This window comes from Phocoena phocoena, chromosome 6, assembly GCF_963924675.1.
Source record: "Phocoena phocoena chromosome 6, mPhoPho1.1, whole genome shotgun sequence".
Taxonomy (NCBI): domain Eukaryota; kingdom Metazoa; phylum Chordata; class Mammalia; order Artiodactyla; family Phocoenidae; genus Phocoena; species Phocoena phocoena.
In genome coordinates, this window is record NC_089224.1 from 16704837 (window position 1) to 16846604 (window position 141768).

A 141768-nucleotide genomic window follows, 5' to 3' on the forward strand; every position below is an offset into this window, starting at 1 on the left:
AACAGACACAGCATCAGGCGCGCCCTGTGGCCTCCCGACTCCTGGCTCCTCCTGTCGGGGAGGCCGGAGGGGAGGCCTTTTCTCATCCTCAGGTGGCCTGAGTCACACCGGGGAGCCAGGAGAGAGATGGATGGAGCTTCTGGGTGTGGTGGTCTGGTAGCGACCGAGCAGCACCTCAGGGAGAAATGCCCCCTCCCTCAGGACTGATGGGAGGTTGGAAGCACTTTTGTAGCAGGGATCAGATTCCAACAGGGACTGATGGTTTTTCTCGGAACAATAGGTCTGCTCCAACACACCCCTTCCCTGTCCTCCTTCAGGGAGTAGGAAGTTTTCTCTCTTTTGAAAAGCCTTTTGGACACTCCTGGCATGACTGGGCATACATGGGGGTCAGCCCCGAGTGTGATTTGAAGGGCGGAGGGAACCTGCCCAAACCCCAGATCTTAGAACCGGAGGGCATTCAGAATTCATGGAGCCGCACTCGCAGGTGGATTAGCTGAACTCATGTGCCGACTCAAGTGACTGGTTATGGCTGCCTGGTGCGTTGCACTGAGAAGTCTTAGCTGCAATCAACGAAGGGCATCCGCCCCAGTGAAGAGAGGGGAGTGGCTGACATGCCCCAGATGCAGACTCATCTTCTCGGATTCTCATCTCAATCTCCTCCTCCTGGTGCCTCATTCCTGCTATTAGAGAGCCTTTACTTCGCGTTAAGGCCCGTCTCTGTTCATATTTCTTTAAAATGCATATGTGTCAGAGAGGAGTACCAAGAAGGTATTAAAGAATTCAGTGATTGATTGATTGGGACTGATGACCAAAAACAGATCATTATCAGTTTTGCTAGTTCTGGAAAATGCAATGATGCACTGGCAACTCTTCAAATATGTAGATTATCTTTTGGCTTAGGGTGGGTTATCAGACTGCGTTGCAAAGTGGCAGCTGGCTGAGAGGAAACGGGAAACTGGTTGGATGTGGCGGAAGGCAAGCTTGGACACTGGGGCTCCCCCATCAGGGTTCACCCTGCAACAGGGATACCAGGGGGCCAGAGGTGACCAGGGGCACTGACCACCTGGGGTGCGGGCACACGAGCTCAGCTTTACTCTTTCTTCTGTTCAGAAACTCCTTCTTGGGGGAGCCCCGTGTTCCCAGCACTGTGGTCTGTTCTCTGTGGGCTGTACCCCTGCCACCTGCTTCAGTGGGGTCAGGCTGGGGGAGGACCAAGGTTTAGTTTTCAGACTGAACAATTACTGGGGTCACTGGGCAGCGTGTCAGGGGGTGGGGGACTCACACGCTCTCGAGTAAGAACCAGGCAGTTCACTGTGTAGATCGGGAATTCTAACGAGTCCGACTTCCATTAATGTACTAAGTCTTTGCAGAATTAGACTTTGAAGAGTATAAGCCAATCTAGTGTGAATGAAAAGAATTTAAATGGTCAAAAAATCCTCTGGTCAGATTTATCAATTTTTTTCTAAGAAGAACAGAATAGGAGGAAAGAGAAATATTCATATAAGGGTCATTTACCCCAGTGAGTCCAGTGACAGGGGATAAGTGCTTTGAACCGGGTCAGCGATGCCGGCCCGAGTCTCTGTACTAAGGTTATGTCAGGTGAAAGGAATCATTGGTTCATCCATCCATTCATTCATTCAACAAGCACTTACTGTGCCAGCCTCTGATGATATATGGATGAAGAAGACATAGGTCCTGTCTACATAGAGCTTGGGTCAATGAGGAGTATAGACAAGAAGTAGGCATTTTTGACAGAGTGTGGTAGGTGCCGAGCTCTGGAGGCCTCAGTTTTCCCATCTGTGAAATGGGAATGTTTCTCTTTACCTTGTCTCCAAGTCACTAGAGCAGCAAGAGCTGTCCCAGCAGTGCTTGGGGCGTGGGCTGCTGGTCCCTGAAGCAGGTGGGAGAGGGTGACCCCAGACATCCCCCTGGGGTGTGGGCTGCCCCTAAACAGAATGGCTGTTGCCTGCAACTGCAGAGCACCGCACAACATACATTTCCAAGCACTGCCTTGTTCAGCATCTCATTTGATCTTCCTTCTTCGTTGTGAGGCTGGAATCATCATTCCAGGGGACCTAAAGTCACATGTGTAGCTGGGGGCAGAGCTAGAGGCTAGAACCCGAGGACACTTTGCTCCCTCATTCCATGGGGTGCACTGGTGGAAGATGAGTTGGGGAGTTAGTATGGAGACGGAGACGAGGAGAGGACAGAGATTCCAATAGTACATAGCTCAGCCTTCCTCTTCCTTTTGTTCTTTCTTGCAACGTGGAAACCCTTACTGAGCATTGACTACGTGCATGGTGCTACAGTACTGAACTCCTTCCTGGGCTGCCAGCAAGCCCAGGTCAAAAGTAGAACTTGAACCCTAGTTGGACCCTCTTTCCAAAATGCCACACTTAGAAAAGGGAACCCTCTTGCACTGTTGGTGGGAATGTAAATTGTTACAGCCACTATGGAGAACAGTACGGAGGTTCCTTAAAAAACTGAAAATAGAACTACCATATGACCCAGCAATCCCATTACTGAGCATATACCCTGAGAAAACCATAATTCAAAAAGAGACATGTACCAAAATGTTCATTGCAGCTCTCTTTACAATAGCCAGGACATGGAAGCAACCTAAGTGTCCATCAACAGATGAATGGATAAAGAAGATGTGGCACATATATGCAATGGAATATTACTCAGCCATAAAAAGAAACAAAATTGAGTTATTTGTAGTGAGGTGGATGGACCTAGAGTCTGTCATACAGAGTGAAGTAAGTCAGAAAGAGAAAAACAAATACCATATGCTAACACATATATATGGAATCTAAGAAAAAAAAAAAGGTCATGAAGAACCTAGGGGTAAGATGGGAATAAAGACACAGACCTACTAGAGCATGGACTTGAGGACATGGGGAGGGGGAAGGGTAAGCTGTGAGAAAGCGAGAGAGTGGCATGGACATATATACACTACCAAACGTAAAACAGATAGCTAGTGGGAAGCATCTGCATAGCACAGGGAGATCAGCTCGGTGCTTTGCGACCACCTAGAGGGGTGGGATACGGAGGGTGGGAGGGAGGGAGACGCAAGAGGGAAGAGATATGGGAACATATGTATAAGTGATTCACTTTGTTTTAAAGCAGAAACTAACACACCATTGTAAAGCAATTATACTCCAATAAAGATGTTAAGACAAACAAACAAACAAACAAACAAAGAGTCATGTACCAAAATGTTTCATTGCAGCTCTATTTACAATAGCCCGGAGATGGAAACAACCTAAGTGTCCATCGACAGATGAATGGATAAAGAAGATGTGGCACATATATACAATGGAATATTACTCAGCCATAAAAAGAAACGAAACTGAGTTATCTGTAGTGAGGTGGATGGGCTTAGAGACTGTCATACAGAGTGAATAAGTCAGAAAGAGAAAGACAAATACTGTATGCTAACACATATATATGGAATCTAAGAGAAAAGTAATGTCATGAAGAACCCAGGAGTAAGACAGGAATAAAGACACAGACCTACTAGAGAATGGACTTGAGGATAAAGGGAGGGGGAAGGGGAAGCTGGGACAAAGCGAGAGAGTGGCAGGGACATATATACACTTCCAAACGTAAAATAGATAGCTAGTGGGAAGCAGCCGCATAGCACCGGGAGACCAGCTCGGTGCTTTGTGACCACCTAGAGGGGTGGGATAGGGAGGGTGGGAGGGAGGGAGACGCAAGAGGGAAGAGATATGGGAACATATGTATATGTATAACTGATTCACTTTGTTATAAAGCAGAAACTAACACACCATTGTAAAGCAATTATACTCTAATAAAGATGTTAAAAAAAACCCAAAAATACCCAAACCCCCCCAAAAAAACCCAAAATGCCACACTTGCCAGTTGGGGTATCATCCCAGGAGTCAGGTAGCAAGAATATGATGAAATGGGACCCACCCTAGTCCAGGATGATTGCAGAATCGTGGAGCGCACACTGCTCTCTGCAGTGCAGACCCTGTAGTGAAGCCAGCCCCGGACTCTCCAAGGAGCAGGGACTCACCCATTTTGGAATAGGGAGGCAGTGGGTGCCTGGACCCCGGAGTGGCCCATTCCGGACCGAGCCTGCTTTGGGGGTGTGGTGACTTGGGCTGTGGAGTAGGAGGTGGGGACTGCACCTGACGGCTTTGACAGAAGCGGACCCGGCCTGCTCTGCCACAGGCAGACACCATCCACGCAGGCCTGCCACCAGGGAGGCCGACGGGCAGCTGGCTGTCCAGGGATGCGTGCGGTCTGAGGGACTTCTGGGAGACTCCCTCAGGCTTCCCATCTGTGTGGACGTGGAGTTATGGGAGGCAAAGGAACAGCTCAAATACCCAAAGCTGTCTGGAATCAGGGAATGGGGGCCCCGGGAGTACCCTGTCCTGGGAAGTGTTTCTGTGACATTGTCTTAGTTTTTGTAATTAAAAGGATTTTATTTTGATTTTATTTTACTGAACCGTTTAAGCAAAGACCACTTCCCAAATCAGGGAGTTTGAAATCCGTCAGGCCTGGGTTCAGGTCCTAGGTCAGCCACTCACTGTGATCACGGACAAGTCACTGGGTGCCTTGGCTTTAGGTTTTCTCGTCTGAAAAATGCCCACCTCAAGAGGCTGTTTGGGAGGCCTAAGAGAGACGAATTTATAGAAAAAAGCTTTGTGAGTTGTTGAGTGCCTTGCACTTGTTGGCTGTTCATTATTGTTGTCAAGGAAGGTTCCTTCCAACTCTAAGAGCCTGAGGGCTGATGATTGGAATTCATTCTTTCTGGTTAAACGTTACCCCTCCCCCTGGGAGCAGTAAGAGAGATAGGATAACAGGAAAGCACTAGTACCTGGGGACAGTGAGCTTAAGGAAACAACCTTCTGGATGATGGGAAAAGAAGTTCTCAGGACAAGAGATTGGGGTGAGGGAGGTGGGCAGGCAGGTAAACGTGCTCATCTGGCCAAACTCTAGGGTGGGCCTAAGGAAGGCATGTCTGCTCCAAGAGGGACATTCTGGTCCCCATTTTCTGTCCAGAGCCCCTTGTGAGCTGCCTTCCAGGCCCTGGAGACCAAGCTGGGCCCTTCAAGTGACAGTCCATCTCAGACCCAGGTCTGACGCTCCACCCACCTTGCCAGGCCTGTGGGGAGCCGCTGGGGCTGAGAGCTCTCCCGGGGGGCTCCACGCAGCAGGGGCCGGCTCCCCACAGCTTAGCAGAAGCAATCACTGCTCCTCTCCCCTGGCTTCTGCCTCTGACCTTGGGTAACCTGGCAGATCACCAGCGCCTGAGAGCTGGGGTGGGTGGCACGCTCAGGAGAGAAGGCAGTTGGGGTCTGCCAAGTGCAGGGTTGGCATGAGGACAAACGCTGGGGCGCGGCCGGGATGGGGCCAGCATCAGCTGAGGGCAACGTAGCCAGTGCCAGTGGGGAGGAGGCTTCCACAGTAGCTGGGATATTTTAAGCTGACAGTAGCTCATCAGAAGGGCTGTTTACCAGCTCAGCTCCTGCTGCCACTGGGGAGTTGTGAAGGTGGCAGGGGAGGTGTGGGGCTTCAGTTTTCTCAGGACGCCTGTGACTTTTGGGGAAAGAGGAGTTTAGAGAAAAGCCCTTCCCAGACCCGTCACAGATGAAAAGAAGAGCCCAAAACTGCTGGGTGCCTTCTCCCTTTCCTCCGTGATCTCCTGCATGGGAGAAAGCAGCAGAGAGCCCTGGAGCCCTAGCTGGCTGGATGCTTGGCTTCTCTGTCCGAAGGTATAAGCTTACTAGACCAGGGTGTGGGAGGACCTACTTTCCAGTCCTGGCTCTGCCACTTGCTGGCTGCGCTGTAACCTGGGCCACTTCATAGGCCACCTTCAAGCCTGAGTTTGTTCACTTGGAAGGGATGCTGATTTGGCCACGCCTTCTTCCCAGAGGGAGGGGGGATGGTGTAAGGGCTTCAAGATCTGGGAGGAAGAAGTTGTGAAACTGTGAGGTGCTATATCTACATAAGGTGGTACTGACAGCTTCCTGACCGAGTGACTCCCCATCTGTATCCCTGCATCCCCGCTGCAGCAGCAGCTTTCTCCCTTTCTAATGGGCTACCCTGGGGCTAGGGGGGCCTCTCTGGCATGGGTGCAGCTGCAGAGAGGTCTCTGAGGCCCTGGGGAGAGGCTAAGTAAAGCCAGATTCCCACCCCTTGCTGGTGCCTACCTCTAAAGAGAAGGATGAAGCCCGGGAGCACAGACCGAAATCAATTAGAGAAATCGATGCCCCGACTGCGGTATGCATTTCTTTCCTCCTAGCCTGGTGCCACCCACCCTGCCCCAGCAGCCCTGTTCACTCTTTGGGAATCAGAAGCTTTAGTTAAATCCCTGCTGGTCTCCATTCCCAGACTAGTTCACTCTGGCCAGGCTGGGCCTCAGGGATCTGGAGTGGCCCCTGTGGGAAGGTTGGTGAGTGGGTCAGCCTGCCATTAGGAGGGGGGGACGGGGCTGGAACGGGCCTGGGAAAGCTCATGGATGATCTTGACTCAGGCCCAGGGCGCTGAGTTGGACACTGTGGCACGTGCCATGGGAAGACAGGATCCTTTCTAGGCTTTAGATTTGAACTCCAAGGATTAAGGCCAGACGAGGCCATAGGAAAGGTAAAAAAGAAATTTCAATTCTCATGATTTCTTTACTCTGTTGCTGGACAGGGCAGGGAGAAAGGGGGTATTTAAGATGTTCTGAATTGGGACATGAAAATTTATAGCCTGGAGAGCTGTTACTTTGCTTATTTATTCAGGGCATAGAGGTTAGCAGGGTGGGGCCTTGGATCAAATCCTGGTTCTGTCACTTAAAATATGACCTTAGGCAAGTTATATCACCTTTTTTTTTGCCTTAGTTTTCTCATTTGTAGATTGGGGCTATTAATAGTAACTACCCCATAGAGTTATTATAGAAATTAAAGGAATATCCACATGTATCTTGCCATAAAGTTGGCTACCTTAATTATTTTTTCCAATGACAAAGTCTGAGAAGTCAGGACTGTCCCCTGGCTGGTCACTGTGTGAGTAGAAGGTGATTCCCCTCTTCCTTGTCCCCTGTGTTGAAACTATCACATCTTGCCGATTCATCTTAATAGAGCCTCTGACAACCCTCTCCTCGTGTTCAGGCCCACCACTACTTCATGTTTTGGACCCTCATTATTTCAGGCTGAGGCTGTTAAAATCGCTTCCTAACCCATCTCTTGTCTCCATCCTTCATGGAGCTGTCAGATCAATCTTCTAAAACACTGTTCTCATGCCACTGGCCTGCTCGAACACCTTCAGTGCCTCCTAGGGGAACAAGGGCTAAGCCTTCTATGCTTGTCCTCCACCGTACCTCCCGATCGGACCCTCCAGATCTTCTCTGTCAGGCCGCTCCCCACCTGTGCCCTTCGTTCCTCCCAACGCTTGGACTGTTCCTCAAACCTTTCCTACCACTGTGCTTGACCTATGCTGTCCCCTCCCCAGAGTGCCCTCCTCTGTGCTCTGCCAGACTCTACCATCCTTCCAGGTCCATCTCGAATCCTACGTCCCCCTGTGAGTCCTCCTGAAGCCCACGGGTACTAACCTCTCCTTTCTCTCACTTGGCCCCAGTGTGCCTTTGGGCTGTTCGCTCTTTTCATGGGTACCCGATCTAACTCTACCTGTGCACGCTTCCGTGCTTCCTGCTTCCTGCTCAGGACCGTATTCCCCACAGCCCTTGGCACTGTGGTGCGGGATCCAGTAAGTTTGTGCTGGTTGATGGCTTGTGGGAGGCCCTGGGCCAGCTGCTGTCCCATGGCTGAGGGCACCTCCGCTTGCCAGCTCCATGGTTTCTGACACATCTTAGTTGCACCTCCTTCTTTTTATTCCTGGTTGGATTTTTCTCTCTGGGGCAAGGGAATCCTCAGCGTTCTTTGCTCCACAGAAGGAAAAGAGGGGATGAGATTCTGCTGGGAGTAGCACAAGTCTGGTCTGTTGAGCTGTGTGGCTAATGAGAGTGTGTGTGCCCATGCGTGCATCCTCGGGTAGGCCTGCAACCCTCCCCCCTTCCACTAGTCCTTCTGCTTCCCTACTGTTCTTCCCCTCCAGAGAATCCACTCCACCAGACGACTAGACCTAGAGAGAAGAGGGAAGGGGAAGAAACTAACGGCCCGAGTGTCCTTTCTCCCTCTCCCTGCACATTATAACTCCCGGGTCTGTGATGGCGGACGGGCCATCTTGGGTGGGCAGGAGATGCATCTACTTATGAGCTCAGCTGGGATGGGCCCTTAAAGTCTGAGAAAGGGTGTGCGAACGTGTATCCGTGAACCTAAGGGCAGCTCTTTACACCTCCTGAGAGTCTCTCTCTTGACCCTCTACAAAGCTGTCTCTATTTCCCTTGAAGCCCCGTAGTCTTTTATCTCTGGTTTTCATTTGCCACTTTGGTGTTTATGCCTTGTCATAGGTTCCGAATTCTTCTGGATCCTGGAGGAAAGGGGTGACATTTTACGAGCAACTTTCTAAGGGTCAGGCATTTGACTAGCTGCTCTGTGTACAGTATCTCATCTGGACAAGGTTGGGTTTTTTTTAAAAAAAATCCCCATTTTATAGATGAGATAACTGAGGTTCAGAGAGATTAAATTGTCTATGGCTAGCACATGTCCATCTGTGTTTCCTCTGCAGATCCTGGCATGGGGCAGGGGTGCATGCATATGGGAGATTCTTGGGAAATCATGGGGTGACACTTGGACTCTGCCATATCTAAGGGCAGTTCAGGTGGAAGGTGGGTCAGCAGAGACTGAGGTGTAGTGGGAGATGCTTGTATAGACAGGAGGGAAGAAAGGGCCCAAGGTCAGAGGGCCTCATGGACACAACAAGGTGAATGTTGGCCTGGCTGGTGTTGTCCATTGTCCTTGTGACGACTCTGTGATCTGGAGTCCCTGAAGGATCTCAGCCACTCACCTCCTGCTACTAGATTCCCCCACTGCCACCATGGGAAATCAGTGGGCACCACCCCTGGGTGTTCATCACTGCTTTCTCAGCAAAGCTCCCATATATGCTTCAGAGAATTTTCCTTCTTATGCCCAGCCAGGATTAAAAGAAAGTTACAGAAATTGTTTTTGAGGTGGGGGAAGTAGAGAGATGTGCCTAGCACCAATTTTGGAGCTTGGAGTAGGGCCTTAGGAGAGGGAAAATCCGAGGTGGGATACGGAAATGTGGGAGTGGTGGAGGGCATTTGGGCAGCCAGAAGGCCCAGGAAGTAGGAGAGGAGAGGGGAAAAATGTATTCATACCAGTCTCCCAGCCTCCAGCCTCTGATCCAAGAGTCTAATTCCTATCAGGTTTTCAACCCTTAACCTAAACTTTTCTGAAGCCGGTTCCTTAAGTCTCCCAGCTTTTGGAGTGAAAATGTGAAGTCCTTTCCTAGAACTGAAGAGGCCCGTTGGAATGGCAGGGAGGGCAGCCCCGAGGCGACTTTCCCCAGCTCCAATCCCCAAGCCTTCCTGCCCCAGGTTCTCCACTCACTCTCTAGGGCCACGCCTCCAAGCGGGCACCACTCAATGGCAGGGTGACAGGATGGAGCGAGGGCTGATGCCCCAGGATGGGGCAGATGTGAGGCGTTCGAAGGAGACCCTCAGCTCTGCGCTTCCAAGGCTGGAGAAGCCGCGTTCCCGCCTGAATCCGCAAGATGGAAGTTGCTCCCTCTAGCTTTTCCACTAGCGAAGGCTAGGCTGCAGGTTTTGTAAGTGACCCCTCCCTTCGCGCCCAGGTCCATTTCTAGCATTTACTCTTTTCCAGAGTTTTGTTCATTTAAAAACGCATCTTAAAATGCACTAACACCTACACCTTCGATCTAGCCCAGATTCGGTTTTGGGTAGCGCGTAAACTTTACGAGGCACTGGGTGTACCACGCCCCGGCACTTCGGGTGCGCGCGCAGAGCTGAATGTGTACGCGGGAGCCGAGGGATGCTGGGCAGTTCTAACGCAGCTGAGGACGTGTCAGATGGCAGCGTGAAACTGGGGTGCCCGGGGTGCGTGGGTGTGCCTGCGCGTGTCCACAGCCCACCGTCTCGCCCCCTCTTGTCGGAACGTGTCAGCAGTCTCACCTCTCCTTCAGCCCTATCCCAGCCAGACGCTTCCTTTTTGGTGCTTCTGAGCGTTTACTGTAAATGCCATGACTAACGCACGCTGGTGAGCCCGGCCCGTTGACAGATGGATCAATCGCCCCCTTCCCGGAAGGGGGAGGGGACCCCACCCAGAGCCTAGGAAGCGGGGAGCTGCCTGCTGCCTTGGGAGAGCCCCCCGGAGCCCAGCTCGCAGTCTAGCGCCGGCCGCCGAGCCTGGCGCGGGGACCTGGCCCGGGTCGGTCCCGGGGCGCTCCCGCCGGGGTGGGGTGCGAGTCCCCTTCCCCGATCCCTCCAGCGCAGCTCGGGGAGGTTCGCTGGCCTCCGATGAGGGGGTCAGGCCGTCACGGCTCGGCAGACTTCTTCCCGCACCGGAGGAGGGAGACAAGTGGGGAAGGGCAGTCTCGAAGGGCTGCGACGCTGGGGCGTATAGGAGGCGAGCGCGCCGCGGACGTGCGGGGAAAGTTCTCGAGCTCCGCCCGGAGAGCACACGTGTATGCGTACGCGGGGCTCGACCGGGGCAGGCAGGCTGCGCGGGGACGCTGGGGGCTGGCTCTGGAGGGGATCCTTCTTCTCCCTAGCACCTTCGGGAAGACGCTCTGCCTCGGCTCGCTGGCCGAAGGACGCATCCGCCCGCGGATAGTGCAGCCCCCTGCCCAGACCCCAGCCACCAAGCAGGGTGTTTCTTCTAGCGCCCTTCCCCCCACGGCCCCGGGATGGCTCGGGTGCCCGGCACTCCACGCCCTTGGGCCTCCGCTGAGCCTCCCCAGGCCTCAGTGAGCCGGTGGCCGGGGCGCGGGGGCGGGGGCAGTGGGGGAATTGGCGCGCGGCGGGGGAGGAGGAGGGTGCGGAGGCTTTGGTGGGTTTGGGTTGGAGCCCGAGCCTTTGCCGGGGGAGCCGGTCAGTTTCCGGCAAGGCTGCAGGTCAATCCGGGGAAGGGCGGGCGGCAGACCAGAGGGAGACAGCGGCGGAGCTCTCCTCTCGGCCCACGTTCCCCGGCGCCACCGCCACCGCCTTGTCGCCGCCGCCGCCGCTGCAGAGTGTCGCTGCTCCGCTGCGCGCCCGCGCCTCGCGCCGCCAGCGCCTGGGAGCCAGAGCGCCGAGCCCCGGGCGGAGGAGAGGGGCTTGGGTGCGACAGCCCCGGCGAAGGAGCCGAGAAGGGGGAAGGGGGCGGGCGGAGGGAGGAGCAGGGAGAGGGAGAAGGGGGAGGGAGAGGAGAGCGAGGGAGAGCCGGAGAGAGCGGGAGCAAAGAGCGAGAGCTGGGGAGAGGGGGAGGAGAGAGAAAGACACACGCACGCAGAGACACACGCAGAGACACACGGTCACTGGAATTATATTAGAAAAAAGTGACACGAGCAAGGGTTAGCGGGAGAAGATTTTTTTAAATCTTTCCGTCGTCTTGTGAGAAAGAAGCGACTCCGGTCTCTGGTCCTCGAAGCTCCCGCTGGTTTGTTCCTAGGCGCTTACACCCGTCGGTGGATTTCTTTCTTATTTGCGCTTTATTCTGACCCCTACCCTCGCCGCTTCCTTCCAGCCCTTCGCTCTCAGATCGCTTCTCCCCCACCTCCCCAGTCCCCTCCCGGGAAGCGCAGGGGAATCGGACCCGTGGGGACTCGCGCCTTCCCGGATGAGCTGAGGGGAGGGCAGACTTGAGGACCGGCTGTCGGCTTGGAAAGCAGACATACATCCGAATACGTGTATATTTGATTTTAGTGGGCAAGGGGGGCGTCGAGAGGCCGCCCACCGCCCTCCGTTCCACTACCCCCTCCAGCCAGAGGCGAGAATCGCAGGGCTCAGGATCTTCATCGGGTGGACTAGCTGGGATCTCCGCATTGGATTTGGGGCTGATTATCACTGCTTGATTATTATTATTGTTGTTGTTATTTTTTAATCCAAGGGAGAAAGACTAAAAACAAAACAAAACAAAACTGTGGGATTTATTTAACATGATCTTGGCAAACGCCTTCTGCCTCTTCTTCTTTTTAGGTGAGTATCTGCGGGTGGCGAGGGCAGCGTGTCCGCCGGAGCCTCGGGGGCTACGCGGGCAGTGCGTTAGAGCGCTGGCGAGCAGCTGGGAACGCGGGGGGCGAGCGGGGCGCTGGCGGGGGACGGACCGGCGGGGAGAGCGCGCGGCGGGGCGAGCCGGGCCCGGGCGTAGGGGAACCGAGCAGGGCCGGCGGCGAGGATGCGGGCGGAGGGACGGGAGCCGCGGCTGGCTGGTTACGCGGGGGATTGGCAAGGAGACTTATAACACCCAGACCATCCCCGCGCACACGCACGCAGACACACACTCGCTCACTCACACGCAGTGATAGCGCTCATTTCCCTCAAAATAATGGGTTCAAATTGCGGCAACTTAAGGAAAAAAAATAAAATCCAACTCTTGATCTGGAAGAGAGAAGGGAGGGGAGAGGCTCAGTATCGTGGAAAGGAAAATCATGCCAGTCCCACCTTTCCCGGCGGTTCCCTGAGTCGATCGTGGTGGAGGACATGGGTTTCTCCAGGAGCTCCCGGTTGGACATCTGTGGGGGCAGCCCTGGCAGCCATCCCCCACCTGCCAATCAACCTCTGGAAAATGCACCCCGCTTCCCACTCTCCGAACCCCTTCCTAGCGGCTCCACTCCCTGGAACACTTTTCAAGTTTCTCCCCACCGTTTGCCCTCCCTCCCGCCCAGACCCGAGCCAGGTGGGTGGGCGGGAGTGGAGTGTTTCTAGCCGCTGTTCAGTGCGTTCCCTTTGCCACCTCTGGGGCAGGGGACCCCGTAGCTGGTGGGAAGAGATGGGAGGGAGGCCAAAGTTTGCTTCCTTGGGTGAAGAAGGAGAGGGGTGAGGGGAGAATCCTGGACTGAACAAAGACCACTGATCATTCTGTAAGCCCACTCCCCTAAGGGCAGCGAGCAGGGGCTGCCTGGTGCCCCTGAACCCCGGCAGTGTCTTTTGCACCCCGAATTACCAACTCCTCATCCCCTTTTTATGCTACACAAAATCTCAGCTGCTTGGGAAACAGGGGTATAGAGGGAGCATTCTTGGGGGTGGAGGTGAAGAAAAGTGGGTGTTTGCAAGGCTGTGTGCTAACCAGGAGTCCCAGGCAAGGCTGCTGCCCCAGTAGGTGCTCCAGAGAGGGAGCAGGCTAACGGTGTGTGTGTGTGTGTGTGTGTGTGTGTGTGTGTGTGTGTGTGCGCGCGCTCTGAAGGAGCACACATCTGCTTCATTGTGGGTACTGTTCCTGCCACCCTGGGCTGCTGTGTAGCCAGCGGTGAGCCAGGTTGCCCAGATGGGTCACGAGGGCACCCTTTCCCTCCTGGAGGAGGGGAGAGGGGAAGGCCTGGGGAGGTAGGTGCAGATCCCGGAAACACTTGCTGGGGGGTGTCTAAGAAGTATCCTGACTAGGACGGGGGCTTCCAGTCCCATCGATGTTGGTTGGGGCCTGGGCCCTTTGCCAGTTCCCTCCTCTTCCCCCTCCCACAGGCATGAGTTCCCCAGGGGGCCAGGCTGAGCTCTAGGGTGTGGCCTTCACTGTCCAGCCTCCCGAGCCAGAGGTGGCTTTTCTCCGGGCAGCTTTCTCGGGGTGGGAGGGGCTGAGGGAGGAGGCTGGGTCGGTGCTCCTGACCTACTGTGCTCCTGCGGCCTTTCCCGGCAATCCTCTCTCTCTGAAGGGGCTATTACGAAACCTGACCTTTTCTCCTACTGCTGGTTAAAAAACGCAGCTTTTTGGGGCCAAGAATGAGCAGGGCCAAGAAGAAAAGAAAATTGTATTTCAGGAAAAGCAGTCAGATTGCTTGCTCCTGAGCTGTGCACACCCTGGGCCGGCAGGTCTTCCAGATGTGGGCGCCTTCTGAGGTCTCCGTCCCCGGGTGGAGGAGAGCAGGGCCGGCCCGTCAGTCACCTCCAGGCCCAGCCCCCCAGGCTGCAGGCAGGCTTGTTCCAGCTGAGGAGCCTGAGGAGAGACTGTTCTCCTGTACATGTGTAGGGGGCCCGTTCAGAGATGTCCTCCCAGGTGTCTGTGACCCTAGTGTGTGGGGAGTTGAGAGCAGGAAAAGAGCACGGTGCTGTCGGCATCCTCTTTGGTCACAGCCTTTCAGTTCCCTTCCCATGAGAAGCCGCTTTCCGAAGCTGGGGTGTGGGGTTAACTGAGTGACCACAGGGCATTGAAAGGCTCTGGGTTAGGCCAGTCGAGAACAAGGGATACGTTGGTGCTAAGGACATTTCAGCACCAGGGCCCTTTCCTGGCAAGGAACCCATAGTTGGGAGTTCGTTGGAAATTCCACTTGGGGGAGAGGCTTTTCTGGAGCTTGAGAGGTGGTGGGCATTTTCAGTGCGGGGGGGTGGGTAGAGTGAAGCATGTTCCCAGGAGCAGGGGCCTTTGGTGTGCCCCTCCAAGGTTCTAGTGAGGTCTGCGTCTGGAGAGGCCTTTCTGGCCCAGCCTGCCTGACCTCCAGTGTTGACAAGCTCAGGGAGAAAATGAGCTGGGGGTGGGGATCGGGGCTGGTCAGAGGGCCCACCTCTCACTGGCATTCTAGCTCTTGTGGGGCATTTGATGCACGAGGGTGGCTGTAGTTCTGTGTGGCCTCTCAGTCCTTCTGTGTCTTTAAAAGCTCTTCTACATGTCTTTGCTTTCCTTGAGGGCTCTGAGTTTTCTCCTGATCTAGAATTTGGAAACATCACCAGGATACCTTCCAACCTTTACTCTCCTAGAATTCTTGGCCAAAGGCACCGAGTTGCCATGACTTCTTTCTCTGGCTGGGCTTGATTGGTTCTGGGGGTCATGACTCCGACTAGAAGAGTCAGGGAGTTTGGTCGGAAGATGCACTTGCCCTCCTACAGAGCATTTCCCTGCCTGGGAGCTGGCAGGATGAGGGAAGCCCAGGTTTCTATAAGGATCACCCCTTGGGGCTCTAGACCTCACCTGTAGGGCAGGGAGGAAGGCTCCTTATTGCCCCAGTTCCCTAGGCTAAGGTCCTGACCTTTAAGCCTGGGCAGGATGCCCCTTTCTCATTTTACCTCTGACAGTGCAGCCTCAGGTGACGCCAACGGGGGAGGGGAGATGCCTGCTGGGATGCTGGGGTGAGCGGAGTCAGTGGAAGGCCCAGGGCTGGGCCGGTCTTGAGGCTCCAGCAGGCTGGCTACCTGGCTGGCTAGGTGGGGCAGCAGGTACCAGTGAGGCTGGGTCAACACAGCTGCTCCTGGGTGGCTCAGATACAGCCGAGTCCTGCTCAGAGACCCAGGAATTTGCTGAAGCCGGGCAGTAAAGCTGCTTCCTGGGCTCGGGCGGAGGACACTTCTCCACCCACACCTGGGCAGATGCCCCACTGTCCATGACAACATTCCATGCTGGTTTCCTCAATGGTCTTGTCCCAGCCTGGCCACAGCCTTCAGCTCCTCCTGTCCTGAAGCAGAGGTGTGGTCAGGAGAAGAAGGGAAGGCTTTTGCTCTGGACCCTGAGGGCTTCTCCAACCCAAGCCCACCCCTTGCTCTCCTAGTGGGGGGGCCCTCCAGGAGCCCATTCCTTGATTCCTTTCCCCTCGGCACTCAGTCGGGAGTGACAGGCTCGCGGTGCAACACTCTGCCTCTAGGTGTCGCTGTCTCCCTGTGGTAGCTGCCCCCTGAGCCGGGCCTCCTTGGGGAAAGGAATGAGAAGTGGCGGTTCTGGGTAGAGATGGAGGGGATTCTGTGGGATTCGGGACAGGGGGTGGGGGTGGGGGACTTCTCCCTAGGATCTTTTTATGTTTTGGGGCAGGATGGAGTGGAGGAACACCCCCCCCCCCCCCCCCCCCAGATCACTCCTTGGGTCTTGGAAAAGCCAGTGTTGGCTTTGGGCCATGGTATGGTTTTCTGTGGGGCAGGATCTGAGTGAGGGGCTTGGAGAGGACCCGGAGACCGGGAGGAGATCTGTGTCCAGAGGAAGCCGTTCTGGGAGCTTGCTTTTGAAAGGACCAAGCGGCCCTTTCTTTCCCTGCCCTTCCCCTCCGAATCTCCTTACTTGACCTCTTCCCTTCCGAGGACCGTAGGTTTGGACACTCGAGGCCGTGGATGAGGAGGGTGGACTGATTCCTGCTTGTTCATCGTTGGGGAGGCGAGGGGCTGTGTGCGAGGCCAGGTGCAGTTGACTTGTTATTTGGCTTCTGGAAAGAAGAAAAAAAGGGGAGACAGAGGGGAGAGGGTTTCAGGGGAGGGTGGGGAGGAGAGGCAAGAAAGAGAAAAAGAAATAGGGGAGAGAAAGGGAGAGAGACAGCCCGATGGAGAGAGGGAGAGAGGGAGGTGTGTGTGGGTGGGAGGTGTGGTGGGATGGAGTTGCTGGGTCTGCAGCATTTTCTTTGGCGGGGCCTGGGGTGGAACTTGTCCGCAGGGTACGTTTTCTGTCTCTGGCTGCACTGTGGGACAGGAAGGTGTGGAGGGCTGAGCCCCGCTGGAGGAGCGTCTCCTTCTGGGCTCAGACCATGGGGTCATGCTTGTCTCCTCCTGTCTCCTCGGGAAGTCTGGGGACTCAGAATGGGTAGACTGGGGGGTTAGAGGGGCCTTTTCGGCCTGCGTGTGACCTTGAGTTGTCATCTCCCTTCTTTGGGCCTCAGTTTCCCCAGGGTAGAATGCAGGGGCTGACTCCGGCCTCTAAGAGGCTGTGGTGGATGGACCTCTGGCTGGACCCGAGGTTGCTGGGAGGAGGTCTGGGTGCTCTGAAAGTGAGATGCCCCCTCGGCCCACCCCAGGAGGCCCTGCAGCCGCCAGCTCTCTGCTGAGGCTGTGGCATCCTTCTCTGGCTTCCTGGCATCTTAGACTGTCTGTGGTCTTGCTGGGGCCTCTGGCTTTTCTGTGCTCCTGGGCCCAGGGTCACGGAGTGGAACCAGAAGAGAGTCTGGTAGGACCAGGGCAGAGGGCAGCTTTTCTCCTTTGGGTCTGAGGAGAGCTGGTGGACTCTTGGGACCCTTTAGCAACCCTTCCTCCGACCTGCTGTCTGTTGGGGAAGGCAGCCTTGAGCCGGCCTTGCTGTGCCGAGTAGAATGGGTGTGACTTTCCCAGAAGGGCCCAAGCCCCCAGGCCTGCCTCTGGGGTCGGAGACTGCGGCCCTCATTCGTGCTTGTCTTCCCTCCCCACCACCCAGACGAGACCCTCCGCTCTTTGGCCAGCCCTTCCTCCCCGCAGGGCCCCGAGCTTCAAGGCTGGCGCCCCCCAGTGGACTGTGTCCGGGCCAATGAGCTGTGCGCGGCCGAATCCAACTGCAGCTCCCGCTACCGCACGCTGCGCCAGTGCCTGGCCGGCCGGGACCGCAACACCATGCTGGCCAACAAGGAGTGCCAGGCGGCCCTGGAGGTGCTGCAGGAGAGCCCGCTGTACGACTGCCGCTGCAAGCGGGGCATGAAGAAGGAGCTGCAGTGCTTGCAGATCTACTGGAGCATCCACCTGGGGCTGACCGAGGGTAAGTCCGCCCGCCTCGATGGGAGGCACGCTGGGGATGGGGTGATGGGAGGGCCTCCTGGGGCCCAGGTTCAGCGAGAGGGCCTGGTAACGGGCAGAGTGGCCACAGCTCTCTCTCTCTCTCCACCTTCCAGGGAACCTAGAACCCAGAGCAGGTAGCTGCCCAGCCTAGGAGGGCAGCTGTTGTTGGAGAGACAGACGAAGGAGGAGGTGGGGAGGAGAGATGGTGGGGTGGTGGGAGGGGAAGTGAACCGGGGCTGGTTGGATGGCCGTGTGCAGTGGTGACGAGAGAAGGTGAGGCAAGGGTACCCAGGTGGATGGACAAGTGGGGACAGAGGAGCAAGAAGGGGTAGGTGGCGTGAAGGTGGAGCTGTGAGGTCTGCACGAGAGCAAACCAGCCCTTGCCGCTCTCTGCTGCCCCCCTCCTGCCTTCCTGCTCCCAGGAGGCCTGCCCTTCAGGTGGCTTCCTGACCCCGGGCCTGGCCTAGGCACCTTCAACAGAGCTCTGAGCGGCGTGAAGGCAGCAGGTCCCGCAGCCCTGGGCAAGCCCGCCTCCAAGGCCCAAGGCAGAACCTGTAAGCCTTTCCCCGGACAGCCACCTTCCCCATTTCCTCCCCCTCCAGACTGGGGTGTGGAGGATTTGCTGGCCACTGGGGTCAGGCATTCACTTAGTAATTCAGCAACTGTTTATTGAGAGTTTACCAGCTGCTAGGCATTGTGGCAACAGTTGAGAACAGCTGAGGCGGCCTCTGCCTTCGTGGAGCTCTTAGTAGGGGGGAAGCAGAGAAGTTATTTGGTGATGTGAGTGGAAAGCACTGGGTGCTGTGGCATCACTGAGCAGGGGCATCAGACCCCTTCTTACAAAATCTAAAGCGCCTTCCTGGAAGAGGCAGCCTCCAAGCTGAGATTCAAGAATGAGCTGCAGTTACCTGGTGAAGGTGTATGGGGAGAGTATGGGAGGCGGAGGGAGAGCTTGGGCAAAGGCCTGCGGGTAACTCAGGTTAGTGGAACTCGCTTACAGACCTTCAGGTAACTCAGTGTGGTAGAGGCAGGTGGAAGTGGGGATGGGGGAGGAGAGATGGGAGGGGTACGGATCTGGTGGGCAGCACCCCTGGAAGGTTTTACACGATGGATATGTGCTTCAGGACAAAGTTCATGTGGTTCCAATGAAGAGAGTAGATTGGAGAGACTGTTCGGAGGCCACTGCTGTGATACAGGCCAGGAATGATGGCGGCTGAATGAGGACAGTGGCAGGAAAGAAGGATCTAAGAGCTGTCCGGGAGGTAGAATCAACAGGTCTTGGTGAAGGGTCAGAGGAGTCAGGAGGGCCCCCAGTTTTCGGTCTTGGGCAGCTGGGTGGGTGATGTGGCTGATCACAGTGAAGGTCTTGAGTGGGGGGAGGGCTGGGAGATGTGAATTTGTTCTGGGGTGTGTGCCTCTCATCGGCCCCGCCCTACAGACAGCTGGGCACGCAGGGCTGGGGGTCACGTGAGGAAGAGCGACTGGACATAGGGATTTAGAAGTCGCCAGCAGACTGCAGGTGGTAACTGGGGCCGAGGGAGTGGGTACAGTCACATTGGGAGGAGGTCAGGGACAGAGCCCCCAGGACCACTGCCATTTAAAGATGGGCTGCAAGGATGACTAAGGAGGCTCTGGGGATGAGGTAAGAGGGACAGTAGGATACCTCGGGAGGGGCTCACTCTCAGAGGAAGGAGGGTCACCAGCCTCTAAGACTTTAGGCCCAGCAGGAGAGGGGTTTTCGGAAAAGGTCCCTGATGCCCTTGGGGTGAGTGCCTTAGGGGGCTGCTGGGAGCAGAAGCCTGCTTAGGGGGTGCCTGGGAGCCGGGGAGAGGGGAGTGATGACTGTGGCCAACTTCTTGAATTTTGGTGTGAAGATGGGAGAAGAACAAAGGATGACTTTTTTTTTAAAGATGCGAGAGAGTCGAGCAGTTTAAATTCTAAGGTAGGATCGTAGTGATGGAGAGGCTGAGGTGAAGAAGAGGGAGGGGTGCTCTGTGGATCTGTGCCCTTGGGGGCGGGGAGGCGTCAGCCTAGGATCTGAGGGGCAGCACCGCCTCCAGCTGTTGGAGGGGGAGGAGGAAACTGGGCCCAGGGGTGGGGCCTGGATATCGAGAGGTTCCTGAGCAGTGGCCCCGAGGGTTCAAATGTGCCCTGAAAATAGGAATAAGCGGGCATGGAATTATTAATAGTATTACCACCATTAGTAACAAAGTAATTCCTCATGAATTGGGTGGTCACTTCTTCCGTTGCTAGCAATGCTGGAGTCCTAGAACTAGAAGTTAGCAAAGAGAGGGAGCCGGCCACGGAGACGGGCAGTCTGTTCTCCATGAGACAAGGAGCCGTGTCCCCTCCCGGCACACCAGCTGACTCCGTGCCCAGAACATTAAAGACCCCGATTCAGCCAGCTGGGTTGTTTAGGTTTTTGCTTTCTTTCCGACAGCCTTCAGTTTCAACTCGAGGGGGATTGGGCAGAAGGTGGGTGGGCTTGCTGTGGGTGCAGGATGGACAGGAAAGGGATGGAAGAGCTGCCGGCTAGAGAGTTGGGCGGGCCGCCTGAGAACCTTCCCATCGGACTGGCTCCGTGGGCATCACCGCATCAGGGCTCCGGGGACCTTGCTCGGAGCCGGGACGATGATAACAAGAAGCATAATGTATATTTTATGCTGCCTCCTGCTGTGTCTTCAAGGCCCTTTCAACCCAGGAGGGCCTGACTGTAAACTCTCCCCGTTCCAAGGCTTGAGATGGCTTGTTGGTTCCTTTACTCAACAAACATCTGTTAAGCACCTGCTGTGTGCTTCAGAGGGTGAAAGCACTGGGGAAGCCGTGGTCCCTGTGCTGGCGTGTACTGGCTGGGGGACCCTTCCCCTGGTCCCACTCTAGAAAGGCAAACCCCTGCTCTTCTCCTTCCTCAGAGCCCTGGCCCCCACCCCTTGCAGATTGCACAGACCCCCCCGCTGGGTCTTGGGGCTAGAGGTGGTTTCCATCCAGGGCTGACCGGAGGAACCCAGAGGCTTTTTAACAGCAGGTGGTGTTCCTCTGAGGGACAGGATCATCCTGAGAGGGGGCTATTCCTGGTGTGGGGTGAGTGGTCTCCCGGGGAGGCCACAGGCACACCCTCCCTATTCCTTAAGACTCTTAATAACTTGGCTTGGGCCGGGGTGGGGGGATCACGGAGAGGAGAGACCCATGTGGGTTTGCACTTAGATTCTGGCTTCTCCTGCTGCGATTCCCCTGAGACTCAGCTCCACCTACTGCCTCTACCTGAGGCTGAGCTCGCTGTGCAGACTGAGGCTCTCAGCGTGTGGGCAGAGCTGGCGGTGGCAGGATTGTGGCCTCTGCCAAGCTCCTAGACAGTCCCAACCGCAAAGGGCCTCGGGATCATTCTGGCGGGGAAGCTGAGATGCAGGGAGGCGAGTCGGGGGCTTCCCAGGGCACACAGCAAGCAGCTGGTGGGACCAGGCCCCTGACTCCTTATCCGGACCCCTTTCCGCTGCCCTGGGGGAGAGCTGTGGCCTTGGGCCCGTCTTCCCCTCTGCCATCACCACCCCCGTAACCACCAGTATTTACACGGTGGGGCTGTCACTGTTGGCTGCACAGGGGACCAGGCTTCTTGCCTTCTCCAAAGGTGATGCTGAAGTTCAGGGTCATCCTGGTCCTGCAAACGTGAAGCGCCGAGGCTTCTCCTACTTGTCATCTCCCAGGTCGTGGCCCTGGAATCTGACATCCTGGATTTGGCTTCAGTCTGGCTGCCAGGCAGGTCTCGTGTTTCCTGCTGGTGAATTCCGCTGCAGGAGCAGGAGATGGAAGTTGAGTTAAATAGGACGGCCCCCTCCCACGCGGTCATGGAAGAGGCTCTCTTCCCCCAGAGATCCATCCCCTGTCCCCTCCTAGTTAATCGTACTAGCCATACCCAGGCACGTGCTATGCCAGATGCTCTAGGGACAGACAGACCCTGCTCTGGGGGAGCAGTCCAGCCCACAGAAGTTTGCTCTGTGAAAAGTTAAGCAACAGTAGTACTTGTTTAAGAGCAATTTGGTTTCCATACACTTTTTATTTTTGGAGACAGTATTCATAATGGTTAAGAACTTGGACTCTGGAGCCAACTTCCTGGGTTTGAAACTAGGCTCTGCCACTTACCAGCTGTGTGACCTCGAGCAAGTACCTCAGTGTCTCTGTGCCCCGGTTCCTTATCAGTAAAATAGGGAGCATAATAGTGCCTACCCCCTAGAGAAATTAAGAGGATTAAATGAGTTAGTACATCTGAAGCGCTTCTGATAGGGCTGGCACGAAGGCAGCATGATACAACATCATCGTTATTACAAAATGCTTCCTAAACGCTTGTGCTGTTTGGCCGCAGCCGAGAGCATGGCTGGTAACCCCACCACAGGGAGTTTCTCCAGTGCCGGTGGGTAGAGTGGAGGATGCTGAGATCATGCAGGCCTGCCAGGACGCTGCGTGCCCCGGGGGTAGGTGGGATCGGAGACAGGCCTGAAGGAAAGGGTAACCTTTGGATTAGGTCCGTTGGCCGGTACCAGTGGGCACACCCTGTGCGTAAGGTGCCCTGTGTGCTGGGTGTGGCAGGGCCCAAGGTGCTCCTGTGAGGTACAGTGAAGGGCGGGGCTGCTTCTCCAGGGGGCGTGCTCTTCATCCACGTCCTCTGGGGGGTCTGTACCCTTCTCTGGGGGGTCTGCCTGGTATAGCAGGCAGATGCCTGGTCCGTGGACCAGCGGAGGGCTGGTTAAGCCTTGAGGGCTAGCCCGTGGGTGACTTTGGGGGCCTGGCAGAACGAGCCCCTTGCAAGCAGATTCCAAGGCTCCTCTTCTGGGGGCCGGCTCCTTCCTGCAGGTGGCCCCCAGGGGTGCTGCCCCACGTGCTGCTCTTTAGGCGGGGGTACTTGCCTGTGGCGCTGGGTCCCGCGTGGACGGGCAATCAGTGTGTGAGGCTGTGGTCATCATCTGTCTCCCCCGCCCGCTCAGCACACACACACACAGCCTGAGTGATTATCCATTGATTTCTCCTCGCTGTCATGTCTCAAGAGGATACTTCCTTTGCTGCCGAGGCATTGGCAGGGGGGGCTGGAGTCCCGCTGAGGTGGTGGTGGGTCTCCAGGGCAGCCTCGTGTCATTTATCTCCTGTCACTCGCTTGCTTGTCTGTTCCCCGAGCCTCTGGTGCACCCCGCAGCCTGGAGGAGAGGGCTGAGAAGCAGCAGGTGGAGGGGAAGACGGGTCGGGAGTCAGTCAAGACAGGAGCCGCAGTCAGGCCTCCACCCAGCGGACCTTCAGCCAGTCAGATTCTTCTGGTGGCATGGTGGGAAGCAAAGGGGAAATCCTGTCCCCTTAAGTCTGGGCAGAGCCAGCCTGGTGTGATGGGAGAGAATGCTGGTGTGAGGCTGGAGTCCAGCTCAAGCTCCGCCATGAGTAGCTGTGTGATCTCAGGCAGGTTGCTTCGCCTCTCTGGGCCACCTCAGAGCCCTCCCCTGTGAAATGAGGAAGTTGTACTCAATGACTGTGGAGGGTCCTTTGGCTTCAGATCCTGGGATTTGTACCTGGCCTTCCACAGGGTTCCAGGTCCCCTGTGCCTTCTTTCCAGAAGCATTCGGAAGTCCTTAGAAGAGGCCGGGACATGCAGAGAGGTCACGAGGGAGATGTATTAGGCAGTTCTGACCTGCGCTGGTTGGAGAGAAGTACCTTGCTCGTGTGAAACGTGCAACATTTCATTCCTAACCCGCCCTGTGCAGCACCTGGGACAGGATGTGAGCCTGGGCCTGACACGGTTCTCTCTTCCAGGTGAGGAGTTTTATGAAGCCTCACCCTACGAGCCAGCGACCGCCCGCCTCTCGGACATCTTCAGGCTTGCCTCCATCTTCTCAGGTGAGTGGGCTCATCCCGGGCCTCGCCAGACCTGCTCCGGTCCCCGTGGGTGGTGGATCGGGCCTCGGGGCTTGGCTCAGGTGTCGGCTTGCCAGCAGGTCCCCGAACGCCTCTGAGCCTGGGGTCTTCATCTGTAAAGAGGGAACCGTACCACCCACCCACGAGGTTGTGTGTGGCATAAAGCATTTAGGGAATTGCCTAGAGTGAGCTTGCCGTGCAGCAGATCTTGAATCTGAAACGTGGTATTGCTCTCCCATTTCGTCACCTGTCCTGCCTGGCTGGGTCCTTTCCAGCTGTTCTACTCTGGGCAAGTTACTCGACCTCTCTATGCCTCAGTTTCCTCTCTGGTGCAGAGGGGAGAGTACCTACCTCGTTGGATGGTCATGAGGTCAGAGTGAACCAATGGCTGTCCAGGGCTCTGCATGCTGCCGAGTGCGTGGGAGCCATTAGCCGTGGTTGTCGGCGTTCCTATCATCATCGTCCATTCTGCTCTGAAATTCCCCTCACCCCTGGGGGCTCTGCTGAGGAGAGCCTCTGCTCTCTGGCCACTCCTGCCTTGGCCTGCCTGGGGAGTGAGAAGACCCATTTGAGCTCTAGCTTTGCTTGCCGTGGTCTGTGTATAGGAGCCTAGTGAGTTTTTTGGTTCTTTCTTCTTGGCCTTGTTCCCTCTGGCCTTTGGGTGACCCAGGTGACCCAGGGCAGCCTGCCCCTGCTCGGACACTAGGGAGGACCTTCCGGTTTGGGGAACTCTTGGGGCTGGGATGAGCTTCCTGGAGTCACCAGTGCTGTTTAAAGGGGGCCAGGGTGGGCTTGCTCGCGGGCCCCAGTCCTCAGGCTTCCAGGCACTTTGTGGCAATATGTAAAACCTTCCGAAGTTTCTTTTGCTCTAAGCCAGGGTTTTTCAACAGCAACATTATCGACATTGACCTGGGTAATTCTCTCCGTGGCAGGAGCCGTCCTGTGCACAATGAGGTGTTTAGCAGCATCCCTGGCCTCTACCTACTGGACACTAGTAGCAGTCCCCCAAGATGTGACAGCCCAGTGTGTCTCCAGACACTGCCAAATGTCCCCTGGGGGCACAGCTACTCTAGACTGTGAAACGAAAGATTCTGCAGTGAGACCCTAAGCCCTTTCAAATGAAGAACTCTCTAGGACAATGTTTCTCAAACTTTTTCTTTGTCTTCATTGTTGCCCATCTAAGGAGAAAAGTTAATTCTCTCTAACTAGAGAAATACTGTCTTAGTCTGCTTGGGCTGCCATAACAAAATACCGTAGACTGGATGGCTTAAATGACAGAAGTCTATTATCTCACGGTTCTGGAGTCCAAGATCAAGGTCTGGCAGGTTTGGTTTCTGGTGAGGGCTCTCTTCCTGGTTTGCAGACATCAGCCTTCTCACTGTGTCCTCACAGGGTAGGGGTGGGAATGGGTGGGAGTAGGTGGGAAGGAAGTGGGGGATTGGAGTGGGGAGATAGAGAGAAGAGAGAGAAGAGAGAGGGACGTGGAGAGAGAGAGAGAGAGAGAGAGAGAGAGAGAGAAAGGTCTCTTCCTCCTCTTATAAGGACACTAGTCCTACTGGATTATGGCTCCACCATTATGACCTCATTTAACCTTAATTACCAGCAGGTCCTATCTAAAAGCCCTATCTTCAAATACAGTCACATTGGGGATTTAGGGCTTCAGCATATGAGTTTGGGGAGGGGACACAATTTAGTCCATAGTAAATGCCAAGTATTAAAGTTTTGTCAGGTAGGGTTGAGGTTTGGAGGGCCACAAACCATTGTTATATCTACCTTTTTTTTGCCTACCCAGGAGCCCGTTTTTGCTCCCTTGGGGGTGATACCCTCCTCTCCCATTGAGAAAGCATGCTCTAAGGGGTTGAGATAGGACGATACACATGTACTGGTGGGAGAAATCCTGGGCCCCATGAGAAGGGAGGCACTGGCCAAAGGGTGACCATCTGGAGGTACCCTTGGGCCCTGGTGGTGGGCAGGGTTAGTGGTGGATGGTATGGTGACTTCGAAGATGGTCTGTGCATTGAGTGGCCTGCCCTGGGCTCTCGTCATCGTACCCCGCAGTGGGGTGATGGCCGAGGTTCCTATCCTGCCTCTGCCTGTGGCGCTGTGATGACGCAGTGACAAGCCTTGCCCACCCCACAGGGCTGAACTGGGTGATGGACTGACTGAGGCCCCTCCTAGCACAGACATTCTGATTCTCACATTTCCTGGTTAGTTTTGGGCTACTCCTTTTGAGACAGTGCTAGGGGGCTCCAGCAGATTGAGGAGATGGTTTGCGCGTGGACGCTGTGATGGGGAAATCCCAGCGGCCCGACATACCCATTTCCCACCCTACTGTGGGCTCAGGTGCTACTGCCTGGGCGGGAGCCACTGGGTTTACCTCCAGTGAAGAAATGGCTTTGGCTTTTGCCCCCTGAAGGTTGAAGGTCAAAGGTCAGCACCTGAGCTCAGGCCCCTGCTGCTTCCTGGACTGACACTAAGTATCTTCCCGGCAGAAAATCTTTCCGTAATGGACTTGACACTCTGTGGGACAAGGATGTTGACAAGACAAATGAGGAGATTGCTGGTCTGCAGCCCACTGAATCAGCATCCTTTACCTGCTGCTCAGATGGAACTGGGCCCCACACGACTGTAGAACCCTGGGCTCTGGGGACCACTCCCCACAGTGAGGGCAAGGCTCCCCCTCATTGCCCCTGCTGACCCCGCTCCACCCAGAGCAGCCCTCGAGTTGCTGCACAGGCGGCTCTATCTGGGGAAACTCTGGTACATAGCTGGGTGGGGAGGCCCTGGCCCAGCCACCAAGAAACCAAGTGGGCCATGGTGGGGAGCACGCAGCTGAAAGAAGGCTGGATGGGGAGCCGGGACCCTGATTCCAGCTTATTCTCTGCCACAGATGAGCTGATGGTCTTGGGCAGTTCACTTCCCTGCTCCGGACCTTACATTTCTTTTCTGAAGAAGGAGGAGGTGAGCTTAGAGCAGCCTTTTCCCCATCGAGGCGCACAGACAACGGCAGTGTTGTTTGGTATCTAGGAAGAGCAGAGGAGCTTGGAGCTCTGGTGGTCACAGGCCCTTGCCTGGCTGCCCTGCGGGCTGAGGGGTCAATATCTGGGCACATGTATCACCCACCCACCTGTGGCTCGCTGCCTGGGAAAGCCTGGTCTGGGGACCCCAGATCCTGCACTGATGCTCCAGGATGATAGCAATCTGCCCTGCAGGATTGTATGGAGTCCCTCCCCACTTCTACAAACTTACATGTGGCTGTATGATGTCCGCCCCCACCCCCCGCCGCCATCTCTGTGTGGAGAGGCTGCGGTGTGGGCCATGGAGGCTCCTCTAGGTCGCACTTCCCCCAGTCGGGGCCCAGGGACTTGGAGAAGGGTGCTCTTGTATCTTTGGGGCCGCGTTGCTACCATCTGAGAATTCGGGACCTCCTGGAACGTGTTTTCTTCTTTCCCGCTGGCCTGCTCTCTCTGTTGGGCTTCTTCAAAAGCCCAGCTGGGATTCTGTTGGCAAAGAAAGCTGCTGGGACTCCCACAACACTCTCTGATGCTGAGGCCCTGGGGGAAGGGCAAGTCCTCCCCTCTTGTCTGCTCAGTTCAGAGACAGGTGCTGGGATCAGTGACTGGGTCTGGGATTCCTAGTGTCCAGTTAATCCCAAGTCCAAGGCCGGGAGGGGAGCAGTCTGGCTCTGCCCTGAACAGTGGGGACAGGGCTGTTGGAGGGATCCAGATGTCCTGCCCTAGCCTTGTAGACGGGAAGGGAGATTTCACGGAGAAGAAATGAAGTTTGTAATGAGGTTTGTCCTGTTTCTAGCAATTTAAACTGCCCTTGGAAACAGGAAACGGAGTGTTTCTGGAGGCCTTGTTGGCCCTTTTTGAGCTATAGTGCTGACATTTGTAAAATGAGAAGGGGATGGCTACTGGTCTGGTCGATACAGAGGAGTCCATGAGGATGGATGCGGGCAAAGTGACAGCCATCCTCTCTGCCGAGGATGCTCCTCTAGAGGGGTCCCTTGGGTGGAGTCCCTCCCTCCCCAAGCGCCTGTGACCCCGTGAATACTGAATCCCAGCTGGTCCCATCTGGGAGGCAGGAGAGGATGGAACGAAGTGGAGAGAGGAGAGAAAGGCTTCTTAGGGAAAGAAGAGATGGTTCAGGCAGAGAGAGGTTGTGAGGGGTGATGCGGACAGTGAGGGAAGGGAACTGCTCCATCCACTTGGGGTGAAACCATCAGAGTGAGGATGAAAGGCCTGGGAGGGCCAGAGAGTGGTTTCCCTCGCCGCTGGGCTGTGCCTCAGGGACCGGGAGAAGCGGCAGGCAGGTGGTGTGGGCCGGGCTGTCAGCGAGCGCTGCCTCTGCATTTCTGGTGAGGCTGGGGGCCTCCGGGGCCTTGGGCATCCGATGCAGACATTGGAGATACATGGGTATGGAGCATATTTATGCAAACACATCTTGTCTTTTCTATAGCTGGAGGGGAACTTGGAGATCATCTAAGCTCACCCCTTACCTGACAAAAAGGGAAACTGAGGCCCCAAGAGAAGGGATGGACTAGACCAGAATTCAGTCCTGCTTCTATCCCTGCCCAGTGCGTACCTCAGGCAGGGGCCTCACCTCTAAGCCCGGGTTTCTTCTTACACAACACGGGACCGATAGCAAAACCTACCTGCTCTGGTTTTGTAAGGACTAAATGAGAACTTGCAGGTAGGTGCCTGGTCTGGTGCCTGGCACGTTGCACTAAAACACGTAGCTTCTTAGAACTGACTGTGGAGTGATTTCTCCAAAGGCCATTGGCCGGCTGGGGTAGGGCCGGCCTGGAGCCTGCATCTGGGAGATGGTTGCATGGCTTTTGGCGACGTGAGGCTGCCTTCCACCCATGCTAGTGCTGGGTGGGGGCTGCAGTGGGAGGTGACGGGGCGATTTGCAGGGGACAGTAGGTCCCTGGGGCTACTGCTGAGCCTCTGTGGCCTTAGCTGCATTGTGACTGGGTGGGGACACAGGGAGGCTGGCGAGAGGCCTGGGCTCGGGCCTTTTGTGGGTTGGAGGAAGAAGCGATGGGTGGCGACAGCCTCAGCTGGCCGCAAGCCTCTGGGGTGGGCCATCTTGCTTGGATGGAGCCAGGAGAGGCCCGGGGATGTTCTAGTTGGAGGCTCCAGTGGTCCCCTTTTTGGGGGATCAGGAGAGGAGGGAACCCTACCCCTGCCAAGAAGCCTTGCAGATGGCCCCTGAGGGACACCACCCTCCCACTCTGTGCCCTTGCACTTGGCTCTTATTACAGCGCTCACCCTCTGATTGTGGGCGTTGGTCTCTGTGTCACTGCACCCACGCCTCTCTCTGTGTTCCCCTGGGTGTCTAGTGCTGTGCTGTGCTCCTGACCCCATCCATGGAGGATCCTGGACTAGAGGGCGGTTGTGGACTTGGAGGCCTGCTGGTCCTAGTTTGAATCCTGGTCCTGCCCTACCAGCTGGTTGACCACAGGGTGGGTCACTTGACTCTGAACCTCATTTTTCTCATCTGTAAAATGGAGCCCTGCAAGGATGGGTGATGACGTGTGCGCGGCTCCCCACAGGGCGCCGGAGCCCGGGAGCACCCTAGGTGGTGGCCACAGGTGACGCTGTCAGGGGCTGGGGGAGCTAGTGGTTTAGTGTGAGCCGTAAGCGCTGCACAAGGGAGGGTGGCTAAGAGGTCCAGGCAAGTCTGAGGCGTCCCGTGTGGGCCGCCTGTCAGGTGGCCCTGAGGTTTAGGGAAGGAAAGGAAAGCCCATGAGGGCTTCGTGGAAGAGGTAGGGCTGGGGCTGGATCTCCGTGTGGTGCAGACGCTACCTAAGATGCTGCTTTGAAAGGCACCAGACCGTGTCCTTACTGGCTTGTGGGGCAGGCGGACACCACTTAGACGCCCACTGGGTGGTTTGTCAGTGGTGGTAGAGTAACCCTGAGAGCCCAAGGGAGGCCGCAATAGGCGGTGCCTGGGGAAAATCAGCAGAGTCTCGGAAGAGGAGAGACTGGGATCTGGGAACGACATTCCCAGCAGCATCATAGCATCATGGCCAGGCTCAGCAGGAACCGCATACCTTCTGGGCCTGGTGGGCTCAGATGACAGTGACTAGAGACCTGGTGGCAGATGGGAGATCGGCGTCTCTGGGGTCTCCTCCCTTGGGACTCCTGTCCAGGAAGTCTCCGGGACAGAGCTCAGTGTGACAGCTTGGCTCTGGGGCTGGGTCTGTGGAGCGGGGCTGAGCTGCCCTTGGGTCGGGGAGGAGCTTATCCCCGGGCTCAAGAGTCAGTCCCCTGTGAAGGTTGCCTGAGTAGCCATGTAGGGGCCGGGAGAGGGTCGGGCTTGGCTTAACTCCGCTGGATGCCCGGGGAGCTCCCCCCTCCCTTCCCTGGCTCCGCTGAGGGGCTGCCCAGCCTTTGTGCCCCCAGCCCCTCCTTCCCTGGGGTCGCTGAGCAGAAGATGGCGAGCAAGGTCCAGCAGGTCGGCTGGTGCCTCTCAGAGACCCCACTCTGAGGCGGCCCCTGTGAGGAGGCGGTGGGGCTTTGGGGACAGAGGGCAGGGGAGGAGAGGAGGAAGCAGGCAGCCTGTCTCCCTGCCACCTGCCTGGTGGCTCGGGCGAGAAACTGCTTATCCTCAGGTTGTCTCCTTGAGCTGAATGCAGAAGCGTGTTATTTAAATTTCAAAATCACATTCTTCTTCTAACAGCTGTCAGAGACTCTGAGTGTCAATGAAATTTGGGCCTTAGCTGCAGCTCTGTCACCTCTTACATCCCCCCCTTTCAGGGAGGAACTGTCTGATGGCCCAGGAGAGGGTGTGGGGCGGGAGGAGGGACTATGGGAACAGGGAGAAGTGGGGAGGGAGGGCCAGGTGACCCGTGACCCTGGCCGCGCTGGTCAGCAGTTGGGACCCAAAGGAGGATGCCAGTTACTCCATCAGGGGCGCCAAGCGCTTCCCCTCTTCCCTTTCATTTCCTCTTCTCTGTGCCCCCCTCCTCAGGCTCCCCCAGCCAGGAGAAGGATTTGCTTGCAGAAGGCGTGAGCAGGGTGTCGGTGGCTTCATGTTTAGTTGTCTTCCTGTCCAAGGAAGAAATTGCGATTAAAAAAAACAACAACAACCAGGAGAGAACAAAATTTAACCCCAAAGAGAGGCTTTTTAATGGTAGAAGTTCAGGTGCCACGGTTGGGGTGAGGTCTTGGAGGGGGGGAAAGGTATTTCTGGTTCCCTTCAAATAGCATCTTCCCTCTTGCGTGGGAAGAGATATGGGAACATATGTATACGTATAACTGATTCACTTTGTTATAAAGCAGAAACTAATACACCATTGTAAAGCAATTATACTCCAATAAAGATGTAAAAAAAAAAAAAAAGAAAAACAAAGAGAAAAAAAATAGCATCTTCTAAGGGCACCTACTTGCTTCCCCTTGGGCGGATAGACAGGCTCTGCCAGCATCGGGGGTCTATGTGTGTGTGTGGGCAGTTCTGGGCTGGGTCTGCCAGCTCTTTCATGGCTCCTGAGGTGGCTCTGCAGGGCTCTGGTCCGCCCGCCCCACCCCGGCCCCACCCAACCCCGGCCCTGCCCCAGGCATGCTCCTCGGGCTTACCCTGAGCCATGCTCACCTTATTTATCTGGGTGGAATGTAGGATTTGAGTAACTGTTCTGGGAATGCTCCTCCCAACCGATCTGTCAACGTGTTCTTTTTTTTTTTTTTTTTAACATCTTTATTGGAGTATAATTGCTTTACAATGGTGTGTTAGTTTCTGCTGTATAACAAAGTGAATCAGCTATACGTATACATATATCCCCATATCTCCTCCCTCTTGCGTATCCCTCCCACCCTCCCTATCCCACCCTTCTATGTGGTCACAAAGCACCTAGCTGATCTCTCTGTGCTATGCAGCTACTTCCCACTAGCTATCTATTTTACATTTGGTAGTGTATATATGTCAATGCCACTCTCTCACTTCATCCCAGCTAACCCTTCCCCCTCCCCGTGTCCTGAAGTCCATTCTCTACGTCTGCGTCTTTATTCCTGTCCTGCCCCTAGGTTCTTCAAAACCTTTTTTTTTTTTTTAGATTCCATATATATGTGTTAGCATACGGTATTTATTTTTCTCTTTCTGTCAATGTGTTCTTTTAAGCCCATGAGTGTGTAGAGAAAGGAACAGATCCGAATGGGCTCAAGTGTGTATGTGTGTGTAGTGTGTAGGTGGGGAGCATAAGTATGTGTGGTACGCACATGGGTGGTATGTATGTGTGTGTGTGGTGTGTGTATGTGTGTGGTGTGTGTGTGTGGAGTGTTATATGTGTGTGTGGGGTGATGTGTGTGTGTGGTGTGTGTGGTGTGTGTGTGTCGGGTGATGTGTGTTTATGGGTTTTTGGCAGTGGCCTCCTTCTGCATGTGGAGAGGGAAGGAGGGGAAGGAGGCAGGGATGGAGAGGCCTGAGTGGGAAAGTGGGGTGTGTGTGGCCTTTCCCTTGGGGAACAAGCGCTGCCCCTGGCCTCTTTCGGACCTCTTCGGGAAGCCCTGGGAACAGTGGTCAGGGTGAATCCTGAGGAATGGAAGGCCATCCTTCTGATCAACAAAAGTTAGCAGACTGAACCTTATGTGTGTGTTTCTCGGCCTTCTGCAGCCTGGAGGTTATGTCATTGGACTCTGGATGCTTAGGTCCTCTCTCTGCAGAAACGGCGTGTGTGTGAGTCCATCCCTCGGATTCACGAGGCATCCCTTGCATGCCATCCCCTGATCTAGGTGCTGAGGATACCCCAGTGGACAAGACAGAGGAGTCTTGTTGCTCTAGTGGAGCTTACGTTCGATTAGCCTAAGACAGAAAAACCAAACAAGCCAACAACTACTCAAAAATAAAAAGTAAGATAGTGATGAATGCTAAGCAAGGATTAAAATAGCATGATGGGCAGAGGTGCCTGGTGGCTACTCTGGATTGGAAATGCCAAAGGATGACTCCCGGGAAGTATCCAGCCCTGGGAAGGCCTGGGAATGGCAGAGGGAACAGCTGGGGAAAGGTCCTTAGGTGGGGATGCGGGTGGTGGAGGGCAGGGCTTAGGGAAGGCCACAGGCTGGGACAGTGATGAGGTGGAGGTGATTTGGGAGGTGGCCACAGAGGAAGGCAGGGGCCAGATCCCTGAGATGCTGCAGGCGACTTAAGGAGTTTGGGTTTCTTTTTAAGAGTAATGAGAAACCTTTGAGGATTTTAGATACTAGAGTAGCACTGTGTGATTTATGTTTTGGAAAAGATTGCTCTTGTGCTGTGGGGGAGCGGATCAGGGGCCGGGAGAGTGGCTAAGAACTGTGACAGTGGTCCATGTCCTATGACGGCAGGAGAGGAGAGGACGCGAGGAGCTGGGATCTGTTGTGGGGCTGGAGTTAAGGATGACTCTGCTAATTTAGGCTTGAACACAATGGTGCCACTGTTTACTAGGATGGAGAAGATGAGGGAAGGAGCAGGTTGGGGGTGGGAGCTGAGCTCCAGTGTTCTCTTTCAACCACGTGGGTGTTGAGATGCTAGTTAGATCTCCACCTGGAAATGCCAGGTAGGCAGTCGGATGTAAGTCTGGAGCCCTGGGAGAGGTCAGGGTTGATATATAGGTTGAGAATCGTTAGCATATAGATGGTATGTACAGCTGTGGAACCATGAGGTCACCTAGGGAGAGTATAGACAGAGAGGGAGGCTGGGGCTCTTCACGCAGAGAGGAAGCGCTAGCAAAGGGGGCTGAGACCAGGGCCAGTGAGGAAAGGGGAGCCAAGTGGCGGGGGTGGGTGGGTGGAGGGGAGCTCCGCAGGCAGGGAGACGAGTGTGGAAGGGGAGCCCCTGGACGGGATGCTTGGGAAGAGGAAGGGAGGACAGTGAGCTCGATGGGAGATCATTCTTGAGAGAGGGCAACGGGGAACGATGGGGTCCGTAGATGACAGTGCCAAGGAGGAGTAGGGGGTGGACTGGTGTCAGGAGTCCCACAGGAGGAGAAATGGCCCGGAAATGACCCTGCGGAGGAAGCAGGACTCCCACCACCTCTGGGCCGGGAGCTGCCCAATGGTCACTTCTTCCCAAATCAGTGTGCTAAATGACCAAATCTCTGATTTTACCGGATTTATGAATCTGCCAAAACTTGTTTCCTTTCATCATTTGTAAAACTTTTAGAAATTCACATTTGAATATGGTTTTCATGGCTTCTGAAGATTCTTGCAAATGGTCTTCACTGCTGTGTTTTAAGATATATGCAGTTTTCTGGAATTTAAGCATCAGGAGTTGATGTAGACTTCTTAGAGCAATAAAGTATATTTCATAATCAGTAAAAAAAATTTAGCTTACGATTGGTGCTTCCAGTCCTACCTTTATTCATGACAAAAAAAAAAAAAGGCTGACGAAGGATTAAGGTGAACCACATCAATATGAAATGCCTCAATTTTGGTTTTTTAATTGTTATAAATTCAGAATTAAAGCTGATAAGCCATTGTGGGAATTGGTATGAGAATGGTAAAAATCTTAAATATTAAAAAAAAAAAAATCACGCCAAGACTATATTTAAAAGGACAGAGAGCCTTCAAAAGTGGCTTACAGGGCTTCCCTGGTGGCGCAGTGGTTGAGAGTCCGCCTGCCGATGCAGGGGACACGGGTTCGTGCCCCGGTCCGGGAGGATCCCACATGCCGCGGAGCGGCTGCGCCCGTGAGCCATGGCCGCTGAGCCTGCGCCTCCGGAGCCTGTGCTCCTCAACGGGAGAGGCCACAACAGTGAGAGGCCCGCGTACTGCAAAAAAAAAAAAAAAAAAGTGGCTTACAAAGTCCCTTCAAACGTGAAATATATAATGAAGTTTTAATTTTTAATTGCTAGAAACACAAAATCAAGACGCATATGCCTTTTGCGGAATTGGAGAAAATTCTGACAGTGCTTAAAATTTGTCAAAATATAAAATGATATTCAAAAGCAATTGTTTTTTTTTTTTTTTTTTTTTTTTTTTTGCGGTATGCGGGCCTCTCACTGCTGTGGCCTCTCCCGTTGCGGAGCACAGGCTCCGGACACGCAGGCTCAGCGGCCATGGCTCACGGGCCCTGCCGCTCCGTGGCATGTGTGATCTTCCGGGACCGGGGCATGAACCCGTGTCCCCTGCATTGGCAGGCGGACTCTCAAACACCGCGCCACCAGGGAAGCCCAGCAATTGATTTTTTTTGAATTGATTTGCAGTGAATTTGCCATTCATCAAACTGACTTTTGGTGGGTTGGCCTGCTTCCAAAAATGCAGGGGCCCCGGAGAGCGCTGGGGTGGCCGCGTGCTATGTGAGGTGAAGGTGAGGGGAAAGTTCTGACAGAAAGTTGAGGACGTTAGGGAGCCTGGACTAAGACTGCTGGGGCCGGTTTGAAGAGGGCAGGCACCAGAGCAGTGAGGATAAGGGCTGGGCTCCCACTGGGTCCATGGGCCCTGAGTGACAGCAGAACCCTGGCAGGAGGGCATTTTGGGCTTGGCCGGTCATCTCTTGGGGAAGTTGAGCTTTCACCTTATGCTGGATGGCGTGGGGCTCCCGGCCACCAGTCACAGCTCCTGGTGGTGCGGGGGCCCAGAAGTGAGAAAGATCTTTGAGGTCCTGCTCTCTTAGGCTTCTTGGGTAAGCAGAGGGATCTCTGAAGCCCTTCTCTTGCTCACCGACAGGGAGACTGGGAACACTTTTGGCTCTTGGTATGTGATGCGCGTGGCTGGAGTGACAGGCACATGGGACAGGCCAGTTCTAGCAGGGCCGCGTGAAAACGGAGAGATGGAGGGGAGGGTTTTTCTAGCCAGGGAACACATTCTTTTAAAAAAATATTTTTGTACAAATTTTAAAGGTTACTTTCCATTTACAGTTATTATATAATATTGGCTATATTCCCCATGTTGTACAATACATTCTTGAGCCTATCTTTTTTTTTTTTTTTTTTTTTTTTTGCGGTACATGGGCCTCTCACTGTTGTGGCCTCTCCCGTTGTGGAGCACAGGCTCTGGACGCGCAGGCTCAGCGGCCATGGCTCACGGGCCCAGCTGCTCCGCGGCATGTGGGATCTTCCCGAACCAGGGCACGAACCTGTGTCCCCTGCATCGGCAGGTGGACTCTCAACCACTGCGCCACCAGGGAAGCCCTTGAGCCTATCTTATACACAACAGTTTGTACCTCTCACTCCCCTATCCTTCTATTGCCCCTCTCCCTCCATAACCACTAGTTTGTTCTCTATATCTGTGAGTCTGCTTATTTGTTATATTCATAGTTGGCTGTATTTTTAAGATTCCACATATAAGTGATATTATACAGTGTTTGTCTTTCTCTGTCTGACTTATTTCACTTGGCTTAATGTCCTCCAAGTCCATCCATGTTACTGCAAATGGCAAAATTTCATTCTTTTTTATGGCTGAGTAGTATTCCATTGTATGTATGTATGCATATACACACACACACACACACACACACACACACACACCACGTCTTCTTTAGCCACTCATATGTCGATGGACACTTAGGTTGCTTCCATAAATTATAAACAATGCTGCTATGAACATTGGTATATATATCTTTTTGAATTAGCGTTTTTACTTTTTTTTTGGATGTATACCCAGGAGTGGAATTGCTGGATCATATGGTAGTTCTATTTTTAATTTTTTGAGAAACCTCCATACTATTGTCCACAGTGGCTGCACCAATTTACATTCCCACCAACAGCAGGGACCACATTCTTAAACAAACATTTATTGCACGTGTGCTATAGGCTGGAAACCGCTTGTGGCATTTGTGTCCACATTATCCCGTGTAATCTTTAGTGCAGTCCTGTGTGTAGGCAGGGTGGGTGTCGTATCTTCATTTTGCAGATGAGTAAAATGAGGCTGAAAGAGGTTGTGTTACCTGTGCACACTTGCTCTGCTAGTCAGTGGCCCAGTCGGGTCCTCTAACTCCCCAGACATGGCTGGGAGTCCCTGCTCTTAATCACCAGTGCAGCCCCAAGCAGGATGGGCAGGGATGCTCGTGAAGCCTGCAGGGTAAGCCTCAGGCCAAAGGGAAAGTTTCCGTTTGTTAACTTGTTTATAATCTCATGTTCACACCGGAATGTAAGCTCTAGAAACAGAGGAGTTTTGTCAGTTTTGTTCATTTCTCCAGCAGTGTTCCGCATGTAGTGGGTGCTCAGTAATTGACTGTTGTAAAAGTTAATGAATCTTGAGGGAGAGCTGGTCATGGGTGGCCCCACAGGGCAAGAAGCATGGAGGTAATGCTCAGGGTGGCTGCAACCCAGCAGGGAAGACGGGGCCCCCACGTGGAATCTCTTCTCCGTGCCCCTCCCTCTTCCTCCTCACCCTTCCCGCCTTCCATCCAGCCCTGTTTAGAGTTTGTTTAGTCTACATCTCATTGTTGAGTGCCTCTCTGCTCACCGTTGTGCCCCTAATTATCTGAACTCAGTTGACTGTCCTCCTTTTTGAAACTCTTGTCTTGGTTTCCATGACACCAGCATCTCCAGATTGTCCATCACCTCATGGTCCGCTCCTCCCCAACCTCCACTAAATGATGGCACCTGGAGCTCTGTCCTGACCCACTTCCTCTTCTTCATTTTCATCCTCAACCTCAGCTAATTCATGTAGTTATGTGGCTTTAAATAGCCTCCAATGTCAGTCATGCTCAGTTTTATCACTAGCTCAGACCTCTTTTCTGAACTCCAGACTCATTTATCCTCTTGCCTTTCAACATGTCCATGTGGACATCTCACAGGCATCTCAAACTTCAGTTGAAAACATTCTGTTCTGTCCCTCCTTCTTCTCTCTAAGTTTTTCCTGTTTCACCAAATGATTCCACCATCCGCTGGGTGCTCAGGCCAAAAACCTAGGCGTTTTCCGTGATTTCTCTCCTTCTCCCCATCCTGTTGGCTTTATCTCTAAATTATATGCAGAATACGCTCGTTTTTTGACATCTTTGCAGTCACCATTCTCCCCAAGCCTGCTACGGCAACAGCCTGTAACTGGTCTCCTTTTTAGCCCCCTCCCCTTCATGGGAACTCGGTCTTCCATCTGTCAGCCAAAGTACATGAGGTCGGGTGACTCCCATCCTTAAAACCCTCTAAGTGCTTTGCATCTTAGAATAAAATCTGAAGTTCTTACCCTGCTCTGCAAGGTCCCACATGATCTCTGCTGACTGTCCCTCTGGCTTCCTCTTCCTCTTACTTTCATTTCGTTTCGGAAACTCCAGCCACTTTCCCTTCCTTTTGCCTATAAACACACCGAGCTCATGTCTGTCTCAGGACCTCTGTACCTGCTCTTCCTTTTGCTTGGGATTCCCTTACCTTGGATTTTTTTATTTGCATGTTTCACTTCTGCCCTTCATTCTTTCTCAGCTTGGATGTCACCTCCTAGGACAGGCCCTCCCTCATCCTGCATTCTCTTCTGAATTCTGCTTATTTGATTTTCTTCATAGCGCTTTACATTGCCTTATTTATTTGTTTGTGTGTTTATTACCAGTCTTCCTCTCAATAGAATAAAGGCCTCTGGAGAGCAGGGACTCCATCTTTTCAGCTCACGGCTGGATTTCTGGGGCATGTGGTCAGCACGTGAAAACAGCCGTTGGCTGACAGCTGTTTGACCTACTGGGATGTGGAGCTGTGCCTTGTGAGCCCTGGTGTGTGTGTGCGTGTTGAGGTGTGCACATGCGCTGTTGAGTTTGTAGGGTGGGACAGGGGAGCTCCCTTATTCCCTCCAGCTCGCAGAGTCCTGCAGTGGCATGTGGGGGGATGGAAGTAGACAGGAGAGTCACAGAACTTCCTAGAAAGCCGTATAGTTCAAAATCTGTCATTTTGGGCTTCCCTGGTGGTGCAGTGGTTAAGAATCCGCCTGCCAATGAGGGGACACGGGTTCGAGCCCTGGTCCAGGAAGATCCCACGTGCCGTGGAGCAACTAAGCCCGTGTGCCACAACTACTGAGCCTGTGCTCTAGAGCCCGCATGCCACAACTACTGAGCCCACGTGCCACAACTACTGAGCCTGTGCTCTGGAGCCCATGAGCCACAACTACTGAGCCCACGTGCCACAACTACTGAAGCCCACGTGCCTAGAGCCCGTGCTCTGCAACAAGACAAGCTACTGCAATGAGAAGCCCACGTACCACAATGAAGAGTAGCCCCCGCTCGCCACAACTAGAGAAAGCCTGTGCACAGCAACGAAGACCCAACGTAGCCAAAAATAAATAAATAAAATAAATAAATTTATTAAAAAAAAAAAAAACTTGTCATTTTTCAGGTGAGGAAATGAGACCCAGAGAGGGTCAGTCTTTGTTGGGGGTTTCACACACTTGGGAGAGATAGAGACAGAATTAGGGCCCAGGTTTCTGACTTCCACTTTAGTGGCCAAGCTGCAGAGCATGGCCTAGGGGCCCAGGGTCAGCTTGAGGGTGGACATGGCCAGAAGCAGGATTAGGGACAAGCGACAAGCGTGGCAGTTTCCTGGAAGGCCAGAAGGAAGAGATGAAAAATTCAAGTCCTATTGCTTTGGAAGCTTTGTGGAAAGGTAAGCATCTTATTTTTGCTCCTCCAGGGAAAGGCCTGCTCTGTGGTTGGAAGGTCTACCTTGATGGGCCTTTCAGTTCGGGGTGGGCGGTGGGGTAGTGAAGCCCCCAGGGGACCTGCTCTGGTGACAGCAGAGGCCCATCAACTCCCTTCTGCTGAGGATGGGCTTGGTCGATTGATTGTGGGCTGGATGGGGTGTGTGCATGTTGGGGGACCAGGCCAGGGGCACCTCTGCTTCTCCTCTGAGCCTCTGGTTCTCCAGCTTTGGAAGGCACCCTCAGAATCATGGGGAGCTTGTGAAATCCAGATTCCTGGGTGCCAGCCACAGAGCTCTCGACTGGGAGGGTCTGGGTGGGACTGAGCATCTGTGGGCAACAGGCAGTTGGAGCGAGTCACAAATGCACCAAAGTTTAAGAACTTCACGTCTAAATCAGTTACTTCCCTTCAAGGGCATGTACGCCATTGCCAGAATGGGAGATGGGCATAGGAATAAATATTTGAATTTGAATAGTAATGCATTTTAACACGTCTTGGAAAAATTCAGAACTAACATGGATGTTATCATCCAGGACAAATCTAGGTAGGTATTGAAAAATTTAAAAAGTGAGTCTGTTGAAGAAATTTAAACATTTCATTTAATATAAGAATTAAGGGATTTAAAGAAAAAATTAATTAAATATTGGCACAGGTGGTACTGGTAACATGGCCCAAACGATATGGGTGGTACCCGGGTGACTGCGGTTTGGTAAACCTAGCTCTATAAAAGAAAATATTCAAGGATATCATTTTGAAGATTTAAAGACAGATGGTCATTGGCTTGGGGCGGCACCCCAGGAGGGAAGCGGGGAGGTGGGTGAAGCTTGGCTGGGGTGAGGCAGTCCCTCTACAGCTGTCCCCAGGGTCTGGAGCTGGGAGGATGAGTCCACGGAGGTTTTGGGAAGTGCCAAGCACGGTTAAATCCCACCTCCCTCTCCTTCGAGCAGCTGTTCCCATTTACTCCTTGGCCCATCTGCGCTCTTCTCAGCAGGCCTGGAGAGCGGGCTGGCCCAGGCCTGGGAGGAATTCCTTGCTCCTGAATCCCTCAAAGGTCCTGTGTGGTCTGTGTAGGGATGGGGCAGGGTGGTGGTGGGCTAGCAGGGACCTCCCTCCCTGCCGTTTGGATATTTCAGTTCAGGGGCTGCGGCCCACACTGGGCTGGTGTTTGCAATCCAGCACATCCTTCTTCCTCCCCAGTGGGGTCTCTTGAAAAGGATAACAAAGGCTTCTGGACCCGAGGGAGAGGCGCCTTAGTGCAGATGCAGAGGCAGTGGATGGGCTGGGAAGAGGCTGTCCCAGGTCTGCCTGCCCCAGCACGGGCTTCCTCACTTACTGGGCGAGCCAGAGCAGGCCAGTCCTGGGCCTTTCTCCACGGTGGAGCGGGGCCCCATCATCGGCCCACTGGCCTCTCTACCCACTCAGGGAGGATCAGAAGGGGCATCTTCCTGGTAACTAGGCAATTGCTGTTACTTTCGCCACCCTTTGTGTGTGTGTGCGCGTGTGTGCGCGTGTGCGTGTGTATTTCCTAGGAAATTTACCAAGTTTTGGCCCAGGGGTTTACATTTCCCACCCCCTTAGCAAAAGCTTTCACTATTCAAGTTCCAAATGGAAGCCGCTGAGGCTGTAATTACACCACGTTAGCTCGGGAACATACGGAGGGGAGCGGGAAGGTGCACCTGGGAACCTGAGGGCCGCCGTGGGCCTAAATTAGCTGCTGTTCATTGGCGGTTGTCACCCTGCTCCTCTCTGGGGCCCCTCACGTCCTTGCTCTCCTCCACCTCAGCCCCAGGCTGCTTGACAGTTCGCTTCCACCAGCCAGCGTCCTGACAGGTGCACTGAATGGGAAAGAACACACTGGCTGGTCCGGGAGAGCCCTCCCATGGAAGTGGTGCCCCAGAATGGCCTTCATGTAGACAGGTGTCCTTGCGTCCTCGCCTGGCCCGGGCAGAGTGGCTTGGCAGCTGCTCAGAGACTCGCCCCCCAACCCTGCCCCATGGCTGAAAGCTCTTGCATGGCTCCCCAGCATTGTCTCTGGTGGTCCCTCTTCCAGGCTGCATCTCCAGGCACGCTGGATTGCTGTGGGCTCCTTCCAGCCTCTGACCTTGCTGTTTTTCTCTCTGCCTGGGACCCCCTTTCCACTCTTTTTGCTTCCTCTCCCTCATCATGTAGGTTGCAGGAGAGCTGTTGCTGCTTCTGGGACCCCCTAGTCTGGGCAGGATGCTTTCCCCTTGGCTCCTACAGGCAGTGCCCTGACCTCCCCAGCACATCAGCATCACCTCAGCCTTGACCCCAGCCACGTGTCTGGGGAAGTGCCTGGCGCACGGTGGACCCTCAAAGATTTGTTAATTGAATGGGTAGGAAAACGAACCTTGATTCCCTTTCTGCCCTAATTCCCCTTTTATTTTTTACAAGAAGGTAGGGAACTTTTCTCTTTCTGCCTTCATAGGGCTGTTGTTGTCTGGGTGGGGTATTGGGGTGATGGTTCAGTCTTCGATGATCACCCTCCTAGTTTCACTTCTGAACACTTCCAGGCTGGACCCCGCATTGACGCTTGACTGCACCTGGTCTTGTACTGACTGATGTTGCTGGCCCTGTGTCATTTTTGGCTTCCGTAATAATATTAGCCAACATTTTTTGAACACTTATTATGAACTAGATACTGTACCAAATACATTTATTTTTTCACTCATCAAATACGGATACAGCATTCATTATGTACCAGAAACTGGCACCTATGGAATCAGCAGTGAGTACAACTGAAAAAACCCCTGTTTCATGGAGCTAACATTTGGTAGAAAAATACAAATGACTAAATAAGTGTATACGATGGCAGATGGTGATGTGTAATCTGGGGAAAAGAGATCAGAGTAGGCGGTGAAGGGAGTGACTTGTTATTATGTGTAGGGTGGTCAGGAAGGACTCACAGCTAAGGTAACATTGAGCAGAGACCTGAAAGAAGTTGAGGAAAGGAGCTGTGTGGTCATGGGGGTGGGGGAGAGCTTTCCAGGCAGAAATCAGCAAGTGCAAAGGCCCAGAGGTTGGGTCATGATTGGCATGCTCCAGGGAGAGTAAGGAGGCCAGTGTGGCTAGAAGGGAGTAAGTGAACAGGGGGGATGAGTAGGAAGTGAGGTCGTATATGGCAGTGCTGGCTAATGGAAGTATGTTATGAGTCACATACATGCAATTCTAAAATTTCTTTCCTTTTTTAAAATTTTTATTAGAGTTGATTTACAGTGTTGCGTTAGTTTCAGGTATACTGCAAAGTGAATCAGTTATACATATACATGAATCTACCCTTTTTTATTTTATTTTTTTTGAATTTTGGAATCTTATTGTTTTATACAGCAGGTTCTTATTAGTTATCCATTTTATACATATTAGTGTCTGTATGTCAATCCGTATCTCCCAACTCATCACACCACCCCCGCTCCCCCGCCAATTTTCCCCCTTGGTGTCCATACGTTTTTTTCTCTACATCTGTGTCTCTATTGCTGCCCTGCAAAGCGGTTCATCTGTACCATTTTTCTAGGTTCCACATATATGCGTTAATATATGATATTTGTTTTTCCTCTTTCTGACTTACTTCACTCTGTATGACAGTCTCTAGATTCATCCACATCTCTACAAATGACCCAATTTTGTTCCTTTTTATGGCTGAGTAATTCCATTGTATATATATATATATATATATATATATCGCATCTTCTTTATCCATTCATCTGTCGATGGGCATTTAGGTTGCTTCCATGACCTGGCTATTGTAAATAGTGCTGCAATGAACATTGGGGTGCATGTCTCTTTTTGAATTATGGTTTTTCTCTGGGTATATACCCAGTAGTGGGATTGCTGGGTCATATGGTAGTTCTATTTTTAGTTTTTTAAGGAACCTCCATACTGTTCTCCATAGTGGCTGTATCAATTTACATTCCCACCAACAGTGCAAGAGGGTTCCCTTTTCTCCACAACCTCTCCAGCATTTGTTGATTTTCTGATGATGCCCATTCTCACTAGTGTGAGGTGATACCTCATTGTAGTTTTGATTTGCATTTCTCTAATAATTAGTGATGTTGAGCAGCTTTTCATGTGCTTCTTGGCCACCTGTATATCTTCTATGGAGAAATGTCTATTTAGGTCTTCTGCCCATTTTTGGATTGGGTTGTTTATTTTTTTAGTATTGAGCTACATGAGCTGTTTATATATTTTGGAGATTAATCCTTTATCCGTTGATTCATTTACGAATATTTTCCCCCATTCTGAGGGTTGTCTATTTGTCTTCTTTGTAGTTTCCTTTGCTTTGCAAAAACTTTTAAGTTTCATTAGATCCCATTTGTTTATTTTTGTTTTTATTTCCATTACTCTAGGAGGTGGATCAAAAAATATCTTGCTGTGATTTATGTCAAAGAGTGTTCTTCCTATGTTTTCCTCGAAGAGTTTTATAGTATCCGGTCTTACAGTTAGGTCTCTAATCCATTTTGAGTTTATTTTTGTGTATGGTGTGAGGGCATGTTCTAATTTCATTCTTTTACATGTAGCTGTCCAGTTTTCCCAGCACCACTTATTGAAGAGACTGTCTTTTCTCCATTGTATATCCTTGCCTCCTTTGTCATAGATTAGTTGACCATAGGTGCGTGGGTTTATCTCTGGGCTTTCTATCCTGCTCCATTGATCTATTTTTCTGTTTTTGTGCCAGTACCATATTGTCTTGTTTACTGTAGCTTTGTAGTATAGTGTGTGAAGTCAGGAAGTCTGATTCCTCCAGCTCCGTTTTTTTCCCTCAAGACTGCTTTGGTTATTCAGGGTCTATTGTGTCTCCATACAAATTTTAAGATTTTTTGTTCTAGTTCTGTAAAGAATGCCATTGGTAATTTGATAGGGATTGCATTGAATCTGTAGATTGCTTTGGGTAGTATAGTCATTTTCACAATATTGATTATTCCAATCCAAGAACATGGTATCTCTCTCCATCTGTTTGTATCATCTTTAATTTCTTTCAACAGTGTCTTATAGTTTTCTGCATACACGTCTTTTGTCTCCCTAGGTAGGTTTATTCCTAGGTATTTCTGTTGCAATGGTAAATGGGAGTGTTTCCTTAATTTCTCTTTCAGATTTGTCATCATTAGTGTATAGGAATGCAAGAGATTTTTGTGCATTAATTTTGTATCCTGCAACTTTACCAAATTCACTGATTAGCCCTAGTAGTTTTCTGGTGGCATCTTTAGGATTCTCTGTGTATAGTATCATGTCATCTGCAAACAGTGACAGCTTTACTTCTTCTTTTCAGATTTGGATTCCTTTAATTTCTTTTTCTTCTCTGATTGCTGTGGCTAGGACTTCCAAAACTATGTTGAATAATAGTGGTGAGAGTGGACATCCTTGTCTTGTTCCTGATCTTAGAGGAAATGCTTTCAGTTTTTCACTGTTGAGAATGATGTTTACTGTGGGTTTGTCATATATGGCCTTTATTATGTTGAGGTAGGTTCCCTCTATGCCCACTTTCTGGAGAGTTTTTTTCATAAATGGGTGTTGAATTTTGTCAAAAGCTTTTACTGCATCTATTGAGATGCTCATATGGTTTTTATTCTTCAGTTTGTTAACATGGTGTATCACGTTGATTGATTTGCCTATATTGAAGAATCCTTGCATCCCTGGGATAAATCCCACTTGATCACGGTGTATGATCCTTTTAATGTGTTGTTGGATTCTGTTTGTAGTATTTTGTTGAGGAATTTTGCATCTATATTCATCAGTGATATTGGTCTGTAATTTTCTTTTTTTGTAGTGTCTTTGTCTGGTTTTGGTATCAGGGTGATGGTGGCCTCATAGAATGAGTTTGGGAGTATTCCTTCCTCTGCAATTTTTTGGAAGAGTTTGCGAAGGATGGGTGTTAGCTCTTCTCTAAATGTTTGATAGAATTCTCCTGTGAAGCCATCTGGTCCTGGACTTTTGTTTGTTGGAAGATCTTTAATCACAGTTTCAATTTCAATACTTGTGATTGGTCTGTTCATATTTTCTGTTTCTTCCTGGTTCAGTCTTGTAAGGTTATACCTTTCTAAGAATTCTTCCATTTCTTCCAGGTTGTCCATTTTATTGGCATAGAGTTGCTTGTAGTAGTCTCTTAGGATGCTTTGTATTTCTGTGGTGTCTGCTGTAACTTCTTTTTCTTTTCTAATTTTATTGATTTGAGTCCTCTCCCTCTTTTTCTTGATGAGTTTGGCTAATGGTTTATCAATTTTGTTTATCTTCTCAAAGAACCAGTTTTTAGTTTTATTGATCTTTGCTATTGTTTTCTTTGTTTCTATTTCATTTATTTCTGCTCTGATCTTTATAATTTCTTTCTGTGTACCAACTTTGGGTTTTGTTTGTTCTTCTTTCTCTAGTTCCTTTAGGTATAAGGTTTGATTGTTTATTTGAGATTTTTCTTGTTTCTTGAGGTAGACTTGTATTGCTATAAACGTTCCTCTTAGAACTGCTTTTGCTGCATCCCATAGGTTTTGGATCATTGTGTTTTTGTTGTAATTAGTCTCAAGATATTTTTTGATTGCCTCTTTGATTTCTTCAGTGATCTCTTGGTTATTTAGTAACGTATTGTTTAGCCTCCATGTGTTTGTGTTTTTTACGTTTTTTCCCCCTGTAATTGATTTCTAGTCTCATAGCATTGTGGTCAGAAAAGATGCTTGATTTGATCTCAACTTCTTAAATTTACTGAGGCTTGATTTGTAACCCAAGATGTGATCTACCCTGGAGAATGTTCTGTGTGCACTTGAGAAGAAAGTGTAATCTGCTGTTTTTGGATGGAATGTCTTATGAATATCAATTAAATCTATCTGGTCTATGGTGTCATTTAAAGCTTGTGTTTCCTTATTAATTTTCTGTTTGGATGATCTGTCCATTGGTGTAAGTGAGGTGTTAAAGTCCCCCACTATTATTGTGTTACTGTTGATTTCCTCTTTTATAGCTGTTGCCTTATGTATCGAGGTACTCCTATGTTGGGTTCATATATACTTATAATTGTTATATCTTCTTCTTGGATTGATCCCTTGATCATTATGTAGTGTCCTTCCTTGTCTCTTGTAACATTCTTTATTTTAAACATTTAACATTCTTTATTCTCTATTTTATCTGATACGAGTATTGCTACTCCAGCTTTCTTTTGATTTCTATTTGCATGGAATATCTTTTTCCATCGCCTCACTTTCAGTCTGTATGTGTCCCTAGGTCTGAAGTGGGTCTCTTGTAGACAGCATATATATGGGTCTTGTTTTTGTATCCATTCAGCGAGCCTGAATGGAGTATTTAATCCATTAATGTTTAAGGTAATTATCAATACGTATGTTCCTATTACCATTTTCTGAATTGCTTTGGGTTTGTTTTTTTTTTTTTTTTTTTTGTGTGTGGTACGCGGGCCTCTCATTGTTGCGGCCTCTCCTGTTGCGGAGCACAGGCTCCGGACGCGCAGGCCCAGTGGCCATGGGTCACGGGCCCAGCCGCTCCGCGGCATGTGGGATCCTCCCGGACCGGGGCACGAACCCGCGTCCCCTGCATCGGCAGGCGGGCTCCCAACCACTGCGCCACCAGGGAAGCCCTTGGGTTTGTTTTTGTAAGTCCTTTTCTTCTCTTGTGTTTCCCACTTAGAGAAGTTCCTTTAGCATTTGTTGAAGAGCTGGTTTGGTGGTGCTGAATTCTCTTAGCTTTTGCTCATCTGTAAAGCTTCTGATTTCTCCATCGAATCTGAATGAGATCCTTGCCGGATAGAGTAATCTTGATTGTAGGTTCTACCCTTTCATCACTTTAAATATATCATGCCACTCCCTTCTGGCTTGTAGAGTGTCTACTGAGAAATCAGCTGTTAACCTTATGGGAGTTCCCTTGTGTGTTATTTGTCATTTTTCCCTTGTTGCTTTCAATAATTTTTCTTTGTCTTTAAGTTTTGTCAATCTGATTACCATGTGTCTCGGCGTGTTTTTCCTTGGGTTTATCCTGTATGGGACTCTCTGTGCTTCCTGGACTTGGGTGGCTATTTCCTTTCCCATGTTAGGGAAGTTTTTGACTATAATCTCTTATAATATTTTCTCAGGTCCTTTCTCTCTCTCTTCTTCTTCTGGGACCCCTATAATGCGAATGTTGTTGTGTTTAATGTTGTCCCAGAGGTCTCTTAGGCTGTCTTCATTTCTTTTCATTCTTTTTTCTTTATTCTGTTCTGTGGCAATCAATTCCACCATTCTGTCTTCCAGGTCACTTATCCATTCTTCTGCCTCAGTTATTCTGTTGTTGATTCCTTCTAGTGTATTTTTCATTTCAGTTATTGTATTGTTCATCTCTGTTTGTTTGTTCTTTAATTCTTCTAGATCTTTGTTAAACATTTCTTGCATCTTCTCGATCTTTGCCTCCATTCTTTTTCTGAGGTCCTGGAACATCTTCACTACCATTATTCTGAATTCTTTTTCTGGAAGGTTGCCTATCTCTGCTTCATTTAGTTGTTTTTCTGGGGTTTTATCTTGTTCCTTTATCTTGTTCCTTCATCTTGTTCCTTGGCCAGAGGTACATAGTCCTCTGCCTTTTCATCTTGTCTATCTTTCTGTAAATGTGATTTTTGTTCCACAGGCTGCAGGATTGTAGTTCTTCTTGTTTCTGCTGTCTTCCCTCTGGTGGGTGAGGCTATCTAAGAGGTTTGTGCAAGTTTCCTGATGGGAGTGACTGGTGGTGGGTAGAGCTAGGTGTTGCTCTGGTGGGCAGAGCTCAGTAAAACTTTAATCTGCTTGTCTGCTGATGGTTGGGGCTGGGTTCCCTCCCTGTTGGTTGTTTGGCCTGAGGCAACCCAACACTGGAGCCTACCCAGGCTAATGGCGGACTCTGGGAGAGCTCCTGCCAAGGAGTACTTCCGAGACTTTTTGCTGCCAGTGTCCTTGTCCTTACGGTGAAACACAGCCACCGCCTGCCTCTGCAGGAGACCCTCCAACACTAGCAGGTAGGTCTGGTTCAGTCTCCTATGGGGTCACTGCTCCTTCCCCTGGGTCCCAGTGCACACACTACTTTGTGTGTGCCCTCCAAGAGTGGAGTCTCTGTTTGCCCCAGTCCTGTCAGAGTCCTGCAATCAAATCCTGCTAGCCTTCAAAGTCTGATTTTCTAGGAATTCCTCCTCCCATTGCCGGACCCCCAGGTTGGGAAGCCTAACATGGGGCTCAGAACCTTCACTCCAGTGGGTGGACTTCTGTGGTATAAGTGTTCTCCAGTTTGTGAGTCACCCACCCAGCAGTTATGGGATTTGATTTTATTGTGATTGCGCCCCTCCTACCATCTCATTGTGGCTTCTCTTTTGTCTTTGGATGTGGGGTATCTTTTCTGGTGAGTTCCAGTGTCTTCCTTCCTGTCAATGATTGTTCAGCAGTTAGTTGTGATTCCGGTGCTCTCGCAAGAGGGAGTGAGTGCACGTCCTTCTACTCCTCCATCTTGAACTAATCTCATACTCTTTTTTAGATTCTTGTCCCATATCAGTCATTAGAGACTACTGAGCAGAGTTCCCTGTGCTACACAGTAGGTCCTTATTAGTTATCTATTTTATATATAGTAGTGTGTATAGGTCAATACCAGTCTCTCAGTTTATCCCTCCCACCAATTCTAAAATTTCTGATAGGTACATTAAAAAAGTTAAAAAGAAGCAAGTTAAATTAATAAATACTTTTGTTTAACACAATATATCCAAAATATTATCACTTCAACATGTAATCAGGTAAAACATTGTTTGAAATGAAATGCTTTACATTATTATTTTTTCTCATTAAGATTTCAAAATCTGTTGTGCACACCTCTTTTCGGGCTAGCTCTATTTCAAGTTCAATGGCCACATGAGGTATTGGCTGCCATATTGGACAGCACACATTTAGAGCCTTGTGGACCCTGCCAAGACCTCTGAATTAGATGGGGAAGCCACTGGAAGCTTTGGGGCCCAGGAGCATTATCTCTGCCTTAGGTTCTAGAAGGTTCACTCCAGCTGTGATGAGAGAAGATTGCTGTGGGGTGGGAGGCAAAAGGACAGAGCAGGGAGACTGGGAAGGAGACCTTTACCAGTACACAGTGACAGTGGTTTGGACCGAGGTGGGGATGGTGGTGGTGGTGAGAGTGGCTGGATTCTGGGTATGTTCTTCTAGGTCTTTCTGCTGTGGATAAGAGAGCAGTCAAGGGAGGGCCAAGAATTTTGGCCTGAGCTACTGGAAGGCTGGAGTTGTTTTCAGAGGGATGAGGAAGACCCGGGGTTGGGGGCAGCCTTGGGGGAACGTGGGGTGTGGTTTGAGATGCGGGTGATAGCCTTTTGGGTAGAGTTGATGGGCAGGCAGCTGGACATATGAGTCTGGGGTTCAGAGTGGAGGTCCCTGCCCTGGCTGGGGATATAAATTTGGGAGTTGACAGCGTATTGATGGTGTGTAAGGCCATGCATGAGTGGAGGGCCCTGGGGAGTGGGTGCATATAGAGGAAAGGGGGCTGAGCCCTGGTGGAGAAGATGGAACCAGCGAAGCAGGCCTGGAGGGAGAGCACAGGGAGGCAGCAGGAAGGCTGTGAGAAAAGGGAGGCTGAGGGAGCCACCAGTTGTGTCCAGTGTGCCGATGGGCAGGGGAGGAGGAACCCCCAGGGTCTCTGATCACTGCCAAGGAAGGAGGCAAATGCCAGGCTGCCGTGGGTCCAGGAGAGAACGGGAGGGGAGAAAGTGACTACTGGTATAGATGACTCGTTTGAGGGGTTTTGCTTTAAAGAGGAGCAGAAAGATAGGGTGGTAGCTTAGCAGTGGGCGTGTGGTCATGAGAAGTTCTTTTTTTCCCTTAAAGACGGGCACTGTAATAGCAGATGGGGATGATCTAGTAGACGAGGGAGAGAGAGAGAAAAATGAGCTCATTCATACTCACAGCAGCGCTATGAAGTAGGTAGTATTTTCCAGACAGGGAGACTGAGGCAAAGGAAGGTCCAGCCACTTGCCCAAGGCCACACAGCTGATAAGCAGCAGGATGAGTAATCGATGCAGATGCCTCAGTTTTAGGATGCCCAGTCTTAATCATTCCGCTGTTCTGCCTCTTCGTTTCCTAGCTAGATTTGTGAGGTCTTTGAGAAGGAGCTCCTCTTACATGTACGGGTCCATTCCAGCACCTGGCAGGGAGAGGGCTGTGCAGAGGTGGGACTTGATAGATCATTAATGACCAGGTGATCGGAACACTGGGACCTGTGCTGGAAGTGTCATGGGAGGGTAGATGTGGCCACACCCTACTCTTTCCCACCCTCTGTGGGGCAGGGCCTCACGTGGCTAGGGTAGTGCTCAAGAAATACTGAAAAGCATTTGTTGGGTGGATGAGGAATGAATGAGAGACCATGGCGCATCCATCCTAGGACCTAAGCTGGTGGCTCTCCCTGGTATACCACGGTGCTGGCCAGATCTGGGCTCCTGCTCTGGTTTGCTGCCAGTGTGCTAGAAGATCTCCCATCCAGCTCTCACCAGAATGTCATAGGGTGGCGGGTGAGGGGTCTGTACAGACTGAATTCCTGCCTCCCTACTCTGTCTGTCATCAGGATGGACAAGAGGTGCTCTGCAGGTGGGAGTAGGCTGGTGGCTGGGGGTGGGTCCCTGTGCCACTTGTTCCCCTCAGAACAGCTGAGACTTGGGGGTTGGGGCAGACACCACAGAAGGAACCTGACAGTTCCCGGGATCACCGAGGTGTTTTGCTCCACAGGCAGTGGCATGAAGCTCACAGCCACGGCTCTGATGCCAAGGTCCCAGCCTCCAGCTCATCTGCGCTTTGCTTGATTAAGGGCTCAGCCCTGCTAGAGCCCGAGGCTGGCCTTCAGCCTCCTCCTCACACTGCCGGGCTCCCAGCCCAGCGCTTGCTTTCAGTGGTCCCGGCTGCACTAAGTGTCTGCAGTAGCAGTCCCACCCCATGGGGTCTTTTGAAATGTGTGGGGACAGTTTCAGTGGTCACAGTGGTGGGGGTGAGGATGGTGGCTATGGTGCTGTTGGTACCCTGGCTGCTGAAGATCCCATAGTGGGAACTTCCTAAGGGCCAGCAGTGCTCCCTGACCGGAAGCCCTGCTCACATGTGTGACCTTGGGTGCCCAGGGACCTGGGGACACATCTTGCATCAATGGCCATCCAGTTGTGTGCTCTTGAGCCAGTCCCTTTGTTTCCCCATTTCCCACTTTTGTGAACAGGGCCACGAACGCCTAGTTGCTTGCTTTTTCATCTTGTGATAATTTTTTTAAAAATCAAAGTATAGTTGATTCACAATGTTTCAGGTGTACAGCAAAGTGATTCAGTTATATACACAGATATATTTTTTCAGATTCTTTTCCATTATAGGTTATTACAAGATACTGAATATAGTTCCCTGTGCTATATAGTAAATCCTTGTTGCTTATCTATTTTATGTATAGTAGTTTGTGTCTGTTAATCCCATACCCCTAATTTATCCCTCTGCCTCCCCTTTTCCCTCTGGTCTTGTTTGTCTTCTGTGTCTGTGAGTCTGTTTCTGTTTTGTGTACAGATTCATTTGTATTCTTTTTTAGATTCCACATATAAGTGATATCATATAATATTTGTCTTCCTCTGACTTTCATCACTTAGTATGATAATCTGTAGGTCCATCCATGTTGCTGCAAATGGCATTATTTCATTCTTTTTTATGGCTGAGTAGTATTCCATTGTATATATGTACCACATCTTCTTTATCCATTCATCTGTTGATGGACACTTAGGTTGTTTCCATGTCTTGGCTATTGTAAATAGCGCTGCTATGAACATTAGGGTGCATGTATCTTTTCAAATTAGAGTTTTCGTCTTCTCTGGTTATATGCCCAGGAGTGGGATAGTTGGATCATTTGGTAGCTCTATTTTTAGCTTTTTAAAGGAATCTTCATACTGTTTTTGAAATAAGTTTTAAATGAGACTTTGGTTTAATAGCTGTCATCCTAAAAGCGCACCGTACGTACAGCTTGCTCAGTGGACCCGCATATTAACTCACTTGATCTTCATCACAGCCTTAGGCGGGAGGGCTGCTAAGTGATCCCCATCTCACAGATGAGCAAGCCGAGTCCAAGAGCACAGTGACCCTGGGGGGTGTCCCCAGCATTGGCTGACTGCCTCCTTCCTTCCCTCCAGGGACAGGGGCAGACCCGGCAGTCAGCGCCAAGAGCAACCACTGCCTGGATGCCGCCAAAGCCTGCAACCTGAACGACAACTGCAAGAAGCTGCGCTCCTCCTACATCTCCATCTGCAACCGCGAGATCTCGCCCACTGAGCGCTGCAACCGCCGCAAGTGCCACAAGGCCCTGCGCCAGTTCTTTGACCGCGTGCCCGGCGAGTATACCTACCGCATGCTCTTCTGCTCCTGCCAGGACCCGGCGTGCGCCGAGCGCCGCCGCCAGACCATCCTGCCCAGCTGCTCCTACGAGGACAAGGAGAAGCCCAACTGCTTGGACCTCCGCAGCCTGTGCCGGACGGACCACCTCTGCAGGTAGGGGCCGCTGCAGCTCTGAGGGGAGTCGGCTGGGGTGCTCTGCCTGCTCGACATTCCCGAGTTCGCTGGGTTAGGATCTGGAGCCCAGAAGAGAGGGTGGCTCGGACATGTGCAAAACAAATTGTCATTCATTCATTCATTCGTCCTTCCCTTCCTTCCTTCATCCATCCGTCCATCCATCCATCCATCCATCCGTCCATCCATCCATCCATCCATCCATCCATTCATCCATCCATTCATCCATCCATTCATCCATCCATTCATCCGTCCATCCATTCATCCATCCATTCATCCATCCATTCATCCATCCATCTATTCATCCGTCCATCCATCCATCCATCCATCCATCCATCCATCCATCCATCCATCCATTCATCCATCCATTCATCCGTCCATCCATCCATCCATCCACTCATCCATCCATCCATCCATCCATCCATCCATTCATCCATCCATCCATCCATCCATCCATCCATCCATCCATCCATTCATCCATCCATCTATTCATCCATCCATCTATTCATCCGTTCATTCATCTGTCCATTCATTTATTCAGCACAGGTTTATCATTTGCCTGCTGTGTGCCCAGCTTCAGGCTAAGCACCATGGGGGAAACCAAGATGAACCACCCTAGGAGCTCCTAATTTAACATCATAGACCCTAGAGCCTGGAGTAAGAAGGGACCTTCAGTGACTTTAGGTCCACTTCTAAAGGAAGCCCACCCATTATCCCAGTGAGGTCCTGTGGCCGTCATGGAAGGGCTCTTGCACATCCCAGAGGCAGCTCCTTCCACACTGACAGCTGAGCTCGTCTAGTGCTGGGTGGAGCATGGGGACTCTGACGGTCCTGGGTTTGAATCCTGACTTTTCCACTTACTAGCTGTGTGATTTGGAGCAGGCTTTTTAAATGTCCTGAGTGTCCATCCCTTCACCCATGGAATGGGAATAAACATGCCCAAGACACAGCATTATTGTGAGGATTAGATGACATGTGTGTTAAAGCTTAGTGCAGAGTTTGGCATAAAGGAATTGCTTAATAAGTGTCTAATTACTTGGAAGGTTTGTTTTGTTACAGTGAGTTGAAATTTGCCTCTGTGATTCTTCCGTTTTTCTCGTTTGTTATTAACCGTTTATTGAACCTCTCTTGCATCCAGTGCATGGTTCTGAGGCTCAGGCACGCAGAGGTGAACACGATGCTCTCCAAGGAGCACCCAGAAGGGAGACAGACAGGGGGAGCTGGGATCCCAATGCAGTGGGCTGAGGGCTGTGGGCTCCCAGAGGAGGGTGCACAGGAGAAGGGCATCTGCCTCGACCTGGGGCTCCAGAGGACGGGGCCTGGAGCTGAACCTCGGAACATGAGAAGGAGAAAGCCAGGGGATGAGTCTGGCATGCAAATAAAAGGAACATGGGGCCACATGTTGTTGGTGGGCAGCTGTTAGATGGATGTATGGATGAGGGAGAAACATCTTTTGCACAGAATTATTTGTTGTGTTATTTGTATATGTGGAAAGAATATGCAAAGGCTGGAGGGTAGGAGAGAGCCTGTGGTTATGGGCACCTGCAGGTGGTGGGTGCACGTGGAGTGTGGGCCACGGGGTGGGAAGGCCAGAGGTGAGGCTGCTAGGGAGACAGGGATTGCTTACTGTACCCCAGACACTGGTCTATTATATGGTTTATCTCATTAATCCTTGCAACAAGGCTACGAGGTAGGTACTGTTATCGTCTTTATCTGTCAAATGATCAGGGTCGTAGAAAGTAAATTGCCCAAGGTCACACAGCTCATGCATTTGAGAGCTGGATCCAATCTCCAGTGCTTTCCTCCCAGTGTAGCACACTGGCTTGGACTAAGATAGTGGCTGTGGGCATGGGGAGAAGTGTATCAGTTCAGAGATGATTGGTAAGTAGACTTGACAGGACCGGGGACTGGTTGAAAGTTCCCTGGAGGGAGAGGCATTTCTGTTTTGTTTACTCCGCACTTGGTCCTGCACATAGAGCCTGACGCATGGCGAGCGCTCCATGAACATTACTTGAATGGATACATGAATGGTGGCCACCATGTTTACCGGGTGAATAATTCTGGGGCGATGGATCATTCAGCACTGGGGGTGCGCAGCATCTGAGATGGTGGTGCGGGGGGGACCATTGCCACCCCCGTTGCAATGTCTGGGGCATTTGGACCTGTGGGCCTGGAGCTCAGTAAAGAGGTTGGAGTGGAGAAATGGGGTTGGGGGTTGTGGCGAGGATTGGAGGATGGGGCTGCAGAGGGAAGGGAGCTCAGGGCCTGTGTGGCTGAAGAGGAGGCACTACCTTGGTTTGAAAAATGAGCTGGAGTTCGGAGAAGGGCTGATCCCTGCAGGGCTGGGAAAGCCTGAAGAAAGTGGGCTTTTCTCTTTTGCTTACTTAAAGAAATATACCTTATTGCTTACAAAAACAATGGGAGCGATTTCAAATAAAATATGCACACTACAAGAGGATGGTTAAAAGTAGAAACCGAGGGACTTCCCTGGTGGCGCCGTGGTTAAGAATCCGTCTGCCAGGGACACGGGTTCGAGCCCTAGTCCGGGAAGATCCCACATGCCGTGGAGCAGCTAAGCCCGTGCGCCACAACTACTGAGCCTGCGCTCTAGAGCCCGCGTGCCACAACTACTGAGCCCACGTGCCGCAACTACTGAGCCTGCAAGCTGCAACTATTGAAGCCTGCTTGCCTAGAGCCTGTGCTCCGCGACAAAGATAAGCCACTGCAATGAGAAGCCCGTGCACTGCAACGAAGAGTGGCCCCCACTCGCCGCAACTAGAGAAAGCCTGAATGCAGCAGTGAAGTCCCAACGCAGCCAAAAGAAAAAGGCAAAAAAATATTAGAAACTGAGGGCACAAAAAAGGAAGTCAGGAGTCTGTTGGGCTGGGGCTCAGCTTCCCGAGAGCTGAGAGAAAGCTAAGACGGGATGGGCCATGTTACTCCCCAAATGTGACGGAAGGAGCCTATTAATTCTTGGATGGAAATGCATTTCTCCTTGTCCTAAATGCTAAACTGACCTGGTCAGGCTGCACAACAAACGGTGTATGTGGGGTGACAGGATGGACGAGGGACTGTAGGGGCTGGAGGGCCAGCCTGAGTCCAGGCTCAGTGACCACAAGCCAGGGTGTCAGGACCAAGGCCAGGTGCACCACTGCCCGGCTTCAAACCTCAGGTGGACGTCTCTGCAGGGGTCCTGAGCAGAGCAGCCTTGTGAACACCCTTTATTAGTGGTGTTTTAAGGGAGGACAACATGTGCAGCTCCTAAAGAGATTGGAGAGCGTGGAGCAGGGTGGCTTTGGTGGCCTGTAGAACATCTGTGTCTGTTCAAAGAGCCAGAGGGGTTTTTGTTTGTTTGGAGATGGGGGGAGTTAGGAACAGGAGAGCTGGGGCAGAAGCTTCATGTGGTAGAACCAGAGGTGTTTAAACAAAACTAAGTATTGGGAGCGTCAAGAATGAGGCGTCCCAGGACCTAAGGGCTGACAGTTTTCTGAGAGGCACCGAGCCAAGCCTGTGAGTGCCATGCATCCTGATATAAATTTAAACAACAGTGGGACTTCCCTGGTGGTCCAGTGGTTAAGACTTCACCTTCTAATGCAGGGGGTGCGGGTTTGATCCCTGGTTGGGGAGCTAAGATCCCACATGCCTAGCGGCCAAAAAAACCAAAACATAAAACAGAAGCAATATTGTAACAAATTCAATAAAGTCTTTAAAATTGGTCCACACCAAAAAAAATCTTAAAAAAAAAAATAACAGCAACCATGGGACTCAAGGACAGTGCTGTGTCTGGATTATTGAGTTGGGTCTCGCATAGGAAGTTCCAGGTGATCCTGGATGTGGCCGGCTGAGCTCCTGGTCTAGAACCAGGGCGTTCCTCTAATGCATCTCCCCCAACTCCCATCCCACCCAGCTCCCATCCCCATGCAGATTTAAAGTATGGTCCTGCAAGTGGGAAGACGAGGGGTGAGGGCAGAACCCGAGTGTAGGGTGAGTCTGGCAGGACCTGGGGGTTTATTACAGTGTGGCCAAGTGTCCTTGGGAAGCTCTGCCTGTGATGCAGAGTGGGAGGTGGGTGGAGGTGTTTGCCATGGTAACCCCGCAGCTGCAAGACCTGCCTTCTGTGTTCATCCTGCCCCTGGTCTTCCGCGTGATCCTGGATGGATCATTTCATTCTGCGTGCCTGGGCTGCTTCTTCACTGATCAAACAAGGATGCTCCCCATTTTCCAAGGACCCTTCCCGGTCTTTGAATCTGAGTCTATCACAAGCAGCTTTCCCATCTGCCTTCTTCCCCTGCGCGTCCACTTGAGGTCATATTCCTAGAGAGGTGAGCCCTTGCTACAAGAGGAAATGACCAGAGATCCCTCGTCAAGGTAGATGATGTGGAAGGGCAGCTTTGATGGAGAGGAGCCGACTTCCTTCCATGCTCTTGTGGGCTTGACTTACTGACGCCTGGACCCTGTCTCTGTGGTCTATGGAGGAGCCCGGGAGGTGATGGGTGGCTGGGGAGGGGGCCTCTGGAGAACAGGCAGTTCTCCACTACGCCCAGGAAGGGGCGCTCTCCCTTCCCTCCTGGCCTTGGTTTCCTCCAGGTTTCTGCCTACCAGGGTGGCCACCACAGGTGGAAATCTTGTCTGTGAAAATGGGACGACCCAGTGCCATGGTGTTTGGAGCAGGAACGGGGGACCCCCCAAGTCTTCCTGTCCTGGATACTTTAGTGGATGGAGCTGGCCTTGATGGGGGTCACAGGAGAGCCTCTCTGGGCTGACTCTTTGGGAATGAGGCCCTTATCTGCAGGCATCTCCTAGAACACGCTCCACGCTCCAGGGCTATAGTGCCCAGTTTGCACCTCACTGGGCCTGCCTGGCCCCCTTGCCCTTCAGCTTGGGGAGTTGGCCCGGCTATGCCCAGGCTTCTCCCCGAATGAATCTTGGCCCAGGACTCCTTGGGGGACAGCTCTGCCAGACTCCCGCCACACAGCACTACATTAAAGCAAGCCCATTGACGTGCTGTGCAGTGCACCTAGCGGCAGGCCTTGTACAGCCCCGTGTGATATTTACCAGGCTCTGCTGTGCTGTCTTACGAATGTTACCAAGCACAAAGCAGAGGGGTTTGCAGAGGGGTTTGAAGGGTATTTTTTGGGGGTGCTTGTGGGTATTGGGAGCATTTCCGAACCCTCTTCCTGCTCTTTGGACCAGGATCAGTTTGGGGTCAGTGACCAAGGCAGGGAACCTCTGAGCGTGGAAGCTTCCTGCTCAAGCCGTGGGTCCGATTCTTCTTGAAGTTGCACTCCGGGAGCCCATGCCCTGCCTTCTGCCTTTGTCTGGTTCACATCCCACGGGCCTTTAGGGCTGTGGATTTAGGACCAGGAGAAGCTTTTCCTTTAAAAGCCTTCTGATATGGAGTCTGGAAAGCCTGGAGAATCTCTTGGAATGGTTCCATGGAATTTGGCTAATTTCTCCCACCCCAGCCCCGCAGTGAGCCATGACCTACTTCTTTTTTAAACGTAATCTTTTGGTTTATACTTTCTCAGCTTCCACTCATTGCAAGGATGGTCCAGATTGTGTGTGTGTGTGTGTGTGTGATGATTGTGTTGTATTGTAAACTGTGTCCCTCCAGGCCTCGTTTGGAGAGGCCCGCTAAAATGCCCTGTTCCTCTTGGTCAGCCAAGAGGATATAAATAACTCGGTGCTGGCCCTATGCCATATCTCGGGCTGTATGTTAACCTTTGGGTGCCGAGGATGTGCATATATAGATTCCAGCCTGGGACTACCCTGGCTGCCTGGGCTCCTTTGTGCCATGGACACTGTCCTTGTCGGAGAGGATTGCTGGGAAGGCAACTGTCTGCAGGGAGCGGGGAGGCATCCCTTCAGCAAGCCCCCTCCCCACCCTTGCCTAGCTTGGTGCGTGTCTGGTGTCTGTAGGCAGTGTGGGTGGACAGGGCTGGGTTTGATTCTTGGCTCCTGGGGGCTGTCCCTCAGCTTCTTTTGGGCTCTAGAATCTGTTGGCTGATGTTTTCAGCAGATTTTCTCTAAATGGCAACAAATGATTATTTGAGTACAGGCTTGGGGCTTCCATGCCTTGACTTCTTTTAAAGGAGCGGATCTTGAATATCTCGAAATCAGATGTAAAGTTTTGCGTGTATATTCTAAAGAGAAAAACTCGTTGCTTTCATTAGATTCTTGAAGGATTCTTTGACCTCCCCAAACTTAAGAATCTCTGCCATCTCTAGATGGCCAACTTGGATTGGCTGTCTGAAGGATTGTGAATCTGCCTCCTGGCTCAATAGCAAAGAGAGCTGTGATTGATTAGTGATGTCTGCCACTGGCATGGAAGGGGCAGAATGGGTGCCCCGCTAGAACCCAGCTAGTCATTCCTGGGAGCAGTGGTTCACCAGTAGCAGGAGGAATGGGGGTCTTGGGGCCATTCCTTTATTCATTTGGCCACTGTTTGTTGATTATCCACTGTGGGCCAGGCCTCGTGTTGAGATTAGAGAGTTAATGAAGTAGGCAGAGGCCCTTGCCCTCAGGGGACTCACAGTCCAGTGACTGGACACTGTGGTGATTGCCTCTGCAATGGGAATGGAACCACACAATGAACCAGATGATAGCATTTCCATTCAAGTTCTCTTGAAATCCCAGTTCTGCTCCGCTCCCTACCAGGCCTTCTCTGGGTCACTCTGGTGGCTCAGAGAGCAGCTATTTCTTGGGGGAGATGAGCCACAGACAGATGAACTTTGTTCAGGGGCCCGTCTGGCCTCGAACAGAGCTCAGAACCCAGCAGGCCTATCTGTCTTCAGAGCAGAGCTGTGCCCAGGAGTGCCATGGGGTAAAGAAGTCACATCCTCCTGAAGAAGACTTAACCAGAATCCAGTGGGGGGAGACTCTGTGGGGAGGGACATGGGATCCTCGACCCTGCCAGAGACCCTGAGACCCATCTTCCCCTTGAGGATCCCATGTTGGCTTCTGCTACTAGCCTCAGTAGAGGCCCTGTTTACCCTTGAACTCTGTGCCAAGGGTGCCTAGATTTTTCCTCTTGGAATTTCCTGTGGCAAATTGACACAAGGCTGGAATGTTGAACATTACTAAAAGCTCTGGGAGAATAAACACAGAGAGAAGCTGCAACCTAGATAGTTAGTTTGCAAGATAGGGTTTATATGGCTTTCTGCTCTGGCTGCTACAGGGAGGTCAGCACGGCTGGGTAGAGTGCCTTTACCTTTTACCACCCGGGCTGCTCTCTGGGCACCTGGGCTCCATAAAGCTCACACCCCAGAGAGATGAGGTGCACCCTTGCCTAGCCAAGGCTCCCATTGGTGGAGTTCTGTGTGAGAACCCACTCCATCCCTGGCTGATTGGAAGGAGGAATGACCCATCGTGGGGATGCTGCTTATGCAGAGAGAATCAGAGTACAAGTTGGTCAGGGTTGGGTGTGTTTTTGCTCACACAGGGCGGGGCGTGCTCTCAGCTACCCAGATGTTACTTCGTTCACCAGGCTTCCTGATTATTTCTGCTTCCATTCAGTGACCTGGGCTTTCTCTTTGCTACTGTCTGTGTCCCCTGGAGCTGCTTTGACAAGATACCATAGACCAGAGGGCTTAACCAACAAACATGTTATTCTCACAATTCTGGAGGCGGGTAGTCCAAGATCAGGGTGCCAGCATGGTTGGGTTCTCAGCAAGGGCCCTCTTTGGGGTAATTTCCTCACGTGGCTTCCTTGTTGTATGCGTGCCAAGAGGGATTGGGTGTCCCTTCCTCTTTTCATGAGGGCACGAATCCCATCACGGGGGCTCTACCCTCATGACCTAATTACTTCTCAAAGACTCCACCTCCAAATACCATTGCATTGGGGGATGGGGTTTCAACATATCAATTTGGAGTAGGGGGACACATTCAGTTTGTAACAAAGCCTGCTTGGTTCTCATCTCCCTGAGCCCTTTCTTAGCCTCTCCTTCCAATGATGCTTTCTAGAACTCATCTGCATCCTTCCTGTGGCACTAACCATGTGGCTTTCCTTTGATACTTTATCTTCCCAACTAGGTCTCTGTTTTTAATATTCTTATATGTATATAATATGTGTATGTACTGCCATATATATGTATAATGTTGATTAACTTATTTAACGGATACTTATCGTGTACCAGACACTGTGCTAGACACTGGATATAAATACTTACTGGAGAACACAGTAGAAATGGTCCTTGCCCCCTTGGATCTTATAGTCTGATGGGGGAGGTAGACAGTAATCAAGCAAACAGACAAGTACATGGTTAACATCTTTGACATGAGCAGGATGTAGAAAGAGAGTATAACGGGGGAAGGAGGGAGGACCTCTTTGGGCAGAGCAGTCAGGAAAAGCGTACCTGAGGAGATGACATTTAAACTGAGACCTGGAGAACGAGGAGCCGGAAGTAAGCCAGGTAGAAGAAAGAACATCTCACTCAGAGGCAGTAGCATGTGCAAGAGTCGGGGGGAGGAGAGGAGCTTGGCATTGGCGTTGGCATTGACGGGACTGGCGTGGCTGGAGCAGAGGGGACTCGGGAGAGACATGCAGGCAGAGCCAGGTCACACGGGACCGTGTGGCCCGGGGCAAGGAGTTTGGATTTCTTCTGCGTACACTTAGAAACCAGCTAGTGACATTATCGAAGTTGTGACATAAAAAGATGACTCTGGCTACCGGGTGGAGAATTAAGGGAGAAGGCAAGAATGACCTCGGAGAGACCAGGGAGGAGGTTATTTTAGTATACTAGATCAGAGATGACGGCAGCCCAGGCCAGGGGATTGGCCGTGTGGAGTGAGATAAGTGAGTAAATTTGAGATATTTTGGAGATGGACATGATCTACCTTGATGTAGCAGCGAGGGAGACAGAGGAACTCGAGGAGAGCTCACAGACTTCTGGCTTGAGCCACTTGGTGGGCAATGGTGCCACTTCCTGAGATGATGAAGGCTTGGAGGGGGAGATAAATCAGGAGTTCCATTCTAGGCATGTTAATTCTGAGATGCCTTTGAGACATTCCTATCTGGAGCTTGACTGGAGTTATAAATTCTGGGGGTCATTAACATATTTATGGTGGTTAAGGCCAGGGGAATAAGTAGGTTCTCCTAGGGAGAGGCCAGCATGAGAGGAGGCCCTGAGAATGTGCCTGGCTCCCCTGTAAATGCCCGGTAAGGGTTTGGGGGTGTTGTTATGGCACCCCAGGAGTCAAAGAAGATTTTTGAAAAAGAAGGCTTGGACAGCTGTGCCCGACGCTGTTGAGAGGTCTGGAAAGGTAAAGACACCAGGTAACTGTTGGATTTGGGAAAGTGGAAGGCGTTGGTGACCCGAAAAAAAAAAAAAGAAACCCGATCAGAGCTAAAGAAGTGTTTGTAAGTTGGTTGGTCAGAACTTCCTGGGAAATATCCTCATGGAAAGGGAACCCATCCAGTGTGGGGAAGTTGCTCATCTGTCCCTTCAGTGGAGAGATAGCTGAGGAAAACTCAACACTGGCTTGGCTTTGGGAAGTGTGGGCTGGGGGTCCTGCCAGCATGGGCCACCCAGGGGCTCCGTCATGGCACTCTGCAGGTCCTGGGAGCACAGCCTCGGCCAGGGTCAGTCTGGATCCTGAGGCCGTGCAGCCTGGGGACAGCCCGTAGCGTGGGCCACACGTGCCTGAGGGTCTTGGATGCTAGTGCATACCCTGCAGTGGGATTAGGACCTCAGCATCCCCTCCTCCCACGTCCTCCCTGGGCTCTCAGGGACCACGATATGGATACTGCAGACTCAGTTTCTCCAGCCATGGCCGAAAGGCTCTTTACAATGTGGGAAGAGACCTTTCTCTAAGCTCTGGGCTCTTCTGAGCAACCTAGCTGGCCTGCCCTCTCAGAGAAGAAGGCTCTGGGGCTGCCAGGAGGACCCTTGCTTTTTCAGCCTTCTTCATTGAGGAGATTCCTAGAACAGGCTGAGCAGTGCCTGAGAGGTGCCCCCAGGCTCCCTGCACTGGACCTCCTCTCCGTGCTGGCTGTGGGATGTGACCTCTCCTGTAGCCAGCCAGGACGTGGTCTTTGACCTCCCGGGGCGGTACCCACAGGGGTGAGGAATCCTGCCCTGTTTCTTCTTAAGTAGCATTAGCCTGGTATTCTGGGGCCAGCTGTCCTCCTCAGGGCCCTTTTGGGGGCTCTCTTGGAATGCTCGGAGACCTGCACATGCCTCTGTTATCCCAGGGGTCTCTGAGGTGGGTAAGCATAGCGGAGCACCATGGGCGTCCTCCCACCTAGAGTAGAACCAGGACGTTGAATTAAGCACCAAGGAACAGTAAGATCCTCAAACAGAGCGAGAGGGAAATTTGGGGAGAGCTGCTCAGACCCTGCCTGGCCCAAGATGCATTGCGCTGGTCCAACAGGAGTCCTCCTGAGTGTGCGAGTTCTCCATCACTCAGCCTTTGGTGGGCTGGGGGTGGTCTCTGCGCACTGCGACGTGCTCAAGAAAAGATTCCCCAGAATGTTCTTCAGAGGGGCTTGAGTCGCAGCCCCGGCTTCAGATCCTTGCGTAGGCAGTTCTGAGACCTCAGCCTGGTTCTTTAACGTCACGCAGCCTCTGTGCTCCTTGTCAAAATCAGGATGGTTACGCCCACATGGAAGCTTGGTCCCCCATTCCCCAGGACTTCCATGGAGCTCCATTTCCAGGTGCTCGGCAGCCCGAATGCTGAGATAAACTGCCGGCCTGCCCAAGCAGCCCCCAGGCTGTGCCGGCTGGGAGGGGGAGGGCTGGCCCCCGAGGCTGGCAGGGGCTGTCGGGCAAGGTGGCTTGGAGGAGGTATCTGAGCCGAGCTTGAAGGAGGAGTAGGCAGGCCTGTTCTAGCAGGCAGCCCTTCTGGTCCTCGCAGGGGGAATGTGTGTCTTGAAACGGGGGGCCAGGCAAGGGTGAATCAGCTCCTAAAACCTTTGTGCATTTTGCCAAGGAGTCTGATTTTCTCCAGAAGACAATGGGAGCCATGAAGTGTTTTAGGCAATAGAGTGACACAGTAGTTAGTGCTTTAGAAAGATCCCTCTGGCCACTGTGCGTACAATGGGTCAGAGGAGGGAGTGGCTGGAGACCGGGGGGCCTGCTGGGGACCCACTGTGATGGGGCCTGAGATAAGGAGGCTGAGGCAGAGGGTGGGTGGGGAGGGGCTGGGTCTGAGACCTTCAGAGGTCGGTTCCCAGGGACTTGCTGAACATGGACAGTGAGGGAGGGGGGAGGAGTCCAGGCGGACACTGCAGTCTCTGGCTTGGTGGCCGGCCGGCTGGCGAAGCCGTTACCTGAGGGAAGGGAGGAGGGGGTCTGGGCATAGAGGGGAGATGCTTGGGTTTCGAACTTGTTTGTTGGGAAGCCTTTGGAACAGGCAAGTGGAATTGTGTATGTGGGAGTTTGGGAGAGAGGCCGGAGCTTGAGATTGAGATTATGGGGTTAAGTGAAATAAAGCAGGAAAAGCAGTGAGCCTAGGGCTGGGCACACAGGTGCACGGTAAACATTAGTTCCTTCAGAGAGCTTGTAAGCTTATTTGCGGAGACGAGGCTCACACCTGTGGAAACATTTAACATGATGAGGAGGCCCTGCTTAATTAAGTGTTGTAAGGATTATACTGTGTGCTGCAGCCATTCAGAAAAGGGGAGCGGTGTGGCCAGAAGAGCCACGGAAGGCGGTGTGGAGTTGGGGTCCCGCAGCTGGGGAGGGAAGGAGGCTTCCAGAAGGGGGCAGGAGGGGGAAGCAGGGCTGGGCACGGCTACTCCCAGGAGAGAGGGATGTTCTGCTCGCAGCACAGGTGCCAGTGGTGGGAGGAATGTGTGTGTGTGTGTGTGTGTGTGTATTTATGTGTGTGTATGTGTGTTTGTGTGTGTATGTGTGTGTATATGTGTGTGTTTGTGTGTGTATATGTGTGTGTGTGTGAGAGAGAGAGGGAGAGAGATTGGAGCTTTGAGATGCCCTGGGGAGACACTGGGCAGATAGGGACGACCTGTCCCAGCCTCCCACCTGTTGGTCCCCAATTCCAGCAGACTCTGGGTCCTCCAAACTTGTTGCTCAATAAGTGGAAGAAATAGAGGCATGTGAAAAGAGTCCCGGATTAGGAGTCATACTACATCCTAATACTGCCGCAGTCCTAGTACTACCTCGGCCTGTAACTAACTCTGTGATCTTGTTGCCAACTGGAATGAGTCACCTTGTTAGGTATGGAATTCCCCATCCTAAGAGGTATGGAGCAGAGGCTGGAGGCCTCTTGCCAGACCTCAGATGAGTGTCAGGTTTGGGACTTTGCAGGTCCCTTCTGAGCTGCTGTAACGTGAACCTCCTGTCTCTTGGGGTCACGTGCAGGGAGTGGATTATGGGTACCAGGAGGCTCCCTCTGCCCCCCCACCTCCTCTCCTTCCCCTTTCTTTTTCTCCTGATTTTCAAAATGAAAATCACTTTCCTGCTTTTGCTGATGACAAAAGCTGTATGTGCTCGCTATAAAACATAATTCTGCCGAGACAGGAAGGTCACCTCAAGAAAGTAGAGATCATCCGCAGCCCTAACACCCTGAAATAACCCTGAAATAAGTGAACGTTTAGGAGAATGTAGACTTCCAGGCTTTTAAAATATGCATACACGTATTTTTAACAACAATGATGTCATGCAATACGTGCTGTTTTGTTAGCTCTTTTTCCTCTAAATATATGAATGTTTCAATCTTAACGTCTCCGCACACGCAGGTTTACTGGTTTTGGTGGTGGTTTCGTTTCCCCCGTGGGTGACACGCAGAGCTTGCTATCGTTACACATGTACATCCACTCTGTCATGTAAGAAACACATGTTTGGATCTGAGCCTGCCACGTGGTGGGGGACAGATATTCTGGGCCCTCAGAGGGAAGGGAGTACTTAGGCACCAAGAGAGCTCTGGGATCCCCGACTTGGGCCTTCCTCGAGGTGAAGGGGAGGACAGGGGACTGGATTGAAGTGGGATCTTCACAGTGGGTGGGCGTGTTTCTGGGTAGTTGCCATTTGTGGGTTTGGGTTGTTCTCCACTGAGGGACCACTCAGGAGAGGATAGTCTATTTCCTCTGACTTCTCAGGGCGGTGTGCAGGGTGAGGACTGTACCAAGCATTGAATTTGAGAACGGAAAAAGCAGAGGCCTCTTTAGCAGCCATCCAAAGACAAGGAAAGATGATGCCCAAAGTGGAACGTTTTAGGAATCTGTATGTGTGTCGGCATCATAAAAGAATAAGCTGGCTGGTAATGTCAAGAGCAGGGCTGCGGGCCACGTTGGAGAGGGCTGGAGAGGGTTGGTGGGCCAAGCCTGGAAGGAAGGTGGGCCTGGGGTGGTGACGTATTTTCTCCGTTCGGTTTTCCTAAGTGTTTGTGTCTCTGGGGGAGTTTTAAGTAAACCAAGCAAGGATCATTGCCGGCAACTTGTTAATCCTCCCCTAGTTACAGCAAAGATGATTGGAAATCCCTAAGAAATCAAAAATTAGTAGCTACCAGGTGGTAACCAGTGAGCTCAGAAGATGGAGGCTGCAGCAGCAGAGGTCATTAAGGGGCCAGCTCTCCCTGCTGTTCTCGGAAGGAGGTGGAGAGCTGTGCTTGGAGCAGAGGTGGGCTCTTACCTCCCGGAAGATGCACAGGGCGGGAAGAAAGCTGGGCAGGCGCACAGGTCTCGGGAACCCCCGCCTCCTCCTTTCCCCTGCTGGGAACTCATCCACAGACGCCCAGGCGGGAGGAGGTACTTTGGCCACCTCTTGGCTACCTCTCTTCTGCCTGTTTCTCCTTTTGCAGGCTCAATTGTATTCTAGGTGCTTTAATTAGGGCCTGTGTCTTTAAGGAGGTTGAGCTGGTAAAGGGGCCTCAGAAGAGAACCAACCAGAACACCTGCACTGGTCCTAGATGGGGAGGAGAGGGCCCTGGAGATCCCCGCCCACTGGCCTGAGCACCCTGCCTCCTGCACTGCTTGAAGGAGGCGTGGCTTGGAGGGCCCCTAGTTCGAGGATGTGTAACAGGGGGCGCAGGCAGCGGTGAGGGGGGGCCTTGGTTGCTCTGTCTGTAGTGTGCCTCAGGCTGATTCATGATGGGAGGAAAGTGTGCTGTCTGAGGAGGTGGCAGCTGTGGGCAGAACAGGACAGCGTTGTGTCTGAAAATGTTTCTGGGTGGAGCCTGGGGGATCCATGATTCCACCTCAAAACAGAGCTAGAGGCAGGCTTGAAGCTCATTCCCACAGAATTTCATTTTAGAGATGAAGAAGCTGAGGCCCAGAGAGGTGGAGTTATTTGCCCACAGTCACACAGCTAGGGAGTGGCAGGACTCAGGCAAGAGGTCAGGTCTGGCCTCCCTGGGCAGTGTCCTGTCCTGCGAGGAGGCTTGGCATAGTGGAGGGCTAACTGGACAGGGGGTCAGACACTGGGGTCCCAGACTCAGGACTTGAAACATCTCTGAGTTTCCTTATTTAAAGAACAGACAGGGGCTTCCCTGGTGGCGCAGTGGTTGAGAGTCCGCCTGCCGATGCAGGGGACACGGGTTCGGGACACGGGTTCGTGCCCCGGTCCGGGAAGATCCCACATGCCGCGGAGCGGCTGGGCCCGTGAGCCATGGCCGCTGAGCCTGCGCGTCCGGAGCCTGTGCTCCGCAACGGGAGAGGCCATAACAGTGAGAGGCCCGCGTACTGCCAAAAAAAAAAAAAAAAAAGAACAGAATCAAATCTGTCCTGTCCACCTCATGGGGCTGTCGTAGAACAGAAAATGAGAGAAGCGCCGTGACGGTACTTGGAATGCTGCAAAGAATCCCCCTCCCCTACACCCCTCCCCACCATGTTTAAAACTGTCCTGGCCTGTACCATGGAAAGGGAGGCGGGCAGCGATGGGTAGGTCCCCACACAGGGGGAAGGGACGGACTGTCAGGGAAGGCTTGATGCTTGAGTCCATGCAGTAGCCCTGGAGGTGGCTTTTGGCTTCTGGCCGTGGACAGGAGGTCTAAGACCACTTGGATCACGGGCTAGACCGGACCTCTGCTTCCTTCCTTCTCCTTCCAGCTCTTTGCCGGAAGCTCGTTAGACAGTCCTGAGCCCCTGTTGTTCCGCGAGAATCCCATTTGGTTTGTCCATGGCGCAGTGAAGGCTGGGTTGGAAGGGGTGGGGTGTGGGGTGCCCATCTTGGGAGTCCGCAGTCCAGAGCCCCTCTCCCACCCTCCCTTTCTCCATAAGGGCTCACACCTGCATTGCTCCTGTCCCCCACTGCCCTCCCTGCCCCCCACGCCCGGATCAACCTCTCAGAGGTCAATGGCAAAAAGGAGGGGGGAGGAACAGAAATGATGATGACTGATTTTCTTCTCCTGTCGGAGCCTGGGGAGGGTGGTTGTTTTGCTTCCTGGACCTCAGCGGAGAATTCTCTGCCAGACAATCATCTCAGCGCTTTCATTGCTTTCTGATGCTCTCCTAACTGCACAGGGTCGGCTATTAAATGGTCATCAAACCTCAGCCTCTATCCCATCAATAGTCATAAAGTTGGGGAGATAAAAGCCATCAGTTTTCCATTATAGCTGAAAGCAATACTGTAGATAGCTATTTTCTGAATGCTGCAGATGTATTTTAACCAGAGCAGGGTTTTCAGTGGGTCCCCAACTCAGCAGCTGTGAGTCCTGCTGGGCCCGGGAGAACCTGCCAGGTGGTGGTTGAAATGGGGGAGGGGCCGGGGCTTTCTCTTCCTTTGTCTCCTCTCTCCTAGGATTGAAAGGGCTCATCCTCAGGTGTGGGATGCTGGGGCGGGGGCGCCGCGGTGGTGGGACTGTGGGCTTCTTCCCTTGGTTCTGACCAGGGGCCGTGCATAAATGCTGGGGTTGTAGTCTGCTCATTCTAACGAGAAGTGACCCTTCTCTGCTGATCTCGGGCTGCGGGCAGGCCTGGGGCTGGGCTCGGGGTAGGTGCCTGGTGATTCGAGGTGTGGGTGTGAGGGCCCGCAGGCTGGGTCTGGTGGAATAGGAGGGGCTGCAGCCTAAGGAAGCTGCGAGACAGCTGCGGACCATCGGGAGGATGGCTGCTCCTGATATATAGTCCCTGTAGCTTCTCACAGATGAACAGGCCATTTGGAAATGGATTTTGCAAGCAAATAGCTCGGCAGTGAGCAGCCATCAGATAAGTCCTCAGAATGAACTTTTCAAAGCGCTCAAACCCCAGGGCCCTCCCGCCTCTGGTTCCAGAAGAATCTGGGATCTGAGACCGCCTGCCTCGGACCCCCACCTGCAGCCTCCTCTCCTGGCCCTCCTTCCAGGCGCCTGTGCCCCAGCCTCCCTGGACGGGTAACTTCCCTCTGCTTTTCCTGCCTCTGGGGTCCTGCAGGGACCAGCTCCCCTGCCTGGGCCGTCCTCCTAATGAAATGGAAAGTTCCTGTTCATCTTAGGAGACCTTTTGAGGTCACCATCTCTTTGAAGCTTCTCTGTCTTCCTGGAGGTTATGTTTTCTGTTCCCTGTGCTCCTACACCGCTTGCCCCGACCCCCGTCAGAGGTCTTCTTAGGATGCATTGCAGTTGTAACATGTGTGGATTTCACTCTACAACACACTCTGGGGTCAGGTCACATTTCCTGATTTTTTTCTAAATTGGCTCCAGGTTCTCCCTGCCCCAGCCTGGCCGGCAGGAAATGCAATACCATTAATGGAGCTTCCCTTGTCTGTGGTATGCGGGATCCAGGCTCAGGGCATGGGAACTTGCAGCGGTGAGGAGGCTGCTTGCCCGCCTGTGGCATTGCTCCCCCTGCCAGCTTTACAGTGGGGCTGGGGCCTTCAGCATCTGCTGGGCACCCCTGAGACCCCACAGTTGTAATCTCCACTGACCCCAGACGTGCCCAGAGGGAGCCCGCCGACCGGGCACTTCCCTCAAGGTCATGGGGACTCCCTGTTCAGCAGCTCCCGGGGTCCCTCATGTGGGCCCTAGAGCAGGGGGCCCAGGTTTCCTCTAGCTTGGGGAATGGTTTTCTCTCCTGCCCCACTGGGCTTCTCTGCCCTCTCCATCACCAAGCCCTGGCACCTCCCGCTCTTGGCTTGCTTTCACTGGGCTTCTGAAGATAAGGCCTCTTCTTAGCGGCAGGCACGCTCAGGCCTCCCAGCCTCAAAATCCTGTTCTCCTTCTAGAAGTGACACATGGGTGTTGGGGGAGGAAGGGAAAGCACTTTTTATCATTTCAATTCTCGTTCTTCGGTGTCTTCTCCACCAAGTTATCCTGCATGCAGCTGCCATGTGGCCTGTCCACGTGCCCCTGCACCCAGCCTAGGGCTGGCACAGTGGAGGGTGCAAGAAATACTTGTTGAATTCTTTTTTTTTTTTTTTTTTGCGGTATGCGGGCCTCTCACTGTCGCAGCCTCTCCCTTTGTGGACCACAGGCTCCGGACGCGCAGGTTCAGCGGCCGTGGCTCACGGGCGCAGCCGTTCCGCGGCACGTGGGATCCTCCCATTTGCTGGATTCTTGAATGCTCTTTCTTGCCTTAAACAGAGATTGTAGGAGGTAACTTTACCTTTTCTTATTGACGCAGTGCTCTCCTTAACTACCGGTTAATTCGCACAGATGGCGTCCGTGATGCCTTCAGGTGTTACTGACTTACAAAGAACTGTTGGACCCTACACTAATTAGCCTCAGACACCGTGAATCTTGAGTAATTGTGTTTTGCTTTTCTAGTATTTCTGTTTCCTTCACTGTGTCTGCTGTCACTTCTCGCTGAAGGTTCTGTCTGCCCCTGGGAGTTTCCCTCTGTCATCCGTTTTCTTTCACTGGTTTTCTCTGGAACAGAAAAGCAGATTACCTGTGTGTTCAGATTATCTCTGCACTAGGCACCATTAGACTTTAAGCAAAGAGATGAAGGATTTTCTTAGGAGTAAAGTATCTATTTTAGTGTACAAACTCCATACTCCCCATGCAGGCGGCTTCCTTGTTCTTGGCGGGCTGCCTGAGGAGTGACCTACAAAAGTGCTATTATGGTGGACCTTTCAGATTAAAAAAATATATTTTAAGATGACTTTGGAAAAGGGACATGAGAGCATGTTAAGGCCTTTTGGAATTAGAGTTGGCTACGTAGATGGATAAGGAGAGGCGAACTCTGTTTTTTCTGCAAAGAATATCACTGACTCTTCATCACCTGTAGTTTTCCCCGAGGACCTTGGGTCACGGCACAATTCTACCTTTTTTATCACTGACGGCGGGCCTGGGGATTCGGTTGAGGGAGGTTTGGACCTTGGAGGGGCGAGGGTTGTCACACCAGCAGGGGATATCGTCTCATCCTGGAGCTGTCGCCTCTGCACTGTGTCTCACTGCAAGCACCCGAGTCAGCGGTGGAGACAGTAAGGCCTGACCCAGTTAGGGTGCTGTGTGGACCAGGTCGAGAGAGTGCACGGTGAGGGCCTCTTTTCAGAAATTAAAAAAAAAATTTAATTGAAATATAGTTGATTTACAAGGCTGTGTTAGTTTCTGGTGTACACAGAATATGTATACGCATATTCTTTTTCATATTCTTTTCCATTATGGTTCATCAAAGGATACTGACTATAGTTCCCTCTGTGTACAGTAGGTTCTTCTTGGTTATCTATTTTAGATCTAGTAGTGTGTATATGTTACTCCCAAACTCCTAATTTATCCCTCCCCTCTTTTCCCCTTTGGTAATCGTAAGTTTGTTTTCTATGTCTGTGAGTCTGTTTCTGTTTTGTAAATGGGTTCATCTGTGTCATATTTTAGATTCTACGTATAGGCGATATCGTATGATATTTGTCTTTTTCTGACTTACTTCACTTAGTATGGTAATCTCTAGGCCCATCCATGTTGCTGCAAATGGCATTATTTCATTCTTTTTTATGGCTGAGTAATATTCCATTGTGTGTATACACCATATCTTCTTTATCCATTCATCTGTCGATGGACACTTAGTTTGCCTCTATGTCCTGGCTGTTGTAAACAGTGCAGTAATGAACCCTGGGGTGCATGTATCTTTTCAAATTAGAGTTTTCTCCAGGTTTATGCCCAGGAGTGGGATTGCTGGATCATATGGCAACTCTATTTTTAGCTTTTTAGGAAACCTCCATACTGTTTTCCATAGTAGCTGAACCAATTTATATTCGTGAGGGCCTCTTTTCAGATACGAGGGACGTGGGAGCTGGGCTGGTGTCAGCAGCTTGATGGAAGGGACGAATCTGTACCAGAATTCCTGGGTCCTGCCCCCAAACCGGCCCCATCTGTCTGGGAAACCTCAGAGGTGCTCTGTACCCTCTCAGCCTTGGCTCCTTTATCTGAAAGCAAAGGGAGTGAAGGAAATGATATCCCAACTTCTATGCTTCATCAACTGTGGCTTGCCTTATTTCTGGGATTTGGGCAGGCGAGGAGGGAGTATGTGACAGAGGAGAACCGTGGGCTCAGGGCATCAATAAACTTCCTGCCACCCAGTGAGGTCAAAACTGTCTATGTCTTATGATTCGTATGTTTGCAGGAGAAGATGCAGGCAGTGTGTGTGTGGCCTGGGGACAGAAATACCTAGGGAAGCGCAGCTTGACCAGTGGAGCTGTTGGAGGAAGGGCGTTCCACTTCGATGCCTGTGCAAGGCCAGACTCTTGCCTCTCTGCCGTGCAGGTAGAAGCTGAAACAGGGGCCTCTGGACAGCAGCTTCCTCATTTCTGGAGTGAGGCGGTTGGGCTCACTGGTCTCGAAGGTCCCTCTTCACCCAAAACACTGAGAACCAGAGAAACGCTTTACAGTCTCCCCTCTTCCTGGCAAGGGAGGACGTGGGGAGTTCTGCCCAATGGCCCATCCCCTCCTTGGATTCTCTGGTTGGGGTGCAGATGTCAGATCAGCTCTCCAGAGCATCCTGGGTGCTGCATCTCTAGTTCTAGGCTTTCCAGGTCTGAGAGCTGGTCCATAGGCCCGTGGGCTGTGCTGTGTGGCATTTGGGCTTCCCAGGCTCAGAAACATGGGCGCCAGGCAGATCAGGGTCCTCCTAATTCTGGTGGCTGGAAGAGCAAAGAGGAGAGAGTCATTCTCTGGTGATTCCACCCAGAGGATGCCCTTTGGTGATGGCAGTGGGAGGAAGGCTGATGCAAGCGTGTGTGTTCTTTGGGGGATGAGTATGTACTCAGAGGAGGGTGCTTGAGTGAATGAAAGTGTGTGTCCCTATGGGAGAGGGATGTTCTAGGGGTGGTTTGTGGATTTTATCAGCACGCTCCCTCAAAGTGTCTCTGCACTGTAGGTGCTACTGCTGTAAAGAAATTGCCGTCTGCTTTAATAATAACGAAACCCAGGCTCTCCACAGGAAAAGGGGGAAATCTCCTGGGCTCCACTGTCCTCTCCTGGGGCCCCTTCCCTTGGGGCTCTCTCAGGGATGACCACTGCCACTTCCCGAGTGTGAAGGGGTGGGCCAGCCCTGCTCCCCTTTAACACTCAGGCTCCCGTGGAGATGCCTCTCCACTTTCTAAAACCTCACACACAGCCGGGATCAGCTGTTAATGACACTTAAATAAAGGGAGACATAGGGAGGTAGGCACGGAGGGTACCCGGAGCCCAGGTTATCTGTTTTTCCGAGGCCTGCCACGCTCTCTGTGGCTACCCATCCCCATCCCCATCGTACCCTGGTCTTGGGCTGCCCGTGTGGTAGGCACCATTTGGCATCTGCTTCCCTGGGCATAGGCCTGACTCCTTGTTGTCCAGATCCCAGAGGGCAAGGCTGCTGGAGGGGACCTTTCCCTTGCCTTTGTAGCTGATGCTGGGAATGCCATTCCCTAGGGAGACCAGGCTTGCCCAGAAGGATGTGGCCTTCCAAGGCAGGTGACACTGATGGAGTGCTTGTGTGTTAGGTACCTGTCACTATGAGGAATTGTCACACTCAGCCTCAAGTTCTCTTTACAAGCCTACTATTATTTCTCTATGCTCAGATAAGAGCACTGCGGGCCGGAGATTTTAAGTGACTTGCCCAAGACTGTACAGCTTATAGGATGGAACTTGAAGCAGGGCTGGCTCCAGAGGCTGTGTTTTCACAGTTATTCTGCAGTGTCTCCAGATGTGGCCCGTGGGCCCCCATCTCCATCAATGGCGGCCCTTATTAAAATGCCGATTCCCAGGTTCTCCCTAAAACCTATTGAGGCAGCTTCCTGGGTTTGGGGCCCTAGGAATCCAATTTCCAAAGCTCCCTGGATGATTTTCTTCACTGTGAAAGTTGAGAACTGACACCTGCAGGCACCCGGGCGCCAGGTCCGCTGCTGGGGCCCATGCCTGGAGTCGGCTTGGTACGGGGGCCTGCAGAGAAGGTCCTGGATGTGCGGCCTGCCAAACAAATCCACTCTTTAGGTTCACCTGTGAGTAGGAGCTTATTTGCTGGTGTCTTCTGCTTCTCCGTGTTCTCTAGAATTCTCCCGATGGTGGAAGGAGTGTGCCTGGGCCGGAGAGTTGCCCAGATTCATCTGCCACTGGCTTGTGTGGAGCATCTAAAAACTTCTGCTTTAATATCCAGCTGGCGTGTTTTTACTATTAAAATGACCCCTGTCTGTTTATCCTTTGGAAAACAATCAAAGTATTTGCCGTGAATCCACACAGTCGCTGGAAGTGGGATACCAGTGCAGAGAGACCACTGTGGTGGGAATGGAATGCACGGGTGGGCCTGAGCCTTGAAGATGGGGTTCGGCCCAGTGTGGATGCTGGTGCTTGTGGCCAGACAAGGGTGGGTAGCGCCCCTGCGCGGGTCTGGCTGACTCCCATCACAGCGAGTCTGCTGCCGAATGCAGCACCCCGCATGGCCTCTCCCTCTCCCACGCTGGGGCAAGCCTGGCCCTGGGGAATGCAGGCTTGGAGTCTGGGAACCAGAGGAAGTGAGGTCCAGGCCCCACAGCTGTCCTTGCCAGGGGGAGAGCACAGTGGGAATCGCTCCCCCAGGGTGTCATGGCTGCCGGTGCAGGTCCTGGGGACTGTGCTGGAGCAGCCCCAATCCTCTCTCCCAGGACCTACCCAGAGAAGGCCCCCAGCATGGGCAGGGGAGGCCCTGCCTCTCTCCCGTGCAGAGATTGAGACCCTGGAGAGCAAAAGCCTGGTCCTGGAGGAGTGGCTACTCAAGCCAGACACAGAGGGTCTCAGCCTGCATCTGAACCAAGCTGGGGTCGGGGGCGGCAAGGTCAAGTGCTGGCTATAAGGGGAAGGGGATTGATGAGTGCAAGTGGGTTAAATAGCCTCCCTTCCCAAATTCCAGAAGGTCCACCTGGAACCCCAGAATGTGGCCTTATTTGAATAGGGTCTTGGCAGATGTAATTAGTTAAGATGAGGCCATGCTGGATTAGAGTGGGCCCTAAATGCGATGACTGGTGTCCTCATAAGAAGGAGAGAGCAGACATAGACATACAGGGAGGAAAACAGAGGCAGAGAGGATGGAGTGACGCAGCTTCGGGCCAAAACACGCTGAGGATTGCCTGGAGCCACCAGCAGTGGGAAGAGGCGAGGAAGGCTTCATTCCTGCTGCCTTCAGAGCGAGCACGTCCCTGCTGATACCTTGGTCTCAGGCTTCTAGCTTCCAGAACTGAGAGAGAATTAATTTCTCTTATATTAAGCCCCTCGATTTGTGGTGACTTGCCGTGGGGGCCATGGGACACGAACACACCAAGGCAGGGTCTCCCACACTTCTCCAGGGCCGTCCCTAGCTAGAGAAAGACTGTGACCCCCAAGGCTGGTGGGCCCTGGCAAAGTTCATGACAGTTGATTTCCCATGAGAGGCGGGTAGGAGGGACCTCAAATGGGCAGGTGCTGCTTGGAAAGGTGGGAAAATGCTAAGGGAAGGGGGCTTTCTGAGGAAGGGGAGAGGGCATAAGATGGTGGGTACCAGGGCACTTGGTTGGGAGAGGATGGGCTGGGGTCTGTTCTGGTGTGAGTGAGGGGTTCTATGGTTTCCTAGGCAGAGAGAGGAGCTGGGGAAAGACATGATTTTGAGGGCAGAGATCAAGAAAAGCAGGTGTGGGACTTCCCTGGTGGTGCAGTGGTTAAGAATCCACCTGCCAATGCAGGGGACACGGGTTCGAGCCCTGGTCCGGGAAGATCCCACATGCCGCGGAACAACTAAGCCCGTGCACCACGACTACTGAGCCTGCGCTCTAGAGCCTGCAAGCCACAACTACTGAGCCCAGGAGCCGCAACTACTGAGCCCGCGTGCCTAGAGCCCGTGCTCCACAACAAGAGAAGCCACCGCAATGAGAAGCCCGTGCACCGCAACGAAGAGTAGCCCCTGCTCGCCGCAACTAGAGAAAGCTCGCACGCAGCAACGAGGACCCAATGCAGCCAGAAATAAAAATTAAAAAAAAAAAAAAAGAAAAGAAAAGCAGATGTGCTGTAGGCCTGTAAGGGGCGACCCCTCCTCGTGGCAACAAAGCCCAGTGACTCTTGAGGGGGAAGGAAAAAAATGGCAGAGCGTGTTTCAGGCAGCACTGGCTCTGCCCTGGTGGCTGTGGCCGCACCTTGGGGCCTCTTTCTTACATTCTGCTGCCGCCATCGTACCCAACCCCAGAGGGCGATGTCCCTCCCACATGGGAGCAGTGGCCTGGGCCCCTCTGCCGCTCTGAGGGGACTGGCAGCCTTGGGTTTGCACCCCAGACAGGCCAGTGTTCAAGTCCCAGCCGCAGCACTTCCCAGGCATGCCACAGTCATTTCTCCAAGCCTCGGTTTCCTTCTCTGTCTGGTGGGGGATTTTGTGAGGATTAAACACGTTAATGCTTTTAGAGGTGCTTAGCGGACACACAGCAAATGCTCAAAATTGTTAGCTATTATTACTTATTATTAGTTTGGTAGGTCTCAGTAATTGCAAAGACAGGACTGAAATAGAAATAATTATAGCAAACATAAACTGCATAAAAATACAGGAAACATAAACTGCATAAAAAAAAACCAGGTTTCCATGGTGCAGATTTCAGATCCCGAGTGTCTGGGCTGGCTCAGCATCCTTGTGGCTGTCCCCGGGCTGGGCATCGGAATTCCGTGAAGGTTTCTACCTGGCCGCCTGCCTTGGAGCCTCTCGGCCTCTTGAGTGTGTCCTTGCTGGTGGCAGCAGCCTGTTTCCTGGTGGTGGGAGCGAGGCTGCAGGTCTTGTTCTTTGTCAGGAGCTGGATTGGAGTGACTCAGCTCTGAGGTCTCAGTTTTGGGAGAAACTCAGAAACCTCCTTTGGGATGAACTAACTGATATTAATCGTTGACTCCCCAACTTCTCCGAGCTGGCTGGCTCTGCCCTGAATGTGGAAGCTTGGGTGGCATCCTGTGTTCTCTCATGGCTGTTGCTGCCTCCCTCTGCTTCCTTTTAGAGCAGGAGGGGTCAAAAGTGATGGGTTTTGAGAAGGTCAGCTGTATGAGGGTGAGTGGGAGAAAGTCCTAGCCTGGAAGGCTGGTGTCCAGAGATTGTACCTGGGCTGCGGCTCCTTTGCAGTGGGCCATTGTAGCCTGGTCAACACACTGAGTGTGTCCCACAGAGACTTCCACCAGGAATGACACTCCGTGTGATGCCATTATGTGTGCTACTTGGATTTGAGCCTAGAGAGTGGGTCAGGGGCATCCTCTGCCAACTTCTGAATGTCTACTGGGACATAGTTATTTTTTATTTCATTTCTGTTCGGTTCTATGCACATGGACTTACCATTGTCTTGGGGTCCTGGATACCTTAATTAAAATGTCATTCATCACCCGTTACAGATCCTTTCCCTGCAGATCACCAGCCACCTGATCTCTAACTGCCATTCCCAGTTTGCCTCCTGGTTTGGAAGGGCTCTGCTTAAGGCCTTCCAACAGCCTGTCTATCTACCTAGTATTTGCAGACCTACTACTGCAGAGGAGTGCAGCTGGGTATTCAAGGGATGGCCTTCCTATCAGCTATACAACTTGTCTACTTTCCTCTTGCCACAATCATTTCCATATATTAAAACCCACTGTACCCCATTTCAGTGCAATGGTAGGTTCTACTCTTTCCTTTGAACACCAACATCACCACCGGCAATACCCAGACGAAATTCACGTTGCCTGTAAGGACATCCAGTACGTGTCTAGTAGGCCAAGGGGCAACGAGAAGGACCACCGCAAAATGCCAGGCCCCCGTGGAAGACCATCTATGGGGGGACACTGTCAGGCTGTCTTGCTGGGACACATTACCTTCCCGTACCAGAAGCTGGAGGACCGCTCCCTGGGGTCTGGACTCAGACATCGTCAGCCTGATTGACTGATGTCTTCAGGCTCTGTGCCTCTTGGGGTGTCCTCTGGTGGCTTTCTCTGAGCAGACCCTGATGGCACGTGGCCCCTGTTGTGTCCCGGTAGGTCTGTGGTTTGCAGCTTTCTACCCACTGTGCCCATCAGCATCCATTTCTCCTGCCCTGTTTGACTCCCTGCACTGGGGCCATACCTGTCGAGTCACCCCTGCCGTCTGCCAGCTGCCGTGGGGATCCACCTTGGCTGACACACGGAGATGTTGCCTCCTACCTTGACCCCAGATGCCTATCACAGGAGCAGGATGCAGGAACTGGAGTGTGTTTTACAGGAAGTGCTGGATGTCCAGTGGTGTTATGGCCAACCCACTTTCCAGCCGACGGGGAAGAGGACAGAGTGAGCAGTTGGGGGGAACCTACCTTCACTTCAGAATTCTCCTGGGGAGCCCTGCCCCTTGTACTCATTGGAGAGAATGAGGGCTTGGTGGTGAACCCTGTCTTAGCCCATTTGAGCTGCTATAACAGAAATACCATATACTTGGGGGTATAACAACAAAAGTGGAAGGGGCAAGCTCTCCGGATCTCTTTTATAAGGGCACTAATCCTATTCACGAGGGCTCTTCCATCATGACCTAATCACCTCCCAAAGGCCCCACCTCCTAAAACCATCATATTTGGGACTGCGTTTCAATATATAAATTTTGTGGAGACCAAACGTTCAGTCTATAGCAGGCCCCTCAGGGGAATCTTTTTGCCCAGGGCTGCCCAGGTGTCCTGGAAAGGCTTCTGTTCATTGCATCCAGAACAAATGCTACTCTTGTTTCTGCCTCAAGAACCTACTCATTCATCCTTTCCCATTGCTGGGTCCACTTCCCTCTCTGTTGCCATGATGGCTTTTCCTCTCTTCCTGGGTCTGCTCCTCCCTGTGTCTCGATTTCCACTTACAGACTTTTCTTCCCTTTGTACCTTGTACTCCTGTGTTCTGTCTCCTATCTTTTTTTTTTTTTTTTTTTGCGGTACGTGGGCCTCTCACTGTTGTGGCCTCTCCCGTTGCGGAGCCCAGGCTCCGGACGCGCAGGCTCAGTGGCCGTGGCTCACGGGCACAGCTCTGCGGCATGTGGGATCTTCCCGGACCGGGGCACGAATCCGTGTCCCCTGCCTCGGCAGGTGGACTCCCAACTGCTGCGCCACCAGGGAAGCCCCGTCTCCTGTCTCTTGAACCTCGGCCTTAGCAGAGCCCTTTGGGGTGTGCGTGGGAGATTCAGTGGAAGCAGTGAGGAACTGCTTATTCTGAGATAAATGCATTCAAACACTTGATGAGCACTTAAGATTCTTCTCACTCCTTGCCTGGTGTTATGTCTTCACGTAGAAGTCACCATCTTTTTTCTGCCACATGGAACAGTCTTCCTTCACACTTTGTCTTCTTGGATGAAGCCAAACTCTGGTTCAAATCTCAGAAGCTCCAAGTTTCTGATGTTTCATTGATTGACAGTAGAAGTTTTCAGAGAGCTGGTGACAAATCCATTGGGACCTTGTGACCACTTGCTCTCCCTGAGTGGTTTGCCATGTCCCCTCTGATTTCCATCCAGCCCACTCCTCACGGGAGGCACTGGACCCATCGCAGGACCACAGCTCCCTGTAATCAGCGTTGGTGCAAGAACCACCCACATGGGAGGGGCATGGCTCCCAGCCCTCTGGTGTCATCCTGGAGTTGTCACCTGTTGTGGAAGTGGAGGGTAGAAGCAGGAAGGACCTGCCCAAGAATCAGGGCCTAGGGGAAGGGCCTGTGATTGGGAGGGACAAGGACTTTCTGCCTGGAGGTGTGTGTGGCCTTGCGTGTGCTGCGTCTGTCAGGGTGGCAGGGCCTTCACATGGGCGCGCCTGTGGGGACACGTGTGAGTGAGCACCCTGCTCGCAGGTGAGACAGACGGCCCGGATTCAGTTCTTTCCTCTCTGGATGCTGTGTTCTGTGTGCCTGACCTTAAGCTAACAGGTTGGAGTCCCTCAGTTTATAGATTTTATTTTTAAAGCCTTTTTCGTAAAACACTAACCTCAGCGAAGGAGAAAGAAGGGAAAGGAAAAAAGCTGAGTTCAGCAGCTGTAGTTTGCTGTATTTTTCATCTTGCATCAGCAAGTTGGGACCACAAATAATCTGGTCTTATATGCTTCAGTGACGCTGCTGCTTAAGACTCGGCTCTCCTCCTAAGGCAGTATGTTCCTTGGAGCCAGCGTCACTCCCCTTCCCCAACCTGCTGGCTCCGGTGGGGGCCAGGGGCAGGGATCCAAGTGGAAGGCAGAGCACAGAGGGGAGCACCGGCCAGCAAGGGTGTGGGTCATTAATTTCTGAATGGTTTCTGGAATCAGCTAAACATTTCCTTTTAACCAGCTTCCCCAGCCTCATATCCTTTGTTAGTTGAGGAAAAATGTCATTTATAATGGATATTGCCTTGATAAATAGCTCCCAGGAAGCACAGCATTCTCATGAGTCTATATAATGAGAAATACTCCTAGTGGTGGCATAGCTGCCCAGATATTTGCCTGAATGGAAAAATATTTGTCTACGCAGTGGGCTCTAGAAGGCCTGGATGAAGGACGCCGGGGGGCCAGGCTGAGGGCCCAAGGTCCCCTGCAGCCTCTGTGGCCCCGAGGGAGTGTGTGTTCTCCCAGTCCTCTGTGAGAGCAGACCCGGACTCCCGGTCCTTCCTGCGTCCTGCTGGGCCGGGCCGCGGTATACAGGCTTCTCTCCCTCTCTGCCACACCAGCCTCCTGTCCTTGTTCTGGCCCCCTGCATTCATTCTCTTTTCATCATTCCTAGGGAGAAAAAGAATAAACATGTACAGAGTGAATTCTATCTTTTGGAGGTACTTTTGCGTATGTGATTTCACTGTTTACTTTTGCATATGTGGTTTCATTTCCACACTCTTCTGTGTAGGTGTCAGAGCCATTTAGGCACTAAGAGTTACCGTGATGTTTCCAGGGTTTACGGCTTATAAGCAGCGGGTGTTTTGATCCAAATACTCCACCCTGACACTGATTCCTTTTGCCCTTCTGCTTGTTTGAGAATGGACAGTTTACCCAGCCTTTCTCCACAGGGACCCATTGGATTTTCCTCTGTGGGTCCCCAAGGCACTTGTTCATGTTAAAAGTGGTGCTTAAGCATGTGTGTTAATTCTTGCAGGCCACTGGGGCCTCCTTTAGCAAATGGCTGGTATCAGAGATAGCAAAGATACTTTTCCAAGTTCCTAGCAACCACCAGGCAGTGTCTGAGGAGGGGAGGGAGACAGACCCACCCAAGGGCATTTTGGGGGGCTGACCTATCTTAGTGCCAAAGTTATTTTGACCCTGATGCATTTTGCCCTGCTGCCACCTGGAAATGTGCTTGTAATTTCATTTTTCAAGGGGAGGTGCTTGGAGAGTTCTTAATTCTTTTCCTGCTTAGCGGAAAATCTTCTGTGCCTCCAGATAGAGTCCCCATCCATCCATCCATCCATCCACTCATCCATCCACTCATCCATCCATCCACTTATCCATCCATCCATCCATTCATCCATCCATCCATCCATCCATCCATCCATCCACCCATCCATCTATCCACACATCCATCCATCCATCCACTCATCCATCCATCCACTCATCCATCCATCCACTCATCCATCCATCCACTCATCCATCCACTCATCCATCCATCCACTTATCCATCCATCCATCCATTCATCCATCCATCCATCCATCCATCCATCCATCCATCCACCCATCCATCTATCCACACATCCATCCATCCATCCACTCATCCATCCATCCATCCATCCATCCATCCATCCATCCACTCATCCATCCATCCACTCATCCATCCATCCATCCATCCATCCATCCATCCATTCTTTCTTCCCTCCCTCCCTTTCCCCTTCCATCCAAAAGGCTCTGTATTCAGTGTCAGGCACTACTCTGGGCACTGAGGATTCAAACATGAATAAAGTCATTTCTGTTCTGAAAGAATTGATACTTTAATGGGAGAAACAGATACAAAAAATATAAATTATGATATGATTGGTGGGGAAAACATAATAACTGGTGTTTGTGAAACACGTTCAGAGCTGGGGCAAGGCATCATTCTCAGAAAGTTTTCTGGAAGCGCCGACACCTCCTGAACTGGGTTTGGAAGGGTGAACTGGAAGAGGAGATAAGGAGCGTTTGGTTGGGGGAAGGCAATCCTGGCAGGAGGAGCCTGTGGGATAAGGCTCTGTGGAGCATCACGGTTGGGGAACTCGTGCCATTTGCTATTGCTACGAGGGTTTGGGCGAGAGAGAGAAGGAGGAGGGGGAGAAATGAGATGGAGAGGTCATCACGGTCCCGATTATGGGTGAGGGTCAGGGTGGCAAATGATGGGCTCTTGAAACCCAGGAAGTCCTCCTTTGGGGGCATTAGTGGGGCCATAGTCACCAGAGTCAGAATAAGTCCCTCAAAAAGCTGAGGCCAGCGTGCTGGGCACAGTTCTCGGTGCTGTACGGGAATCTCGGTGACACTTCCCAGAAATGACTAGACCTTTTTTCTGGTTGAGGATTCTCACAGTGGGGTAACTTGCCCAAGCTGTCCCCTTTGTGATTTGCAGAACTGGGGCTCGAACCCAGGTTGTTTGAGGCCTGGGATTTTGCTTTTAGTCACTGTGCCCCTCGTGCTGGTCTGCAGTTTAGGCTGGATGTTCCTCTGTATGTTATGTTTTACGAAATATGATTTGATGTCAGAGCCTATCTGAATCTCTGTAACAACATGCCGCGGAATCATAGGGTTTGGTTGGATTGTGAAGGTTGAGAAACACTCTGTGGAGGTGGGAGAGAGGGGAATTGCAAAGGTGGGGAGTGATCTGGGTCTTTGAGTGGGAGGTCTTCAGCTTCTGGAATGGGAAGAATAAAGGTTGAAAGTGCTTGAACTTAGCTCATGAGACTTCAAGTGTCAGAATCTTAGGACTAATCCCTGGGGTTAGGAAGATCACGTGAGAGACTGACCACTGGCCATGGGGATCTTACCTGCTCCCTGGCCACCACAGGATCACCTGCTACCCCTGACTTAAAGGACTTAAAGGAGGTGGACCTGGAGCTTTTTGCTCTGGAGCAGGAGGGAGGGTGGCAGTGGGGAGGGAGAGAGAGAAGAAACTAACCTCATACCACCAGCAGGAACCATATCAGCATTTAGAGAAAGTTGAAAGAAATCTTTCAGCTGGATGGCTACCTAGCTCAAGGCTAACTACACTCTTAACACAATAATAAGTCAATCCTCACTGAATAATTAAATAGAGAGCCTTCATAAGTATTGACTTAACGTGACAGCAAGTCTATAGTGACTCTGGGTTTGCTTGTGTAAACACAATCTCTTGTTCAGCTTAGCAGTTCAATGAAATAGAACAGTCCTTCAATTAAAATCAAATGATGCATACGTTTAATTCTTTTCTCCTCTTACCAGGTAATAATAGGTTTGGAACTTAGGTGAAGGGATTGGGGGGAAATTGGGGAAAAGGGCATCTGCCCATCTGCCTGTGTTTTCAGAGAACCCGTAGGGCTATATCCAATGGTGGTGTCTAGAAGAAGGATGTGGCCTTGGAAATAATTACCATCTTAAAGCAGCTTTATTAAAAGAGCACATAATAAACAGTGTATTCTATTAGCATCTTTTGAAATTTAATTCTGGATCGTGTCAGTTCACACACTCACCATGTTCCCCTGTTCGTAACCAGGGTGCATAAAGTATATTGTCTCCTGCATTTTATCCCTTAACATGATTTCATGTTTAAATTTTCACATGTTGGTATCCTCTACGTCCTTGTCATTTTCAATAGCGATGCGGCTTTCTGTGGCTTACCCATCTGAACCATTCCTCTCTAGGAAAGAATCCAAGGCCAGGTCTGTCTTCCTTCATGAATTGTACCATCATCTGTTTTCCAAGTTACTCCCAGTGAAGTGTTCCTGTGATCCTGCCTCTTTCACGTGGATTAGATAGACCCTTTGTGGGTTTGGTTTTTGGTGTGTGTCCCTTTCAGTGTGTGCCTTTTTTATTTGCTTTGAACTTGGACAAAGAAGATCAGATAAAATCAGAGAGCAAAGCTAAGCAGTAGTGAAGAATTTTTCTTTTTTTCTTTTTCCTTTTTGGCCGTGCTGCGTGGCTTGCAGGATCTTAGTTCCCTGATCAGGGATAGAACCTGGGCCCCCTGCATTGGAAGTGCGGAGTTCTAACCACTGGACCGCCAGGGAATTCCCAAGAATTTTTCTGTTTTAAGTGACAGAGACCCAACTACCTTAAGAAAAATTAAAAAGGAATCTGTTGGCTTCCAGTAAAATATAGAAAGGGCAGGAGTGTATTCCAGGACTCATGCAAATAGGTCTCCCTCTCTCTCTCCTTGTCTCTAGTTTCTGTTTCTCTCTGCAGGTTGGCTGCATGCGTATCCTTACTGTGACCAAGAGGCTAGATCTATGGTCCCAATTTATCTGGGCTCACATCCATAGTGTCTTATAACCAGAAAGGAAAGAATGTTCTTCTTTGCTCCATTAGGAAAGTCTCTGGGCAGGGCTCTGCTTGGCCTGGCTTGTGTTACTTCCTTATACCTTGACTAGTCAGTGTGGCCAGGAAGAGAGCTGTGTGGTGGGCCAAGCCTGGGTCACGTGTCCACCTGTGGCTCCGGACGGTGGACTGCCACGGTTAACAGCCTGTAAGAACTACCTGGCCGGAGGAGGAAGTCCGCAACCCACCCGCTAAGGGGAGCTGCTGTTCTAGGCAGAAAGAATAAGTATCCATGTACACTTAAAGAATAAACAGGAGGGAAGGAAGCCAAGTGGATTCTTGATTTCATGAGACAGGTGGAGGTAGTCCTCGGGAACAGGCAGGAAAGGACGGGGCTCAGGCTGTCCACAGTGAGCCCTGGAGGCGTCAGAAAACAGGCACGTGGGGGAAATCCATTTTCCCCTTTCTCAGTGTCACGTAACATTGAGCCTACTTAACCGTGCCCTGCACCACCGGAGGGGACCTCGGAAAGCCATTCCAGAGGCTCTTGGGTCTATGAAAGCCATTTCCTCTGCGTTCCCCTAAATTGTCTCTGAAGACCACCACGAGTAATTTGCATTTCTTGGAAACCCTTTTTCTCCTCCATAAGATATTCAAGTGCCCTGTTCATCAGCATGCAGCAGTGCTGGTGGCAGCCGTCTGGAAGCATTGTTAGTGGGGGCGGGTCATGGCAGCAGAGCCAGAGAAAGACGCTGTCCTCACCTGCCTGGCCCTACTTTGCTGGCTGTAGGGTGTGTGACCGTGCGACCTACCTCTTGGAGCTGCCGTGTCCTCGCTGTGAAATATGTCTACTTTGCGGGACTGTTCAGAAAGTTAAATGCGATGACCACGACGGCACATGGTGTATCCTCAGTAAATATTAGCTTCCTTTACTCCTCCTCCGATTCTAAACCAGTAGAAACCCATGGGTTTCTGTGGCAGCAGCATAACAGGTATAACCTGATAAATGGGAACTTGGCCAAGAGCTTCAGACCCTAAAGCCACGTATTGGCCAGCATTGGAACGTTTTGGGCTTCGGGGGAGCAATTTACTGTAGTATTATTCTAGGCCAGACAGATTTGAGAAGAGTCTTTGTGCTTGGGAAGGTGTTTACAATCTGCACCAAGGGAGGGATTTGTTGATAACAGGTACCTGTACTTTCTTGGCTAAGACCAAAGAAAAGAAGCGAGAGGTGTGTACCCAAGTGTAACTGTGTTTGTGTGGGGATAGGAATGTGTGTGTGTGTGTGTGTGCGTGTGTGTACAAACATGCATAGTCTTGTAACTGTGAACCTTCTTGGGCTGCAGCCTGAAACACTACTTTCTTCCATGGGCTGGGCTATATCGTAGGTATATTTAAAGCTGAGACCAGGGAGTGGAGTCTAGAGGGTTCCCACAATCCCAGCTCTGAAGCCCGTGCAGATTTGCTTCATCCCCCAACTTTTGCCTGCATCAGAATCACCTGGAGGGCTGGTTAAAATGAAGATTGCTGGGCTCTGCCCCTAGATTTAAGATCTGTTATACGTGGGGTGGGATCTGGAAAATTTGCATTTCTAAGAAGTTCCCAGTTTTACACTGATGCTGTGGGTCTGCGGACCACACTTTAAGAAACACTGAGCTATAGGAATTCCACCCTCTCCCATCACCACCACCCCCGCCCCCCAGTTTTAGATGATTCTGCTTATGTGGGTTGACCTTGGCACTTCCAGCTTTGCCTCTTTTTTCCTTTCAGGAACACACCTGTCCATCAAATAGCGTTGCCAGATCTAATAAAAATACAGGCTACCCAGTTAAACTTGAATTCCAGACAAACATTGAAAAACTGTTTGGTATAAGTATATCCCAGATACTGCATGGGATGTACTTATACTAAAAAAAAATTCATTGTTTATCTGAAATTCAAATTAAATGGACATCCTGTATTTAATCTGGTGACTGTTTAATAAAACTGGGGGTCAGATGTCTCTCTCTGCCTCTCTTGCCACTTTCCTGTAATTGAATAGGCTACAGCTGCTGGTGAAACAAGCCCAAAGAGGGTTTGTGTGTTTTGGACAGACCCACCTGCTGTCCTGAGCTCATTTGGCAGTCTTTACTCCATCTTGCTGAGATGGACTTGACTCGTGTTCATTGTTGGTTCTCTTGCTGGCTCTCTGTTTTTCTCTTTGTCTGTCTGTCTGTCTCTCATGCTTTCTTTTATGCCATCTCTCCTATGGGGGCTCTTCAAGGCAGAAATCTGAGAAGTGATGAGGCTGGTCTAGGAAAAGGCTGTTCCTGGAAGTGAGAACAGAGTCCAAGAGACTGGGGACCTCATGGCGTCAGCAGGGACGAGTGGCATCTGGCCCAAGATCCCCAGCTGCCTCACCGCGCATTATGAAAAGCATAACATTTGCCTTGGAGACTGTACCTACCAGGACTGGACTGATTCACTCATGGTTGGAGTTGAGAGTGTCATGGGCTTGAAGGAAATTGGCCCCGCTGGTCTCGCATGCCGGTGGAGGGAGCCGGCTGCTATTGGCTTTGGTGTGACTTAAGGGACAGAGGGAACTTGAGAAATCAAAGGCCTCCTGGAGGCTTGGACACGGCGTCCTCCTAAACGGCCCCATTTGTCACTCTGGCTTGCCAAGGCTGCCTGGATGCTGAGGACAGAGAAATGGCGCAACAGAAGGCCTGGCCGCTTCCCTTCCCTCCACCCTTCCCCTTAGCTCCTCTCCCTCCCCTCCCTGTGCTCTGAAGAGAGCCACAGGGCTGCTGTAAAGGAAGTAGGCTGTAGCCTCCCAGGAGCGAGGTGGCCTTTCCCCATTGGTCACCCAAGGTCTGGCAAAGGGGCCTGTGCTGCTCCTCCTGTGTCCTCAGCATGGCATGGAGAGTGACGTGGAGCAGGGAGGCCGTTGTTCACCTCGGTCCAGCAGGTTGACTCTGGAGCCTGGCGGGTAGAGAGGGGGAGCTGTCCCTCCCCAATAGGCTCACATTGCCTTGTGTGGGGTCCAGACCCGCCTCGGAGGGGTGAACAGGTATTTTTCTTCTACATCAGACACAGGAAAAACTACTCCCCGTTTGTCTGTGGCAGGCATGGTGCTGCGGATGAGACAGCTGGGTAGAGAAGAAAGATAAGGACAGTGTCTCCTCTCTGTGCCCCAGCTCTCCCACGTATCCCGTGAGGGAGGTAGGCAGGCACAACCCACCCCATTTGATAACTGGGGACACTGAGCACAGAGACACACCAGGCCTGCCCAAGGTCACACAGCAGGCGAGCGGTAGACTGGATGTGGTTGTGTGACAGCTGCTCCCTTCTCTCCCAGCAGCTGGATCTGCCCTCCCCTCCTCACTGAGGGGTCTCACTGGCCCACTGCACCTGGTGTTGGAACTCTTTCACTTTCCGTGTCCTGGCTTACTTCCTTTACCCACCCCTTCTCTCTGGATGACCTTGTCTGTCTCTGAGGGCATCATACTCCCATTTTCACACGTTCCCTCCGTCTCCAGCCTGGGACCCAGTGATATTTTAAGAAGCCTCATGGATGGTGAGGACAGCAAGATCCTTGAGGTTCTTAATGTCAGTGATTGGAGAACCAGACTTGCAGAAGGGAGGTGAGCTTCCGGGAGGATGGAGCTGGGCTCTCAGGTCTGCTGCAGCAGGTGGCCTGCTCCTCCGGGATGGTGAGCTGGCAGTGACCTCTGTGGAGCCCTGACCCCGTCAGCTGGAATTACCTTCCTGACATTGCACTGACATGCGTGCCATTCCCATCCTTAGTCTGTCAGTCACATGGCAGGGCCTCAATACGTATTTGGAGAAAAGATGAATGGATATCTACCACTTGCCCAAAGGGGTTTGGAGGATATGGGTGAAGAAATCAGTAGAGTCTGCCACTTTGGGAACGTGTGTTCCAGTTGGAGAGAGCAAACAGGGCAATATCAGTAAGTCTGCATGCAATTAAGTATGAAATTGACTGGTCCAGACCATATGTGTAGCTGGAATACAGAGGTGGACAAAGTCCATGTGGCTGGAGGGGCAGAAAGGGCTTCACGGGCTGGACTGACAGTGAGCATTGGGGAGGTAGTAGGAGGGGCTTGGGCTCTCTGTGTGATCAAATGACATTAGAATGGACTCCTGTATTTTGGCTGAGAGATCCTATTAAAATGTCTCTTTGGTGGGGAGGAGATGGTACCCAGCAGCTCTGCTTGTAATCTTGCAGCCCCATACCCTGCAGGAGCTCGGATGTGGCTTCACGCTGACCCCTGTGGTCCTCCTCACTGCAGGGCCTGACCACAGCCCCTTGGCTCCTTCTGGAGGCAGACATTTGGCCAAAACAAACAGTGAAATCTTTGAAGGTGCTGTATTCATTTCCCTAGCTGCTGTAACAGAGTGCCACAACTGGGTGACACTGATTTTTTCACAATTCTGGAGGCCAGAAGTCCAAAATCAAGGTGTTGGCAGGTCTGTGCTCCCTGTGAAGCCTTGAAGGGAGAACCTGTTCCATGCCTTCCTCTTAGCTTCTGGTGTTGCCGGCAATCTCTGGCGTTCCTGGACTTGTAGGCGCCTCACTCCAAATGCTTCCTTGATCTTCACATGCATTCTCACTCTGTGTCTGTGTCTCTTCTCTTCTTCTTATAAGGACACCAGACACTGGGTTGGGGGCCCACCCTAATCCACCGTGACCTCATCTTGGTTACATCTGCAAAGAGCTTATTTCTGAGTAAGGTCACGTTCACGGGTACCAAGGATGAGGACCTAGCTCTTTGGGTGACACAATTCAACCCATGATAGCTGCTGAGAGATTTTGGTCTGTTGGCCTCCCAGTCTCCTTTACCTATTAAGTCTGTGTCCCCTCCTGGCTCCCTGACAGGTCTCTGGAGGTCCGGGGTGTGGGCAGAGACCATCTCTCATTGACCTTCATTCATTTGCTAGTTCATGGAGCAGGACAGACTCCGGTCTGGCTATTCAAGACCAAATGTCATTCTTGCTTTTTTTTTTTTTTTTTTTTTTTTTTTTTTTTTTGTGGTACGCGGGCCTCTCACTGTTGTGGCCTCTCCCGTTGCAGAGCACAGGCTCCGGACGCGCAGGCTCAGCAGCCATGGCTCACGGGCCCAGCTGCTCCGCGGCATGTGGGATCTTCCCAGACTGGGGCACGAACCCGTGTCTCCTGCATCGGCAGGCGGACTCTCAACCACTGCGCCACCAGCGAAGCCCCCAAGTGTCATTCTGCAGGGGCTGGGGGCTTGGTTGGAAATGCTGCTTTTCCCTGTTTTGGGGACTGGGTGGTGAGGCAATAGAGGGTATGATTTACGGGCAGGAAGGAGGGCGGAGACACTGAAGCTTTCCTTCTCTTTTCCTATGGAGGACAAGATACTTTTATAGAGGAGCAGGATGTGGGTGGAGGACCTGCCGGAAGGGGTGGCCTTTATTGTTGGGGTTCTGGGCTGGAGTCTTGGCTCTGCTGCTCGGAAGCTCTGGGGTCTTGGGGAAGTTATTCAGCTTCTCTAAGGCTCAACTTCCTCCTCTGTGAAGGAGGATGGTGATAACAACTGCTTGGCAGATCTTGGCAAAGTTTCTGTGAGGATTACGTGGTAAAAGGTGGATGTGAAAGGACCTCTTCTTAAGTCACGTTTTTATCGTGGTCAGTTACACACAACATAAAATTGACCGTTTCCACCATATTTAAACGTACAGAAAGTCCTTTTTATTCATTGGATAAATAAGGCACATGGGTCCCCAAGAAGCAAGGACTCATCTGAGGTCTCGCAGCAAGATGGGGTGGAGCTGAAGTGAGACCTCGCCCCCAGCTCTCAGCTGGGAGCTCACCTTGCATCTCCAACACCTAGCTGCCTCTGCGGGCTGCAGGGATCCAGGGACACTCAAGGTCTCTTTGGGGTCAAATCACTCTGGAGAGCTTCCTCGTTCTCCTAAACCCCCTCTTCCGGGACTGTGGGGCCTCCAGGGAAACCAGGTGGGACCCAAGGAGCCGCCTCTGTGTTGAGAGCATTCCTCTTAGGCTATCCTGGTCTCTCTCAACTTCTTGTCTTTTTCTCTATCTGCTCCTTCCCGATATGGACAGAGTTCCAGTGGAGAAGCAGGGGAGCTGAATTCGGGGTGACCTTTGGGATGGCTTTGTGAGGTACCTCACGGTATGGACAGAGCTTGGGCAGGGAGGCAGATGGCCTGGGTTCTGGTCCTTCCTGTGGCTACTGTAGTAGTTCTTACCGAGCCCATATTGTAGAGGTCCTACTATGTGCCCATCACTGGGAAAACACCAGTGAACAAGACCTTGGTACTTGCTGCATGCAGCTGCTGTAAGACACTCGGGATATGATGGCAAGGACCTTGTGGCAAAGGGCACTCGCCTATAGGAAGCCCCAGTGGGTGGGGAGGTGGGCGGTGGCCTGGGCTGATTGATGGTAACAGCCTGGGGCCAGGGTGCTAAGGCAGGAAGAAGAAGGAGCGGGAATTGCTCTGCAGGTTGGACTTGGGTGCCCTGGGCTCCCTGTGACCGCTGCATCCGGGTACTGGGGGCTGGAGACAGACCGGGTCAGACAGCAAATGCCTTCAGGCAGCTCATGGTCGAGTGGGGAGCACAGAGCTGTGTGCAGGTCGTTCCAAAGCAGCTCTATCTGCACTGACAGAGAGGAACGGGTGATGACAGGTTACATCACCAGGGGAAGAAAAGGCTGATTCTGCCTTGCAGGATTGGGGAAGCTGGTGGAGGGACGGCAGGGGAGGCTTTGCTCTGATTTGATGCAGAAGAGATGGGTCAGGAATGCCCAGCGGATGTCTCGTCCTAGGCGGACTCTTTCTTTAACCTCCCCGGGGGCTGTCCCCTTTGACCCCCAGACGGATTCTATGAAGTGGCTGGGCGGGGATTATTGTACTCATTCTGTGAGTGGCAGTGGTGCTGTGTTGGAGGACTTGGGAAAGGTCACCAGGAGTGGGTTGAGCAGGAAGCAAGACCTGGCCTTCCTGCCTGGGTCCCAGGCATTCTCAGTAAACCCACCCTGGTTCCCTCTGTGTTCCTCCGACGGAGAGACCCATTCAGAGCAGGCCTTGCCTAACCTGGGTGCCTGGGTCTCCAGGAAGTCCTGTCCTCAAGGAGCTCCTAGCCTAAAGCCCTCCAAGCTTCTTTCCCTCTTTCTTCCTCCTCTCTGTCTTCCTGGCTTCTTCCTGCCCTGGGAGGCTGTGGAGGAGCCGCTCTGCCGCCGGGGAAGCGGGAGGGCCGCCAGACTAACTTGCTGTCCGATGGGTCTTCTCTTGATCCCAGGTCCCGGCTGGCGGACTTCCACGCCAACTGTCGTGCCTCCTACCGGACGCTCACCGGCTGCCCCACCGACAATTACCAGGCGTGTCTGGGCTCCTACGCGGGCATGATCGGTAAGCTGCCCCCACCCGGGCTCTCGGTGGCTCCCGGCTGCCCCAGGCTCAGTTAGGGACCGAGGCCCAGCTCAGGGCTGGCGGGTGGACAGCCTGAGCTGGCCCCTTTCTGCTGTGATGGGAGCCGGAGCTTTATCATGGGGGAGGAGGCCCCTGGAGCCTTAGGAGCTTCCAAAATAAGAAGAAAGGGTAACATTCATTGTGCCACATTCCAGACGCTGTGCTAAGCGGTTTACATGGACTGTCTTATTTAAGTCTGACGGCAGCCCTTACTAGGCAGGGGGTGGGGCTCCATTTTACAGATGGGAAAACTGAGGCTTGGGGAAGCTAAGTAACATGTGCAGGTTCACCCTGCTGGTCAACGTTGGCACTGGGATCCAAACCCAAGAGAGAGCCTTAGCCTCCCTGACTGGAGGACACATGCTCTGCTTGTTGGCGAAAGAGAAAGCAAGGGGCCGTGCTCTTGGGTGCGGGGGTGGGGGTGCTCCTGGGTATCCCCTCTGCCGCCCTGGTCTGTCCTTTATGCCATGACCCCTGCTGACCCCCGTGGTTTGGAATGTGAGCTGGGATATATGCGTGTTGAGGGGCAGGTGGATGGGAGGGAGAGGGGTGTCCGAAGCCTCTTCTCTGATGGGCCTGGGGTCTGGGGGCCCAAGGGGAAGGCTTACTGTTCCTGTCTCCTTTGCCTCCCTTTCTCCCTGCCTAGGGTTCGATATAACACCTAACTACGTGGACTCCAGCCCCACTGGCATCGTGGTGTCCCCCTGGTGCAGTTGTCGTGGGAGCGGAAACATGGAGGAGGAGTGTGAGAAGTTCCTGAGGGACTTCACCGAGAACCCGTGCCTCCGTGAGTCCTGCCACGTCCTCCGCAGCCAGCAGCCACCCCCAACCCCTCCTATCTCAGGGGGCCCTGGAGCTCTGCCTGGCCATTCCCTCCTTCCCCTTGCAGTGGCCAGTGACGCCTGCAGGGCTTCTCCAGCAGGGGGGTTGCCTGCGGAGACCATAGGTTTTGTGCTCTCGGAAATTCACCCCGGAGCTGTCCGGAGGCCACTGGAGGCCTTCCACCTATGTCGAGTCAAGGCCGAAGGTTTCTGGTCTGTGATCCTGACAGTCTCAGCCAGGTTCCTTCAGACACAGCCCTGGGGTGAGGTATTAGCATCTGTCACTTTTCCCTTTAAGGATCGATTTCCCCTTGGAATTGGAGTGTCATCAAACTCCTAACCCGAAGGCTAGAGAGAAGGAAAGGTCAGCCACAAGCTCTGCCTGCCTGGTCTTTCTAGTCTGACCCCCTCGCTATCCACACCCACCTGGAGACCTCCTCCCGCTTTCCTGCCCTCTTTTCTTCCTTCCGTCCATCTGTCCATCCTGCCTTTCTGACAGCACGGGGGGCTTAGAGGTGGAAGTCACAGTGCTTGTCATTGAGCAGCTCACCCTCTGAAGGAGGTGCACCGTCACAGCCATCACAGTACGGTGGGGGAGGAACCGTGTTAGGGTGGAGGTCTGCAGAGGGGTCTGCAGAAGCCCAGGGTGGGGCTGCCCAAGTCAGCCTGGAGGAGGGGCGCCCTGAAGGCATCTCAGACCCACTTGGGGATCACTGGCCACCGGTCAGCTGAAGGGGCAGGGAGGACCTGCTCGTCCGCTCTGGGCAGAGGTGGGTTTCAGGAACTGCAGACCACTTAGCCTTGCCGCACTGCATAAGGATGCCCAGGGTCACCTGGACAGGTGGAGAGAGTCCTCCCGGTGAGGGCCCTTGCAGATCTGAAGGCGTTTGGATCTTAGGGTCCTGCAGGTGGTGGAGGTGGTGTGAAGCTCGCTGAAGGGGTGTTGACAGGTGGTGCCATGGTCAGATCTGAGTTCGGAAGGCTCACTCCCTGGTTCTGGTGTGGAGGGGGTGGGGGTAGGGATGTGGTTCGCACAGGTGACCCAACACAGAGTCCGCTAGAGGTTGTTGTAGGTGCTCTCGGGAAAGGACAGCACCCACTGATCCAGAGCAGCGGCGGGGGGTGGAGTGGGGAGGTGGCGTTGGTTGATGGCAAGCAGGTGGTTAGGGAAGTGTCCTGAGTAACCCAGGTTTCTGACGTGGGAGACTTGGGTGGAGAAAGATGTCACCGTCAGGACTGGAAACGCAGCGGGAGGCAATGTTGCAGTGGAGGGAGTGGTGCTTAGTTCCGGTGGTGACATGATGAACTTGAAGTGCACCTGGGACTTGGAGCTTCATGTAGGCTCTTGGCTTGGGGACGCAGTTTTGTCCAAGAGGTCCCATTAGTTGGTCCTGAGTGGATTAGTGTAACTGACTGAGTGGGGGGTGGATGAGGCCACCTGGTGAGGGGACTACGTCGGGGGTCCACGTGAGCGTGGTGGTCTGCAATACTGAATGCCACAGAGAAGGTGGGCTTGCGCCCTGGGCACAGCCTGCCCCTCGCCTCCCGGCTCCCCACACCCCACTTCTCCTCCTGTTTTCCTCTTCATTCCACATCCGGTACATTTCCTTTATTCCGGTTTCTCTTTTTCAACTTCCCTCCTGCTCTTTTATTCTCTCAATATGAGACCTTGGTAGCTATCTGAAAGGGAGCTTCAGCCAAGTTAGTTTGGACGAGTTCCACCCCACCTCCAGCTCTGGGCTATCACAGGGAAGGTCAAGTTTGGGATGGCAAGGGGCAGAGTGATGGAGGGGCCCCTGATTTCTCTGTGTCTCCTGCTCTCTTTCCCCACAGGGAACGCCATCCAGGCCTTTGGCAATGGCACAGATGTGAACCTGTCCCCTAAAAACCCCTCATTCCAGGCCACGCAGGCCCCTCGGGTAGAGAAAACGCCTTCTTTGCCAGATGACCTCAGTGATAGCACCAGCCTGGGGACCAGCGTCATCACTACCTGCACATCTGTCCAGGTGAGGGGATGCAGCTCTGCCGCTGGGGAAACGGAGCCGGGGCAGTCTGAGGGCTTAGAGAAGCACCTGATGCCAGAGGCGAGGTGGGAAATTACAGCCTGGGGACCAGGGACGGGGCGCGCAAGTTCCTCCCTTTGGATCAGGACCCAAGAGGCAGGAAGAGCTGATGGGGGCTAGTTTTCCATGATTAATTCACTAACTATCACCTTGCAAGTATCAGACACCTGTTCTGTCACAGGATTGCACTAGATACCATGGGGGTGCCGGAGAAATGGAATGGTTACCATTTACTAACCATCTACTAATTACTGGGTACTGTGCTAGTAGACTCTACCTATTTACTGGGTACTAATTACTGGGTACTGCGCTAGTAGACTCTACCTATTTCATTGATTCTCACACCATGACCTGTTGGGATTCTTGTTGTACACGCAGGAAACTAGCCCAGGGGTGTTAGGCAACACACCCAAGGTCACACAGCTGGTTAGTGGTGGAATAAGATTTCAAACCTACATCTGATTCCAAAACCTGTGATTTTCATTTGTTTGTCCATGCATCCATCCATGCATCCATCCATCCATCCATCCAATGTGTGTCATGCATGCATTGTGTTCGACGTCTTATGTGAGATGCTAGGGAGACACTGGTGAATGAGGCTGATGCAGTCCTGTGTCTTGTGGTCCTTGTGGTCTTGTCGAGGGTCAGACAGTTCAGCAAGCACCAGACGTGGGCTGCGGTCAGTGCCACAAGAGGAGACCACGTGGGTGGCATTGTGGAGACACATCACAGGGTTCCCCACTCAGCCTTTCTCTCTGCTGAGCTATCCTCATGCTGTCGCACCATTTGCTACAGTAGATCCTTTGCTTAAGATGTTGGTTCTAATCAGAACGTGCCCCCCCCCCCACACTCATACACACTCTCTCTCACACACACTCATATATACTCATAAACACACTAAGAAGACCTTGTGCAGAATATCAGGGAAAACAGAGGAGGGGGGAAACAGTGAGGGTGAGGTGGTGGGGATAAGGGGATGTTTCAGGCAGGAATTGGGGCTGGAATTGCTAAGGAGGGGTGGGGTCTGGAGTCTAGCCAGTGAGAGCACAACGTGAGCATAGGTTTGGGGACTGGGGGAACAGGCCTGGCTGCATGTGGCAATGAAGATGCCAGTCTGAGTGGGGCAGGCTCGTGGGTGAGCACTCACTATGAAGTTTCAGTCTTGCAAGATGAGTAAGTCCTGGAGACCTGGTTACAGTGATGTGACTGTAGTTGACAGTGTTGTACTGTGTACTTGAAATTTGTATAGCCCTTAAGTGTTCTCAGTGCAAAAAAAAAAAAAAAGCAAAAAAAGAAGATGGTAGAAGTGTGAAGTGATGGATGTGTTGATTGACTCGTGGTGAGTATTTTACAATATTTATGTATATTGGATTGTGCATCTTAAAAATATACTTTTTTTTTTTTTTTCTGGCCGTGCCGCTCGGCTTGAGGGATCTTAATTCCCCAACCAGGGATCGAACCGGGCAACTGCAGTGGAAGCGCAGAGTCCTAACCATGGGACCACCAGAGAATTCGCAAATAGATACAATTTTTGATGGTCAATATAACCTCAGTACAGCCAGAGATGAAGAGCAGTGGGCTTTCAGAGTGCTGGCATGAGACCTGAGCAGGGATGGGGCCTGGCAGAGGTGTCCAGGTCGCCCCGGGCACACCTTGCTGGTGCCCGTCCTGGTTGGGAAGCCCACTCCCCCTTCCCTTCCCGGTGGGCTGTAACAGCTGACCTCCAAGTGCCTTCAGGTCAGGCCCAGCGTGGGCTCCTCCATGCCCCGCTCCCCTCCATTAGGCCGCCCCTCCTGATTTGGGCTGAGGTGCCCGTGTCACCCCTAGGTGGCTTCTAATCACACTCATCACGCTTCAGCGGCTGCTGGCGGGGCTCGGGGGCCACTCCACAGACGGTTGCCAGTTCAATTTCATGCTAGAGTGGTGGGCAGCTCGGCCGGTCAGGGCTGTGCCACCTGTCAGGTGACCAGGCTCTGGCGTGGTCTCTCTGGGCACTGCCAACCTTCCTCCCCAGCCCCTTGGGACTGGCTCACTGGGGAGATGCCCACTCATCAGGGGCTGTGGACCCTTCCTAATACTCCCACAGAGTCACTGTGGACGTGGAGAAGTTCAAAGCCCTGGTCTCATGCCCACTGCAGCCCCCTTAGTGCCTGATGACTCTGACTCCCTTTTGCCCCCTCGCTGTTTCCCTCCAGTGGTTTTCTAAACCATCGCCTGGTTTCTTTCAGCCCCAGCCTGGTTTTCTGCAGACTCACCATCTGGGGGCTTGTCTTACACTTGGTTTGATTCCAGTGGGGTTAACACACGATCTGTATGAGAGATGACGTATGTGAGGAACCTTACACACATGATAGGTGTTTTGAATCCTGGAGGGCTGTCTGGCAGGGGGCTCCCCCAGGCCTGGCCCCAGGGTCCGTCCACTCAGATGTGTTGACTAAGTCACTCTGGGTGGGACAGCAGGGGCGGACCTCCCAGGAGGAATGGAAGAGAAGCAGACCCTCAGAGGGACCCACCCACCATCACCCTCATACTCCCGTTCTTTCTCACAGAAACTGAAAGGAAAGGGCCTCTGATTCTGTTTTAATTACGGTCTTTTATTTTTTTTATTCTTTCATTTAAAAATATTTCTTTATTTTAATTTTATTTTTGGCAGCGTTGGGTCTTTGTTGCTGTGCGCGGGCTTTCTCTAGTTGTGGCGTGCGGAGGCTACTCTTGCTTCTCATTGCGGTGGCTTCTCTTGTTGCAGAGCACGCGTGGGCTTCAGTAGTTGTGGCGCACAGGCTTAGTTGCTCTGTGGCATGTGGGATCTTCCCGGACCGGGGCACGAACCCGTGTCCCCTGCATCGGCAGGCGGACTTTCAACCACTGCGCCACCAGGAAAGCCCTAATTGCGGTCTTTTAAATGAGCACCTACTACTCTGTGCCAGGTGCTGGGCGTGCAGAGGGAATAAGCCTGCGTCCCTGCCCTCAGCTTGGCTGGAGGCTGGTGTGGGTGGTCTGTCCCTCCCCAGCCCGTGCCCCCTCCCTCAGCTCTGCTAGCTTGGAAGGGCTCTGTGGTGGCCCTTGTGGGGCCCTTGGGAATGACAGCAACCCATGGCCACAGAAGGGAGTCTCCGAGTGAGGGCAGAGACAGGGAGCTGAGCGAGGGCGGGAGGGAGGGAGAGGAAGGCCGCACACCCCAGACACCCCTGGAGAGAGCGGCAAGATCACTTACCTCTATCCTCCTTCTTATCCACAGGTGGACCCTGGGGGAAGCCTTAGGAACCTCCTTCACTGACCCAGAGATGGTAGCCAGGTGGGGACCTCACATGAGTGATTGGATGTTAGCATCAGTGGGCTCTCTGAGAGCTCCTTCCCAAATCCCAAAGGATGGAAGGCCAGTGTGGACAGTGGCTTGTACACAGCACCCCCGGCCCCCGGCTCCTGGACAGTTTTCTTTTGGCTGTGCTGTGCTGACTCTTCCTCCAAATCCGCTCCCCCAAAGGACTTTCCCACAGTGGGGCAGGGTCTGGAATTGGAGGGACTCTTGTCTCCACCGAGGGGCTGCTGAGCAGAAATGTGGGTGTCTTAGGTACCAGAGAGGAGCCTGGAGCTGGGCAGACCCCGAGTTGGCCCTGTGTCTGTGGTCCTTGACGCTCTCTAGAGTCTGGCTCTCATATGCTTCCGTTCCTGGCTGTGGTTCCCTCTCTGGGTGGCCCTGCCAGTCTGGGGCTCTCTGGAACTTGGAGAAAGTGTGGCAGAATCTGCAGAACAGTATCTCCCTCTGTCCCTGCTACACACACACACACACACACACCCCTTGTGTGAATTCCCTCCCTCCTGCCCAGTGTTCCCTAAAGCGAGGAATCTACAGGAAGCCATCAGTCTTGCACCCTCATCCAAGGTCCTTTGTTTCTGAAACCCATCAGGCACCCCTGGTGTAGGCCCGACGGCCAGGCTGAGCAATATGCTGGCCCTTGTGCTCGTCAGTTCCTCTGAGCGAAGGGTGTCTCCTTCCCTTCTCTTCCAGCTCTCTGCCTTTGAATCCTACTTGGATGTCACCTCTTGGGTGGTCTCCTGACTCTGCTCTGGCAGAACTGCCTTCTCTTTGCTTAGGGCTCCCACTTTGCCTCCCTTCAGCCCCCATCACCACGTGTTCTGCTCCCCGCACCAGACAAGCATCCCTGGAGGGCAGGGGCCGCATCACCCCCTTGGTAGCCCTTATAACCGTGTGCTTAGTGCCTGGCATCAAGTGGGCGCTCCACACAGGTCAAGAGAAAGAGCCCAGAGTTCCCGATCATGGGATTGATGGGAACTTCCTGCTCTGTGTTCTAGAAAACGGTCTGTTTTGTTGCTCGCAGGCAACTCTATTCAGCTTCCCTCTCTCTCATTGATGCCCTCTGTGTGCCGTGAGGTATGAAGGTAAAGAAGTAGGTAAAGAAGGTGAAGATGCAGGAGGATTGGATAGAAAGCTCTTTTGTCATAAGATGGGACCTGGACCGGGGCAGTGCAGTGTGGGCAGGGCAGACTGGCAGTGGGTTCCCACTTTCCCTGGACTTGGTTTGTTTCCAGTGTCCTTGGTGTTCCCGGCAGGTGGCTCTGGGCCAGTTTGCTGGACCCTGTCATATCACCTCCTGCAGGGCTGCGGGGCCCTAGTAACGCAATCTCCTTTGCTTTCCTTGTCTCCACCGGCCAGTTTCTGCTCTCGCCCTTGCTAGTGCCCATCACATCTGGGGGAATTAAAAATGAGTTTGGAGGGCTTGCCATGAGCCCTCCTCACCACATGCCGGCCACAGGCTCAGCAGCCGGCAGCCACGTCCGTCTCCTCAGCCCCCTGCCTGTTCCCTGGACGGGTCTCTTACTCAGCACGCAGGCCGGTAGCTGTCAGAGCACGGGACCCAGAGGCTGGTCAGTGTATCCGTATGCCTATTAGGCATATATTTCTGATTTACAAATTCGGCTCGTTTCAAAGCTTTGAGAGGCTGATGCATTCCTTCTTTTCTTCCCTCTCTCTGGCTCTCCCTTGTACTCATTCATTTATTCATCCGTCAATGCATTCCCTCATTTATTCAACGTAAATTCCTACCGCACGTCACCCTGTTCCAGGCACTGAGGCTGACCAGCATATGAGGCCGGTACCTTGGTCCTCATACCAGCAGGAGGGACAGGGTGCACGCTCAGAGAATTACGGGGCAGGAGGTGATGGGTGCGCCAGGGGGCTGGATAAGGCGTTATGGACGCAGAGCGGGGAGGTGGCTTTGGGTTGGCAGTGGAAGCACAGGACTCATGGACCAGGTGTACCCTGCTGCTGGGCCTAGAGGAACAGAGAGAATTGAGGACACGGAGATGCAGAGATGTGGAACTGGGAGGGGTGGGCGAGGAGGGAGCAGAGACGGGAGTCAGGACAGCACAGGGCAGCTGAGGAGGGGGGCGGGTCCTGCTGGCTGAATCTGGCCTGCTGACTGTTTGAATAAATTAAGTTTTATTGGAACACGGGCCACACCTGAATAAATTAAGTTTTATTGGAACACGGGCCACACCCTATTGTTATGTATTGTCCACGTGCTGCAGGCAGAGTTAAGTTGGGACTGACGCGATGGCCGGCAGAGCCTAAAATTGTTACTCTCTGGCCCTTTGCCGAAAATGTTTGCCTCCCCCTGACCTAGAGGAACACAGGCCATGCGTTTGGGAGAACGCAGGGTTCTGATATGGGAAGGAGCGGGTGGGGAGTCAAACCTAATTTTCAGGTTGAACTGGTGAGTGTGGAGAGGCCGCTGAAGGCTTCTGAACAGGGATGTCTGATGACAAGTGTGATTTGGGAAATTAATCTGACAGCAGGTGGAGACTTGTTGTCGAGGGAGAGTGACTGGGGGACCTGTTAGGAGATTTTTGCAATAGTCAGTGATAGTCGATGGTCATCAGAAGTAAGAAAAGAGGGGCTGTACGAGTGGATGGTGGGGAGTGGAGGAGGGCGAGGTGTGTTACGGGGGGTGGGGGTGTTCAGGACGGAGGTCCCCAAGGGCACTGAGATTTGGGGATGGGGCCGGGGACAGAAGCAGGGGACACAGGAGAGGGCCTGCCAGCCCCGGCCAGGGGTTTTCCCATAGAGACAACACTGGACTTTGTCCCTGGCGCCTGGACATGCCAGACCCAGTTTCGGGAGTGTGGACAGAGGTGGCAAGGAAGAGGAGGAAGACGATAATTTCCTTCTAACTTCCTGAGCAAAGGGCCCCTCTGAGAGAAATTTCTAGAAGGATGAACCTTGTCTTTGCTGCCATCCTCGCTTCCTGCCACCGAGATAATCGGGTGAGATAGGCATCAAGGGTGGTCTTGGGGAGGGGTGTGACCTCAGAGGACAGCTGCACCGTGGGGGGCTTGGGGAAGATAGAGCCTCTTCCCCCTCCCATTTGCTGAACTGGGGCAGAGGTGACCTTGTGGGTGTTTATTTCCTTGTGGGTGTGAGCAGGGCTGTGACTCATTCATCTTCGGAACCCCCTGCAGGGGAATGGTGTGGGGGGGAGTTAATGGTGAAGGAGACGGTGAATTTGAGCCTAAGGCTTGGGCATTAGGTAGTGGAACCTCTTTCTCTATGCACTTCCCCCATCTGCCACTTTCAGAAAAGGTTGGCTGACTGGCAAACACCCACACTGTTCTGTGTGCCCAGGACTGGGGGAGAGGTCTTGGGCTTGCTGTCGGGGGAGATTACTGCAGCCTTCACCCCTTCGCTGTCTGTTCTGTGTTTTCTGGAAGTCAGGTGGAGGGGTCCACTGGGGCCCAGACTTCTCCCTGGCTTTGCTTGCTGAGCTGTCAGGGTAGAGCTAGGATAGCCCCAGGCTACCAGCTGACCTGAGTCTCACCCTGCAGCCCCAGTCCTGGGAGTTTACTGGATGCAAACGCTGCTGCTGCTTCGCTCTGCATCATGCTTGGGGATTAAGGGGCGTTTATACTTGTCCAGAGCTTTAGTCTCATGTATCTCATGGTGCATCAGTGAGGTTCGCTTGACAATCGCTATTTTATAGATGAGGAAACCGAGGTGCCAGTAGATGAAGGGATTTGCCGGGGGTCAGTGGCTGAACCAAGACTGGAGCCCTGGGCTCTGGCCTCTGGGGTCCTTCCTTGGATCAAGGGGCTGTTCCACGGGGATGAGCACCAAGGCTTAGGACCCTGCAGTCTAAAAAGGAAAGGCTGGGATGGGTCTCTGAGGACAAAAATCTGTAAGCTGGGTGTTGTAGCACTTGAAGGAAGTACTTGAGGACAGTGAGAGGAAGCCCAGTGTGTCACCTGGCCACTCAGCACGTGGTCAGTGTGTGGCAGGTCAGCCCTGGAGTCTGCCAGATGGAAAGGCCATTGGTTCAGAAGGGCTTGGGCAAGTGCTGTGGATGATGGATCCAAGGTGGGTCGCTGAAGGGGCATGGGGAGGGGTCCTGTCCTGATCTTCATGGAGCCCAGTCCTTTTCCCCCACCAGGTCCCTGTGGCCTGTCAGAGACCACACAGTGGGTCAGATTCCTTTGGCCCTGGTCCTGGGAGGTGGCATCCCTCTCTCGCGATAATATGGGTCAGAGGACGGGATGAAGGGGTCCTCTCCTGTTCCTTCTCCTCCCCTGATGATCCCTCCCTCCCCCTCTTCCTTACCTGGTGCTCCTGTCTCCTTGGGTGCTGTCTTTCCCTTTTTCTCTACTTCATTCCTCCTCTCATTTCCTCTTACTCCTATCCCTTTCCTCCTTCTCCTCTTCCTCTTGCTTCCTATCTAATATTTGCCAACACCCCGTCCTGTGTCTTCCCTCTTCAGAGGAGACTTTCAAGTCCCAGGCGGATCCAGAGCTGAGCGTTCAGATCCCACGTCCTCCCGCCACGGCTCCTCTCTGTGTGGTTGACCAGGCTAAGTTGTGTCCAGGTCTGTGTCCAGGACCCGGGGTTCCCTGAGAGCTGGCATCCTGTCACAGAAGTTCAGGCCAAGAGGTCATCTAGTTTAGCTATTTTCTCAACCTTATTTATTTTTAAGCCACAGACTTTTTTTTTTTTTGGTGGTACGCAGGCCTCTCACTGTTGTGGCCTCTCCCGTTGCGGAGCACAGGCTCCGGACGCGCGGGCTCAGCGGCCATGGCTCACGGGCCCAGCCACTCCGCGGCATGTGGGATCTTCCCGGGCTGGGGCACAACCCCATGTCCCCTGCATCGGCAGGCGGACTCTCAACTGCGCCACCAGGGAAGCCCGCCACAGACTATTTTTAAAAATAATTCTGTATATCACTCCAACATATAAAACAAGTCAAAATGGAGCTTCTTGGTTGAGGTAGTGGGGAGGACCAGGGTCCCCAGCTCTCTGCCTGTGATTCCACATAGCCTCCTGTTTAGTGAGCACTGTGGGAGGGGGCGCCAGAGAGGACAGGGACCCTGGAGGGGGCGGAGACACGGCTGCTGTACCTGCAACAGTTAGAGCTGGAAAGGCTGCCAGGAAATATAGGTGCTGGGCTGCGTGGCACAGACCCTGACAGGCTACAGGATGTCATAGGTGGGGACCTAGCTGGGGCTGGGAGTTGCTCAGGGAGGTGACTGAGTGAGGATGGTGGGGGGCAGTCAGGTGTAAGCTAATGGTGACAGCGCAGCCTCTGAGGTAGGGTGGGCAGGCTCCATCAGGCAGTGACCTCCCACAGCCCTATTTGGAGCTGCACTTGGTCCTGGGCAGTGGAATCCAGTCCTTGGGTCCACAAGGGCCTCCGAGCACACACCCTTCTGCAGGGATGCAGGTTGGTGGCTTGGCTGGGCTAGATCTTGGCACCCAGAGTCACTGGTGCTGAGGTCTTATACAGGATCCTCCTTGGTTGAGTCCCTGATCCTGTCTCGGTTGCACTCATTGTCCCCATGATCACATTTCTACCTTCGGTAGTGACTCTGCTCTTGGCTGGGGCCTCTATGTGACAGCTGGGGCCTTGTTTAGCTGACCAGATGCCATGGGTGGTAGATTGCCTGTGATGTTCAAGGCATCATTAATACCTCTGGCCAAGAGCAGTGGTTTAGGCATAATTTCTTGGGCTTCCCAGTTGCTTCTGGTGGCCAGAGCCACTTGAGGCCAGTTTAGAAACATCACATCTCCCAGCTGGTTCCCATGGATCACTATTATGATGAAGACAGCAAAGGGCTGCTTATCACACATACCCTCTGGTCCTCATCCAGGTGGTTGTGCCAGGGGTGGAAAACCCTGGAGTCATCACCAAGCCAGCTTTCCTTCCTCATTCCTCACCTGGACCACAGAGCTCCCAGGTGCCTCACAACTGTTTAGGATGGAACAGCCAACACCTGGCACCATGGCCAGATGTCTGCCTAACCTGCCCCAGTGGCAGACATCACTAATCAATCACAGCTCTCTTCCCCATGAGCCCAATGAGGACTCACGATTTCTCTGGAGCTGGCACTGGGATGCTAGTTGTGATCTGTGGCATTCATTCATTCATTCATTCATTCACAGACATGTTAATGAATGATGGTTAACAAACATGGTTAACAAACAGTAACTGAGTATAACATTTATTGAACTGCTGTTATATGAGGAAAGAAAACATGGTCCCTGCCTCATGAAGAGGAGCTCTGAGTATGGTAGACAGACCCGGGAGTGGCTTATTACTCTATTAGGCTGTAAGTTGGAGAGCAGAGTTAGAACTCCCTTCCTCAAGAGCCCTAACCACTGAGACTCTCAGAGAAGGGCAAAGGTCTCTGTGATGCTAGCGCTCTTTGCGTGTACCCTGTGATGTCAAGGGTGGACGGCAGGGCCACGGAATGTGTCGTCTCATCTGAGTCACGGGACAAAGCCCGGCCAGAGACCCAGCCCCGGTGATCCATCCTTACTAGCGCCTTCTCTCCCACAGGAGCAGGGGCTGAAGGCCAATAACTCCAAAGAGTTAAGCATGTGCTTCACAGAGGTGAGTGAGGGCCTGAGTGGGGGTGAGTGCCGGGGGCTGGGCCAGAGTGGGTTGTTTTCCAGGAGTGCCTTGGACTTGAAGCTCCCAGATTCCATTGCATGGACTGGGCTGGCTGAGCTTCTGGCCCACCTGGACCTGGGTAGGTGCTCACTCTGTTGGGGGTGAGGGTGGGTGGGTGTAGATGTTGCAGCCAGGGCCCTTACTGGTCTCTTGGGTGAGATGCGAGAGGCTGCTCTGAGCAGAGGTCCTGGCAAGCCTTCCCGACTCTTTAAGACAGGTGTTCCCAGCAGCCTGCTCTGTGCTGGTTCCGTGACATTGAGGAGGTGGAATGATGGCACAGGACGTGGGCCCTTCCTTGAAGGAGCCCCAGCACAGGAGTAGATCTGTGACTATGTACATGTATAGCATATATATAACTTAGAGGAGAAGTAAAATTAGTGAAAGAGTCTGCAGAAGGAGAGAGAGTTCAGACAGGGTTGTGCAGTGCAGGCTCCGTGGAGGAGGGATTCCAACAGACTTAGGAACCCGGAGAACGGAGCTTCTCTCTTCACCCCTTGCCTCCCCTCCCTTCCTCTCTCCAGCAGCAGGTCCTGTGGACCCCGGGACTTTCTTCCTTTATTTTTGTACCATCCCCGTCCTCGCTGGTCTGCATCAGCCAGGCAGGGAGAGCAGCCTGTTGCCCTGGGGGCTGCTGCCTTGTTCCCCGAGTAGTCAGCTGAGGCATAGCCCAGCTCCATGGAAGCCTGGCTCTGCGAAGAGGGTCCCCTGGGTGACCAGGAGGGCAGGGGCCTTAGTGCTCCACTTCCAGAGTCTTTTATTCTTTTTTTTTTTTTGCTTGATCCCAGCCCTACTGACTTGTTTGTCCTTCTCTTTGCTTCTGTTCCCGCTTCTGCCTGGCCACAGCTCACGACCAGTATCATCCCAGGGAATAAAAGGGTGGTCAAACCTAACTCAGGCCCCCGCAGAGCCAGACCATCGGCTGCCTTGACCGCTGTCTCCTTCCTGATGCTGAAGCTGGCCTTGTAGGCTCGGGGAGATTTCCGAAAGCTACACGGACGAGAACACCCGCCTGGCAAAATGGAAACACACACAGACACACACACACCTTGCAAAAAAAAAAAAAATCTTTTCCCACCTTGTCTCTGAACCTGTCTCCTCCCAGGTTTCTTCTCTGGAGAAGTTTTTCTAAACCAAACAGACAAGCAGGCGGGCAGCCTAAGAGCTGGCCCAGAGGTCCCCTGGCAGGCGAAGCCCAGTGCTGAGGAGGGCACAAGGGTCTAGAGATGCCCTTCACTTTCTCCTGGTGTTTTCCTCTCTGGACCCTGCTGACATGAGAGAACAGGATGACATCCCCACCGTCTAAGGGACGTGGGCTGGGGCAGGATGGCTGCCGCTCTTCTCAAGCTCCCCATTCTGGGGACCTGCCGGGGCCTGGCGGGGGACGGCGGGCAGCAGAACAGCGAGGGGTCCAGCTGGGTACCTTCGGCACCTCCAGTTGGCTTCAAGGAGGGAGGTTATTTCGCCTCCCTTCTCTGAGGGCTGGATCTGACCTGTGGAGGGGTGTGGTGCTGAGCCCCCTTGACCTCCACTGTAGCACAGGTTGGGAGGCTGGGCAGTTCCAGGGGGCTTGGGAGCCCAGCCTGCCTGGGATATCCCGTTGGGGGTTGGGAGCAAAACTTGGATACCACCTCAAGGCTGATTCTTCCTGCTTGGTGGCGGGAGTTTTGAAATCAAAGAGAAATGATTTTTTGTCCACTCCCTTGGTTTCTCTTGGGTCCATTTGGTGGTTCTCCCTTGGGAGGGAGGGGCTGGCGCTGAGAGGGGCAGAGAAGACCACCGGGGCCCGTCTACCTGCACCACACTCTGGTCTCTGCGGCTCTCTCCAACTCTTTTCTCTCTGCCTCGCTCTTCTCTTTCCTCATTTCCCAGACGTATGCACACTGTATGTACATTACACGGCTCCTTTCTCAACATATATGTATATACACATCCGTATACATATATCGTGTGGTTCCCCCTCCTTTCCTTTTTTTGAAGGAACGAAACTAATGAAATAATACCCTAACAGATGATCGAAAATGTATTACTGTAAAGTTTATTTTTTTTAATAATGTTGTCTATGACGGGAAACGAAGGAGTTTGGCTCCCTGTGTCCCCGCCCCAGTCGGGTTGACTGGGCAGTGGAAGAGGGTTCCTGATCTATATCACGCTTAGCAGAGGCTCCAATAAACGTACTAGGAAGCAGTCTGCCCTTCTGCCTCACTCTGGGTGTGCCTTTGCCCCTATTTTGTTCTTGGCCCAGTGCCAACCTCGTGGCTGCTTCCCCGGGGGCTCCTGGTGGGCCTTGGAAGGGCATGTGTGTCCGCGTGGGCACACGTGTGTCTGCCGTGTGTCCTCGGTGTGGTTGATAGAACTCTGTTAGGAGACAGTGGGGCTGAGGTCCCAGCTGTGCTGAGCCTGCGGGCTGTTCACCTGTCATCGCCTCCCTCCCTTCCCAATCAGCACCGATGGATGCCCGTTGGTCCCAAACTGGAAGAGAATGAAAGTAGCCGTGGGGATGGGGGTGTGGAGACAACCTGACGTCACATCTTGCAGATGTTTTTGTTAGAAGGCTGCCTGGGTGGCCCTGTGAGGCGGCACAGTTTGTCTTATGTAGGGTGGGTGGTATCTTCCTGCTGGGACTCCCGTTTTTTTTTTTAAGGTATGTGATTGTGAAGGCAGAGACCTGGCCTCTTGGGTCCCAGCAGAGGAGGAAGACAATTGTAGTCCATCCTTTTTCTCTTTTTCTCCGTTTGCCACCCAGGCTGTGCCCGGACATTGGGCCTGCCATATTCTCTTGGAGAGACTCTCCTTCAGAGAATACTAGGGGAATGCCTGCTGGCCGAGTGTGTGTGTGTGTGTGCGCACGCGTGCTGGCGGGTGTGGGCTCGTGTGTGTTCAGGGCATGTGTGAGTACGTGCACAGCAGCAGGGAGGAGGGAAGACTGCCAGGAGAAGGGATGTTCCTTGTGTCAGCATGACCTTCAGGGCTGCACATGATCCCATCCTGTCACCCCTGGGAGATGAGATGCTTCTCTCTCCCAATCCTGGGTCCCCCCAGTGGCTCTTGTTCCTGGCTGCACACACACTAGGAACATTGATCCCTGGTGGTGATCAGGTTGGTGTGCTATGTTCCAGCCTCTGATGGAGGGACAGTGAGCCAGCCTGCCCTCTTCCCCAGCCACCAATGGCCTTACGTGGGTAGAGCAAGGTAGAGCAGCTGTGGCGGTCAGCTGGCAATCCATGTTCTTTGCAAAGAACAACGACTGATTCACTTAGAAGGCTTTGGGAGAAGTTGGCTTATAGAGTCAGTGGGAGATGGGAGGACCAAGGGAGGCTCGGGCAGGAACCAAAGGACATTTGAAGGGACAGAAGGAACAATCTACAGGGTCAGCGTGCCACTGTCTCTGTGATGAACGACAACCAACCATTGTCATCCAGCTGGCTCAGCTGGGGCCTTGTGCCTACCTCCTGCCCCACTTGGGTGGGAGAGGAGGCTGTATGTCACATCTGGCATCCCTAATGGAGATAAGCCCTTGGCTTGCATCATGGGGGAGAGAAAATTCCCCCAAAGGAAATGGAGGTGCCATTATGAAGGAGGAATAGAGGCTGGGCAGCTTTACTCTGCCTTAAAACATCACCCCACCCAGGTATCACATAGCTGAAATTTTACCATTAAATATTCATTCCTTTGGTTGAGATGATTCCTGTTCTCCATGATCCTCTCAATATACGTAAATAAAACTGGGAAGAATAAAGTTTCACTATCTTAATGCTAATTGTTTAATGGCTTGAATGAATCTTAGTAACATTTAGGCATTTGAGCCTACACTTTGAAGTTAGGCTGGGGGGACAGATAAGTGGAGAGAAGCAGGAAAGGAATTGAGACAAGATTGGTAGGGGCCACCGGAGATCTGAAATTACTTTCGCGTTCTTTCGGGGAGAGTCGTCCACATGAAGTATAGGCCCACTGTGCCTTTACTGTAGAGTCAGCAGTCTGTAAAATGAGCTTTTTCTTTTTGCCACCAGCCCCATGGGGACTGCTGATCTGGGGTATGCATCTGTCTGCAAGGCTGTCTTATCCTGTTTTCTAAGCTCTAGTATATTGTCAAGACTGAAACCCTGTGGGGATACTTCTGCCCTCCCTGGAGAAGCTTCCAGCCTGGGGCAATTGTGGTTCTGCCCAGAACCCAGACATCAGCTTCCTGCCTGGCTCTTGCCCTACCACCCTCCTCTCAATGAAGCTGGGACCACTCGACTGGGCTAAAGGCCTAGAAGAGACCCCCAGCGGCAGTGGGGGATCCAAAGAGGCTGGTTCAGGAGCTCAGAGGACTTGGCATCCAGCGGGCCGCTCCCTGGCCCTGGGTGGCCCTGGTGTGTGGGCCGCACGGCTGGTTCCCTGCCTTGTTCTGAGATAAGACACAGAGTTGTTATCTCAGTTCCCTGCAACCCAGGCCCTGTTTGGCAACACAGGTTTCCCAGGACTGCCCAACGCTGTTCTCATGAGTCCTTCCAAGGATTTCATCCCCAGGCCCCAGCTGGGCCCTGCCGTGGCAGCTCCAGGGCGGGAAAGAGGGTACATTTGGGGGTGAGGCAGACCTGGCGTTGAATTCCGAATCTGCTGATCACCAGCTGGGTGACCGTGTCCAATCTGAGCCTCAGCTTCTCATCTGTGAAAAGGGGCCGGCAGCCCTGCCTCATGAGAACGGTGTTGGGATTAAATGGGATACCCTGCCAAGTGCCTGGCACTCAGCTACGCCCCTCCCTTCGCCCAGTGGCCACATGACGCTGGGCCTCTGTAGATTCTTAGCTCCTGCCTGGCCGGCCAGGGTTCCTCCTCCTGGCAGCGGGAGGAGCTGTGCTGGGGTCTGCCCTTGGAGCTTCCCCCTCCTTTCTCCTCCTCTCTGTGTCCTGAGATGTTTTCACGGATTCCCTGTGGCAGAAACAAGACATGATCAGGCCCCTGGACTCTGCTCTTGGAAGTATTGCCAAGTGGAGTTAAGAGGGCGGCGGGGGGAGGTGAGGGAAAAAAGGAAACTTCCTCCCGTATGTAAAGCAGAGTTGATGTGACCTGCAAGTCACTGAGGACAGTGGCTACAGAACATCCAAATGTCACACTCCCTGGAGTCCGCTGTCTGAGTGGCCACCCCTTCTCCACTCGGGAAGGCAGAAGGTGTGCCTTTGCCGTGGGTGCGCCAGCTCAAAACTGAGACCAGGACGCATTGACTGGCCATGGGAGCTGGGGCAGGCAGGCTGGCGTGGCATCCCTGGTGGGGCCCAAGGCAAGACCAGAGCAGCTTCACCCCCAGGGGTTTTGAGATTCCCTGCAGGGAGGGAGCCCCAGGTCCGCAACCCAAGCTTTTGGGAATGAGTTCTGAGTCATCTTGATGCTTTGTGAGCAGAACCGCCTCCCCCGTGACTTCCCTATAGAAAAAAAGGCTGGCAATGAGGCGGGAGTCTGAGGACATATTCAAGTCCATATTCTCTCCTCCTGAAGTCTGGGGTATACCTGGAGAGGCTGTCAGGGGACCTGGGCTCAAACTCTGGGTTGGCCACCCATCAGCTAGCGACCCTAGCTAAGTCACTGAACTTCCCTGAGCCTCAGAAATGTTGCTCTAGATTGGGGATTGGCAAACATTTTTTTTCAAGGGCCAGGTAATAAATACGATAGGCTTCGTGGGCCATGGCGTCTTGGTTGCAACTACCAACTTGGCCACTGTAGCTCGAAAACAGAGGCAATACGTACGTGATGGGACCTGGCTGTGTTCCAATAAAACTGGATTTACAAAAACAGACCCAGGCTGGAGTTGACCCCCCCGTTCTAGATGATCTCTGAGACCAAGCTCTCAATCCCAGGCTCTCTGACCATAGGGCTTTGGTGGCAGGAAGTGATGACGGGTGGTGGGGCTGAAATCATCCACAGGTCGGAGGAAGAGAGAGGGCAGGTTGCCATTGCGACAGGGAGGTAAAGGCAGATGCTGGTGGAAGAGGACGCTGGGAGGAGAAGCCCCACATTGGGCAGGGGCTGTGAGGGAGAATCCAGGTAGCCTGTGGGCCATACAAACATAGGTGTGGTCTGGAGCACGAGGGCTGCACGGGTGATTTTGAAGCTGTCCTCGGTACAGGGGCATCGAGCCGGGAGGGCATGTGAGGTTACAATTCAGCTGCTCTCAACTCATCCATCCGTGTATCCACCTGAGCCCTAAGGAGGGGGTGCCATTCGCTGGTCTGCAGGAGGGCATCAGAAGGACCTGTGGTCCAGGGCAAGGGAAGCTGCCGCTCCAGGGGTGTGAGGGGAGAAGTTCACACGTGAATGCAGAGAAGGTCCAGCAGGGCAGTGGGGCTCTGAGAGCCCCCGCGTGGCTGTCGGCAAGTCACTTAACCTGGCCGGCCCCCACTTTCCTCGTCTACAAAGGGAAGGGTCAGAGACGCTGCTCTCCAAGGTTCCCATCCACAGTAGGATTCTGTGATTCTATGACTGCCGGCTATTTCTGAACTCACCAGCCTGGCACAGAATAACTTGGAAGGAGGCGGAATTCATCTCTCTTTCAATAAACACCACCACCCTGCTTGGCTGTTCCAATTTTTCACCAATCGTCTTATGCAGAACTGCAGGCTGCTGCCTTGGGTCTCATTCTGGGTATGGCGGACGGTAGTGCCGCTCATGCTTTGCCCCATTTCCTCTTTTCAGACAACAGTGTTTCCTGAAAAGTTCATACCCATCGGCCACATGGAGCACCCACCGAGCCGGCCCTGGCCTCCCTCCCTGGGTAGGGTGCTCTCTAGTCACCACTTTGACCTGGATCCTGCTGGGCAGTCAGAGGTCACAGAGCCTCCTCCACTGGGACCAGCCAGGCAGAAGTGGCTAATTCTCATCTAACGTCCCCGTAGGAGGAGTTTGCATAGTTACCACCGTGAGCATGATTCAGGGTGCTGAAGCTCTTGCAGCCAGAAGAGAGGCTTCCAGGAAAACCTCCCCCTTGATTTTTCCTGAGCCTGGTGGACTGACCTCTCTCCTCTCCTCCCCCGCCCACCCACACGCGGGAACTTGACAATTTAAAATACAGGCCACGGCTCTCACTCTTCTCCATTTCAAAACGAGAGTCCGGCCTGGTTGGCCAAACAAATCCTTGTGGGATAACACCACTGGCCCAGTCAATCCTTCACTTTTATCCTCAGTGGAAGATGAAATGCCTTTTTTTTCGGGGGCCCCAGTAACCTGAAATCACTCTTAATTCTCACTGTGTTAGAAAGCTGGGTGAGCGTGAGGCCACAGTGACATGAAGGATGAAAAGGCCTGCCTCCCAGAAGTATAGTTATACCATTTCTACCTGGGGGGCTGCTGAAATCACCTTCTCTCCCAAATGGAGGAGACTTGACATTTTTGATGATTGGAAATGGTCCAGAGATGCTGTCATCCCAGGGGATGGTGATGACCCCTCACTAGCCCCTCAAACTCACCCAAACCCATGCATCTCTCTGTCCAGCCCAGGGCAGCTGTGGAAGGACAGGCCTAGAAAAATCCTGGGCAATCTGGGGAGCAGCTACGATTGCTGGGTCCCTCCCTGCCGCGAGTGGAGGTGGGGCTGAGCTAGCGCTGGGGACCGCATTCCTCTTTGGGCGTCGGCTAGCGGGACTTCCTCCACTCCACCCCATCACCTGCCCCGAGTCTGCGGGGGGAAAGGGACCCCACTCAGAGAGCAGGGTGGGACTTTCTTCCCCACGCATCAGGGGCACAGCTCAGCCTGGCCCCGTCCCGGGCATCTCCATGTGGACTCAGGAATCCACAACCTCAGCATAAAATTTGATACGCTCAGGACAGTGGGAGGACTGGGGTTGCCACCTCCATCTGAATAACTGTAACTGATCACGTGACTGATTCCGGTGGGAGATGGGTGCTCCCGGGGACCCACTCAGGTTCTGTTCATCATCTGCATGACCTCTGACTTCTATCCCTGGGGGCTGTTCTCCCAGAGAATTTGCCATCCCCACCCCCCACCCACGCATCCTCTTTGTCAGGCCGGGGCTGTGGCCTCAGACACCTTCCCTTACTGTTGAAGCGACTCCAGAGCCTCCACCTTTGGCAGGTGGGCTCTGAGACCACAGGTGTGGGCTCTGGGTACGGCCCTGGCTCTGCCCCGAGGTTAGCTGACTCCCCATGGCTGTGTCCTGTTAGGAATTCAGCTTGGTGCACACTTGGAATCATTCTCTTCCAGGAAGTGTGTCTTTCATCCTCTTCCTTTTGAGCCTTCTTCTGCCTGGCTGGCTTTCTCCCTCGTCACCTTCTGGTGCAGGCATTTTTGTTCAGCATTTGCAGACCCTGGAGAAGTGCGGCTTTCTCCCTCCAAGTCTTCTGCTTCAGGTCAGGCTGCTCTTCCTCTCAGAGGCTGGATCCAACTGGGCAGCATCTCGGGGGACCATCCACCCAAAGTCCCTGAACTGGTCTCCCTGTCGCCATCATTGCATCTGCATCTCCCCATTGTCTGGTCCAGTCCCTTTGTAGGGTACTCTCCCTTTCGCAGGGAGTGGAGTTGAGAGCAGAAACTATGAGGTTGACATCAGTATGTTAGGCAGCCTCCTCTGCTCCTGTGGTTTGTTCAAGTTTGTTCACTTTCCCAAAGCTTGTCACATGTATCACCTTCAGATCCACTATACCATACATACACATATATGTTCATATGTGTGCAGAGTGTGTGTTGGGTATTTATTATCTACTTCCTTCTACTACAATGTAAACTCCAAGAGGGCAGGATCTCCATCTTTTGTGTTTTCAGCACCATGTCCTTAGCACCTACTACAGTGCCTGGCAGAGAGGAACTTCAGCAAGTGTTTGTTGATTGACTGAAAGAAAGTAGATATGGAATTTCAGTGGGTCCCAGGAGAGTGTGCAGGTGGAACACTGAGAAAAAATGAGGAACAGAAATCTGGAATTAGTATATTGAAGCAGAAGCCCAGAGAGTGCTAGCCTGGGACAACTTTTCCCTTGCTGAAGCAAGTCCAGAGACTATATAGTATCCTAGGCCACACAGTGTGTCCTCAGCAACAAGGCTGAGGCTAGAAATCCAGACTCTATTTCCTAGTACGATCCTCCTTTGGTTTCTTCTCTTAGGTGGTTACATACATACCCTGAAATCTCATTTAAAAGAATTAATTTGCTCAGCAAACTCTGTTCTGTTGTGTAGAATAAAGAGAATTTTGGTTCAGCCATCAAAGCACCGTGGATCTCAGCCTGGTCGGAATTGCGGGGGATGTTGAAGGGAACCCTGTGGGGAGAGCTTCTTGGTAGCGGAGAGAGACTTGGACATCTGTTTAAACAAGTTCAGCTGAGTTCCTCTGCGGGAAGCTTATCTCATAATGAAGCCGACTGTCATCTGGATTTCTGTATCCTGTCCCTTTAAATAACCTCATGTCCTGGTTTCCCCAGCCTCAACCTCCTGGGGGGAAAAAAAAATGACATTCCAATGCAGAAAAGCCAGGCTTCTACAAGTCTCTTTCTGAATTTGCACCAAGAGTGCATGCTTGCTCTGCACTGTGGCCAGATGTCTTGGTAAATCAGCTGGGAAGTTAGTAAGGAAAAATCAACCCAGGGCACGTGCCTGAGAGTGGAAGTGTTAAGGAGGAGGCTGGTTAGAGAGGGAGGAAAGGGGAGTGGGGTGGGGGGGGGGATTGTTATTTACTAAGTGGGAACTACTGATACGGAAAGGGGAAACCCAGTCTTGCTTGTTCAGGTGTGTGATTGAGAAAGGCTATTAGCCGAGGGACAGGGAGCTTGTTGAAAATCACCAAGCCATTATAACTGAGACCGACAGCTGCCTCTCGAAATGGGGAGGAAACATACAATCTCAGGAGAACCGTAAAATGGGAAGATTCCAATGTGCTCTGGTGGACAAACACAACTTCATGAGAAGTCCATTTGGGTGAGGGCCTCTATAGGATAATCATCCCCCTGGCCAATGGTGATAGAGAGTGAGGAACATTGGTCAGCGTCCAGGGCTGGGGTCAGAGGCCAAAGTTCCTCCACCTCCCTCTGGTCAGGGGTCACAAAGATGCTAACTTTTTTTTTTAAACAACTTTATTGGAGTATAATTGCTTTACAAGGGTGTGTTAGTTTCTGCTTTATAACAAAGTGAATCAGCTATACATATATCCCCATATCTCCTCCCTCTTGCGTATCCCTCCCATCCCCCCATCCCACCCCTCTAGGTGGACACAAAGCACCGAGCTGATCTCCCTGTGCTATGGGGCTGCTTCCCACTAGCTATCTATTTTACATTTGGTAGTGTATATATGTCCATGCCACTCTCTTACTTTGTCCCAGCTAATCCTTCCCCCTCCCCGTGTCCTCAAGTCCTTTCTCTACGTCTGTGTCTTTATTCCTGTCCTGCCCCTAGGTTCTTCAGAACCATTTTTTTTTTTTTTTTAGATTCCATATATATGTGTTAAGATGCTGACTTTTGAAGACAAAGGAAAAGGGAGGGACCAGGAATGGCCAGCCCTGGGTCTTAAGTTTTCTAAATTTGCTGACGATCTTGTACTTAAAAGGATGCCTAGTGGAGCACAGTGGATCAGCTCTGTCAGTTTCATGACTGCGGGGTCACACATGTTTTCTCTTTCTGATGCTCTCGTTCTGCAGTGAGGGCCCCTGGGATATGTGTACACAAGTGGGTATATATGTATATGCGCACATGTAGAAGTTGCTTGTTGGCAGAACACAGAGGGTGGGTGGAATATTTTCCTCTTATACAGTTCTCTGAACCAAACCCTGAGTTCCTTCGTGGGAAGCTGACTGACTAGCAAATCACAGGAAGTGGACAGAGAAATGACCCGACTGTATGAACGCTGCCTCTTTGGCCTGGCCCTCCATCCACGCAGCTCCCTGTGGTCTCAGGTGACCACGGGGACCACGATTTGTCCTAGCGGTGGCTGGGAGGAAGCCCGCTCAGCCGGTGGGTCCTGCTGTCTGTCTGCCTGCCTTCCCGCCCAGGGCCATTTCCCTCCATGGCCCCCACGAAGGTATTCTTCCTGCGATAATTTGCAACTGGTGAGGAATTTAGCTAAGTCCCTCATTTGCCTTTTAAAAATGTCATTAGCTATTTGCACATGAATTCAGAGAGAAGTCAGAGGAAGTGTGCATGGGAAGAGAGAAGCATCCACAGAGCAGGCTGGTGGAAGGATTTCCCCTTTCACTTTTCTTGGCTTCCTTGCGCTGGGTGGATATTGTCTCCTAATAAAAGATGGATGGGATTCTGGGACACTGCATTCCTTTGGATAGAGTCCTGGATGTATTCTTTCTTTGGAGAATTCTGTGTCTGGCCCTCAGAGCTGTAAGAAGTGGCCATGCCTTTGAGATGGAGGGCAGGCAAAGGGCAGAGGGGTCCTAAAAAGTTCCTCACCACTGAGAAGTAGCAGTTAGTGGGGGCTCTAGCCTGGCTGATCTGCCAGGATGAGCCAGGCTGGGAGGAAAAAGTATAAGGGAGTCAGGCAAGCGGTCCTCCTCCTGGTCTAGGTCACTTGCATCTGTCGGCCCCAGTTTCTTCTTCCATCAGGTGAGTGGTTTGGACCAGGTGTCAGGCAATCTAGAATGAACGGAGTGGGTAAGAGCTGTGGGTGGCCAACTTGAGAAGATGGGCTGTCTCAACCCGGCCCAGCTCAATTTCCAGGCCTTCAACAGTAAGCTCCAGCGTTGTGACCTTGGGAAGCCACTTTGAAGAGTTGGAGGTATTGGACGAAATGCCTAGTGCAGGGGCTGGTACGTAGCAGGCTCTTAAAAAACAGGTTCCCTTCTCCTTTCCTGGTTTTCTCACTGCCTACTCCTACATTCTTCTGCTCAATTGCAGCACCAAGTTTGGGAACTGGAAAGCCACATAGGGGCACTGCATTCGTTTGATTCCCTGTTTAACTCTGTGCACCGGGTGACGTTCCAGCATCCTACTCTCGGCTCTCTTGGAAGATTGCTGTAAGTCACGGCCACTTGATGGAGGTTTGCACTGTCTGCAGACCCATTCTGGAAGACACTGCCCATTATAGGCCATGTCCCTGAAATATGGGTACATGTGACCTTAGACTTGAGTACAGGGAAATAAAGGCTCCCTTGATGTTAGACTACTGTGGAATGGATTGTAGTTCCCCTTCCTGCTTTGGTTGCCAGAAAACTCAACTAAATTGTGTGCTTAGGAGCTCTAATGTCTGAAATACTTGGACTAGCCAACCTTTCTTACACATCCTTCTAGGAAAACTTCTCTGACTCCCCAAGTCTGGGAAAGAGGCTGACTTCAGTGTTCCTGGTGTTCGTGCTTTCCTTCTACAGAACATTATCAGGCTGACTGTCTCATTTCCTTTCTCTCAACACGCGCGCGCGCGCGCGCACACACACACACACACACACACACACACACATTCATCACCTTTAAGTTCCTTGAGGTCAGAGAATGTGTCCTTCAGCTCAGTATACCCTGCACAGGATCCGGATCTGGACCTTACAAGATACTCAATAAATGCTCATAGAATGGAGAGATGAATGAACGAACACATGATTAAATAGAACATTTTAGTTCAAATGTCAGATACAATCATCTTCTCTTTCTATTCTCTGGGGTTTGATCTTTTACAATTATTGCACACCTTTATTACAAACACAACTTTAAAACTTTTTGGAGTTACATAGGGTGAGGGGTATAAATCAATGAACAAATAAACAATGACATTCCTCTTCCACAAAGCCTTCTTTGCCAACCCCAGCCGGCAAGTGCCTTGTGCTCAGGACCATAGATTTTGGAGAGAAGCAGGAAGTGCATTTTCTGGCTCTGTCCCTTAACAGCTGTGTGAACTTGGGCAAGTTGCTTTGCATCTAACCTTCTGTTGTCTGATTCATAAAAATGGAGGTCATAGAATTTCCATCGTGGGGTTGTGGAAGATGCAACAAGACCACATAAGTAAAGTGTGTAACAGAGTACTTGGCCCGATGGAAGCGCCCAGCAAATTTTTATGAGTGCAGAAAAGTCTCCGGTACTGTGAATGATGTGCCCCATGTGTCCCGTGTTCTAACTTGACTTTTAGCCCCTGGAGCCAGGTGCTTTGCCTGATGCTCCTCTTGGGTCATCTTGACCACCTGGCTCGGGACTGGGCTCACTGGCTCTGCAAATCCCCAAATAAACTTCTGACACCATTAGAAAAAGTGTCCAGGCAAATACTGGTCTGGTTCCATGTGTCTTTAGCACAGAGATCTGGGAGGGGCCTTTGAGGCCAGATGGTCTGACTTTCATTTTGCAGTGTGAGAAATTGGGGTCTAGGCAAGTGCTGGGTGGCCAGGCTGGCTGGCACCCTGGGCTTCTGACATCAGGCAAGGACACCTTCCCCGTCACCATGTTGCTCCACCTGGCCTGGGGTTATGGGCCCTCTGAGCATGGGGCTTCGGGGCGCTGTCTTGAAGCTGCAGTAGTTACCCGAGGTGCAGGCATGTAGCTTTGTGTTTCCAAAGTGCTATTTCACAGCTGTGATCTTGTTTCATCGTCTCAGGACTGTGAAGTAGGCTGGCAGTGGTTTTCATCTGGATTCTCTGAGAGAAGCTTGATGGCCAGAGAGGTTAAGTGATGGGGTGGGGATCTCTCAGCCCATGAGCAACTGGGCTGGGATAGGAGCTGTAGCCTGGGAGCCTGGGTCACTGTTCTTTGCACTGTGCCTGGTGGAAATGCGCCAGAGGCTGTGTTGAGCAGTTGGCACTGTCCCTGAAGTTTGCTCTGAAGAATGTCAGAGCCTGAATCCCAACCAATCCAGACTGTGGAAGCTGAGGGGGCCTGGCCTTTTAGTGAGGCCTCTTTTGCTCGTGGCTTACATGGGCTGATGGCATCAGGAGCAGACCGGGGTTAACTCTGAAGGCCTTGATTCGTCTCTGGGCTGGGTTCAAAGTCAAACGCTCAGACAGCGTTGCCAAAGACAGCATGAATAATGCGGTAGGGTGGGGATGGGGGCTTGTGTGCACAGTTAAGCCTCTGAAGTTTGCCCTGAGGCTGTATCATGTCAACGCACGCATCCATTCAGGGCGGCCACCTGTACACATGCACGGATTGGCATTTAGCAAATTTCCAAATGCGAATTGCAGTATAAAATTAAATTCACATTTAAGGGCCTTTAAAGCATAGCCTATTCATTCAGCAGCTTTTTATGAAGCTCTCACCGATTTATAATCTGTGCGGGAACTCACTCCACATGGCTGAGAGCTGGGGGTTAACCCTTAGCTGGAAGAAACACATCTCCTGGACTCAGACAAAGGAAGCCAGGGGTGGTGACTAAGACAAGGAGGCGGGTGGGACCTTGTGGGGGGGGCGGTCTGCCTGCCACCCTCCCCTCCGCCCTGATGACCCACATCTTCCCCTAGTCCTCTGCAAATCCCTGAGGGCCTGGAGCCTGAGACGCAGGAAAAATGTATTCATTCTACGCCATTTATCCAGAGCCAGCTATGTGCTGACCACGGGGAGCCCAAGGAGGACCTGCCTTAAAAAGTGCCCGATGGGCCAGCCAGCAGTACGGGCGTCCCCTTTCTGTGTGCGGGTGCCTGGTGCCCATAAACTCCTGTCCCCTGTCCTCTCCCCACACCTTCCCAGGAAGTGAAGAAAGACTTGTCACCCCTTCTCCCCCACCCACCCCGGGTAGATCCCCAGGCCTTCGGTTCGGCAGGGTGTCCTCCAAAGGTTTTCAATTAAGTCTGTTCTCGGGAGGAAAGTCCTTTCCGAATACTTGGGCCAGGCAAGCCACTTTCTCTGCAGTCTCCTTCTGGAGAATGACTCGGGCCTTAGAGGATGTTTCTTCTGCTTCTGCTGGGGAGCATTTGTGCTAATTATTTGCTATCTCAGTTACATAACCAGGCCTTTGTCAGCGGTTTTCCAATGGGACTGTATGTAAAGTTGGGATTTGCTGTTCAGCAAGCATTTCTGTTGAATGCTCCGGAAGGCCCACGGAGCTATAATTGTGCTTCCGCCCTGCTGGGTCCCGTGTGTCACCGGGACGCCAACCCAGCCTTTGTGGTGAGCTCAGGAGCTCTCTGTCACTGTGGCAGCCTCTCCGAAGGACACTCAACCTGGGAAACTCTGAGTCCATCTGCGTTGGCGGGGCCGAGCACACCGACTCTGGCCTCAGCTGCAGCAGGAACATTTATTGGAAGAGCTGGAAAGAGCTCTCCTACAGGAAATGCGACCCCGAGCCCGGCCCTGGATCCTCTTGTTTAATACTAAACTCAAGCTTCAAACCTTGTTTACTAAAATCTCATTAACGGCAATGATAGTGGCTAATTTTAGTTATGCTCCTTTCAGGCTTTTTCCATGGGTTATCTTCCTTAATCCTAATAACAATCCTATGAGAAGGTGTTATTATTTGCTCCATTTTACAGGCATGGAAACTGAGGTTAACAGAGGTTTAATACCTTGCCCAAGGTCACTTAGTTGTGGTAGGTGGTGGTGGTGGAGGCTTGGGATTTGAACCCGGGGCCTCCTGCTTATTGCTTTGTTAGCTTGTCCATTTTCACAAACAGATATTGTTTGTTTTCTATGTGTCCAGCATTGAAATGTGAAGGAAGTCCTCACCCTGGTGAAGCTCAGGGTCTAATGGGGAGGACTTCTTGGAAGCATACCACTGGGCGTAGCAAGTAGAGGATGTGAAGAGCACACACCACTCCCAGGAGGGTGGCAGAGCATTAATGACTGTTGGTGTACAGGAAAGGGTCAGGGTGGCCTCATGGAGGTGACGGGTTGCTTGAGCTGAGTCTGGAAGAATGGACAAGAGATGCTAGGCAGCCAAGGGGAAAAGGGTAACCCAGGAGAAAAAACAGCGTGTGCAGAGGCACAGAGAGATGAGATCCATTGCTGCCTCTGAGCATTTTGCGTTGTTTGGTGTGGCTGGAATATGACCTGCCCAACACCAGCAGGGGGTTCATATGTCTGCAGGAAGTCTCAGATGGATGGAGGGAAGGGCCTACCTGAAAGACAAGGGGCAATTTCATGGATCTCAATGTCTTGCTGAGGCCCCGCTCTACTATCCATAAAGGCTCTTCTCTCTAAACTTGAAAACTTAAAACCCCTATTGCACGTTCCCTTTGGTGTCAGTGCCATAGGACCCCAGCCCCTGTATTAAGCAGTTACAAGCTGTTGAACACAGCTGCATGCTCTGGGGTGTCTGGGAACCTATCCCTCCTTGTAAAGCCCACTCCCCAGTCTTAGTAGGTAGGAAGCACCCACTAATCTTGTAACTTGTCTTCCTGTGTTTTTCCTCCCCACAGTGACACTTGAGCAATTCTAAATTGGATATTCAGGAGATGATTGAAATTAGATCACATGTTTATCGTGTCCTGCTAAAGTTCTTCAGTACCTCTTATGTCCTCTCATAAAATCTCAGGTAATAGGAGTGAACTAGGAACAATGGGGGTGAACTTTGGCTCCAAAACTATCGCAGCAGGAATGGCTGGGGGAACACGGTAAATTCAGACTTGACCCTCACCACGCTTATTACCCATCACACACCTGCCTCAAGACCCTGCAGCTGGAACTCATTCTCTCGCCTCACCCCAGCCCCTGCCAGGCTCTTGGACGTGAACATTCGATATCATGAATAGGTCAATAGTTCCTAGGTTCATTTATATGTTTAATACAATCCCAATAATATACCAGCAAATTTTTCTTTCCCCCTGGAACTAGACAAGGTGTTCTAAAGTTTATATAGAAAAATAAATAAACAAAAAAACCTGAGAAATAACTTAAAAAAGAAAAAGAACAATAAGAGACTAGCCCTACCAGGGAATTTGAAAATACTCCACAGCTTCAGTAATGAAAACCGTGTGGCACTGGAAGAGATATACAGACCAACGAAACAGAACAGTCCCAAGATAGCTCAGAACATACATAAGAAATTAGTAAATGATACAGGTGGCATCTCAAATCAATATGGTAGAGATGAAGTTTAGTTAAAGGATATTGGGACAACAGAATAGCCATTTTGGGGAAAAGACAGATATGGCTCTGTACTTCACTCCATGCATTGGAAAAATCTCCAAGTGGAGCAGAGATTTTTTTTTTATATCTTTATTGGAATATAATTACTTGACAATGTTGTGTTAGTTTCTGCTGTACAACAAAGTGAATCAGCTATATGTATACATATATCCTCATATCCCCTCCCTCTTGAGCCTCCCTCCAACCTTCCCTATCCCACCCCTCTAGGTGGTCATAAAGCAACGAGCTGACCTCCCTGTGCTATGCAGCAGCTTCCCACTAGCCATCTATTTTACATTTGGTCGTGTATATATGTCCATGCTAGGCTCTCACTTCGTCCCGGCTTCCCCTTCCCCCACTGTGTCCTCAAGTCTGTTCTCTACGTCTGCGTCTTTATTCCTGCCCTGCCACTAGGTTCATCAGCACCATTTTTTTTAGATACCGTAATTGTGCATTAGCATACGTTATTTTTTTTTCTCTTTCTGACTGACTTCACTCTGTATGACAGACTCTAGGTCCATCCACCTCATTACAAATAACTCAATTTCATCCTTTTTTATGGCTGAGTAATATTCCATTGTATATATATATGCCACATCTTCTTTATCCATTCATCAGTCGATGGACATTTAGGTTGCTTCCATGACCTGGCTAATGTAAATAGTGCTGCAATGAACATTGTGGTACATGTATCTTTTTGAATTATGGTTTTCTCAGGGTATATGCCCAGTAGTGGGATTGCTGGGTCATATGGTCGTTCTATTTTTAGTATTTTAAGGAACCTCCATACTGTTCTCCATAGTGGCTGTATCAATTTACATTCCCACCAACAGTGCAGGAGGGTTCCCTTTTCTCCACACCCTCTCCAGCATTTATTGCTTGTAGATTTTTTTGATGATGGCCATTCTGACCGGTGTGAGGTGATACCTTATTGTGCTTTTGATTTGCATTTCTCTAACGATTAGTGATGTTGAGCATCTTTTCATGTGTTTGTTGGCAATCTGTATGTCTACATTGGGAAAATGTCTAGTTATGTCTTCTGCCCAGTTTTGGATTGTGCAAATATCCAATCTGATATTGAGCTGCATGAGCTGCTTGTAAATTTGGGAGATTAATCCTTTATCAGTTGGTTTGTTTGCAAATATTTTCTCCCATTCTGTGGGCTCTCTTTTCGTCTTGTTTATGGTTTCCTTTACTGTGCAAATGCTTTTAAGTTTCATTAGGTCCCATTTGTTTATTTTTGATTTTATTTCCATTACTCTAGGAGGTGGGTCGAAAAGGATCTTTCTGTGATTTATGTCAAAGAGTGTTCTGCCTATGCTTTCCTCTAAGAGTTTTATAGTGTCTAGCCTTACATTTAGGTCTTTGATCCATTTTGAGTTTTTGTGTAGGGTGTTAGGAAGTGTTCTAACTTCATTCTTTTACAGCTGTCCAATTTTCCCTGCACCACTTATTGAAGAGGCTGTCTTTTCTCCATTGTGTATTTTTGCCTGCTTTGTCAAAGATAAGGTGACCATATGTGTGTGGGTTTATCTCTGGGCTTTCTATTCTGTTCCATTGATCTATATTTCTGTTTTTGTGCCAGTACCATATTGTGTTGATTACTGTCACTTTGTAGTATAGTCTGAAGTCGGGGAGACTGATTCCTCTAGCTCCATTTTTCTTTCTCAAGATTGCTTTTGCTATTTGGGGTCTTTTGTGTTTCCATACAAATTGTAAAAATTTTTGTCCTAGTTCTGTGAAAAATGCCATTGGTAATTTGATAGGGATTGCACTGAATCTGTAGATTGCTTTGGGTAGTATAGTCATTTTCACAGTGTTGACTCTTCCAATCCAAGAACATGATATATCTTTCCATCTGCTTGTATCGTCTTTGATTTCTTTCATCAGTGTCATAGTTTTTGCATACAGGTCTTTTGCCTCCTTAGATAGGTTTATTCCTAGGTATTTTTTTCTTTTTGTTGCAGTGGTAAATGGGAGTGTTTCCTTAATTTCTCTTTCTGAGTTTTCATTGTTAGTGTATAGGAATGCAAGAGATTTCTGTGCATTAATTTTGTATCCTGCTACTTTACCAAATTCATTGATTAGCTCTGGTAGTGTTCTGGTGGCATCTTTAGGGTTCTCTACGTATAGTGTCATGTCATCTACAAACAGTGATAGTTTTACTTCTTCTTTTCCAGTTTGAATTCCTTTTATTTCTTTTTCTTCTCTGATTGCCATGGCTAAAACTTCCAAAACTATGTTGAATAATAGTGGTGAGAGTGGGCACCCTTGTCTTGCTCCTTAGAGGAAATGCTTTCAGTTTTTCACCATTGAGAATGATGTTTGCTGTGGGTTTGTTGTATATGGCCTTTATTATGTTGAGGTAGTTTCCCTCTAGCCCACTTTCTGGAGAGTTTTTTTCATAAGTGGGTGTTGAATTTTGTCAAAAGCTTTCCCTGCATCTATTGAGATGATCATATAGTTTTTATCCTTCAATTTGTTCATATGGTGTATCACATAGATTGATTTGCGTATATTGAAGAATCCTTGCATTCCTGGGATAAAACCCACTTGATCATGGTGTATGATCCTTTTACTGTGCTGTTGGATTCTGTCTGCTAGTGTTTTGTTGAGGATTTTTGCATCTATGTTCATCAGTTATATTGGCCTGTAATTTTCTTTTTTTGTGACATCTTTGTCTGGTTTTGGTATCAAGGTGATGCTGGCCTCATAGAATGAGTTTGGGAGTGTTCCTCCCTCTGCTATATCTTGGAAGAGTTTGAGAAGGATAGGTGTTAGAACTTCTCTAAATGTTTATTAGAATTCTCCTGTGAAGCCATCTGGTCCTGGACTTTTGTTTGTTGGAAGATTTTTAATCACAGTTTCAATTTCAGTGCTTGTAATTCATCTGTTCATGTTTTCTTTTTCTTCCTGGTTCAGTCTTGGAAGGTTGTACTTTTCTAAGAATTTGTCCATTTCTTCCAGGTTGTCCATTTTATTGGCATATAGTTGCTTGTAGTAGTCTCTCATGATCTTGTATTTCTGCTATGTCAGTTGTTACATCTCCTTTTTCATTTCTAATTCTGTTGATTCGAGTATTCTCCGTTTTTATCCTGATGAGTCTGGCTAATGGTTTATTAATTTTGTTTGTCTTCTCAAAGAACCAACTTTTAGTTTTATTGATTTTATTGATTGTTTCCTTTATTTCTTTTTCATTTATTTTTGATCTAATCTTTATGATTTCTTTCCTTCTGCTAACTGCGGGGTTTTTTGGTTCTTGTTTCTCTAATTGGTTTAGGAGTAAGGTTCGGTTGTTTATTTGAGATTTTTCTTGTTTCTTGAGGTAAGATTGTACTGCTATAAACTTACCTATCAGAACTCCTTTTGCTGCATCCCATTGGTTTTGGGTTGTCGGGTTTTCATTGTCATTTGTTTCTAGGTATTTTTTGATTTCATCTTTGATATCTTAGTTGTTTAGTAATGTATTGTTTAGCCTCTATGTGTTTGTATTTTTTACAGCTTTTTCCCCATAATTGATATCTAGTCTCATAGCATTATGGTAGGAAAAGATGCTTGATACAATTTCAATTTTCTTAAATTTACCGAGGCTTGATTTGTGAACCAAGATGTGATCTATCCTGGAGAATATTCCATGTGCACTTGAGAAGAAAGTATATGGAGCAGAGATTTAAATGTTAAACACAAACATAAAAATGCTTTCAGGAACCACAGGGATCAGCTTTGATAGGGATAGTTTTCCTAACCATGATTCAAAATCTAGAAGCCAAAGAAAAGGTGGATAGGTTTGACTACATAAAAATTAAAAAGTTTACACACATGCCCCAAACACCATATGCAGAATCAAAAGGCAAATGACAAACTGAGAAAAAACTGTTTGTAATACATATCCCAAAGAGCTAAGCCCTCTAAGGTAAAAATAATTAGAAATCAAGAAGATCCATAACCCAAGAGAAAATGGGGCAAGGACACGAACACTGAGTTCACAAAAAGAAATGCAAAAGGTCCTTTGCCCTTTGAATAGATGAGCAAACTGTTCATAAAGAGAGAGTTGCAAATTAAAACTACACTAAGAGATGCCGTTTCTCATCTCTCAGATTTAGCAAAAATCCGAAATCTTGACAAAATACAGTGTTGGCAAAGTTGTGGGGAAGCGTGCAGTCACTCCATTGCTGGCAGAGTGTAACGTGGAGTAATTCTATGCAAGGAACACTGGGAATGTCTACAAATGTCACAGCAATCCCACTTCTGGAAATCTCTCCTACAGATACACCTGTGTGAGTATGGAATCACCTATGTACAAAATTACTTATTGCAGCATTGTTTATGATAGCAAAAGACTGGACACAGGGGACTGGATGAATAAATTTTCGTACGTCTACCTATTGGAAAGCTATGCAGTGGTAAGAAAGAAAGAGGAAAACCTCCATATACAGACATGTAGAGATTTCCAGAATATTTTTGTTAAGTGACAAAAGCTAGGTACTGAACATGTAAATAGTATATCTTTTGTGAAACACTGGGAGGAAAGAAGAAAATATATATTCATTTGTGCTTATATTTACATAAAGAAACACTGGAAAAATAAATGAGAAAGGAATCAAAGTGCTCTCTGTGGTGGAAAATAGGGGAGGTATGGAGAAAGCCTTCTCTGGGTGTATCCTTTTATTTAGCTAGGGCTTTTGATGAATACAGGTGTATTTACCTGACTTGTCCTGGAAGCCTGAATGTCCTAATCCAGCTTGATTTAAGAATCCTATGGATTACTTGTTAAAATTAATTCAGATCCCAGGCCCCTGTCTGTGGTGGGCACCGGGAATGTGTGTTTCCCCATTAGCCCTGGGTTTTCCTTCGAGCGGGAGGTTTGGGAAAGTGCTGAATCTCATCCTTGGCCACAAAGAGCCAATCAGACGAAACTGTCCCCGTGAAGGTCCTGACGCAGTGCCACCGTTCTCAAACTTGAAAACCCAGGTCCAAATCTGATGAGCATGAAAATCTCGCTCCTTCCCCTGGGGATCCTGCTCTCCTCCACCACAGGGCTGGTCCTCCCATCCCGTGGAGAATCATGGCACACTTTGATGTCCGGGTCCAACAATCAAAAACATGTTGTTGGATTTTCTTTTCCACAGTTTGCATTATGAAAATGACAGGCATTTATTTTTGTTTTAAAATATGAAATTATTATGCCCTTGAATATACATTTTCAAACTACACCCCACCCTTCCCAGTGCCCCAGGGAATTCTGAGAGCTCTGATGGATATTCCTATCTACCCAGCCAGAGATGTCCCTCACCCATCTCCTAAACCTTGTTCAAGAAAAACGGACAGAAGATGCTTAAAAAATATCCCTCTGGTCCTTTCTCTCCCTCCAGGAACCACTCTCTCCACTTTGGTAGAGGAGATAATGCAGAGGGAGACCGTAGTCCTGATAGGTGGCCTTGGGGATATTTCTTGGCCCCCGGCCATCTCCCTTTTCTCTCCTGGAGCTCTCCTCCCTGTCCCACGGGCTGTGTGTCTCATAGGCAGGCCACCTTGACTGCCTCACTTCCTTGCTGACTCTGGGTCTAGGCACACAGGCCCTTTTCTTCTGGGGGGTTTACTGCTAACCTTCATGGGGGAGTAGAAAGGAGGAACCCAACTAGTGACCATGCAGGCGGTACAGAGTCTGGGGAGTCGGGACCGTGGTCTTAGTCCTCAGGTGACAGTTCTGAGGCTCTGAGATGCTATCTGGAAGTTAGGGAGATGTTTGTGGAGAACCTGTGTGCAGTGTGGGCTCCTTAAATCCCTCAGCCTGCTGAAGATGCTTCTGGGAGGACCCAGGAAGGCTCAGGCTGAGTAGCCTTCCAGCTGGGCTCTCTGTGGTCCCACAGCCATAGGGGCAAAATGTTGAGAGCTGGGCTTTCAGTGGCAGTGGCCAGCCGCCCACAAGGACAGCCATGGCCCTCCGAAGCCTGGTCCTTTATCCCACCCTCTCCTGGCCACTGTTTTCTAGCTTGGAGTTTTTGGCATCAGGAGGAAAAGGTCTGTCTCCTTACTGTTTCTCACTGTAGTCCCCAAGCACTAAGGAAAGCACATCTTGGAAAAACTTGAGGTCTTTGCTATGCTAACAACAAAGACTTGTGCGCCAGAGATTAGATGGGGCCTGTGATAGGTACTGGGTAGGAGGTGCTGGCAGGAGCACTGCATCCCCACCCCCGTGTCCCCAACACCCCGCTCTGCCTGGATCCGCCTGTGACCCTCGCACCCCCTTGGTTGCACGTAGGAGGGAAAGTGACTGTGAGAAGGGGGGTGCCCCTCTGCTGGCCTCTGTTTCCTCCCCAGTGAAATGGGGCCAGGGGAGGGGGCTGCTCCGGGTCATCTCCAGAGCGCTTCCCAGCTGGAACTGACATTCCTGCCCGGCACCTGCCCTGTGCTGGCACCTCTTTGCAGGGAATTTGGGGTGAAGGGAAGCCCCGTTTGAGAGGCAGCATCTCTTGGCCCCTTGCCCTAGAGGACAGAGCAGCTTTTGCTGGACTTGCTACCATGGTGGTGCCAGGCGGTTTTGTTTGCATCGCCGGAGCAAAGATGGGTGCCAGCGAGGCTAAGAGGAAGGTCCAGCATCCCAGACTGACAGCGGAATGCTTGCAGGGAGACCCGTCCCAGCACCCCCTCCACGGGTCTGTTCTCCCTGAGGCTCTGCTCCCCCAACTCAGAGGGAGAATAAACAACCCCATCTGGAAGCAGACTTCTTTCCTGCTCTCTTTTCTTTAAATTGGGGCAGGAGTTCAGGCCCCATTTCCTGCCACCCTGTCACTCTCTCTTGGCCTGTTCTCCCAGATACTGAAGCCAAAGCACTAGAGGGAGGGGATCCAGGCTGACAAGCTGGGCAGTTGCTCTCCAGGGGCCCTGCCTTGGCGGGGGCTCACCACGTCCATCCCTTCTTCCCTTCCCTTCCTTCAGCTTTATGAGCTCCGGTGGGTCAGGGAGGGATGTCTGGAGAGCCTCCACAGAGGTAGGAGCTGTTGGGAAAGTTCTCATATTTACTGGGGCACAGAGGGTTCTGAGATCATAAATGGACTGGCACGCGTGAAAGCTGTTTGGAGGGAACTGCTCACAGGGAGGATCTCGTGGCAGCCAAGGAAGGATGCCTTTGGAACATTCCTACTTTCCTTGGAGTCCCTCTCCTAACCTCTTAGGGTCTCCTCTCTCTCTCTGACACCGTCTTGACCTCTCACACCTGTTGACGTAAGCCCCCTGTTTTCTGAGCACCACACCCCACCCCCGCCAGAGCCCTCCTCCCAAATGCCATGTGCTCATTGATTCTTTCCAGGCACGGTGACTGAGTGCCTCTATGTGCCAGGGGGACACAGCCAGGAAGGAGCAGGCACGCTGCCTTTGAGGAGCTGATGGTCAAGTGGAGGAAAAAATTGTTACCGTAAAAAAGAATGAAGTGATGCCATTTACAGCATCGTGGATGGACCTAGAGATTATTATAAGTGGAGTAAGTCAGACAGAGAAAGACAAATATATGATCTCACTTATATGTGGAATCTAAAAAAATGATACAAATGAACTTATTTACAAAACAGACATAGACTCACAGACATAGAAAACAAACTTAAGGCTACCGGAGGGGAAAGCGGGGGAGGGATGAATTAGAAGTTTGGGATTGACAGACGCACACTATATGTATAAAATAGATAAACATGGACCTAATGTATAGCATAGGGAACTATAGCCAATGTTTTGTAATAACCTATAACGGAAAAAATCTGGAAAAAAAAATACACACACACACACACACATATATGTATATATATAACTGAATATACGGTATAAAACTGAATCACTTTGCTGTACACCAGAAACTACCACAACATTGTAAATCAACTATACTTCAGTAATAAAAAAGACCATTAATAAAGCGATGAATGCCACAGGTTTTGTACACAGTCCATAGCGTCCAGGAAGGCTACCCATTCTCTCCTTTCCCACCAAGCTCATCTTCCCACAGTGTCCTGAAGTTGGGAGGAGAGCAAATCAATGGATTCATTCTCTCCAGGATTACTTCCACCCCACACAAAGGAGCTTGTTAACCTAACTCGAGAATTGTGTGTCCTGCAGGGAAGGACCTCTGGCCCTCGACTACTGTCCTTTTTTTCTCCAAATCTTCAACCTGTACCTTGCTTCTGAAAAGCGGCCAAAATCTCATATAGACAATCAACATATGGTGTGTATGCGTGCGTGTGTTTGAATACTATTTTTGGAAGGAGGCCGGCGCTGGGAGGGCAGAAGCCTGGATTTAGATTGTTACTAATTAGCTTTGTGACCAGGGCTGATTCATCATGCATCTCTGGACCCCACTTTCTTTGTAAAAGAAGACAATGCTATCTGCCCTATTTCACGGAAGTGCTGCTGGGAGAGGATTAGAGAGTGCCCGTGTGGGTGTTTTACCAACATTTGACAGGGTGCTGTCTGAAGGCTAAGGATCAGGCTTGCTCATCCTGGTATGCTCTGTAACACAGGTCTCGAGCCATCCGGCAGGTTGGAACCGAATAGGAGCTGGGGCTCTCTCTGCCCACATCCCTTCGGATCCCCTCCTGTGAACCCTTCTGGGAATCTCTTCCTGGCTCCAGTGAGCTTTACTTCCAACGCTTGCCCCTGAGGAGGATACCCTGGGGTCCGGAAGCTGCCTGGGAACTGTCCCCCCCCACCTTGGTTCTGTCTGTGACCTGGGATACAGGAGTGTACGTTCTGGCTCCTGGTCTCCCCATCAGGATAACTCGGATGTGTAACCGAGCCCGGAGGCATCTGCTGAGGTTACCTTCCTGGGACTTGGCCTGAAGCCCCATTCATGCTCCCTCTCCTTTATAGCTTCCTCCGGGGAGCACTTCCTTAGGAAGTCACTCCCATGTGAATCTTGGCTGCAAACATCAGGGTCTGTTTCTGGGGAGCTCGACTTTCGGGTGGGGAACTTTCTGGAGATAACGAGCTAGCAAAGGAAGGGAGAGTGATGAGGAAGGAGACGCAGTTGAACAGTTATTAAGCACCTACTGTATGCCCAGCACTGGGTCAAATGTCTAATATGTCACCTAATCCTCAAAAAAACCTGTATGATTGCTAAGCTTTCCATTCTAGAGTTGAGGAAACTGAAGCTCAGAGAGTTTAAACAATTCACCCAGGTCATGAAGTTAGCAAGTGACTTTGAACTCTGGTTCCACACTCTTTCTGCTTCATCCTGTTGCCTCCCTGGGATGCTGTGGCTTGGGGGTGACTGGGGCTGACTCTGGGAGACACCTGTGAGCAAGGCCACTCCTTGGGCTAGCCTGGGCCCCATAGTCATATCCCTGAACATAGGACAACCTTGGGAGCCTTTAGTTTCTCCTCTGGAGAGCTCTGTGTGTGTGTGTGTGTGTGTGTGTGTGTGTGTGTGTGTGTGTGTGTGTGTAGAGGGGGTGGGGCTGGGGAGGAGGGTGTCCTTTTACCCTCGTAATGAGATTTAAGTACCACCTGTTTTTCAAGGGCTTTGAAGACCAAAAGCAGTGGAGAGAAGCTGGTTTCTAATCCTATCTGTCATAACTCACTCTAACACCAATCAGATGCCTTTTGTCGCTGCATCTTCACAGTTAATGGCCAGTTGTCTCTCTCGAGACCAGCCATGGACACCCTGCTACATCTCCTGCCAGCTGCAGGGAGTGCGAGGGGCACAGCTGTCCCCTTCTTTCCTCCCTGTCCTGTCAGGAGAAGGGAGCTATGGCTGTCCTCCTGGGGGCGTGGAACAGATGATGAAAGGAAAGCTATGTGAACTGGAGCCACTCTCAATTTCTGCTTTCTGGGCCTCTGTTTCCCTGTCTGTAAAATGGATGCGATAGCGTCTGCCTGGCTTTCTTCACGGAGTTGGTAGAGGAAGGAAGGAGAGAGCAGGCACAGAAACATTAGCAACGAGATGGTCCCACAGAAACGGCAGGTGCACCCTCTGCTCCTGCTTCCCTACGCCAGCGGGAAAACAGCGGGCCTTCCGGAGTGGCCTGTGGGTGGGGAGTGGAGTCCCTGCTCCAGGGCGGATCCTCTGGGCCGGGCACACCCGCAGCTGCGAGCAGTCTGGCCTGCAGCTTAAGTGTCCCGGGGAATTATTTGCCACGTATACAGTGTCTGCGAGAAGGGCCTCTTATGAGTCAGTGTTCAAATATGTTACTGGCTCAATAAACAGAGGTTTGTTGTAAATTAAGGAAGGGAAGTGAGGTGCCCGCAACAGCTCTTGTTCATCTACTGTTTTCTATTAGCGACGTTTTCCCCTTAAGTAGCGCATAATTCCCTGGTAGCTGCTAGGCAGGCAGCTTGGAAGGGGTTGGGGTGGGGGGGAAATGTAATTACACCGCACTTGTTAGATAGTTAGAGCTACACAATAAGGTCCGGAGAGAGGCGGGGCAGCCCCTGGGGGGCTTGGCTGGGCTCCCTGGACAGGATCATGGGTTGCCCCATGCGCTTTGTGGGACGACGTGGGTGGCTAAGGTCATGGCACCCATGGGAAGCCTGCGCCAGCTGATTGGCAGGCTGTTGGCAAGGCGTGGCTCTTGCTCGTGGAGACAGCAGATTGGCACTGGGGCTGCCAAGACACAGGGCTCAGTTGGGATGAATGAGTCCTGGTGGGAGTGGGGAGGGGTCTAACATGAGGAATACTGTGGGGGGGGTGGGGGACTTGTGGCTAGAACCTGGGTGAAAATGCAGTCAGGCTGCTGTTGCCTGGGAGAGAACTCTCTGGGGAGCTGGCTGGCTGGTGAGCCGGACCGCAGGAGATCCTCTGGCATGTTCCACTCCCCCAGCTTTTTTCTAGCAGACCCTGTAGGGCCTCACCTCACCCACGACCCCAAATTCTGAGGCTGGAAGGACTTAAGTGCTCAGCCAACCTCTCCCTCCCCTAGCCCCCCATTTGCGTGGGACTTTCGTAACCCTTGCTCAAGTGAGGGGTCCCAGGCTCCTGAAATGTTATGGGTATGGGGTCAGAGAGGGGCAGCCCATCTGGTCCTTGACACCAATGCCCATGTGGGTGACACTGGGCTGTCACCACTCCCGTCTGTCCTTAGCCACCATCCATGAGGTTGCTGCTGGCGCAGTCCTATTCCCACCGTCTGGCCCTTTCAGGTGTGTCCCTCTTCTCGCCCCTCGGCCCGGGGCATGGGGGGTAGGGTGGATGTGGGAATATTATTTAGAAAGGAGGGAGGGCATCCTTACCCTTCAGTCATTTAGGTAAACCCCAGAGTTCTCTCAGTGCCTTAAGGAGGCAAGCTTCTGATTCTAGAGGGGCAGGAAGAGGCTCCAGGGCCATTTGTTTGTCCTTTCCCTGGGGCGACAATCAGGGAAAGGCCCAGTGGCTTGAAGGAAGGTGGGGAGGAAAGCGAACATGGGATGGAGAAGAGGGCTGATACTCCATAACATCTTTCCATCGCAATTGAGCACGTCAGAGTTAACGGGGGCCTTGGCCAGCTTCTGTTCAGTCCCCCTAGTTTATGGATGGAGATCCGAGGCCCACAATTAGACAGCTTCTTAGTGGCTGAGGGTGCCCTTCCCCTGGCAGAAGAGTTTGCAGCTGACATGCTGGAATGTGCCTGGTACACGGTAGGTGCCTAATACATTTGAGGTGAATGAGTGAATGGATGGAGGGTGCAGTGGCCTCTGGTGGTAGGTGAGGAAGGACCAGAGCCCTACAACTTCCTCACTTTTTCCCCTCCCTCCTGCCCTGCCTTCCAGCATTATGGCAGGCACAGATGGCGAGAACACTCTAGAATAAACGGGCGAGGTTACTTGCCGCCAGAGGCCAGCCGCTGGCCGAGGGCTTCAGGGATCAATGTCTTATCTTCCTGTAACCCACTCTTGCCCCACTATGGTGCCGCAGCAGGCTGGCTGGACACGGATGCTGCACGCCTCAGGGGGACCTCATCATGCTGCCCCTCCCTCCTGTCTCCCCTGCTCCCCACCCCCAGCAGTAAAGCACCCAGAGCTGGCTGAGCGGCTCTTCTTCACCGTTCTCAGTGTAAAGAAGTTATGGTAGGCGTCAGTCACTCCCGGGTTTATGCGATCGGGAGAGAGCTCACCTCCGTCCACTTGGGGGTGAGGGGAGAGCTTCTGGAGACTTTCGATTCTAGAAACCTCTGTCCAATGTCCAGTCTTATCTTCTTAGGCTTGATTGGAAATCTGCATTCCGTCTCTTTCTCTTTTTGATTTATACTCTAAGTTTGCTAAGTCTTCTCCACACCCCTTGAATCCACGGAAGCAGTTTCCTATGTGGAAACTGCTTTCCACGTGGAACAGTTTCCCATGTGGAACCTTCATGTCACATGACCTCAGGGAACACCAGCAGCTCCCACCCCGCAATTGCTCAGCCCTGGGCCCATCCCTGAGGCTGCTTCCCCAGGCCTGCCCTGTCTCTCAGCCTAAGCCTATCTAGTCCTCGACCAGACTTCTCCAGAAGTCACTGACTTTTCCACTTCACTGAGTGGGGCCTTACTTCAGTGTCACCTGTGATACGGTGGGAAGAGCATGGGCCCAGGACACCAGCGTCTCATTTGAAGCCTGACCCTGTGCTGTGATCTTGGACAACTCAATGAACCCCTCTGTGTTTGTTTTAACCAAATTTAAAATAGATAATGATTTACTTCACAGGGTTGGGGTAAGGATTTTCTTATTCTCATGGAGTGAGGGAAGACAGACAATACTCAGTGCACATAGTAAACAAACAAATAAAATGGTCTGATAGAAGTTTGTAAGTGCTATGCAAAAAATGAGGCGGTGTAAAGGAGATTGGGAGCACCAGGGTAGGGAGGGTTACAACTTAAATAAGATGGGCAGAGCAGGTCTCCTTGCGGAGAAGACACCCAGGCCAAGCCCTGAAGGAGGTGAGGGAGTTAGCTATGTGGGTAGGTAGAGAAGGGTGTTTTATGAGGATGGAACAGCCAGTGCAAAGGCCCTGGGGTAGAAGCAGGCCTGGTGTGTATGAAGAACAACAAGGTAGCTGGTATATCTGGATGGAAGTGAGCCAAGGGGAGACTGGTAGAAGAGGGTGCCTGAGGGAGGGTGGGCCTGCAGGGCATTTCAAAGACTTAGCTTTTACTCTGTGTGATAGAGGAGACTTTGGTAGGTTTGAGGAGGGGAGTGATGTGCTCTTACATTTAAAACTGATCGGTCTGAATCTGTGTTGAGAATAGATTCTAGAAGCTAAGATAGAAGACTGGAGAACAGTTGGAAGAGGTGGCATTGATTCAGATGAGAGATGCTGGTGGCTTGGAGCAGGGCGGTGTCACAGTGGAGGTGGTAAGGTTCTGGGTGTATTTTGAAGATAGAACCAAAAGGATATTCTGATGGTTGGTGAAGGAAAGAGGGGACTCAAGGATGACGTCGACATTTTTGGCCTGAATAACTAGAGGAAATTAGTGTCAGAACCAGAAGAATAGAATGTAAAGCTTTTAAACCAGCAGAGGAAAATTTATCTATCCAGTGGGAAGGAGGAAAGAAGGAAGAAAGAGTATGGCAAATGGAAAATGTGAAATAAAATAGCAAACATAATTTTTAATATAACGTCAGTTTACAATGATATGAGTGGATTGAACTCATAAATCAAAATATAGAGACCCTTGAAGTGGATTAAAAACACAAGAATTAGGAATATGCTTTTCACAGGAGACACAACAAGAGGGTGGAAATAAAGCCATAGAAGAAGATATAGCAAGCAAATAGGAACAAAAGAAAATTTATAAGGAAAAAAAGAAGAGGAACATTCCAGTATGAGGAATAAAAGATCGCAAAATTATAACAATCATGAAAAATATATACACACCTAACAGTATACCATCAAATATACACGTGTGTACTTATACACGCACATATATAAAAATAGCTATAGCTACACAGGGAGAAATAGAGAAATCAAACGTATTTCTTTTATAACTTGATAGAGCAAGCAGACAAGATTTATTAAGTATATAGAAGACTTGAATAACTTTTTAAATATGCTTAAATGTCTGTGTATAGTTACATACACATATATAACTTTATAGCTAACAAACAGAAAATATAAACTCTTTTGATTGTATGTAGAGCATTCATAAAAATGACCATAAATCGGGGAACAAAAGCAGCCTCAATAAATTCCAAAGGATTGACGTCATTCAGATAATGTTCTCTGACTGTAATACGATGGAATGTGAAATCAGTAAAGAACAACAACAACAAAAGCCCCAAAACTTGTACGTCTGGAAATGAAAAGAATGGCACTAATGAAAAGTTTTTGGATTAAAGAAAGAATTATATAGGCAATGCAAAATATTTAGAACTGGGACTTCCCTGGTGGCGCAGTGGTTAAGAATCCGCCTGCCAATGCAGGGGACATGGGTTCGATCCCTGGTCCGGGAAGATCCCACATGCCGCGGAGCAACTAAGTCCGTATGCCACAACTACTGAAGCCTGCGCACTCAGAGCCCATGCTCCGCAACAGGAGGGGCCACCACGATGAGAAGCCCGTGCGCCGCGGTGAGGAGTGGCCCCTGCTCGCTGCAACTAGAGAGAGCCCCGTGCGCAGCAACGAAGACCTAATGCAGCCAAAAAAAAAAAAAAAAAAAAAAAAAAAAAAAAATTTAGAACTAAATGAATGAATAAACCACATGGCAAAATTTGTAGGACACAGATAAAGCAGCACTTAGGACAAAATGTATAGCCATAAATCTATTTATTAGAAGACAGAAAAGTCAGGAAACAAATGAGCTAAGCTCTTATCTCAAGAGGCTGCAAAAGTAGTGACAAAGTAAACCTAAAGATATAGAAGGAAATTATAGATAGAAAGGCAGAAATAAGTGAATAGCAAATTACAATTAAAAATCACAGAAGTTTAGCAAAACTGACTGTAGGTCTTTTGAACAGATTAATAAAATAGGCAAACCTCTGGCAAGACTGAGGAGAAAAAAGAGATGTAATAAAAGGAAACTGAAAGAGAGAGTAAAATGACAGACACTACAGATGTTTAAAAAATAATAAAATAATATTCTGAACAAATATTCCAACACACTAATAAATTTGAAAAATTGGATGAATTGGATAGCTTTCTGGGAAAATGAGAAATGCCAAAATTGGCCAAGAATAAAAAGAAAACTCGAACAGACCAGTCATGGGTAAAGAAATTAAAATTATAGCCAACCTCCCGCCCCTGACCTGCCCTCTGCCCTTAAAGCCCTGGGCCCGTACAGCTTTACAGTTGAGCACAGCAAAGTATTTATGGAGAAAATAATCCCTGTTTTGTATTAATAGAAGCTGTTCCAGAAGGTAGACAAAGGAAAAAGAAAGCCGTCCGATTCATTTAATGAAGGTAGTTTAATTGTTATTCTTAAGCTAGACAAAGGCAGGAGAAAAAAAAAATAGGCATATAACGCTTGTAAAAATAGATGAAAACAATACTAAAAACGTTACCTAACCGAATCCAGTAGTGTATTAAAAACAATCTCAGCAGTCATGTTGGGTTTATGTGAAAAATGCAGGGGTGGTTTAACAGCAGAAGGTCTAGCAATTCACCACCTTAATGGACCAAAGGAGAAAAAAAAAATCATATGATTAGCTCGAGAGACCCAGAAAAGCATTTGTTCAAGTTTAATACCTTTTTTACAAGGGTCACACTAACAAAAAAGATGAAGTTCAACACACATTTGTAACGATAAACATCAGTACGACAAATTTCGCAGGAAACTAGAGTGGAAGGGACTTTCCCTGACTCTGGAAAGGCTGCTTATCCCAAAGCCACGGCAACAACACACTGAATGGAGAAGTGTGAGCCTCTTCGTTTTTTTTTTTCAAGAAGCTGACGTGCACACCCAGGTCTGCCTGGCCCCAAATTTCATGCTGTTTCCTGCATGTCTAACAAAGGCTGAGGCACGGGCAGGCGTTAGGAATTTTCTCTGGGGCAAGGTCCTTTTGGTTGATTATAATAGAAACTCAGTTCTGCAAAAAGTGGGGACTTGGTCACAGATTTGACAGGGACAAAAAGTGTTAAATAGTGAGTCTTCTTAGACCATAATAACGTGTCTTGTCTGTGAGCAGAAGCCTATCTGTCTCGCCATTGGCTCCAAGTGGCACTCACTCAACGTATGAGGGATTAATGAATGAGTCACTTCATTCGCACATGAGTGTTTGGTGGTGAGGGGAGAAGTGGTGTGGTGTCCGCAGTTGCCATCTGGAAGCATTTGGTAGAGGACAGAAAAGCAAGGGGTAGAGACATCGGAGTGGCTGTCCTGATTGGGGACCCTGAGAAGAGAATTCGTTGAAAGCATTTTTAGAAATTTTTGCTGGTCCTGTTGGGTGCAGCCCCACTTTCACTTAAGTCCTCAAGAAGAGCTCTAGTCAAGAGTTATTTTCAACCTTTGGGTCTTTTGGTGTTTTCGTGGAACCCAGGGGCAAAAGCTGTGGCCTGGTTCCCAGAGGGCCCAGAACTTGAACCAGGATTGGAGGTGGGGCTTGGCAGTGCGGGTGTCCTGCTCCCCTTCCTGTCCCCCTGCTCGGGGACCTCATGCCGAGTGTTCTCTTCACTCTGTTTCTCCCTCTTGCTCTTTTCTCCCTCCAGTCCCTCCAGATCCATGAACATTTGGGAGCTGTGAAACAACTATCTTGTGCAAAGTTCACGCAAAGTCATGCAAATTTCATGTCCTTAATTTAAGGGGTCAACAGAGTCTGGCTGGTGCCTCTTTGACCCATTTTCAAATTCTTGAGAGAAGGACTTTGATGGCCTCAGCCTGGGTCAGATGTCCACTGTGCTCTCATCTGTGTGGTCAGAGATGGGACAGAGCAAAGGGGCAGGGCAGGGTCACTGCCACAAACTGGTTACAGGTGCCTATCCCTGTGTGTGGAAGCTTGGACCTCAGAAGAGGGAGGTGTCAGTTGGCTGGATTCCCCAAGTACACTCTGTACCAGTCTTAAAAGACAGAAAGAACAGAGTCTTCTGAAAAGCCAGAGTCTGGCTGAAGAGGGTGTCATGTGATTACACATGTGAGGTGGTCCTAGGATAGCTCCACCTAAGAAGCTCACTATCCAAGAGCCATGTCTAGTCATCTGCCTGCTGAGTTCTGAGGACACAGAGCGAGTTCTAACTAGGAATAGGCAACACATGAAAGAAAAGAATTCATAACAGCTTGACGCCCTCCAGGCTGAACCCAGCGATTTTATTTTTACTTGTTCAGGAGGGGGAAAAAGTCATCGCTGATTTCACAATTACTTCATTCTGGAGAACTTGTGAAAAAATGACTTCAAGTGTAAAATATTGTCTTCTAAAGAATTAACTTAATAGATGATTTGGATTCAATTATTGGCTCACTACTAAAATTTGCTGGGAAAAGCGCAGGCAATATTTTATGACTGTCACATGATGCAGGGATTGTGAAATTAGTTATTAATGACTTATGAGAAAGACACTTAAAAAACGTCAACTGGGGGCTTCCCTGGTGGCGCAGTGGTTGAGAGTCCGCCTGCCGATGCAGGGGACGCGGGTTCGTGCCCCGGTCCGGGGGGATTCCACGTGCCGCGGAGCGGCTGGGCCCGTGAGCCGTGGCTGCTGGGCCTGCGCGTCCGGAGCCTGTGATCCGCGGTGGGAGAGGCCACAACAGTGAGAGGCCCGCGTACCGCAAAAAAACCCCAACCCCCCCCCCCCCAAAACCCAGAATGAACTGCAGGCAGTTTATTACCATTACTTTCCACCTATAACCTGCTTGCTAGTTGAAGAGGAAATTTGTTGAAGCCCGCTGGGTTCTCTTTGGAGGTGAACATGATATACCTTCATTAGCCCTTTTAAAGTTATTGCAGGAGCTGCCATCTAAATTCACTTTAAATGACATTTGCTCTTTCTTCTTGAAATACTTATTGGGTGTCTACTCCATGCCCAGCACCGTTGGGGCCTGTGGGGGGGAGGAGAGCTCCCTAAAACGTGCTCTATGCTCACCTAGAGCCTTGAACGTAAGGGATGGTCCATAAAGCAATGGTGTGAGAGCACCTTCCAGAATGGGGAAGCTGTCAAACTGAATGGCTGACACAAGGGGGTGTCTGATGGCGCATCTGTCCCACAAGGAGGGATGTGGGGACAGAGAGCATCCCTGCCAGAGCAGCAGCGTGGGAGGGCCAGATTCTGCACATCATTCCAAGAGCAGTGTGCAGGGGTGGCTCATTCCTTCCACAAATACTACATTAGTTCTGCCGTATGCCAGGAGAACTCCATGTGGATCCAGGTGCTTGAGGCACAACGCAGACCAATGCCTTATGCAACTTTGTGTGTGTGTGTGTGTGTGTGTGTGTGTGTGTTGGGGTGAGAGGAGATGCCAATCATCAATAAATGTTTTTTTAAAAAAATTATTGGAGTATAGTTGATTTACAATGTTGTGTTACTTTCAGGTGTACAGCAAAGGGAATCAGTTATATATATATATAACCTCTTTTTTGATTCTTTTCCCATATAGGTTATTACAGAGTATTGAATAGAGATCCCCGTGCTATACAGTAGGTCCTTGTTAGTCATCTATTTTATATATAGTAGTGAGTATATGTTAATCCCAATCTCCTAATTAATAAATGTTTAATAAGTAAATAATGTAGTATATAAGAAGATAAGTGGTATAGAAAAAAGAAATACAGTGAGGTAAGGGGGATTGGAGGTGTGGACAGGAGTAGGTAGGGTAGCCAGGGTGGGGCTCCCTGGGACATGAGAGCTGAGTCAAAATTTCCAGTCCTTGGCTCACTGGTGACATTGATGAGAACAGTTTCGGAGGAGGGTGGGGACGAAAGCGTGGTTGGAGAGGGTTCAGAAAAGGAATGGCCTGGATCAAGTAGAGGGTCACCACTAGCGTCCCCCCAGAGTTTGCTGGGGAACCCAGAACAGGTGCCAGTAATCCAGAAGCAAGGGAGGTCCTTGGAAGTCACAAGTCAGGGCTGCAGACAGAGGGGTCAACCAGGTAATCCTGCCAGACCCCAGACTTGTTTTCCTTGAGCCAGCTGGGCTGGGTGGGTGCCCACTGCTTAGCTGCTTGCAGGCCCAAGAACTGCTCTTGGGCAGACCAGTGGGGGCGGGAAAGGGGGAGACAGCTGTGTGGTAGTCCTGGGCCATATGGAGCTCTTGGGCAAAGCACACGATGATTTTTATGACTCAGTCTTTGCTTGACATTCCCATCTCATTTCTCTCCTTCCTTCATTTCCTCCCTCTTCCTGTACCTTGAATGCTGAACTTTCAGCTTGGGGTTTCCTGTTGCTTCAATGGCTTCACACCTCTGGGCTTTCACTTACTCTACTAGACTCTCTCCCACTATCTCTGTCCGACTGATTCCTACACAGCCTTTTAGACTCAGCTCAGGTGCCACCTCTTCCAGGAAGTCCTCCATGATCATTTAACAACCAGCATCTCTCTTCTCCATAGCACTCCCCTCACTGGGTTCAAATGATCTCGTTATCGGTGTGTCTGCTACACCAGATGCCAAGCTCCTTGTGGGCAGTGACTCTTGCCCTATCCGTTTCTGTCCCTGGTGCACAAGGCTGACACAGAGCAGGCCCTCACATGGTTTTGGCTGGGAACTGCAAAGATCCTTACACTCAAGGTAGGATATGGATAAGCAGACAGGCATGGGGATGAGCAGTAACTCGGTAATGCAGTGATGGGGTGTGTGTCGGGTGTGTGTGGGAGCCTGAGAGCGGGCCTGGCTGAAGGCTTGAGTTGGGAAAGTTAGGGATGGTGACAGCTCAGTGGGTGCCGACCACATCAGAGGAGGCAGCAGGTGTGTGTGTGTATGTGTGTGTGTGTGTATGTGTACATGTGTGCACACATGCATGTGGCAGTCGAGGAGAGCAATTATGAACATCAAATCTAGCTAATTTACATGGATAAGTGCAGCCAGTGAGGCTTGGCATGCAGGTCTGACTTATTTAGGGCAAGAGGGGATCGGCAGGGGGCTCGCATTAGGTGAGTGAGCGACAGCCTGGCCATTCTTTTTTTTTTTTTATACATCTTTATTGGAGTATAATTGGTTTACAATGGTGTGTTAGTTTCTGCTTTATAACAAAGTGAATCAGTTATACATATACGTATGTTCCCATATCTCTTCCCTCTTGTGTCTCCCTCCCTCCCACCCTCCCTATCCAATCCTGCTGTCAACCCCAGGTAAAGCCTGGTTACTCCGTTTAGTGCCGGGGAAGGAAGCATCAGGGTGATTTCAGAAGAGTTTTCTGACCTCTCGCCTTTTGGTCTTTCTGGAACCCTGGGGGACTAATCTTTAACAAATAAGCTTGATTGCTTTAAATTTCTAATTATAAAGATGAAATATGTTCCATATAGAACGTTTGAAAAATATAGAATGATATAAAGACAAAAATTAACATAACTCCAATCCTGCCACTCAGATGATCACTATTAACATTTTAAAGAATTCCTTTGTCTTTTTTTCTATGCATAAA

At 51.4% G+C, this 141768-nt stretch overlaps 1 protein-coding gene across 1 annotated transcript; it reads left to right on the plus strand.

Annotated features, from left to right (window-relative positions):
- Positions 1 to 12014: 12014 nt before the first annotated feature.
- GFRA2 (GDNF family receptor alpha 2) lies at positions 12015 to 105432 on the plus strand. Its single transcript, XM_065878724.1, has 9 exons — positions 12015 to 12070; positions 17181 to 17495; positions 23303 to 23386; positions 52074 to 52428; positions 91369 to 91478; positions 92185 to 92325; positions 94193 to 94365; positions 104265 to 104318; positions 105222 to 105432. The coding sequence occupies exons 1-9, from the start codon at positions 12031 to 12033 to the stop codon at positions 105342 to 105344; spliced, it is 1395 nt and encodes a 464-aa protein (XP_065734796.1). The 5' UTR covers positions 12015 to 12030; the 3' UTR covers positions 105345 to 105432.
- The last annotated feature ends 36336 nt before the right edge of the window (positions 105433 to 141768 follow it).

Coding starts and splice junctions, on each gene's coding strand:
- GFRA2 (XM_065878724.1), top strand. CDS start 12,031: ATGATCTTGGCAAACGCCTTCTGCCTCTTCTTCTTTTTAG. Junction 12,071..17,180: donor CTGCCTCTTCTTCTTTTTAG/GTGAGTATCTGC, acceptor CCCACCACCCAG/ACGAGACCCTCCGCTCTTTG. Junction 17,496..23,302: donor CCACCTGGGGCTGACCGAGG/GTAAGTCCGCCC, acceptor TCTCTCTTCCAG/GTGAGGAGTTTTATGAAGCC.